The sequence below is a fragment of the Pagrus pagrus genome, assembly GCF_965226575.1.
Source record: "Pagrus pagrus genome assembly, chromosome: 4".
Classification (NCBI taxonomy): domain Eukaryota; kingdom Metazoa; phylum Chordata; class Actinopteri; order Spariformes; family Sparidae; genus Pagrus; species Pagrus pagrus.
In genome coordinates, this window is record NC_140188.1 from 28,270,061 (window position 1) to 28,385,389 (window position 115,329).

Genomic DNA, 115,329 nt, shown 5'->3' on the forward strand with positions numbered 1-115,329 from the left:
CAAAAAATACTATTAATGTACCCGATTGTCTCTTTCTAAACCTCTAAGAAGGCGATGTAACGTATTTCCTCTGCATCCCTCTCCTGTGGATACATCTCATATCAACATATCATTTAAAATAAATTATAAAACTGCGTATCCTAGGTCAATTTATAAATGATAACTAAGTTAAACTGAGGGGGAGATATGCAGTCCTTATTTCTGTCAGCATAACAATGGAAACTTATTTAGAGAACGAAGTTGAAATGTCTTCGGTTACTATATAAAATTAAAATGTATCGAGTTAAGCATGTATCTTAACGCAATAGGTGTGTACACACAGCATGGATGTGTGCAGACAGTCTTTACAGCCGAGATCACGATTACTGGGAAAGTTTCACGTGATGGGATTTTGCCGGAATTACCTAGCTACCGGCTTCCGGGAAGGTTTTCCGTCCGTCCGGCTCTGCGGACTCAAGGAGAGAAAGGTAACGGCCGCGGTCCTGAGTTAAATTCTTATTTTAAATGCTCACATTTTCACAAAAGTGTCATGTTGCTGTTAGACAGAGGCTCCGGAAGGACATCCACATGTATGTGTCGCCTTTTAGCCTGGAGATATACGTAGCTGTGGTGACTTTCTTCAGTGGTTTCTGCTGAGTGCTGTCCCTGCTGTGTTTTCAGGGATTAGCTAGCTAGCTAGCTGGTTGCTAGCATTCAATGCTAATGCGACGTGGGTGTTCTTTCTTCACTTTAGCTAGTCCGGCTAGCAAGCTAATACTGTGATAGACTCAAAGATGAGTCCTTACTCCTGTGACGTTTGGAAACACAGTATATTGTGTGTAATGTATTAAGTATAGCAAGCGACAGACCGACTGTCGCATCTCAATGTTGTCGTTTTCGCCCGTTAACGTAATTTATGGCGCTAGCTATCCAATCGTTTGCTAACTAGCCACACAGTGGGCTAAATAACTGGCAGTGGGTTAAATCACTCTAGTTGTGTTGAAGCCGTGTATCGCCCTGGTGCCAGACTCCTAGCAGAAAGTGATGGGAACTTGTGTTTTCACATTTGTTAGCATGGCTGTGTAAGAAGTGGGATTGTAAACACATAGCAGACTGATAACTTGATACCTGAAACCATTTGATAGCCATGTAATGTTGGTGCCAGATATCTGAAACCATTTATGTTTGGCGGCAAAGCAATGGAAAGGTGCTTAAAAGATGTAGTTGTGAACAGTCAGCCTGTTGTTTATGCAGAAGGGTCTCTGTGTTCACAAGCCAAACAGACGTCCCTCCTCTAGTTACCCAGACAACATAAAATAGGCCTATGTGACAATATATGCTGTCATATATTAAGTCATGAGGAGACAGAGGGTTTGGAGACTGATCTGACAGGACACTTGTTTTGAACTTTGAAGGTTGTGACATACTCGTTAGGGCCTTGCTGAGGTGGTTGACAGGTCGCTGTGCCTCCAGGTTAGCCGGTGTAATGGAAGCTATGCCACACGAGAACTTGGTAAATATAATTTCCCAACAGCATCCCCATATAAACAGCACCCTCTGTAATGCATCAGTGTGAATGTAGGCTGTCGTCGCAGTGGTGATGTTGCTGTTACCCTGGGCGAGATGTTTGCGAAATGATACGGAGGTGTCTGACTCATTCTGGCTAACGTTAGTTACAGTACTCATTGTTGTCACGACATCTTTGACAGCACTGCTGCTGTCTTTATATGCAGCTAGCCAAAGCCTTCGAGCAGAGTTAGTCACTGAATTTGAGTAGCATATTGAGCTACTGAATCGGAATTTATGAGCTAACAACCCTGGAGCCACCTCCTTAGCTTGACAGTTATCTAGGTTAGTATTCCCATTCATTGATACGAGCGTCGTCACGCCTGTCTTCACTGCCGACTCCTTAAAGCGTCGTGTGTTTTGGTATGTTTCATGCTTTTCATAAAATAGATTGTTGTCATAGCTGATATCGGTTGAGGTGTGGCTGACATGCAGCCGGCAGCTGGGGCGTGCATCGCGCCAATAGCAGGAGAAACCACGTGGTAAATCCAGATTGGGCCTAGGAAAGTTAGCAACATGGCTAACAGCACATCACACAGCTGCACGACTTCGCACCCATATTTGTAGATCTTTTGGCTAGACCGATCGCTCGATAAGTGTGTGTTTGTTGTAATGCCATGCAAATAGCTGTCTTTGTCGTACGCTGCGTGTGTGAGTAGACACGCAGGCAGACACGCCCCTGTGCCACAGCAGTAGTAACGCACAGTTAAAGCAGAGGAAACACCGGTGTCTCACCACTGGATAGTTAGCTTTGGTATGAGCATCGCAGCTGTCTTCTGACACTGACATTGTGTTAGATGGTTGGTTCAGAGGATGGCATCAGTGGTATGTTTAATGTCCATGTTTGTTGATCACTTCAGCCTGCTTGCTGCTGCAGGCATGGGGCTGATGTTGAGGACTGCAGACATGTGACCTTAACAGAGAACGTGGGTCCAAAATGGATGCAGTTTCCTATGCATGATCACCATATAGCTACTCGATGCAGATGTGTCTCCCCTGTCTGTCTATGAACATTGCTCCTTGTTTACCACTTATCAGTCCAGGAGAACATTATGCAGTGATCTCAGACATGCTTTTGTCAGAGTGAACGAAACTAATAGCAGAAGTGCAATCGCAAGACAAATGCATGACGTGTCAGAGTCATGCTGTCACAGTTTGCCTGACATAAGGACACAACTGAGCTTCCTGTTGTGAAAGTTGAAAGCCTAGAGTCTGGACATGTGTGGGTTTTGGCAGGATTTTGGTTAACTGGAGCAACATGAGGGGGGTGGGCTGGGTAGAACAGGCTGTGCTGGTGTGATGCTGTGTCACCGGAGCTGAACTTTCTCTGTCTGTACAATGTCTCAAGGAAGTCACATTCGCTGGTTGGACTTAATGGTTGGAAATGTGATCATGGGAAACCAATTTTGTTTCAGGTGTTGACTAATGTCAGTGGCAGAGCAGTATTGTAAAGAATGTGTGTCTTCTGTCATATATATCCCTGTTTTATTCAGTTTTGTGTTTGTTAAATCTGCTGTAGTTTTATGTTTTACCTTTCCTTAATGTGATCAAAATGTGTTGGTTCTGGTTATGAAGTGTGGACCAAAGCTAGGTATGCACAGTTATGTCGGCAAGTGATGAGCTAGCTTTCAAATGAAAGATCGGCATCGGCCTGAAATAAAAAAATGTTTGCCAATGTATGACATGTCGAAGATGATGCTGTGATTATGTGCATACAAGGTGAACCGTTCGCTAAATTGCTTTCTTATTTGAAGTAAATGTTTACATTTTGAGAAGTGTTGTTTTACCACTTTTACATCAAAATTAGCATGTTCCGTGTTTTTTTCTGAAAATAGCCTATTGACTTCTTTCCATTTGCCAGGAGAGGAGACTGCCTTTCTGTTTTTTGTTTGTTTGTGTCTGTCAAGTTTGTCACCAAGAACACGCTGGGAAAACAGGCAACAGTAGAAAGCAGCAGATCATATACTTCATCAAACTACAACCAGAAGACCTCAACACATGTTTTAAAAAGTCATTATCAATATCATTCTGAATTAAACGCATCAGGGTTTTTTTCCGGAGCTGATGATGGAAGTTGCGGAGGAGTGAGACATCTCACTTCTTTTTTTATCTATTTGAGGGTTGCACATGTGTCGTACCAATCTGACAGCTGATGAGCATGGAAGTCCGACTGAACGATGTTCAAGCGCTGCGTGAATGGCGATGGATTTAAAAGCGTATGTACGGTAACAGAGGGCTGACGACACAGCTAATAACAAACTTACCATGCGTAGAGCGATAGAAGCAAAACGCTTACCAGAAACATTCAGTGTCCAGACAATTTGCTACCATAAATGGGCTTGTCTGTCTCTGTTCAGGATAGACGGGCACTGCCAAACAAGCTTCTCCTGCATCTTCTTGGTTGCTAGGGTGACGATTGACAAGTCCGACCTGATCTAATATATGATTGGTTAACTGAACAAGAGCAGTATATATGGATTTTTTTTCAGCCGATATGATAACCGATAATTACCTGACTCATGGTTGATACCAATAAAATAACCAATAATAGAAACCAACATTTTTATGCACACCTGTGTGCAAGAAAGGCTCAGATGTAATGAACAAAGATGGTTTACTTGATTGATACTTCCAAAGCTGTGATAAGATTTTATGGTTGAACCTGAGGACTTTTTCCCTCGTGTTGTGTTCTTCTTGTACAAAAAAAAACAAAAAACGTTCACACCAGTAAGGACATTGGCTCTTGTCTACATTGCGTGGCTCTACACAGGTGCAGCAGTTTGACATTATAAATGCAACATCAGCGTGTTTGTTGTTCTCTGTGTTTATTGGCTGCTCACAAAACAATTTTAAAGGTGCATACCATTCCCTACTGTGTGTAGATGCTGCACTTGTGAAGTCAACAAAAGCAATTTGGCTTTGTTTAATCGGCTATCATTTCTTTATATGCAGATAATGTAAATTTTCCATTGTTGGGCCAATAATTTATCCGTCCGTTTATATATCGTGCATCCCTACTAGCACCACAAGAGCTTTTTGTGTCACCATGTTACTACCACAGCGAACACATTAGCTCTGTGGCAGGTACAGACCGCTATCACAGGCTGCAGGCCATTGAACTGTGTGAAAGAGGAGTTACTAAAGGCATTAGTAATGGGTAATGGGATTTGAGCAGCAATTAGGGTGTGCAAATGGAATTTAAGTAGTTCTTATAGGTAATCATGTGCAATGTATATTATGGCATTGAAAAGTAGTTAATCTGCAGCAGGCCATGAACTCATGAAGCCATGACTCATGTTTTTTTTTTGCTGACGTCACCAGGCAGTGAAGTGCTTTTGGTTCTCAGCGTAGATACAATTGGTAAGGTCCATTCTCAGCAAGCAGCTATTTAACAACAAGTTGCTCTTGGTACAGTGAGTCTAGATCATGTGTGCACAGACAGTAACTACACCCTTTATAGATGACATGAAAGCCAGCTTCTTCAGCAAATGTTCTTGTCCCCCTCTGCTTCTCAGAGGATCATAGGAGTGAACGCAGAGAGTTATGCAACTGTTGAAGGAGCATGTCTCACCAGCAGTGGTTCTGGTGGTTGGATCTCCACAGTGCATGTCAGACCAGCTCAAATGAGTGGACTGTGTGTGATTAGAGTGTGGGGTGAGGGTGCGTTAGCTCATATAACTCCGCTAAAGCACAGATTCCTGCAAAATGAGGGCCTCTGTGGTACCCCTTGTGCTCATAGTGACTGTGCCCCGAATTTGTGCGGATTACTGATATTCTAAATAATTCTGCAGACTAACCTGCATGGTGTTGACGTTGTGTGTCACTGGCACAGTAGTTGTTAGAGAAGCCGGCCCTGTCTTACTACTTCAGGGATAAAGCATTTCCCCAAGCAAGTAAAGGTTTGTTTGGGTTCCTCACTGAGAAGAGTAAAGCCTGTGAGGCAGTGTAGGTTGTAAGTCTGAGACCCCTTTTTTAGCCCTGAGATTGTTTACTCGGCATTTCATCTCCCAGTTTGCCCCACTCAGTCTGACCATCTTTCTGTTGGTGGAAGAGCCTTTGAACTGTCACCTGACACCCCTCTACCTACCTACCTCACCCTAGCTTATATTGCTGCCACTCTTTTACTTCCAAGGCTCCAGTATACTGGGGTAGAGCCTCCCCTCAATGTCTGTCAATCATGTTTTTTTAAGTAGGGGATTTCACCTGGCCATATGGAAACCCTCGCTCCATGATCCATTATTTTTGTTCTTCTTTTGTCTGTATTGATATAGTCATGGCAACACTGATCATTATAACTATTTATGCAGCGTGATTTCCTCTTTGAAAAAAAAAAAAAATCCCTGATTCATCATGACTCAGGCTTTTTACACTGTGTGTGTGTGTGTGTGTGTGTGTGTGTGTGTGTGTGTGTGTGTGTGTGTGTGTGTGTGTGTGTGTGTGTGTGTGTGAGAGAGTGTGAGGGAAGGGGGGGGCATACCTATGTTTGTCAATGGCAGAGAAAATTTAAGCTTTGACTATGCTAAATGTGTCACTATTGCAATCACTCGACAGTCTGATTCCAAAGGGACTAAATGAGGTGGTTTCACTTACTTGTTTCCTGTAATACAAACATGTGCTCTGTCGTTTCTGTGATACAGTTAGGTGCTATTCTGTTGTGAGATTTTGTTTTGTTTGTATGAGCCCCTGTGTGGTCGATTGCTCTCCTTCCAAAGGATACAGCTCCCTCTATTAAGGTACATCTGTTGTGCAGTTTTGGATAACCTATAATAAGCACACGTGTAGTTTTACAGTGATTTTTGCCAGAATACACACAAACATACCACTGATACTCGCAGAAGGGCGTCTTGCCTGAAACGTCTGTGTGGCAAGAATAAACAGTTTGATGGGAGTGCTGTCCTTATTCTATTTCTATTCTATTACAATAACCATATAATCTAAGGAAGATGATTACAACCTTTGAGTTGGGGTGTCATGATTTCGATGTTAAATTGAAAATCGGTCTGCATCCGTACAGAATTGCAAGTCAGTTCTGTTGATCAAAATTAGTTAGCTCAAGATCATTTACAGTAATCCTGTCCACGGATGAATGTGATTTCGAAGGTGGCTCATTTCTCTGTCATTGACATTATGGCGACGTTGACTGCTGGAAAGAGTAGAGAGTGTTTTGTGTGTTGTTACCGCTGAGTTCATGCAAGTTACAAGAAACCCTTCCCTTGAGTCAGTGGGGTGGAACATGCACTAAAACATGTCAAGAGTCACCATTCTGACAAGCACTGCATTATGTTGGGTTTGTTTATCAAATACAAATGTCAAGGTGTTATCAGTATGAATGCAAAGCAAATTTCAGAGCTGGTGCAATTGTAAAAGTATGCCAGTGGATACAAAATCTCTCTTGGTGTAGGAGGTTTGAACTGAGGCATGTTCATTGAAGATGAAAACAATTGAACTTTGGTTCGTTAGTGAAGTGCCTGTTCAAAATTTACTGTTCGACACAGATCGTTTGGTGATGCAAGGGGTACAGATCTAGCCTCTGGATTTAAAATATGGATGATTACATTTGTACTTTTTGAGCCGAACTGCAACAACTGATGATAGAGGCATCCTGGAGCAGCTGATGGTGCTACCAAGCAACGTTAAAGATTGTAGCTAATGTTAGCTAGCATACTACTGTGGACAGAAACTTAAAATCTCATCTCCAGTCCTTGCGGAAAAATAGAAAACCCGTGTTAACCATGTCTTTCCACTCGTTTCTGCTTTTGTTGTATACTAACTGCAAAGCAATACTACAGCAAGTTGTTGCACCACGCTAATCTCATCTGCTTCCCCATAAGAATACATGATGGATTGTGTGCGAGCCCACCTTCAGTCTGCAGAGCCATGAAGCCAGAATTAAAGCCACGGCCCGCTGCTGCACAAAGCGTTGTTCGCCTTGTTCAAAGTGTATTAATTGAACATGTCACGTCTCCAAATTGCACCTAATTCAACAACAAACAACAAATTGTTAGCTACAGAATAGAGCTGCAGGGTATGGCCATGATATATTTAGGCCATATCGCGACATACAATATGTACCTCAATACTTTGAAATCTTCTCAAAAGCACTTCATAAATGTTAGGACTAGGTGACAAAATAAAATATTACAATGTGTTTGGCCAAATACACCCAACTTCAGTATCGATATTGCAACAATATTATCCCTATAATATTACTATTATACTATTGGTGCTTTCACACAGTGAGATTTCTGATCAGTAATCATCAATAATGTGGATATAATGACGAAGTGGTTAAAGGCAAGTATTAGAACAAATAGAACATTTTAGAAAGTTTCGAAAATGACGTCACTTTACTGCAGCCTTTAAAACCAGGAACAGACAACTCTAATGCCTATCATGATATAATGATATCCAAAATCCAAGATTTTATATAGTCTCATATCATAATATTGCCCAGCCCTACTACAGATAAATAAAAGATCTCTACAGATACAATGCCAATATCTTATATTGGCAGGATAACGTATCAGAATCTAAATGCAGCTGACCATGTTTCCTAAATTAAAAGACATTGATATTCTGTATTCTCAGCATGGAATCGTCCACCTAGATAGACAAGGAGGAACTTGTACTTGAGCTGAAAAAGCGCTGGCCAAAAATGGTTTTGACATCAAGCAGACAAGTTCTACTGTGTAACATGATATTATCTGTCATGTAACATTTTGTAAGGTCACAAACAGTGACAGTGAGTTTTTGAACGTAGATTGTGTTGTAATTGTGACTGGAATAAATGAGAAAATGAATGAATCATCCGCTGGTTCAGTGATTAACAAATGTAAGTTAGAGATAGTCTACTTAAATTGGTTAGGAGACATCCCGAAAAAATTGCATTGCATTTTCTTTGTTTATCTATTCTTACCATAAACCCTTTCCTTGCCGCTTTCTTTCTATCTATCTCTCCACAAAGTTTAACTTTAAATTCCCTCTTCCTCCACTCATCTAACATTCAGTTGTAATGCTCTGTAGTTTCTTTTGCAGATGGACAAAACAAAACTCTTTTCACTTTTGCCTCTGGTAACCACCATTGTTAAATGCATACATTTGCTGATCTAAAAGCACAAAATCAGAATGAAAGTTTTGTTTTTACATTTCGGTTCTATTTGTAGTTAGTTGTGTTGGTGTCATTCTACCCTCTATTCACAAGTCTTGATTAAAGCCTTGATTAATGTCTTCCAGGTCCATTGCCAACTATGATCCATTAACCACGATCCACTACTGATTCATCCTGAACAGATGCTTTGTTTTTAAGGTGGATCTCTCTGTTAATAAATCTAAAACTGAAAAGGTTTTTGGCCTACCAGACAAGTTGTAACCTATTTCTGCCTGTCCTGATATGAAGGTTTTATGCAAAACAAAAAGTAGTTAGCTGAACTAGACCCTGTGGGCTAAATTGACTGTCGTTGTGTGAGCTAACCCTAACCCGAGGCACATTGCTCTGGCAATGCTGGTTAATATTCACCTGGATTAACCCTGTTAACTAATTAATCCCATGCCAATGGATTTAACAAGAATTATTGTTTGTAAAACTATGGCTACCAGCAGCGACAGTGTGGCTGGTATTTCTTGTGTCAGCATGGCAAAATGTGGTCCTGGTACACCTCTTTTAGCGTGAACTGTTAGCTTTGGCTCAGGGCTAGAGCCAGCGTCTTGTTGTCAGAAGGTCCCTGGTCTGCATGTCGAAGTGTCCTTGGCAATACCGTTATAAGCGAATGTACACAGTATGATAATTGTCAATTTTCATACCACTGTATTTTGAACATGCTGTAACCCTAAAGACATGAGGCAAAACTATGGACCATCGTGTGATGGGAACACACTAGGGTTGGGCGATCGGACAAATATATTGTCTATTGGCGATAGGCTCAACCCATCGCCAGTTGGTTTGTTGTTATTTTGGTCTATTATTGACATTTTATTTTACTAAATTAATGGTGCGCCTCCATGAAAATTTCACTCAATAAATGATTAACCTGTAAGCTCCAAAAATAGGAACAGGCAAAATCTGTGGTTTTCTTACTGTGAATAGAAACGAGTCAGTAGGAGTAGAACTGTTTAGCACAAAGAAACGCTGGCAGACTGCCTGGGGAGCGGGGCTCTGCGTGCAAGTTACCAGAGCAAGTTGACCAGCAGTGCAGCTCCGCCACTCAATTTTTATTTATTTTTTTTACCTATACACGAGTTCATAAATTGTTAGAAAAATGAGATGTGCAGCATTTCGTATCCATATTTTTTCCGGCACAAATCCATTTCATCCCTGTGCACTGAGGATCACAGAGCTGAAGTACCATACGTTTGCAGAGACTGCAAATTGCTTCAGTTAGGTCCTTTGACTTGCTGGTTGCGTCTGGTTTAAAACAAAACAAAAATCCCAAACTTGTGATTTGTCTTTGCCCTTTTACAACTAGCTCCTCCATAATTGCAGAAAAAGCATGCAGTGCTGGCACACACCTGCACGAATATATCGGCAATGGCTGATTGATGTGCTGACGGTGGCTGGTTGGAAAATTTTATCGCCCAACCCTAGAACACACCAGCCGTGACGCCAAATCCATATTTATAGTGCAATGGAACACAAGACATCAGAGAAGTCAGTTTGGCGAAACAGGTCATTTGTATCATGTTTTATGTTGGATATTCCATGTATCACACAGTGGAGTGGGATATTTCCGCATAACACGTATAGTATTTCAGTACTAACAGGTTAAAAGATGAGCATGCAAGGATGTACAGACATATTGAATAGATCTGGCACAATTCACCTGTTTTGCCTAATTCACTTTCTCATGCCATTTGGGCACACTGACTTAGGTGTTGCAGCTGATGTCATCTCGTCATAAGATCATCTCTAGTTAATTCAAATTCCAGCCAATTCAAATTCACACCAATTTATCACATGATAATTTTTTCTGCCTGTATGTTGGTTTTGACACTATCATCACATTGGACTGGTTCTGCTGAGCTGTATCATCAGAAAATGTCTGTCTGTTATATGCTGTTCTTAATGCCATAAGTCCATCTGTTTGGTACCTACGGTAGTCATTTTTCAGTAAAAAAAAAAAAAAAAATTGAAATGTGCTATTCGCAAATACATGCTCATTGTTTGCAGTGGAGCATCTTCATTCCCCAGGCTGTGAGACTCCTCAATTATCATCAATGCTCCATTTTGTGATATAGGTGTAGCACAAAGGACTCAAACATAGTTTCATTTTTTTTAAACCCTTGTGTTTTAAAAAAGACAATGAATTTACCTTGTAAGCTTGTAATGTTAACAAGGCTTCTCTTTTTTTGTCTGTCTTTCAGGAAAAAACGTTCCTCAGTGTAACCACACTTAGGACCTAAAGATTCATAAATGTAAGTATAAAAGTGAGCTGCTATGTGACTGTTAACAGGAGGTATCAACGTTGACTTAAATTGTCCAGTTATTTCTGAATGTTGGCTTAACTCCAAAGACCTATTCAAGTAAACCTACTAAATATACATCACATAATTAATTGGTCACACATTAGACCTCATCACTGTAGCACTGAATGTGATCGTAATAACTGGCTAGTAATTTGAAATTAAATTAATTTAAAAATGGAGACCCATTTAACCACCCTGTTCTCTTTTGTCAGATTTATACACAGGTCCACATCTGCCTCCCCATGCAGAACTCCATGAAATGAATAAAGCACCACAGCCTATAACAGGATCCCCCTCCAACCCCCACCCTGCCCCCTCCCCTGGCCTTTCACAGGTAAGGAACCCGGCTACTTAACTTCCTCTATTGGCCCCTTTTTAAAACAGCTTGGTCTCTCCCACATTGTTTCTCATAGAAAAGGGGCTGCTGTCAGACAGCGTTGTTATGCACTTAATGGAATGCAGATCACACAACAATGCACTCTCTGGTGGAGAATGTTTGCAGCAGGTGGCCATGTTTACAACAGCCGTATGTCAATTTCCAAGCCTTGCCGTCACATTGGCATCTGACAGTGTGGCTTGCAGCATCTTCATTGTTACTGTCAATTATTAAAAATAGAGTATAATCAAGTTTCCCCTCCTCCTGCTCAAGGTGCATTGTGTATTCCAAAGAACACTCTTTCACACATTCCTCCACTACAAGATTTCAATATGAAAAGATGCTGTTGTTTGACATCAGTACCAGTACGGTTGCTGACCACATCTCACTCCCTATTCCTCCTGCATCCCACTCTTCTGCTGTTGACATCACTTCCTGTCTCTTGCAGCCCTCATTTCCCCCTGGGCAGCCCCCCTCTGTTGTGTTTGCCACCCCACCTCCACAAATGAACCCAACACCACAGCCCCGACAGGTAGGCCAGCCCACAACTCACCCACCCCACAGCACACCTACAATGGTGGACTTTTGATTTCTTCCAGAAAATAATTACTTTTTCCATTACATATCGGAATCACATAAGTTACTGAGTGAACTTCTGTGGTGGATCCTAAGATTTGCTTTGTTTAATGCCTTACTCTCACTTTTGTCGAAATAGTGACAGACAAAACAATAAGGATAAAAGATTGGAATAATTGGTGTCAAGGTCTTTTTTTCACAGTGTGTGCAAACTTGGCATTTTCGCTGCTCACTGTTCCCATCTGAAATCTTCCCAATGAAAAAAATACTTGACATTCTCCAAAATCAGTTTGTGAAATTCTTAAAATGCCTGCATGTCTATTTGCCTACTTCTCACCAGTTCTGCACCATTTTTAACTGTCAGTGTCTGCCTATCCTTTGCACTCTACCTCATAAAGTATCCCAGCTTAATTTGCAACATGCTCACACTGAGTGACCCTATCTACATAATTTATGTGATTTTTAACTCCTTCACTCCTACTCCTTTGTTTTAATAATTTCCAGTAGTTCTGTCCCAGATACCATTTTTGTGGTTTTGAAGCTTCAGTGAAAATTTACCATATATTTGAAGCATTTAGGGGTATACCTTCCTCAAGAGCTTTCCTCGAGAGCAGGAATTCTCCCTTGTGAGGATGTTTTTTTGCTTAAAGATACTGTTCTGTGCACTCTTATCACATGCAGGGACCTGGTTTATGTGCGTTGGTTTCGCAACTTATGTAGCCAGTGGAGGAGCTCCATTTTCCCCTCTTTATCAGTCTTTGCGTCCTTTCCGTGCAGCTGATGCAGCGTCTCCTTCCTCTTAAAAAACAGATAAGAAACATTCAAATATTGTTTTTGGACACCCTACTACCATGACAGCGATGGAAGCTTCGAAGCATTTGAATCAGCCCTAATTTTTTTTTGTATTTGTCAGGTTAATTATGTGATATATGTTTACTGTTTCAATAATTCTTAAAATATTATTGTTCATAAATTGGTAAGCAAGTGTCAGAAATCACTCAAGAAAAAATTGTCGTTATGACAGTGGGTATGGCTATCTGTTAAGAGTGCAGCACAGGTCACATTTTTCTGTCTAAACCCAACCATGCAGCCAAACCCAAACTAGACAGGCGTTCTGTTTATTACATCCAAACCCAACTTGAGTCTGACGCAGTCAGTGTAAGCTGACGCACCGAGTTTGTGTCAACCTGCCACGCAGTTGTCACTATTGTTACAGCTCCCCCATTTACCCTGATTATAGAACATTTTATGTACAAAATATGTGTGTAAAAAAATATATACATACAGTACCTGTCAATTGACATGACTAAACCTGACCTGGACTGGTTTTACAAATCTAAGACCTCCTCCTGTTTTCAGACTGCCCGAACAAAATATTTTTAAAGTGCAGTTTGTAAAGGTGCAGAACTGGAAGGAGCTTGTCAGTGAAGAGTGAAGCATGGATCTTGTGCTTTTGTCTTTAACCTCTGTCCTGTCTGCCTCTCCTCCTCTAGTTTGCCCCAGGGCCCCGGCCTATACACCAACAGGTACTAACAGCACAACTGACTAACACCTGTAACACATATTACAAACAGTAAAGAAGATTGACAGGCTCCATGGTGTGCTTTGACTTGAAAAGTGCATAAGTGTACATATCCTCACTGAGAGCTACACTAATGCTAGGCAATCTTGAACTCAATAGCATAATATCTTTTGACCAAATAACTTTATATCATAACATGATAATATTTTGAGGTGACCATTGTTGCTTTTAGGAAACATAAAACAAATAAAGAAAATAAAGAAAGATAGTTTTCCAAACTTGGAACCAGTCTTACTGCCACCCAATTGAAAATAAAAGACAAAAATTCTTTGTTTCATGAAATGTATACAAAAATTCTAAGATAAATTTAGCTTGATGGCAGAAAATATTAACTGCTAGTAATAGACATTTAACAATGTTTCATACTATGATGGAAGAGTATTTTTATTTCATTTTCACTGCACTTACTGTACATTTGGGATTGTATTTGAGTAATAAAATCATTCTTTAATGATTGACAGCTGGAGCTAAATATAAAGATGAATGTAAAGATGTCCTATGTAAAGAAATACCAGAAAACAGCCTTTATAAGAATGTTAGGAGAGAGCGATTAGTTTTACAACAAAAAACCCAAAAACTATTTGCTCTCTTTTTTGGTTGTAAAAAATAAACATCTATGTGATGCCCATCCTCCAGTTATAGTTGTTGAGTTTTAGTAGTTGAGAGTAACTAGATGTAGTTTATTTGGATACACTGTTCTGCCTATTCTCTGCATGCTACTTGTTAATTCACTGCTTGGCTCAGAATGGACAGTTTCTGGGGGCTTTGCTCTAACTGATTGTGGTGCTCTCTTTCTCAATCCTCCTCTTCCCACCCTCTCCTTGCCTCCATTTGATGTGTGTCTGTGTGTCATCTGTGTTTGCGCTGCTGAAGGGAGGCTTCAGGTCACTACAGGTAACTCAATTTCCTCTTTCTTCCAGTTTCTCCATGTCTTTGTTATTCTCACCCTCTTGAGGAGTGCACATGTGTGTGTCTAATATTTGGCAGTGTTGTGCTTTGTTGGCTTGGTGTCATTTTGCTGGCTACGACGGTTAGCTCCCAGGCCAGCAGCAGAATGTCAATGAGGAGGCTCTGAATGAACCAGCATTAGCTGCTTTATCTCTTCTGGCAGGCAGGGCCAATATGTTTCCAGTTGGAGTCTAGCCATAGATTCATGGACAAACTATGAGCCTAGCTTTTAGGCTGGACAAGCCAGCTCCACTTGTACCAAGACAAAAAATTATACAAGGGAATGTGGGATGGTTTTTATGTCAGAGGTTTAAGAGAGGTAACTTATAATTCCTTCATTTGTTGCTCTCTCTTCTGCCGCTCTTTCCATCCCATTCTTCTTGCCACGTTTTCCTGTGGCATCTCTTTTGTCATTATTTGTCCCCCTCTATCATCTGTCCTTGTTCCCCATCCTCTCAATCACTCCTCCATTCTCACCTTTCTTTTGTCTGTCACCACCTTCATATTCCACATTTCTCCCTCATTTCCCACCTTCCACCTCTCCAGCCCTATTACACCAACAGGGCCAGCCTGCCTCCCAGCAGCGGGCCGCGGGGCGTCCCTCCTAGCAGTGGCCCGAGGCCTGTGACACCCACCCACGTCTACCAGGCGGGCCCTGGCTCCCAAATGATGATGATCCCCGGGCAACAGTTGCCCTTCCCCAGCTCACCACAGGGACCTGCCTACTTCATACCGGGACAGGTAGGGGCCACAGACTTGGATTTAGTGATGCTGCCTGATTTTCTTCCTAGCCAAGCCAGATAGCACAACATTACACCCCACATTTCTCGTCGTGTCACCTGTCATCTTTTTCTTTTTTGAATCAATTCTGTAAACATTGCATCCACAAAAGATTGTACCTTCAAATGGCCCTTAGCTGTGTAAGGTAAAGAGAATGAAATGAAAATGCAGGCCTTTGTTTGCACTTGTGATTTATATTGCTTTTATGACTACATCTAATATTGTTGTTTGTCTCTCCACCCCTCCTCGCTTCCTGCCGCCCTTGCTCTCTCTTCTTTTCCTTTTCTAAGTACCGGTCAGCAACCTATGTGGCCACACCCCAGCAATACCCTGTCCCAGCAGGCACCCCGGGCTTCTACCCAGGCACCAGCCCCGCTGAATATGGTACTTATGGTAAGAGGCTCTACCTGGGGCCTCACCTAACCACTCAAACACAGGCAGACACTAAAGCCATGTTTCCACCAAAAACTCTAGTCCAGCTCAGTTAATGTCATTACACAATAGAGATGTTGCCAAACAGTTATGAAAGTTAAAAGTAGCGGTATGCAAACAAGAAACACGTAGCATCAAACTGCTCAGTGTGACACAAGAAAAATGTTTCACCAGTGTGGGCAAAATGGCTACTGACAAAGAGAGCCAAAGTCCCAAGATCATTGGGAGTGGCCTGCAACTTACTGATGACCTGCATATCACGTCAGTAAAGGCAATTGTTGTGTACAATTATTTTCCCATTATAATTTTACATCTCAGCATCCCATCACTGCTGTATCTATATTTTTCAGGTTGTTTGTGACCTTCTCGGTGGCATTGTGAACCTGAGCTTTGTCCATCTTCTGTCCTATTTTGGCCTACGCCTAAGCTTTTAGTGTGGGAGCCTTCCTGTTTGTTTTGTATGTCTCTTCAAATCAATGTTTACAGAAAAGCTCTTATCATCCTTTCATAAGGCAGACGTATGACTTAATTCTAGCCATCTTTATCTAAAGCCAGAAGTGTCATCAGCGCTTCTGATTCTTCTAGTTGTTGTCCTTGAATTGCTTGAAAGTATGTGAATTTGAGGGAGAAAAATCAAGGCCCCAAAAGTTTTTTTTAATCATTTAGTCATTGAAAGTGCTTGAATTTATATATTTTGTGCAAGAATATAAATTGTTCTGATTTTTTCCCCCCGCAGTTTTCCCATTATAATTACAGTAATTAACCTTGATCCGTATCTTATCTCAAACTGTCATTTTTGCTCCTTGAAATTCTGGGAATTTGCCTTGAAAAGTCTTTGAAAATTCCTTGTATTTAATGTTTAAGAAGGCATGTGAACATTAGCAATGAGAAGTGACAGACCAGCAGGAGAGAAACTCCTTGTGTCTGCTAAGAATCTGCATTCAGTCATACACACACAGACACACACACACACACACACACACACACACACACACACACACACACACACACACCCCTGTACTGCTTAAAAGAGGATGGAGTAGAAGAATGTGTTTGTTTTTTTAAACATCTAAGTTTCTCAGAACCAAAGAACAACAATATCTCTTCAGACTGTCTCACAAGAACTCGGGGGAGATGCCTTTCTTCCTACCGAACACAGAGCATATGGTCATAATGAAATGCAGTTACACTGTTGTGTTGTCCCTGAGGGGTGTGGCTACATTCTGGGAAAAGTTAAAATTTGCTGACTATCATAGTCAAAGCAGGTTTAGTAAGAACAGTATTCCAGATGAATAAATGAAAGCTTGTGAGCATAGATGACGTCTGCATCGAGAATCACAGATTAATTTTCTTTTTTTATGTATTTACATAACAGTATGAGAGCATGTTTCTATAATACACTACACAAATAATGTATCTATCATAGTTCATACAAATGACAAAACATTTCATTTTAGTTTATTCCAAACATACTCCGTTCTCATATTACTACGGACAGCATCACAGATGTTGGCCGCTGATCCCATGTGTTGGCACACCCTCTAGAGGTGGCTGAGTGTCAGTACACACAAGAAGTGATGATGGCCTGAAAACAAACTTGCTGACCCCCCACTAGCAGGCATCTGAACTATGTGTTGTCTTTGTTTAAACTGTAGCTCATCAGCAATAGAATGCACTGGCCTGAATACAGGACTGTAAAAACACAGTTCTTCCTATTAGGCTTCCCATATCATGCTCTGTGCACATCCATGTTTATGCACTGTATGGTGTACATGGTACTTGAACAATGCCTCTGAACATTCTGTATGCATGTTTTCAAAAAATAAACTAGCAATTTAAAAGAATTTGGAGACTGTTTAGTAAATCTATATTGTATTGTTTGTTGGCATATTCAATCCTCAGTGTAGTGTTTTCAGATAGCTGTTATTGTCCTCAGACAACTGGCTTATTTCAGCATCCAACATTAATAGTTAAAATTGCTTAGATTTGAGTATAGTTTGATCAACTCTTTGAGTTGCAGTTGATCTCGAATACCAATTAATTTGCCTATTGCATTATTTTATGCTTGCACAAGAAAATGAATAATCGTTGCATTCGTGTCATCTGTCGGATGAAGTGAGCATCTCTCAGGCTTTTTCACATCATAGTGATATTAAGGCTTTCTATCTGTCAATCATTAACATTGAGAAGGGAGTGAATTTAGTGAATTTTCTAAATTTGAGATGGTATACAAGAGAAATGCGGTGTTTTCTCAACTGCTTCTGGGGTGTCGATCTGTAAAAGTTTGACAAAAACCTTAGATTGACTTGATCCCACGCTTACAAAATGTTTGTTGGGTTGTGAAGCCAGTCATGTGACAGCCCTTCAATTTAATTGTCTTTTTTCATGATGTTATATCAGACTGCATTCATCTAAAATGCATGTGTGATGCTTATCAAAGCTCATTAATAACGACATCATACTGAAGTTCATTCAGAGAAGTAATTTTTCTTTTGGGCCACAGACTAAAAATGACAGCTTGAGTTTACCCAAAGCTAGCAGATATTCCAACCAGTGGTGAGATGTATTGGGTATATTTTGGCTAATCAAAGACACAAACAAAGCACAGTGGAGACATCAGCTAGGTTGGACCACCATGTTTAAATATGTGCTGTATCTTTACAGTAACATTACGTAGTAATATGCATTTTGTGCGATTTTGTGCCTGAGTGCAACACCACTCGTGAATACAAATCCCAGGTCTGTAACAATTTGTCAGACATAATGTAGGTGCTAATTACAAACAAAGGTCATTACGTCATAACAAAGATGTCTTTTAATGTCTTGAAGTAAACATGTATGTGCGCTTTGATCCTACCCTCTCACTGAAGTTACATAGTGCAGAAATGTGCTAGGTGGGTGGAGTGGCTGTGACATACTGTAGACACAATTCACCTTTGCTTTAAATGTTACAATTACAGCTGAAAATGACAACAGTAAAAATGCGCTATTGAAAATATCCGCTTATCCCTGATGGAGACACTTCTACTTCTATAATTTGGGCCAAAACTTGACAGGGATCACACAAAGAGGGATCACACAAACAGGAAATGTGATTTCCAGAAAATTGGATCACCGCTAAATTACTTTACTGCCTTTCCTTGTAATGGCAGCACACCAGAGGCCCGCAGTAGATCTTATATGTCAGTCATGTTTATTGGTGTGACTCTGCCAGACTTAGTGATCTGTTTTCTAGATAAGTTACCCCCCTCACATTGGTTAATACGCTACTGGTGGTAATGTATGACAGAGCTTTGTGGCTATTTATGCAAGATATTTGTATGACCACACAGGACGCTACTTTCCATGTGTTTGTGTTTGAGGGTGTGTCACAGTGGTCACTCTGCAGGTCACATGACGTGTCATGATACTAGTTTGGCACATGACCCTAAATAACCGGTCATGTGACACTGAGACACAACTCTCAAACAGTGGTCTCTTATGGGATTGACCACGACACTGGCTCTGAAAGTGAAGGGGCTTTCAGGGCAAAGTCTCACCATCTCAAAAAGACAGCAAATTGACACAGATCTACTGTAGATTGGCATATAATCAGGTTTTTTGCCTTGAGGACTGAAAATGCCCATTATAACAATTTTGGTAAGTGCATACTTACAACCTCAGAATATCATTCCAACACCCCCCCTGTCCTCTAAGTGGTGCAGTCTCTCTGACCACTGAGTCCTTTTCTAGCAGTCAGATAGAGACACACACACATACACAGTGCTGACGGAGTATGGTGACTATTTTTAAGACTCCCACCCCCCAAGCTCAGTGATTTGCTTCACTCTTCCAATGTACATACTTGTAGCCCGCCCCCTTTGTAGTAGGTTGTGACATCCCTGCCAGCACGGATCGTATCATTTGTCCAGGGCGGAGAGATGGGGGAGTCTTCAAGCAAATCAGAGCTACACAACTCAGTAGCTTTGCTTTCCTGCCAGGGCTCGCTAGAGAGAGGGAGGGGAGGGGAGGGAGGAAGGTGGGGAAAAAAGTGAGAGGCAGGGAGGAATTAGGAAGGTCAGAGGGAGGAGCAAAACGGAGACACGCTGGAAGAGGGAGGGCTGAGCATTAAAAGAAGTCATTCTGAGAGGGCACCTGTAGAGTGAACAGGAAGAAGTTAGAGAGGGGGTTTGAAGAGCAACCCCCTCTCCTCCTTTTTCTGTCCATACGCACTTTTGCATTCAGCAGACATTCAGCATGGGGAACCGTGGGTCTCAAGAGCAGCAGGACTCTGAGGGTAGGTGTCTCCTAGTGTCTCTTTGCAGCCCCCCCCCCCCATATGCTCTCCCCATGTCTTGCACTTTGTGAGTCATATCTCGAGCCTCTGATTTATATCGGGACACCGTCCAAGAAAAGTCTCATTCCAGTTTTCTGGTTTTGAGCATGCTCCTGTTCTCCCTCTCTCTGTCTGTCTTCCCCCCTTTTCCTCTTGTGCGGCAGGCGGTGTGGGGTTTTGACTATATTTAGGCTGCGCTGCTCCTGGTCAACAATGCAGACTCAGTAATGTGAGTTAGACTGAAATGCCTGCAGAGGGAGAGAGAGGCAGAGCTGGCGCAAGCTGAGCGGGGCTGAAGGAGAGGCCTCTTCAATCTGAGGATTTTTTTTTTTTTTGTTGAACGTGGGCTACAGCTGGTTTTGGTCTGCAGCCGAGGCCAGTTACAAGGCCAGGTAATGTTACTAAATGGCTTGATGTCTTGTTGACATTATTGACTGGGTAGGCTAATAGAAGTTCTGTGAACTTGTGGATTTTTTTTAATTTGGTAGCAGCTTGCTTTATGAATTTGTAAGCGTAATAAATATCCATGGTGTTAAGAAATTAGGGACACCGATGCAGAGACTGCTGTGTCATGGTCTGAAGGCCTACCTGTGGGGCCTTCCAGGTGCCATGTCTGCTACTGTTAACTTTCATTCAGATAGAACTTGAAGGGCGGTTTTGAGATGGCACAAAAGTGCAGATTTGAGGCTTCGATGTACGTCCAAGTGGATTACTGGAACTATCATGATGGAGGTGATAATTGCAGTTTATCTTAACATGTAATACTCCATTGGTGCAATGGTCAGATGCAATGAGAAGAGAGCCTTTTGGACAGTAAGCAATTCAAGTTTGTGGTATTTCCTGAAGATGTTAGATTACAATCACCTGATACTTAGTTTTCAGACTTAGTCACCAGTTTCTCTGGGCTGCAGCTGAAACGATTGGTCGAAAATCATACTGGCCTGATTTGTGCAAATCATCATTCTCACAATAATTAAATTATTCAATAAGCTGACTGATGACTTGGTCTGATTGTCCTTGTAGAGTTTAATTGATCTGTATTAGTCCTTTTTAAGTCCGCAAACTTGTCATTTAATTATTTGTTCATTAATAATAACTTAATCCTAAGATTACCCTTTCCAGTTTCGACAAAGAGTTTTGACAATAACACTAAATGCTGCTGATTTTACCAGCTCCCTCCTGCAAGGTTTCTACAGTGTTCTCAGGAATATTGCCAGGACACCTGAAGCCGAACTTAAGCATTGTTTACTTTTGTACTGTAGGGTTTGAAGTTTAGTGAAGCATGTTTACACATATTCTAAGTTGTTCTTTGCTAGAGCATTTGAGGGATGCCTAAAGTGTAACGCATCCAGTCTTGGCAGTGAGAAGACTTTAATAAAGTGTAGTTACATCACCGTAATGACATTATAACTGTTGGGACTTAGAACTACAGCTGTTGCTGCAAATCATTATGAAAACAAACCTTCACATTTTGGATGCAGCTTTTCTAACTGCCTCATAGCAGCAAAACAAGCCTTTAAGAACAAAAGCAATATAGACTGTAATGCTGTTGTGTCAACTCCAGCTTTGTGGTGTTAAGTTGTGTATATGTCCTTTGTGTCTGTAACAGGTTATGGCTATAAGATTAAGACAGTATGTGTTTACATTCTTCTCTCTGTCTGATCCACAGCAGGGGCCTACTACCCCGCCCAGCCTCAGTTCACACCCTCGGTGCAGGCGGCACCCGTCATTATGAACCCTGCCCCTCAACAGCAGCAACCACCACCTCAGCCTCCCCAACACATCCACACCAAACGGGAACGTAAACAGGTACAGTCAGCATTCTACTACACAACTCATCTTAGACTTGGGTTAGGGTGGAATTGATTATTGAGAATGGACATCTGGTTCAGGGGTTCCACATTACCTACTTATGATTTATAGTCTCACCACAAATTATGAATGAAGCAGAATGAACTACCAGTGAACCTGGAGTAGGTCTTTTATATTGATTAAGATGAGGAAATGTTAGTTGGAAAGTGACACAAACTTTGAAAAGTTTACCTAAAATGAAAATATTTTATATTAGCCCTGTTTGGGTCAAATCTGTTCATCAATGGCACTGCACTTTTATGTTAATTCCATCTGAATACATTAGATCTGTGTTTTCTGCTCATTAGAAAAGTCCAGCCTCAAACAGCTACTCTGTGATTAACTCAAGCATACTGTATGTAGACATCTGCATATACACCTGGTGATATGCAGACTCTGCATATCACCAGACGCCGAATAATACTTTTTGCTTTTTAACGAGAAATTGGTAGGGGGAAAAAAAACGCGCTTCGTCACTGTGATGTTCTGTATTTTGGTGCCAATGCAACTGCTTTAAATGTTACCGAAACATGCACGCATGCAGGAAGCTCCTATAGACAGGTACACGGACAGTCACACTCATCTGTCAAATGAGTATTCACTCTGAGTAAAGTCAGTGAGGAGCAGGAAGAAACACTTAGACGACGTGTTATTAAATATCACTTCTGAACATCAGCAGCTTTTGACTGCACGCCTTCATGTTAGTCAAAAGACAGCTGAAGTTTGTTTCTGTAAGTAATGCCCATTGGGATCTGTGGAACAGCTTCCTAACCGGAAGTAAGGCCACTAGTGATTATATTAAAATATAAAATGGAACCATCCTTTTTATTTCTAAGTTAAATGAACTTAAATATGGGACATACCTATGAGTTTCCACCTAGTAACAAGGCTCAAGTGGGAGCACATGATTGCAGCAAGTCTGTTTTTTAGCTAAGTTTCCACCGAACTACCGTTGGTATGATACCCTCCATTTGAACCTACGTAACCCCCGGTGACTGTATCTAAACGTCAGATATGTTTTGTGATCAGCGGACAGTGCCCTTAAGTGTGGGCACACTGACTCACTGTGATCTACACTCTACATTACTGCCCGATAGACAACAAATACAAACTGATAACCTTTTTTCTTCTCTTTGCTGGCATTCACTGTCCCTTTTCTGCCACTGCCTCTCTTTTGCACAATCAAATATTCTCTACACACAGCACACACATGTCGTTGTTTACTACAACAAGGAAACAAGCTTTGTTTTAGAAAAGACTGCAGGCAGCAAGGCAGAAGAATGTCAGCATCCTACTACACAACTCATCTTAGACTTTGAAATTGATTACTGAGAATGGACATCTGGTTCAGGGGTTCCACATTACCTACTTATGATTTATAGTCTCCCCACAAATTATGAATGAAGCAGAATGAACTACCAGTGAACCTGGAGTAGGTCTTTTATATTGTTTAAGATGAGGAAATGTTAAACAATAGGCAGAAGGCAGAAGAATGCTGAAAAAAACAGGAGTTTGGGGAATCCTTTGGGAGAGCCCAGAAGAGGAGCCAACCATCCACAGCTTTTGACATCGGAAACTATAATAATCGTTCCATTGTGAATTGTTGCTAGAAACTGTTTGGAAAAGGAGCAATGTCTGTCACGGGCTAACCTCAACCAATCAGACCAACTCCCGCCAGCAGAACCAGTTGGTAAATCAAACTCATCATGAAGTCAGTCGAGAGAAGAGCGAATATGAGAAAATTCTTCAGTGCCGCTCTTTGCTCTTCTTTCAGTGAAATATACTCTCCAGTTCTAATCAAAATGATGCTATAGTAGCAGTCACACTAACCTTATAGGGAGCTGCCATTGTTGTTTTCAAACAGATAGCCTCTTCTCTCACTGGTTATCTTACCTAAACTTTACCTGTAGCTGCCCTCTGTATCTGCCAGTAGTTCCTCTTAGGAAAATGCCTGGTTGAACAAATGTGTGTTCGTTTACGTGAGTGCATAGCTTGTGAGATAACATGATCTCCCAATGATATTTCATGATCCCGCAAATCCAGCTGCCTTGGTAATCACTGACGGACAACCACAGTTTTGTGTGTGTGTGTGTGGGGGGGGGGGAAAGTTGATAATTGGATGCAATTGGATGAATTTCACCCTGGAAAATAGTTGTTTTGTGTTTAAAGGGGAACCCCACCTATAATACACATCAGGTCTCTGGGAGTATTACCGCATATGTGTTTTTTTTAAAACAGTTGTATAACTGTTGTCTCCAGAGGGAGCTATATGATGTCTGATTGTTTCAAGTGATGTAACTTCAGTCATTATCGGTTGAGTCTGAAGACTAGGGAAAAAAATGTGTTGAATTAGAAAGAAGTGAGTTTAACAGACCTCTGTAGAACGCTCCTCGTCTCTGCTGGGGGCTTGAAGGCTACTATAGCCCAAGTGTTAGTCATGTTAGAATCACTGTAGAAAGGGAAATGAGGAATGTGAAAAATGAATGTTTTGGATTGACCTTTTCAGTTTGAAAGTCGTACATTTAGTCAAGGACCTGATGGTTTTTAGATAATACAGCCAGTCTGTGATGCTGTAATCTCTCTAAAGATGATTCTAGAGTCATTCTTGAGCCTGACCATAGAGTTCAGTTTACAGATTGAAAAAGATCGTGGTGAACCTGACCTCCACTTGGTTTGCTGTAAGACTCAGCTCCTGTGCGACATACTCCCTAGTTCTACAGTATGTCTAGTGTTTCTTTGCTCTCTAAGATGGCCCTCGCCTGGTATGTGGTAGCTCTCTGTGAACTGCAGCCCCAGTTTGTGCCTCTCATGTAATCATCGTTTTTACATTTGAGACTTCTGTGACGCAGGTTGCATTTCGAAATTATTTTCAGACCTTCCCAGGTTCCTCAGACTCTTGCATCCAGCTAGAAGGAAAAATATTGTCTTCTGCACTGTTTGTTCACAAGATGCTACTTTTTTCATTCAACCAAAGATTGCAGCCATACTATTAATCTTTGAGAAAAACAGCTGTGTATATACTGAATCATCTCTGCAAAAGTCCCTTGTAAAAATCGATGGTAACAGAGGCACAGACATGAACTTTTCGGACATGTTTATCTAACGGCTGTATTTGCGTTGTATTTCCTTCAGTGCTCTCTTCATCAACTCTGTTCTATGTGTCTTGAAACTAGCTTTGTCCAGTGTAGAGATTTAGCCATAGTTTGTGTGGGTTTGGGATTCTTTGGCCTGACTGAGCAGTTTTGTGACTACATAGAGACTGGAAAGTACCTGTTTGTCTTCTGCAGATTAAACTTTCCAAATCCAATGTGTGCTTTGCTAAAATGTTGTCATCATTTGTAGTTTTTATGTAGAAACCTTCATAAATTTAGGCCTTGTATAGTGTGCTGCCAGGAAAATGCTGTCAGTGTTAAATGTTGGGACTCTTTTGCCACAAGATTTGCACAATGTCTGATCCCTCTCGCTGGGGAACTCAGCTGCTTATCAGCGACTGTGGTTGCCTGGGGTGTACTTTGTCCCATTCCCATGGGCCCCTACCAATGCAATACAGGTTTCAAGGCCCTAGGCACGCTCACGGTCTCTGTCACAGACATTCCCACAAAATGTATAACGTACATCGTAAGAGTTGAAATGACAGGCAGTGATTGAGGAAAAGTGTGATGTTTGTGGTTCAGCCATAAGATTGTTAGTCAAGGAATCTGTGTGTGCGTAAGTTCACACGACAAGCTTTGCATTATTGGTCTTTGGGAGTGATGCACTTTATAGGGAGCAGGTAGAGATTTTTGCTTCTTGTCAACAGGACAGACGTATGTTGAACTGCAAGGCTATTTTGTTACCCAGAGGTACATACCCTTTTTGTAGTGCATGCAAGTCATATAGAGAAAGAGAAGGAGCGGGTGTGTTTTAACTGTATTAATTCTTAAATGAGTATTCAAGTATCTTCTAGCCATGGTGGTCATGTTTTCAATCGCCACCATTTTCCAAATCTTGCCCCTCTTAGTATCTGGCGACATGCAAAAGTTGTGGCCTTGCAAACTTTCTTTTTTTCTACTTGAAACTTTCTTGCTCTCGCTCTCGCTGTGTGTCAAAGAGAATATCTAGAGGGGAGGGGGTGAAGGACATGTCAGCACATAGCTCAGCTCCACGTGGCCACCAGTCTCCTCCCCATTCTGAGCCGGAAGGGCTGACCGACCAGCCTTCCTCTGCTGCTGTGGCACCCCCTCCTCCTCCTCCTCCTCCTGTGTACTGGTTTCCTCTTCTCTTAGAAGGGGTGAGCATGACAAAAAAGAAAAAGTCTGAAGAGCGACTTGAGTGTGCAGGATGACCGAGCAGACAGAGAGAGTGAGGAAAAAGGGGGAGTTTCTGTACTAGCTTCAGCTCATTTGATAAGGATAACTTTTTTTTCCTGGAAACCCTCCCATTCCCCCCCTACCCTGCCCCTCCGGCCCCTTTAACTGTCTGTTAGTCTCTGTGGGCGGGCTTCTGCATTCCAATACCATAGCTTTACAAGGCCAGTCGCTTTATCCTTTTTTTTCTCCCTCCCTGTTCTGTTCAGCGTATGAGAGAGGGAGAGAGTCAAGTTGCTAGCTAGCATACTGACAGGCCCAGCCCTGCTCTGTCCCGTTCTGTCCGTGTGTAGCTCTCTATCGCAGCCTGGATGCGTGTGAGTTGAGCTGAGATGAAACTACACTGGCTCCGTCCAGCCACCATCCTGCTTTGTTGGGTTTAAAGTCCACCTCCAGAGTCTGCTGGAACAGCTACTTCAGCCCCAGGATGAGAGAGGCCCGCTAGGGTTAGTAATCCTCCGGGAGGGGAGTTTCTGTCGGACTGAACCAGGTAAAGGTCAGTAGCAACAAGCAAATATTGTTGTTCTTAAAGTCAAAAGTAGGCCAGGGAGCAGCCGTGTTTAGCAGCTCACTGTTAACTGTTGCAGTTTAATCCTTGTCTAGTGACGACATGTGTCACTTGCGTTGTGGTTCACCCCAGTTTCATGACAGCTCTGACTTCCTACAGTAAGAGTGATCAAATTGTGACTGTTTTTCTGAGTGTTGTGTGCGAGTACAAGAAAAACTGTATGTTGTCTGCAGTCCTCACGGGTCACAACAATTTAAACTAGCATTATAATTTCTTTGACAATTAGCCTAAAAGTTGGATAACTTGCTTCTCGCTCAGTCAGACATATTCACTGGTGACTAACAGGCTGAAGCGCATTCAGTTGCAGAGCAGAGGAATTTGCATGGCGGTTAGTTTTTGGATCTGGTGTGCCTCTGTTCACAATGTGAGAAATGTAGCTTTCATTGAATCAGAGGCAGCTAGTGAGTCATAGATGCAGAAAGGGCTGACCACTGTAGGCGCTGCATCATGGGAAGGCAACTCCTATTTAACGTTATACTGTCCTCACCCTGAAACAGTTTAACTCTTTGTCTTTATCCTTTACCTTCTTCATTTGTTGTAGGAAAGTAGCCTGTTCTCGAGTGCATTCCTTCACATACAGATTATTTTATTCGATCCTTTCTTTACGTTCATTATTTGTGTTCTCGTCTTAACAGCAGATCTCTTCCCTCTCCTCCACAGATCAGAATAAGAGATCCTAACCAAGGAGGTCGAGACATTACAGAGGAGATTATGTCAGGGGGCCGCAGTGGCTCTACCCCAACCCCACCACAGGTCAGCTTCATAATTTACTCTGGCAAACCGTAAAATGTAGCTATAAAAGACATGAAACAGATCCATCATGACATGAAGTGAGCATCAATAGTTTAGTGTTTATGTGGGGAACCCCATTACTTGTTGCCATAGCCTGTATACAGTCACTTTATTCTTAAATTATACTCGACACTGGTATTCCAATTAACTGTCCATAGTTGTTACCTGGCAACAACTGCTCTTCTATAGGATCTATTACAGAAGAACGATTAATTATCTTTCAACTATCATATTAATTGCAAACTATTTTGATAATCATGTAATTCTAGGAGTAGTTTTCCTGTGAATATTTTGCTGGTCTCTTTACTCCTCTATGACAGTAAAAGTGGATATTTTTGTGCTGTGACCAAAACAAGCATTTGAGAATGTTTTTCACCATTTTCTGACATTTTATAGATCAACCAACTAATTGATTCATTGGCAATGAAAATAACTATCAGTTACGGCCCTGGTCCATTTAAAAAAGTATGTTAAGTATTTTATATAGTGTAACTATCAACTTGATTTATTTTAGAATGTTAAATACATTCAAGAAGACTTGTGTGCTCTGTCCATATGTTACTACTTTATGGGGAATGCTGCAGATTGCCAGCCTGTCAGAATCAAACTGATCTATGATTTGCTCTGAGAATCCAGACATGCGGCTCATATAGACAACTAGGAACTAACGTGAACCTTTTTTTCCCCCCTAATCATGGAAAGTTAGTGATGTCCTCATCACTAAAGTCATACCTTACCTATTCATGTGTGTCCAACAGACAGCCATATCTGGAACAGAGAGTACAGCAGTGGCCCAGGCCAACGGTGAGAGCGTCACAGCTGCTGCTACACCTGCAGTGGTTAGACCAGGTGAGTGCCACATACAGAGCATTGAACACAGTCACAAAAAGATACAACTATCACGGTTTGTATAAAGTCTTGAAAGTTTTTTAAAAACTTAATTTTAACTGTTTGGTTTTCAAGGTTAGGAATATACTTTAATTTAATTTTGCTTGATTTTCAACATGATCTGGTGTTTCATTGACAGTCAAATCATTTAAACCAATTATTTTTGGTAATTGAACAAGAAACATTTCATCCCTTCATATTTGTTTGTTTAAATAGCCATGATTAGAATGATTGAAATACGTAAAGTACGTTTTTTACAGAGTATTTTAAAGTACTCACTGGGGCAGTGGTAGCCTAAAGTTTCGCAAGAAGTGAGTGAGACCAGCAGGATAAATCTGGTTGGGTTAAATGAAAATAGATAAATAATATATTTTAGATTTAGGTACCTTGAAAGTGCTTGTATTTCACTCCTAAAAGCTGTATGAACCCTGAAGTAAGTCATTTACAATTTTGCAATTATAATTTTGCATATTTTTCTGATTTTACTTCAGCTGCTAATATTTGCCAGGCTTATTACACACTGTTCTATTGTTCGTTCCGTTTTTGATAGTGTTGAAGTACCTGTACCGAACCAAGGCATATTTGTTATGAACACAGGAAGTGGATGGCTCAAAATAAGTATGTAGTTGGGGAATGTTTGATGCTACAGTACATCAGGTGTTTGTGAATGCGGTCTCATGTCTATAATGGCTCCATGAATACCTTTGATGCTCGCATGGTCCATATATAGAGGGCAGGGAAAAGTGTGGATTCTGAAAACATGAGCTGTTGCAGTGAAGTCTAACGAGATTTTCTTCTGACCCTCCAGATGACAGCGGGAAGCCTACGCCCCCTCCTCTGTCAAAGACCCCTGAACTTGCTAAGAGTGACCCTATCCCCACTGAGGCAACCTCCTCTGACACGAACACTAAGCCTTCTTCACCCCCACTATTATCAGCAGCAGAGGACAACCCGCTCGACACTATTTCCACACTTGCACCCAGCGCTCCTGCTGCAGATGTAATGGATGCTCCCCCACCCCCCAGGGAACCCACCCCACCCCCTCAATCAGCACCTGAGGTCCCCGCCTACCCTGCACCCCTGCCTGACCCTGTGCCCACCTCTGCTGCACAAGACAAAACAGACAAGAAAGCCACAGAGGTGATGGAGGAGGTGGTGAAAGAGGAGGAGGCTAAAGTAGAAGAGGCAGCTGTCTCTTCGGACACTCCTCTTGCACCGCCCTCCACTGCTAACGGTGTCACAGAGGTGGAGCCAGAAAGACTGTCGGTTGTGTTGCCACTCAGTCACCTGGAGGCCCCTCTGGAGTCTCCCATCGCACAGCCCGAGGAGCTCCGCCTCCCTAACGGCCTGCCGCTGCCAGCCCCTCAAGACCCTGAGGTGCCCATTGTCAGCTCGGCTGAGCGTGATGACAGTCCCATTGCTGAGCCTGACATCAGCCAACAGCCAGTCGTACACGCCTCCACAGCCATCGTTCATGATACACCTACGCCTGTTGTCCAAGCTGCACCTGCACCTGTTGACCAGCCTGCTCCTGCTGCCGCTGTCCAGGAGATTCCTGCTGATCCAGTTGTCCACGCAGCACCTACCCAGCTTGAGGTCCAAGAAACAGTTCCTCCAGTCGCCCTGGATGTCAAAGAAGAAACCCCAGTGCCCCAGTCTGCCACCGAGGAAGAGAAGCCATCTCCTGCAGAGATGGTTTCCATAGCTGACAGCACCCCAGAAACGGTGCCCACTCCCCCCCCTTCCACAGTAGAGGAAAGGGAGGACACTCCTCCTCCCCAGGCGGTCACCCCCGCCCTTGTAGAAACTACTATGCAAGGTCAGTTAATGACATCGTGCTGAAATATTTGATAGTATAGAATAGAATTGAAACTGTTCTGTCAGAAATGGTTTTGCTGCTGGGGCTGATTCTGTTTGTCTTCCTGTAGCTGCTGTGTCTGTGCCAAAGAAAAAGAGGAAGATGAAGGATCTAAACAAAAAGGAGGCAGTGGGAGACCTACTGGATGCCTTTAAAGAGGTGTGTGTGCAGTAATGCGTGTATTCATTAATTTCAATGCTTTTACAGCCTGTTTGAAAGGAACAGTTTGCCCAATGGAAAGTTGGGGGCACGTTTCATCGTCCACAAAGCATTTCTGGAGCTTCACAGCGAAACAAGGTTGCGGCATTCTCCTAATCAACTGAAGAAGCTGGGGACTTGTTTTTAAATGCAATAAAATAACAGCAAAAATACTCCATACAGCTTATCCAGCATTATCCATCTCTTCAGAAGCTCAGAGATCCCAAGTTATTTCTTTTTTCAGCCAAAATCTTCACTGTAACTGCCAAACTAAAAACATTAGTGCGTACCCCATCTGAAGTAGGTACACAAGCTCGACCGCTTATCGAGAGTGTAAATAACTTTTTTGAGATCTTTGGGCTTTTGGGATTACGAAACTTCACCTGACTTTCCATTGGCATGGGAGTGAGTAGATAATGACAGATTTTTACTCTTGGCTGAGCTGTTCCTTTTAATGTACCTGAAGCCACTCCTAACTACTTCCCTATCTTTGAACCAGGAGCAGGTAGTGGCCCCACCGGAGCCCGAGTCAGCCCCCACCCGAGCACCGGAGACCCAGCCACCTGCTGCTTCGCCTCCCGCCCCTGAGGAGGCAGACCTGACCTGGGAGGACAAGGAGGACAAGCTGGACGCCGAGAACATCCAGCCGGGTTCCCCCGAGTCACCCTCCACTGACAAGAAGTACCAGTACAAAGAGGGTGGGTCTCTGAAACTCAATACCTTTCAGTTCCAGATGCTGGCAGTTCACTGTGAACAGTGTTCTTATCTAACCTATGTTCACGAGTCAGCGATGTGTCAGCTGACTACGCTTATGCTTGCTTTGTTGAAAATGAGGGAGTGGAGTTTTAGCTGATTGTGCTTCCGCTGATATGAGTGTTCAGTGGAAAACGATACCTATGTGATGGCAACACATAATATTTGAACAATAAGCCATGAGAAGCTGTGATTTTTAAATTGTAGGTGAATTTTAGGTCACAACATTTTAATTATTATTATTCATTTAATTATTTATTTATTTAATTTTTTTTATTTGAAAGCCTATCTGCCATGTTGTGGACATTATGAGGCATGACAATATTTACAGTTATACTGCCCCATGATAATTTTCTCTTCTGTTGACAATATGTCTCAGTTTCATACTGAACTGAGGAATTTGTAACTTTAAAATGTCAAGGACAAGGACATCCTGCTCATTTTCTGTTCTGGTGTCTCTTTCAGAACAATGGAAGCCGATCAATCCAGAGGAGAAGAAGCAGTACGACAGAGAGTTTCTTCTGGGCTTCCAGTTCATCTCGGCCAGCATGAACAAGCCTGAGGGCCTGCCAGCCATCAGTGATGTTGTCCTAGACAAGGTGCAACATCTAACACTAAAGACAAGACCATATATTTCGTCTTGTTGTTTGAAAAGCATATTTGAATTGCCTCTGTAGCTTAAATGGTGCTGTATAAATGCCCCTCCCCTTCCCTTGCCACATACAATCTGTCCTTTGTAGAGCAAAAGAAACCTAAACTATGAGTAAGTGGAAATTAGTTTTGTTGGTTGTGTGATCACCAATGAAGCACAGATTGGATGTAATTGTGACTGGACACATATGAAGACAAAATGATGACGGCATTATGACTCAGATAATATCAGAACTAGATTTCAGTTGATGTTCTTTTCTGTCTTTTCAGGCTAATAAGGCCCCACTGCGTCAACTAGACCCCAGTCGTCTACCAGGAATGAACTGTGGCCCCGACTTCACACCCTCCTTCGCCAACCTCGGCAGGCCTGGCATGGGAGGAGGAAACAGAGGACCAGTAAGTCAACATTTTCTATATGTGATCCAAGAGCTCTGCACTTGAAGGTCATAGACCTTGAAGTAAAATACTTTATCCCTTTATAGCCTCCAGGCATGGGCATCGGAGTTGGTGGCCCACGTCGTTCTCAGCAGATGCAAAGGAAAGAGCCAAGGAAAATCATCACCACCATGTCCCTCAGTGACGATGTGCAGCTGAACAAGGCAGAGAAGGCTTGGAAACCGTCAACGAAGAAAAGTACTCGCGGCCGTGGAGACGAAGAGGAGAACGATCAGGAAAACGTTAAGACCCAGGATCTGTTCAAACGGGTTCGCAGCATCCTCAACAAACTGACCCCTCAAAAGTTTCAACAGCTTATGAAACAGGTGACGGAACTGACTATTGACACTGAGGAGAGATTGAAAGGAGTCATAGATCTTACCTTCGAAAAGGCCATCTCCGAGCCAGACTTTTCGGTGGCCTATGCCAACATGTGCCGCTGCCTTATGGGGGTAAGTGTTGCCACACAATATGAAAATATGTCTTGAAAAAGCTTGAATTTTTACTCTAAGGACTGAGTTTTAGGTGTGCAGTTCGCTCAGTGGTGTGTTGATATCATATGATGCATTCAATCATAAGTCTTGTCTAAGTACCGAAGCCTGCTTTAAAACTAGACTAAGATATTTTTCTGGTGACTAAACTAAATCCACAAAAGACACATACTTTTTGAAGACAAGTAACACTTAATCAGTCGTGTCAGAAGGCTCCTCAGAGACTATTTGTTAGTCAAAGAAGAGAATAGTCCTCATTCTTGAAGTCTTTCTCTTGTTAAAGTAAAATCTGATACATTCAATATTAGTGTAGCTTCAATGTGCAACAAATGTTTAAATTCTGTAACATACTCACTTTCTCCTGTCAAGGGAGAATAGTACCACATTATTTCTGACAATAGTAAGTTGCTGATTGGACTGATCAGTCAGTTCCTGTTATATCACTATATGGCGGATTGATTATCAGCACAGGGGCATTGTATCTTACCTTGGGCCCCTTTATCAGTCACCTCACCCAGGGCTGATAAAACTGGGTATTTGATAAGGAAATTGTATCATAATTAAGGTGTTGCTGGCTGACACTCGGCATTGGTTATCTAAGTGCATGTAGACCCATCACAAGTCTATTGTCAGCGTCATTGACTGAAGGAAATGACACAACAGAGCTTTGAAAAATCTGCTGACTGCTGAAAGAACACAACACATGACGAAATTAGTGTTTGATAAAGGTCCTCAAGCTATGATATTGACCAAAAATCATTAAAATAGGGGGAAATACTTAAGAAACACTAGAAAATAGTGACTTTTTTATTTACAATTCATTTATAATTCAAAATACTTTGACATCCTTTGTTGGTGTCCTTATTTGTTTCTGCCTAGCGCTGATGCAGTGATATGGTAACTGTGGCAGTCGCGGTTTTCAAATGTCTTGTGATTGACCTTTAATTAGTGCCACAGGTCTGGACCACTGATGGGATGGAGGAACTGAGGAGAAAATAAGATATACATAACCCTGCACCCTGTCTTTTTCTGCTCTTTTTACATTTTTCCTGCTCTTTCCAGCTTAAAGTCACAACCCCAGATAAGCCGGGAGCCACTGTGAATTTCCGCAAGCTGCTGCTAAATCGATGCCAGAAGGAGTTTGAAAAGGATAAAGATGATGACGAGATCTTCGAGAAGAAGCAGAAGGAGCTGGAGGCTGCCTCAGAGGTGTCTTACCGTCTCATAAAAATTGAGTTGCCATCCATCTTTAACATTTTCCTTTTTTACTCAACACTCTACATTGTTTCTCTGGCAGGGGGAGAAGCAGCGGCTCATTGAGGAGCTACAAGACTCTAAAGACAAGGCCCGGAGGCGCTCACTGGGCAATATCAAGTTCATCGGTGAGCTGTTCAAGCTTAAAATGCTCACAGAGGTCATCATGCATGACTGCATTGTAAAGCTGCTGAAAAACCATGACGAGGAGTCCCTGGAGTGCCTCTGTAGACTGTTGTCCACCATCGGCAAGGACCTAGACTTTGAGAAGGCCAAGGTACAACACATGTGCACACTTGCATATATATGCATGCTTATAAATGTGTATTTAGACCTAGTTTTGATTTAAACTATAGTGTAGAAGATAGACTCATCAAACTGTTGTGGTCATCCTCAGCCTCGTATGGACCAGTACTTCAACCAGATGGAGAAAATCATAAAGGAAAGGAAGACCTCCTCCAGGATCCGCTTCATGTTGCAGGATGTGCTGGACCTTCGACGGGTAAAGCATAAACACAGCACAAACGAGTTTAAGACTGAGCACCAAGAGTAAATGTCCATGATAGTTTTCGTTTGTCAGACTGTGTTACAGGACTATAGGCCTTTTCCAAACCACCCAGTACAATCTCTCCATACCCACTTCCACTCCGTTTGTGCCTCCTTGCAGAGGGTCTGCCACATTAAAGGTCATATAGATGACATTTTTATTTAGACAGATGTTTTTTTAAAATAGTACATGTTAAGAGCTTTTAGAAAGGTGAGGAATAAAAGTATTTTCCTTAAACCATTATTGTGCTTTATATAGCTAGCTTTAGGGCAGTACATTAGCTTGTTATCATTAGCAACCTTAACATCAGCTAGCGTTAGCAACTTTAACGTCTGCTAGCTAGTGCTAGCATCATTAGGTTGTGCAACCACTTGGGGTTCCATGTGACTATCTGTACAAACATAGCCTGCTCAAACTACAATAAACATTTACCATTGTCATCCAGACAGCTTAAAGGTTACATTACAGATATACCCTCCTCTAGTCTAGAAGAAAGAAGACACGTTCATTTGAGTGTTAAGTGTTTTCACAGTTGCAAAAACCAAACAGCTTATAAACATCAGAGTCAAAATGAAGATGTTTACAAAGAAGAAATGCTGCCTAAAGCTTGTCACTGCACTGCACCTTAATGAAGTGCGCTTCATCCAGCTGTGAGTGTGACTACAAATGGCACTCTGTGACGGAGTGGGAGTGGGAGTGGGGAGGGTTTGGTTTGAGAACAGTCCTTTTGTTTACTCTAAGCTGGCTACATTTGAAAACACATCTATTCCTTCCAGTTTTGGCCTTTTTCTCTTATGTAGGCATTTCAGTATGGACAGAGAACTTTGCTTAACCAACTTTAAAGCAGCATTTTCTAAGATGTAGTCTGTGATTGTGCGTGGTGCTGTACACAGCCCCAGAGACAGCCATACTTGTGCTTTAGCCCTGGCCTCCGTGAGTCTCATATACGGGCTAAGAAAGAAATGTCATCCTCAGCTCTTTAATGCAGCGCTGGTGTGTGCCATAGGCTGTTCAACACACCCTCCACCATCTTTTCAAGCAGCGCATTAATTCACTTCTACTTTTAGCTGAATTAACAGGATTTTAACAAGTTCATTAAAAACAGCGTACAGTGTTTTCATTAGTTTGTGTCTCATGGTCATTTCAAGTACAGTGTTACGAAGCCTGTTCATTCTCGTGCTGCTTCTTTCTTTCTCTGAAGGAATGCTGCAGTCCTGTAGTTATGCTCCCAGTCCCGCCCACATGGTGTTACAAAACCTGCTGTCTTCAGTGTTTTTACAGGCCAAAATCAGCTGCTTCAAGTCAGCACATGGGCCCGATTTCACAGTGAAACACACATTTTTACTTCCTTTCTAGGCAAAGGCTAAAGAAAAGAGTTAAGAATCACTAGGAGGTTAATCTCGTAATCCCTTTCTAGTCTCTATGTAGACCTGTAATACATGTCTACCAAACAGGGAATTAATTCTTAAAAAATGTAAAACAAGTAAGACAAGACTTAATGATATGGACAGACATTTTCACAGCTTTGATTTTATTATAACATCCCATGAGGTCAAATCATCAAAACACTGGAACTGTCAGTGAATTATTTTGTCATCGGTCATCTCTGCCCTGTACTCAATCTCTCCCTCCCCATCCTAGAACAACTGGGTTCCCCGGCGAGGCGACCAGGGCCCCAAGACCATCGACCAGATCCACAAAGAGGCTGAGATGGAGGAGCACAGGGAGCAAGCAAGGGTGCAGCAAGCCCTTGTCTCCAAGAAGGAGTTAGGCGGAGGCCCTGGAGGCAGGATGGGTGGCGGAGGTCCAGGGGGTCGTGGAGGCCCTCACACACCAGGCCGTGGTGCACCTCCCCAGGACGAGGGCTGGAATACAGTGCCCATCTCCAAGAACCGACCTATTGACACCTCTCGCCTTAGCAAAATCACCAAGGTAGGAGAGGAAGGCGACTTTTCATCTTACATGCAATGTATTTAATCGATCTATTGTCACTTACAGCAAACTATTCTTTTCTCACTCTGTCGTAGACTTGTTTTATATCAGAACATCGCTTTACCTGAAACAGGAACTATGAGAGAAACCTGTTAATATTTGTTTCATGTTGTATCCTGTTTGTAGTTTTAGCAGGAAGTGTGTTTCTAAGCAACGGTCTCTTCTTTCAGACTCCTGTTCTTGATTTCAACAATCAGTTGCTTGCCCCAGGAGGTAAAGGCACATGGGGGAGCTGGGGTAAGGGCAGCAGCGGTGGCACCAGCGCCAAACCTGCAGATTCTGGTAGGTTTGTGAGAGTGACGTTATTATGCAGTAAATAAATATGGAATCAAGCACCTCGAAGCTGAAACTCAAATGTAATACATGTGTGTTTTTATCCTCAGGCTCAGAAGCGGGAGGCCGCCCAGCCACCAGCACTCTGAACAGGTTCTCAGCCTTACAGCAGTCTTCATCTTCAGCAGGCTCTGCACTGGACTCAGACAGACGGGTTCCTCAGAGGTGAGAACCAGACAGAAAGAATCTTTCACCAACAAGGATCCGAGGGCCCTCCAGGGTTTGCAGTTGTATATCTGTATGTGTGTTTTATGTTTTCTTAATCTGAGACTCTGCTTTCCTTCTGTACTTCTGCAGAAACAGCTCAAGTCGAGAGCGCAACGATAACTTCGACCGCTCTAATCGTGGCAGCGACCGATTTGACAGACGGGACGAGCGACGAGACGACCGTGATCGAAACCGGCTGCAGGTCACCAAGCGCAGCTTCAGCCGGGAGAATGAAGAACGGAGCCGGGAGAGGGAGCAGCGTGGGTCGGCCGATCCCGTACGCAGAGTAGCGAGCATGACTGACGACAGAGACAGAAGCAGCAGAGAGAGAGCCAGGAGCAAAGAGACTGGTAGGTGACATGACATACAGCGGTAGTGTAGATATTACATATTGAAAACATTTTTTTTTTTTTAATCTGAGAGTTGTCTAAGAACAAATTTCTCTGCAAACTCCACTCTAACAAAAATCTATTCTACAACACAAAAACCTTGGGAATTATGTACACTTTTGCTAGTTTTTGTTAAAGTTAGCATAAATTAAGATTTGTAAAACAGGATTGTCATTGATTTTTTTTTTTGGTGTGTGTATGAGCAGCAAAGCGGGAGACAGCCACCCCGCCACCTCCCCAGACCCCCACAAAGCCTGCCTTGACCGAGGAAGAGCTGAGCAAAAAGTCCACAGCCATCATCGAGGAGTACCTCCATATCAACGACATGAAGGTATGCACTGATGAGGAGTACAGATCTACATCTAGTTGTGTTACTTTTTTTCAGATTCATTTTTAGTCAACGTTTTTCCTCTGTGAAAGTTCATTACCTTGGTCAATTTCCTGTGGCCGCTTCACAATAATGGTCCCACCATAGTTGATCATTTGAAAACTTCATTTGAAGCAGCAGCAGCAGGAAACGTTCATTTTGCTTTAGCAGTAATAAAACCAGCTCTGGTACGATTGCAGGAGGCCTATCGCTGAACAAAGAGAACTCTATCAATAAGTCCAAATACCTGTACCTGCATTCATTGTTTACTATAAATCCCTTGTGCATGCATATTACAGGCACAGTTATATTAGTGTTGCTTAACAGTTGGAACAATCTGTATGTCCTTCTGTGCCCCAACAGGAGGCCCTGCAGTGCGTGCAGGAGATGAACAGCACTCAGCTGCTGTTTGTGTTTGTACGAAACGGGCTGGAGTCGACGCTGGAGCGCAGCACCATCGCCAGGGAGCACATGGGCCTGCTGCTGCACCAGCTCATAAAGACAGGCACCCTCCCAACACTGCAGTACTATAAAGGGTCAGTATGGAGCCCCAGAGACGTGGTGGTGCAGGAGAAGGAATATAGCTCTACATATAGTGTGTGTAAGACGTTTCATGTGGTGAAATAAAGTTTATTACAGCAGGATTTAAAAAGGAACTGAAGCCCACAGGAGGAAATGCCGGCTTTAAATTGTAGTCAAGTAGTTTTCAATTAGTCACTGAAAAGTAATGATTTAAAGCTTTGAAGCTTTTAAGTTTTCCATATGCATGTGTCAGCTTGGTGCCATACTGCTCAGTTTTCTCATCTGTTAGCTCATTTTGAACATGTTCTCTTCATCCTTTAGACCGTAAATAAACTTTGTCTGTGTTTCTTCAGGATTCAGGAAATCCTGGAGGTGGCTGAAGACATGGCAATAGACATCCCCCACATCTGGCTGTACCTGGCAGAACTGATCACTCCTATGCTCCATGAGGGAGGCATCCCCATGGGAGAACTTTTCAGGTTAGTCTCAGGCCTCAGTCGGCCCATCAACATGTTAGAAAATGAAATGTGCAAGAGGATACGAAGTTTTGGGTTGTGTTTAATTTGTTAGTAGGATGTCAAACTTATGTTGACCTGTTTTGTCCCCAGGGAGATTTCAAAGCCTTTGATCCCTCTGGGCAAAGCTGGAGTCCTGCTGGTCCAAATCCTCACTTTACTCTGCAAAGGAATGGTGAGAACCAATCTAGTATATCTCCTTAGCTATGTTACATTGTATCTTTTTTTGGGATGCATACATTTTATACTAAGATGCAAGATGGGGAAAAGCTCTTTAGCAACATGTTGGCAACGTTCTGATCAGTAAGTGTGCCCATCAGTCTACATCCAACCTGCATCTTTCTCATCAGAGCCATAAAAAGGCGGGTACAATGTGGAGGGAGGCTGGTCTCGAGTGGAAAGACTTCCTGCCAGAGGATGAAGACGTCAACAAGTTTGTGACAGAAAAGGTGAGCAGTCGCTAAGTAATTTTTAGTCATTTATTATAGAAGGGACCAATGACTGTACTGTAGAATCAAAACCTTGTAGAGGATTTTCTTAAAGAGTGTAAAAACCTGTTTTCCATTTAACTATAGTCAGAACTGATTGTGTTGAAGTTCAATGTGAGTCTGTTTTCAGCTAGTGAATTAAACGAGTAGTGAGTAGATGTAATATGAGAGTTATGTTGAACATATGAGCATGAGGCCCTTTTCTGTCTCCATGGCGATGACTAGGATGTGGAGTTCACACTCGGCGACGAGTCAGAGAAAAGCAAAAAGAAGGAGCTGAACTCTGCAGAGCTGACCAAACAGCTGGACAGAATGATCCAGGACCAGGCCGACAACCAGAGGATCTTTGACTGGGTTGAGGTTCGTATTCTACTTCCATCTTCATTTCCTTTTGGTTCCGTTCATGGTGTTAACCTCCTTTTTTATGGGCCTACAATGTGGCTTCAGTCATGTGTATGTCAAGCATGACCTTTTATTTGAAAAGACATATTAATGACATCAGCCAAACTCATCTCAGGTTGTTTCTTAAAGTGAGGGCTGGTCATGAGGTTGCTATTTAAACATCAACCTAAGGCCAGATTGGACTAAAATGTGCCGTAAAGCTTTTCAGATGTCGACATAATAATGTGATTAACTCAAGTGTGTGCAGGCTTCAACATTATGTTGTTAGTTCATATTTCCTTTGGTGTTTGAAGCTCCAGTTTCCTCCGTGTGTGTAAATACGTGTGTTTTTGTGTGCTGCAGGCCAACCTTGATGAGCAGCAGACCTCCTCCAACTTGTTTGTCAGAGCTCTGATGACAAGCGTCTGCCAGTCAGCAGTCATCTGTGAGTCACCATGTACCCTTAACATTAGTCATTTAAGCCTACTGATAGTGCACTCAGATAAGAATGAGACTTAAACTAATCAATATGCTGGTGTAGACCCAAATGAATGAATGAAAATCTGTCAGTGATTTACTAAAAATAGTCAAGTGTCGTAACTGTTGTAGTATGTCAGGTCAGTGCAAATTCATTACCCATGCCTTTGGAGTCCTGTTAAATGAGATTTCCCTGAAATACCCGCCTGCAGGTGAGAACCCCTACAGGGTGGACAGTGAGAAGATCAAACAGAGGGCCAAGCTGCTGCAGAAATATTTGAAGGATGAGCAGAAGGAGCTGCAGGCTTTGTACGCCCTGCAGGCCCTCATGGTGCAGATGGAGCAACCTGCCAGTAAGTGGCTGTTTTAGTAACCACAGATTTGTGAGCTCTTTCAGAGACTCTAAATTTTTGTTTGTGTGCATTATTTCTATAAAAATAACGGAAGTAAAATGACTTTCCAGATTATTTTCTGAGTAGTAGTATATCTTCCTAGGGTTTTTGATGTGAAAGTTTTAAAATTTTGATTAAATTGTCGTGAAATGTTTTGTCCTCTCTCTCCTCCCTCTATCAGATCTGCTGCGGATGTTCTTTGACAGTCTTTATGACGAAGACGTGATCAAAGAGGAGGCCTTCTACAAGTGGGAGTCCAGCAAAGACCCCGCCGAGCAGCAGGGCAAGGGCGTGGCCCTCAAGTCCGTCACAGCCTTCTTCACTTGGCTCCGTGAGGCCGAGGATGAGTCCGACAACAGCTAGGGCCCCTTCGGACCGCTGGGAGAACTATTGGGAGATGAGAGAGGATCCTTAGAGAAAGTGAATGTTCTGTGGATGATTCAGATGACTCTGAATCAGCAAAATCCTTCTGCATAAACAGAAAAAAAGCAAGAAAAAAATTCTTCAACTGGGAGAGATTGTGTTATGGATCGAACGTTCGATCATGTTATTTTGTTTTCATTTTTGTTTTTGGGTTTCTTGTTTTTCCTTGCGCAACCGAATGTCTTTTTTGAAACAAATAAAAACAGAGAGGAAAGATATGAGAGAGAATGCCGAGAAGCGCTTCAAGCCGTGGGAGATAATGCCGTTTCCTTCAGTATTTTTTTTAGGTTTATCTCCTTTTTTCAAATGGCTTTTTCTCGCCACGGCAACACTATTCAAGACACTTTGCTTAACGACAGATATATTAAAAAAAGAAACTTTAAAAGGCTGTTCACATCTATATTTTTGATGACTTCATCCTTTGTCATGTGGACACGACACGGCAACATTGTCATGTCACATGTACGCTGTTTGATCTACATGACACGCTTATGTAGACGGCTAGCTTTTGTTTTTTCCGGTGTTGGATGATTGGAGTGTGTGTTTTGTAATAAAATAGAAAACTACAAAGAAAAGTGGCGAGAGCTGTCTAACAGACATTACAGATGAGAGTCAAGGTAACGGTTGAGGACGCCCGAGGATTTCGCGCAGACTTTACGAGAACGGTGTCACTATGGGGGAGGGGTGATGAACATTGACCATTTGCTGCTGGGGGGTGGCTATGCTTCGCCGACACCCCTCAACCCAACCCCATCTCCCCAGTTTACCTTCCAGTGTGTCTGTTTCACTTGTTTCCTGCGCTTCAAAAAACAAACTGTGGACTGATAAAGGGAGAGCAAGAGCGAGGGTTCATGGCTGCACCTTCCTACAAAGCCTGTTGTCAGATTTTAAAAAGATAAAATATCGTTATTGAAACTTGAAACAGAAAAAAGTATACAGTCAAAAATCATCTTTAAATGAAAACAGGACTTAAAGATAGTTTAACAGTACGAATCCTAAGGCCTTTTCTGCTTCCACGAGTGGAAATGCATTTCAGGAGAGTTCTGTAAATATATGACGGATTGTTTATTTTTTTTGTTTTGTTTTTTCTTTCTTTTAAAAGAAAAAAAGCTCTTTTCCCTGTATTTATATTTTTCTCTCCTCAGCTGGCAGAAGGTGCTTGTAATTATCCAACCCAAGTCATTGATTACAGTTTAATTGAAAATTTGTAAATATTTTTTTGCTTTACTTTATTAAAAAGATATTTAATTAAAGAAAATTAATGCCTCTTTTCACATCCAAAACTGGAAGAGATAATAAAGATTGTTGCCAATAAAAGAAAAGCTCCCATACTTGTACGTTTTTGAAGACTGTTTGGAGGCTGATTCTCCTGCTCATGTAGGACTGGCCTCTCTGATCCCACTGACTCACAACAGAGCTGATCACATCCAGTGTACGGTAACTGAAGCAGCACAACAAAAGCTCGCTGTTTGTGTTGCTCCAGCCATTCAAAGTAAGCTCTGTGCCCAGAACCAGAGTAAGATTCCATACTAGTTACCGGCTGTCGGCTGACCCGCTGACCTTGAGGGATGTTAGAAGATGCCCTGTGTAGTTTTCCTTTTAATAAGGTTCTATTTTCATTTTAAATTATTTTTGCTGATATTTTCCAATTCATTGTTTTTATTTATAATATGTCAAAAAATGTTAAAAAAAAAAAAAAAAAAAAGTCTCATCCCAATTTCCCTGGAGCCCAAAGTGACATCTTCAAATTGCTTCTTGTCCTGCCAACAGTCCTAAAACCAGACTCTGAATATAATATCTTAAATGATGTAGAAAATGCAGTAAATCCTTATATTTAAGAATGTAGAACAAGCAAATGTTTGTGTTGAAAATTAAAGCAATCAATTATTAAAATGGTAAAACTAAATCATCCATAGAACTGTACAGGCTGCTTATGTGAACACCTAGTTTTAACAAGACTCACAGTTTTGCATTCACACCAGCTAGTCCTGAATTCGTGGGGGCTGTAGTTGCGAACATGTTTCAGTGATATAATGGACTGAACACTGAAAGTACTCCTTGTCCCAGAGGCAGTGTCTTCAGATTTACAGCCTGCTGGCTTGTATAACTGTAGATAGAGATGGCTGACACATCTATGATGTAGTCCTTTCTAAAGTCATCATTGCAGACGGTGTTTCACAGCGCTGGACTTCTTGGGGAACTCCAGAAAAACTTTGTTGAACCTCCATTATTTGGTTACATAAGTAGTTGGCCAAGATGGTCGAACAGCCAAGAAACACAACAATGATTCTGCAAAGTTCAATTTTTCATCCTGTCATGGTTTCCATACACAGGACTGCGATCAGTTTCTTTTTTAAAGCTCCATATGGTTGCAACTAAATGATTTTTGTAGTGTTGTATTTTGAACAGATTCATTTTTTTTGAAGCAGTGCAGTATTTTCTCAATACACTGACATCTGAGTGTTTATATGAAGGCAGTTCTAATGAATTAATTCTGATTTACAATGCTGCATTTTCTGCAAGTTGTAGTATTATGTAGGGGGGTCTGAGTTGATCCAACATTCCAACAACAAGTGCAGGTTTAAACTGAGATACAGTATGATGTTGGTATGGTACAGTATGGATGTTCACTTATAACCACCATTAGCTGTTGGAGATTAAATGAAATGTAACCTACTCCTGGCACTAATACTCGACTGCACCAATCGGTCAGTGCAACGCAAGAAAGGACACACGTTTTAGCAAAATAGAAGATTTTCTGTAGAATTTCTGTCAGAGAGTTTTATAGCCTGTGTACTACTCTATAAAAAAAATGTGAAAATACAAAATATGTAAGCAAGAAATTCATTGAAATATTACAACAATTTATACACAGGAGGTACAAAATGTTCATTGCATTTCCTTAACTATCTTGACAAAACAAAAACGGGTCAGATCATTTCCAAACACTAAAACTGGTCCACCTCACCAACTATATCCATATACTGTGCAATATATCTATATATGAAATAGTGCAAACTTCCTTCTTTGTCAACAAGACATAAAGGCACAAATGTTGTGCTACGTATAACCAAACCTCATTGGTCAAAATGTACATTTTAAAGAGGTCATATACAACAAAACTTTAACTGACATTCTGTCGCCATCGGGGCGAGTAGATAATGTCTGAATTATCATTCTGGGTGAACTCCTTCAACAGCATAATACAACATACATCATGGCTGGGGTCACTATTCTTTTCAATGTCAAGAACACCCATAAAGGTTAGACACAACTTGGTACATGATAATATAATAGTTACGCAGTGAGAAGTACGAAGAAGAAAAACACATTTTTGACTGGAGGGGGACTTTAAGCAGCGACACAGACGCCAACTTTTACACTGTTACCCAACATAGTTTTTAAAAAGCTGCTCTGTGTACCACTGTCTTTTATCTGAGGAACCCATGCCTGTGAATAAGCCTGTATTGTGGACTTTTCCTGTGGTTGAGAGGTAAAGTTGGCAGTTCAAGTCTGCAGAGTGCTGGGGGAGGGCAGTGGGCTCTCAGCCTGAACACTCAGCCCCCAGCACCAGCCTCAAATAGAAAGTGTGGTTGTGCTGGACAGCTCCTAAATGCATCTGAGAGGGTGTATGCTCAGCAAACTCTGTCAGGCAAATAAAAAAAAAAACCTAACCCAGCACCTCGACGTTCCCACATTTTTACTTTGAACATTTGTAGGCAGTCGATTATTTTTGATCACTGCAGCGCTCTGCTGCACAGCCCACAGACTTCTGCAGTCACATCTACCTCTTAACAGTTTCCCTTTTAACCAAACACCCAAACTCAGATGTCCTTTGTTAAACAGCGCTCCGCACAATGGATTGACAGCAGAAACCTTTGTAGGCTGTAATTCAACCTCTGTGTAACCTTACCCGGAGTCAGGCCATCATTTTAAACTACCCTTATCAGCTTATCACACTTGTTACGAGACCTCTCTCCCTGCTGACACGCAGCCTCGAGGGAATCGTCTTATCTTTAACCTGCTTTCACTCGGCTGCAGTATCGCAGTCAGCTGGACCCAGTTCTCAGATGACATTTCCACACTGTTGCGTCACAGGTGTACCTATCTTCCCTTTCCATGTAATCCCTCCAAAGCATATTTGTACAGGGTATTGTGAATTGGTAAGAGGTCACGTGGCAACCGTACAGTTCAGTTTGGTGTAGCTCAGATTCCACGGAGGGAGTGAGCTCCCACAGGCAGCATTTTGCCATCTGGATCAGCATGTTTTGAGCATTTGTATGCTATTAATCTGATGAAGAATCCACGTTTAATTCAGTTTTATCTATGACTTTACACGGTGAGATGAGAAAAGGTTGAAAAGATGCACGTGACATTTAAATACCAACAAAAGGGTGTAGTAGGGTCGGGTTCATTAGCCATGCTGGCAATGTGGCTTTATGGCAGGGCCGCCCAACATGGGCCAGAGTTTGTCCACCATAGGGTTTGATTAGGTCCCATAGGTGTTTGTGGCAAAAAGAAGACCAATAAAAAAGGTAACACTTGAAAATATAGGTGCATTAATTAACATTAGTTAATGTAGCAATAAGCATTAACTAATAGTTAAAGGTGCAATATGTAAGAACCGGCCACCTTCAATTTATATTCCCAGCAAATAGGGGTGACTTATCACCAGAGTGACTGGTGACTAAATGCTGCTAACTGTATTTTTTCTATACATCCATTACTGTAGCTACTATTACTGTAGTTTGCACAGGAGCTTTGGATTGCTGGGAGACAGAGTTTTTTTAGGCCCGGGGCTAGCTGCTTACCATGCTAAGTACCTCCTCAACACAGTACATAGACGCTGTTGATGTCAACACTTATATTTCTTCTCATTCTGTTGATAATTTTGATCAATTTTTGAAAGTTTTAAACTAAAATTCTCACATATTGCACCTTAACTAACCTGTCAAGTAACCATCTACTGATGGTGTTCATGTTGATTAAAGTGTGAATTCATACATTATTTAACAGTTTATATAGATTCCATTAACAGTTACAACAATATGATGGTACACGAATTAACAGTAATAAACGGTAGTAATGCAGTAATAAACATTAAGTAACAGTTAATTATCAGTTAGTTCATGTGTCTAGTAATCTTTTTCTAATGGTGTTCATGTTAATTCAGATTTAATCCATACATTATTTCATATTTTATAAAGATGCGATTGATATTAGTTAATACGGTAATAAGAATAAACTACAAACAGTTAATTAATTAATTAATACACATTAAGTAACAAATGTCTCTTTATGAAGGGTTGATTAAGGTTTTAATAAATAACATTGGTAGATGGTTAATAAAGATGTTCATCAACATGTAGCCTGTGTCATGAAGTTCACAGCTAATCCATCATCATTAGGAATAAGTGTTTGTTTTTATAATGTTTAAGGGAAAAGATTGTCCACTCACTCGTCCATCCTCCAGCATATGACTCATTTTTGGTAAAGGCTGAGATCAGTGGACACACTCGACAGTCTTCATGTACAGTAGAGGTTTCCTTGTTGCATTATTAACATGAGCATGCTAAACACTGGCCATGTGTTTGATTTGTAGAGATGATCATTTGAGCTAAATGTGAATATTTTTCATGTCATCATGCGACAGAGAAGAACCTCCGTGACCCGTACGACCCCCAGCAACATCCTACATCTGCAAACACAGTGAGACTGGCTTTTTGTTCGAGCATATGAAAAAGCAGGAGGCTGCACGGAGAGGAGTTTCTGGTTTACTTAAGATTGCACATCTGCTTGATGGTTTTTGGATATTGCAGGAAAGCCATTTGAAGCCATCTGCAAAAGGTTTTACATACATTTGTTCTGTAGTATTTATCTGCATCTGCTGCCTGCTAATGAGTTTTAAATGGTTTAAAGGAAACCCTTCTGCGCACATCTGTTGAGTGTTTGCAGGATTTCATCTCAGTTTGTAATGTTGGTGAACTCAAGCAAGTAAATCCCCAAAAATCCCCAAACACAAATAAACCCCACTTCTAGGTGAGCTCACTCACTGTGTCTGTCACAGCATCTGTCTCTTCTTGCAACGCTCACTTTGAGTGGAGCTCCATAAATACACTAGAGGGGGCCATTGTCCTGTATTTAGGCTAGTACCCACATCGAGTACAACATAGTTTTTCATGACAGCTTGTACATGTCTTCAGGAATAGTCAATGAATTGACTTCAATTAATTTAATTTACCTCAAACAACAGAAAAGAAAACATATCAAAATACAACTGTAACTAGCCTTTTCATATGATATCATATCATATTATTGAGTTTTCTGCTTGAAAATACATGTCACAAGCTAAATCTTTATTTCTACAGTCACTTTCTGTTGATAAAAAACTGAAAACAAATCCAGAGATGTACACAGACTGTATTTAATTGTGTTCATTTGAGTCTGACAAATTAAATGTTAAATCACATTTTTTGAACAGTCATGGTGTACATCTCTCCCTTATAAGTAAATCTAATACATATCTAGATACGGGGCTCCGATACAATTCATTCATTCATTCATTCATTCATTCATTCATTCATTCAACCATTGTTTAAATCTCGAAAGCTCTCATTTTCAATGATGTCCAGAGCACAAATAATAAAACAGAATAGGTGCAAAAATTTGATAACAAACGGAAACAAGGAACATGATCACAGAGCGAGTACACAGAATGGGTACACAAAAAATTATAACAGATAAGCAGCAGTATGACAGAATACAAATAAATATAGTTTTTTAGTGTTTACCGGGGAACTTGGAGCATTATATGATCACTAGAGCGTATTGAACAGCGACTCTGAGCAGTTTAATAAAGAGCTGATGTGGTGGCATGTTGACCTTCAGGGCTTTAAAAAGAAACAGAAACCAGTGGCTGTCACGTCTTACTGTTTAAGGTGCCCATCCAACTTTTTCATACACAATACACAGATTCAGGGACAATACATTTTAATAAAGGACGATTTGGTGCCATTCGATGCGATGTGATCTAATACAGTTCTTTGTTTGTTTCTGTAGTCATTCAGTTTCCATATAAATTAAAATAAGCTATTTGTAGAAGTGGCAGTACTTGGGCTTCCTCGTCTTTTATCAAGTATATCTGATATAAGTCATGAAAGAAAACCCCAAGTATTGTTGTTACTTTATAGCATGGGGAAAATGGAAGACAAATTGTGACGATTGAAAATGTGTTGCAGGACAAAAGAGCAGACAACCAGACCAGGAAGGGTTTAAGAGGTTTATTTAACAAAAAAGGTCAGAAAGAAGTGCAGGTCTTGAGTTAGCTGGCAGAGGTAGAGTTGCAGGAGGGCTCCCAGAGCAGAGGGTTACTCGAGGTGAAGCACTGAGGATTGTGGTGGCTGTGCTGCGGCTATTCTCGAGTGAGACACAGGTGGATTGGCTCAGAGAGTTTCAGGGTGAGTGGAGGCTGGAGGTTGAGGTGCGTAGGCCCGGAGGCTTGAGAGGCTGGAACTCGTAGAAGACGCCAACACTGGAGAGGCTGAGAAGAAAACAGGGTTAGGTTGGTTGGAGAGCAAAAATACAAGCTTTCACAGATCTAATAGAGGCTCGAAGGTTGGATCTGCCACGTAGTAGAGTCAAAAACAATCTGGCAGCGAGTGAAGAGTAGACCAGAGTATTTAAACTGCAGTGATAACGAGATCCGCTGCAGGTATGTGAGGCAGCAGCTCCAAACCTCCAGGAACCACTGCCGGCCTCCACTGCACCTCTGAATCACACACAGGCAGAAAAACACACCAAGCACGGAGAAAATCCTCACCAACACTCAAAATCATGACACAAATGTCATTTTGAAACCACACTGAAGGCAGTAATGAGAATAATGACTGGTTGCACTGTTACTAATGCTCACATCAGTATTGTCTTCTACTCACTGGCTGTTGCCAATCATGATTGTGATTTATGACTTTTGCAGTAGACACAGACAAAATAAGAATTACTGCATGAACAAACATTTTGCCATGTCTCACAGAGCCAGGCCCAGGGGCTGCAGGAGTTAGGGGGTATGAAAAGAAATGTATGGAATGATTTCCTAATGAAGCTGAGGTCAAAATGAAGGCCCAGCTCAAAGATGGGTTTGGTTCTGCCCATGACTCCTCAGTAGTCACGAGTCAGAACTTGAACTTGATGACGGCATCACAGCTGATGGGATCCCATCACATCATGGTCTCTAGTTTTTGTTCATTTATGAATGTTTTAAACTAAAATTCTTATATACTGCACCTTTTAGACTTACTTAGATTGCTTGAGACGTTTTACAGAATCTAAAGTCACTATAGTTTCCTTTAACTTTGCAACTTTAGATATAACATGGGCTATATATAATACTGAGAATCACTGTACAGGTGTGTAGAGTAGAGAAAGAACTCCAAAAACAAATCCACAGATGTACACAAAGGACAGACGGGTCACAGAAACAAAAAATGAGCTTTCATAACAAAGCTGAAGTCCAAAAACAAAGGCAGGCCACAAAAGCAAAAAAATATAAAGAGCAAAAACAAAACTAAGTAGAAACCAGGATAACACAAGGAACACAGGCAGCAAACACAGGGAAGACACAAGGAGCGAGACAGGACAGGACAACAGACATAAAGAACGCAGACGATCTGACAGAGAGTGAGGGAAAACACTGACAAGACAAAGACAGGAAGTGTTGAACAATACACAACACATGAGGAGAGGCTTTCAACATAAAACAGGAAATAAACTGTAGCCCACAAACGTGACAGGTGTGAAATGACTAGAGGAAAACACATGTAACACACATTCACACAGCTGATCAACAGGGGGGTAAAGATTCCGAAGAAGAAAAACTGGACAAAAGTCTGGTCGTTGTGAGGTTTGAAGAAGAGTGATGAAGTTCACCGGTAGCAAGATGGTTCCACTCACCTGGAGAGACGGTATGATGTAAAAGTATGCAGACAACAAGGAGTAAATATGTGGATGTTAGTGCGGCTTGCACAAGCAAGAGAACGCAACATAAAGACAGATTTCTTCTCCTGCTACAACTCTGCGAGGTCTAAGGCTACACACCTGTAAAGTTTCGTAAAGGTGAACTGCTTCTGTGGTAGTTCCCACTACACAAGGTTTCTCCATGGCCAAGTGTTGCAATGATGACACACACACACACACACACACTCAGGAAGCCCAGAGATCCTAAATTGATTTGAGATGTTATATACACTTGTCGTCGGTTGAGCTTGTGTACCCATTTCAGACAGGGTGCGCTACAGTACAGTACAGAATTTGTCTTAAAAAAACAAACAAACTGTAAAATAACGGAGACTTGGATTGTAGTGCCAGTTTTTTTTTTTCTTTTTTCTTTTCCTTGTATTTTTTGGTGGTTCTTTCACGTCTACTTCAGGTGTTTAGGAGAGTGGTGTAACCCTGTTTTGCTGTGAAGCTCCAGAAATGTTTTGTTGACTACAAAACTTTCCCCAACGTATCATCAGCATCGGGCTGAGTAGATAATGACTGGAGTTTCAGTCTCATGAAAAATTCTAACTGAAAAAATGACACTGAACCATTGTACAGCTCACACACCATGTACAGCATAGCATAGTCTGGAACATCCACATTGGACTAAGATAAATGCTAGACCAATCAGCAACTGTGGGGGGTTTGATTGCTTTGACCTTTCCATACCATATGACACTTGAAGTATCCTTGACATAACTAAATGCTATTTTTAGAGATACAGGAGTATCTCATATATGATTTGCTACCATGGGATTATAGGAAATGTTGTGCTTTAAGTGTAGGCCCAACATATAATGACACTTAGACTGAGAAACATTCTTTTTTTTGGCAGCTTGAAGATCTCAACCCCTCTTAGTCTCCCAGGATTTGCTTTGGAGGTCAGTGGTGAAGCTCAGCTGCCAGCACCTCTCTGCCCTGACCTCAGCATCCACAGCAGCAGCTGAACTGAACCCCAAGACACTACTGAGTGCACACACACATGTTATCTTATGGGAGGACTGATGTGGGGGAAAATATGGCAACAGACAGTTTATATTCCACATATTGCTTTCCTTAAATTTCAGGATTTCTCATTATATTCTGTGAATGTGTCATATACAGTATAACTTCACTCAAAGATGGTATCACTTTTTTGTTGTTTTTAACATTAATCTGTGTTGTTTGTTCATCTCTGTGCATGAATTCTGACAAAATGGTTCCAGCTTATAACAGGGTTTGTCTGCCGGTGGTATAACGCCGTTGGTCTCACGTGGTATCTGTGCTTCGTCAGCATCGATAGTCTTGGTAGTTGCTTTTCACTTACAGCAGACCTCTATATTCCTGTAACATTAGGATAGTGTGTTTTGTAATGTTCTTTGCGTCTCTTTGCTCTGCCTGTGTACCTGCTGCCACAACCTGTTTTTTTTCCCACGGGGATTATTGTAGTTATACACAAACACACACCGCTGTGTGTAGCCTACAGTTAAGTAATGAGCTTACATCATACCATCATGAATCATAACTCTGTAGCAGATGGCAGCGGGTGTGTGCAACAGTCTGCTGTCCTGCTTGGCTGCCGAGTACCACACCAGTGAGGACACGGTGTGGTCACGTCTCTTCACCGGCATCATTGACGACATGTCAGCCGGTTCCACGCGACCTGCAGCGTACCGCACCAACCCATTCAGCTGTCACACACGCTTCTCCTTCACAGAGCCGCAGTCAGGTGCTGTGATCAAGGTCAAAGTCAGGTTTATTTATAAATCCCACCCTTTACTACTAAACTTTTACAAGTAACTATAACAATGAGGGTCAAATTAAAGACGAAAAATAGCCCACTGAGTGAAAACCTTTGAGTTTAGACTTGCAGCATGTTGAACAAATACAGAGTAAAACATTCATATTAGTAACTACATCTGTCTCATTATCTACTTGTTCTTATAATGTCCATTAGTATTTTTAGTGTTTCTATTAGTTGTGTTCAGAACGCTTTTGTGTTTTGTTTTGGGTGTTACAGATGAATGGAAATGTATTTGTAGCATTAAGAATAAATATATCTTTGTGAAAAGCGCAGATAGCCTGAATTGTTTCAACTGTGATGTCAGTTCATCACACCTGAAGCCCCCACATCCAACTGTCATCACACTGACTAATGACTCATGTTTATTACTCCAGTGTGTGAACGCAGGTGATCAAATTATGAAGACAGAGCAACATTTCTACAAGAAACCTGATATATTAGCCACACATCAGCTAGATGGAAATATGTAAGAAAGAAAGAAAGAAAGAAAGAAAGAAAGAAAAAAGAAAGACAACTACTGGATGGACTGCCATGAAATTTACAGACATTCATGGTCCCCAGTGGATGAATCCTGATGACCTAGCCTTAATATCCTCAGACTTTTCGTCTAGCATCACCATCAGGTCAAGGTTTTAATTTGCCTAATACTTACTTTGCCTTATACCTGCTTAAAGGATAAGTACCGTTTTTTACAACCTGGACCTTATTTCTGGCAAAAGATATGGTCATTTACTCACCCAGATAACTTTGGTGTCATTCGGCATTGTTCGGACGAAATTAGATCCAGTGTAGCGGCGATATATCCATATAATGGGAGTAACGGGGCATCGACACACAGCCTCTATATAACACATTATCTGCCACGAAACTAGTTCATTTCATCAATATTTTGTTATGAAATGCTAGCGCTATTAGCCTCTGAGTCCGGGCTCGTCTATTGTCAACATCCGGGGTCTGTAGGTTGAGCTACTACCTCTGACCTGGAAGATGTCGTCTCTGAGCTGCGCGCGCACCCGCGACAGCGCGCCTTGTTTACCTGTAGCTGCTGCTGCTAGTTTGACCCCGGATGTTGATAACGGACGAGCCCGGACTCAGAGGCTAATAGCGCTAGCATATCATAACAAAATATTGATGAAATGAACTAGTTTCGTGGCAGATAATGCGTTATATAGAGGCTGTGTGTCGCTGCCCCGTCTCTCCCATTATATGGATATATCGCCGCTACACTGGATCTAATTTCGTCCGAACGACGCCGAATGACACCAAAGTTATCTGGGTGAGTAAATGACCATATCTTTTGCCAGAAATAAGGTCCAGGTTGTAAAAAACGGTACTTATCCTTTAAAGGTGCATTTGTAAGAAAAGTAGATTTTTGAGTCTCATTCCCAACTCGTCAAAAACTGATGCTTTGGGGTGGCAGCCGACCCGTCCAACATCCTGAAGCGTCTTTGTATAATTTATAATGCCTATATTCACTATAGAGGTGAAGCTAACTGGAAGCTGAAAACATGACACAGCCGACTGGAGACAGTGAGCGGTGCTGGCTCAGGTGTGTGTGAGCTGACCAATCAAAGCAGACTAGGTATTCCTTAAAGAGACAGGAGCTAAAACAGAGCATCTCAGAGGGGGAGTAGTGCTGCTGCACTGGACAGTATGAGAAAAAACGCTGTATTTTTCGAGCATTAAAGCATGTGCATCTATTCTAGTAGTAACCCCAAAGTAAATGTATGAACCTAACATGAGCATAATATGTCTCCTTTAATGAAATGCTGTAGAGATGGTGCCTTCCACTTTTTATAACTGAGTTATATTTTTGAGGCTGCACTCCAGGTTTCTCTCTGGGACTCATGCTTGTTTTTTTAATGTCTTTTACATTCTTTTTCTTTTCATTATGAATGATGGTTACACCAAAGAGACGCCCACATACAGTTTATTGAATCCCTTACCATATGTGTGTTTTTCCCCTAGTAGTAGCTCTACCTGCTTCCCATTGACAGTTGAAAGAGAACAAAAAAAAAAAAGTTTCATATCACCATATTACCACAGTCCTCATCACCAAGGGCCCATCCACATTTACAAGGCTAATTAAACTCATCGGGAACATTAGGTGTTCATTAGCTCTGCTAAATGTTCCATTATCCGTGTGACGCATTGTACCTGTCGAATAAGAAGTGAAACAAACATCAGGCGCTGTGTTGCCTCTTATTTAATCACGATCTGTGATGGAGACATTTTGAACAAGCAATCAAACAAAACATGACAGCTGAAATATTCTTCTCTTGCTAATGTATTCATTGGGAAATAGATGGCTGTGTGTTGGTGCCATCCAGCTCAGTCCCAGTGGACTCTGACTTTCTCACTTACGTAACTGCTGCATTATCTGTCAGATACAGTGCACTTATGATTAAACATCTCACACACACACACACACACACACACACACACACACACACACACACACACACATACACACACAGTTGTTTGGTACACTCATTATCAATCCATTGATCTTCAGCACAGCATCATAAATAATGCTCTAAATACATTTTTATCATCATTAAAGCTTTAACTGCAGTCAATAATTAATTTCTTAGATTTAAACTGTTTGTCGAGCACTATTTTTGATCGAACCACCACATATACAGAATATCAGCTCTTCATTATTAACTGTTTTGTCATTTAGCTATATGCGGATTTCTATAAATTTTTCCTACCATCTTTTGCCAACCCAACCCAACTTTCCAGTCAGAGGTCGTAAATTTGCCAAAGGCTCATTGGTCATTATGCATTTATGGCATGCTGATAACGATGATTGGCAGCTTGTGTGACCGGAGACAAGATTTAGCCTATTTCAGTGGAGGAGTTGATCTTTGGCAAGGTTAGAGCAGCACTTCTCCAGCCTGACCGTGGCCATGGAGCTGACGAGGGTGGCCATCTCTGCTCTTTTTCTGCTGCTTGCATTTGGATCTTCCAGTGCCAAAGGTAAGACAAAAAAGATCTACTTCAGTGGTGCTCACTCATAGACGTGTATTTTGTTATGTTCTAATAATATCTTCTGGAAACTTTAGTCAAACTTGAGGAGTTTTAAGTCAAACTCATCTCATTAAGGATCTGTGCTTCTATTCAGATTTGAGCTATCTTGCTATCATACTTTTGGAATATTACATTTTTTCCCACAACTTTAGCTAACTCTGAAAACTCCCCCATCTTCGAATCTTGCCAATTCCTCCTCAAATCTTTCAAATGCATTCATACTTTCAACTCCAAACTCAAACCTTAAAGCATTGTCCCCCTAGTGTACTTTATAAAATTAGGTAAACCTTTTCATACCTCTCAGTTTTTCACATTGTATGCTCCTTGTCTATGTGTCATATGTACACTTTCCCTCACACTTCCACACCTTTCACTAGTTACATGGCAACTGACACTTAAACTGAATTTTCTTCTGCTGAAAACTAATATCAGGTCTGACACTGAAACTGACATTTCTACCACAGCGCACACACGTGTAGTTTAATTTCACACTCTTTCAACTGACAGTTCAACTGCTTACATTTCAGAAAAGACACTTAAAATACTTTCAGGTCTCACCCAGCACAGCAACAACAACTACTGCTTTCTTTCACTTCCACTTTCTTTCACTTCCACTTAAACTTTGTATTGCAACTACCACTTCAGCAACATCAACTGTTTCAGTACTTAAACTATTTCAAGTTTCACCTGCAGATTTTCAGCAGCGAACACAGTGTTTTTTATTTTTTAATTCATTTTTGTATCATTTTTTGTTTTAGCTTAACACAAACTAGCATTGTTTCCCTTAAGATCACATAGGCCTGAAAATGCTGAGCTTGATTAATGAGCCTCACCTTTTTTTTACCCCGGGGTTAGACTTCTTCTCTTTTATTCTTTGTTCTGTTTTAAAACTAATCACCACCCATTCAGGGCTGTCTCTCACTTTGAGCTCTGTTTTTTACCCTCGTTTCCATCTCCCTTTTTTGACTTAATGGCTCCTCAGCTTCCACCTTTCCTTTCATCCTTTGAAATCATTTACTCTTTTGTACACTTTTCTACCCACTCGTTTTTTAAAGGGCTTCCAAACTTTTTCAAACGAGCACACTCGGTACTTGTGGAGTTACGTAACTTGCTGCCATCAGCATACTGCTTGTTACTGGACGACCATAACAAACTACCTGTTACAGCACAGAGAGATGTACTTTAGTAGATAAGAGAGCATGTGAGGGTGGTGTGACAGCTACAAACAAACATGCTACACACCCACATTCAAGTCCCAGAAGGCCTGAACAAAGAGCAGTCAGCTGGATTTTTTTTTTTAATTCATGCTCACATTGAGACCAGCCCTTTGATTCTCTGTGTCAGTCACATTTGAAGTTGAAGTGTGTTCAGAGAGGAAATACATTAATCATACCATTACTTCTGTATCAAACCCAGTCTGATCTGTGTGTTCACCTACAGTGGAAGAGGAGAACCCGGAGTTCTGGAGGTCGCAGGCCCAGCAGACTTTGCAGTCAGTGTTGGACAGGAAGCTCAACACCAATGTGGCCAAGAACATCCTGTTTTTCCTTGGAGATGGTAGATTATGCAACACTGTCATTTAATCACATTGAGGCTGGAATGAGTAGAACACATCCTCCTGCCATTATTCTGCATACCCTGCATATATGCTGCTATTAGACCTATTTAAAAGTGCATTTATTTAACATTGTATTGCTTTTCAATATCAACAACTAACAAGATACTCAGATTCATTGGAACATAATGTAAGGAGAACAAATTAATTGTAAGAAGATATTGAAAGGATTGATACAATTTCATTTTCACACAGGGAACATTAAAGTTTAAACTCATGCTGTCCAGCAGTATATTTACTTCAGCCTCATCTGTGTGTGTGTGTGTGTGTGTTGTGTGCATCAGGTATGGGAATCACAACCTACACAGCAGCACGTATCCTCAAGGGACAGCTGCAGAACCAGACTGGAGAGGAGACAGTGATGACCATGGACACCTTCCCTAGTGTGGGACTGGCTAAGGTACACACACACACACACACACACACACACACACACACACACACACACACACACACACATACACACACACACACAAACTTAAGTAGATGAATAGACAGATATATTATTTATTCATTATACACATATTATGAAAATATAACAATATCATGTCGTTTCAGCACCTTTCTGATGGTTCATACTGACGTGGTTCACGGTTATTTTTATTAACGTTACTCGTGCAGCAGTTACAAATGTATAACCTCGTGATCAAACTTGCTCAAGTAACACAAAATGAATATTTTCTTTGTGTTTGGTTGCAATATAAATGTGATCAGCCCCGTGACCAGAGACAGAGAGGTGTGACTTTATGCTTCTAAAATGTAGATAAAGTTTAGCTAGACTAATTAAAATTACATTTTCTTCCTCAACTTGTACACAGATGTGTAAGTACTGTTATAGAAAAAGAAAAGTGTCATTTTTGTGACAACAGTATATGAACTCTGCCATAACTTGGCCTACTACTGGCTGTGTAGTTACTCTACTCTGGCTTTGTATTGCTGCTGTCATCTTTAGACTTCACTCTTTGCCTACACAAAAACAATCAACTACACAGATAAAGCAAACGAAGCTAGCTGCAAGACAGCCACGGCTAGCTGTAGCTAAAGCTAATTCCCAAATGTACTGTTTTCCCTACCTATCATCGGTAGTCGACAAATACCACTTTTTGAACATCCTGAAAATACGGAAGCCCTAAAGGGCCATGCATTCATACATTTTATTTCCTCTGTTTTTTAACAAGTAACAAGATACTCAGATTCATTAGAAAATAATATAAGGAGAACAAATTCATTGTAAGGGCTCCATTTAGACTACTTTATAGGTAACAAATGTGTAATTGTTGCTTATTATGTTGCTTGTAATATTCAATTTTTCTTTTCTGTTTTTATTTTTTCTGCTGCAAGAGCAATTTTCCACACAGGGAACATTAAAGTTTAATCTTATGCTGTCCAGCAGTATATCCATCTTCAGGCTCATCTTTGTGTGCGTGTGTGTGCGTGTGTGTGTGTGTGGTGCAGACCTACAGTGTTGACTTCCAGATTGCAGACAGTGCAGCCACAGCCACAGCGTACCTGTGCGGAGTGAAAACCAACCTGAACACCCTCGGAGTGAATGCAGCCGCCCGCAACGGAGTCTGCAAGTCTCAGAAGGGCAACGAGGTCACGTCCATCCTGAAGTGGGCCAAAGATGCTGGTAAGCCCCACAGTACAATGTGAATAACAACATGCTTAACCAAGCCATTTTTTAAAACTATTTGATATACAGTGCCTATAGAAAGTATTCACCCCCTTAATTGTTTTACCCTTTCATTGCTTTTATAAATGGAAAATGGAAAAAAAAAAATCTTTAATGTTAAATTGAAAACAGATTTCTTCAAAGTAATGTCAATTAATTCAAAATACACAATGCAAAATAAGTGATTGAAGTATTCACCTCCTTCAAGTCAGTATTTAGTAGATGTACCTTTGGCTGCAATCACAGCACTCAGTCTGTGTGGATAGGTCTCAATCAGGTTCACATCCAGATCCAGATACAGATACACAACTCCTAGTCTGATGTTGTGCTCTGTGAGGGTTGTTAAGCCCAATCACAATATTATAAGAGAGATTAAGAACCGGCATGCCATCCTCATGTGTACTATCATACTATTATTAATGCCAAACTAATTCTCATACCAACACCACCAAATGTTACTAGTGGTAGTGACAATTTTCTGCAAATGTAGAGTGACTCATACTGAATACAGCTCTCTGCTGCACAGACAATGCTGAGGGGGAAAATAATGCAGGCTGTCTTCAAATGGTGCTGTGATTGAACCAACAAATGGGAATTTGTGACTCTTTGTCAGGGAGCAGGCAAGACACCTGACACAGCCCTGCCGTGTCACACTTTAGTTCAGCTTCCTGACAAAAGAAAATCCCTCAGGTCTTATACCGCCTCAGCACAACCTGATTTTACAGCTGAGCGCTCTGCTGTGAGCTGCAGTGCCTCGAGCCGGGGGCATCAGCAGCCTGTGGCTACAAGTTACACTGCAGGGTGATGTGCTGCACAGGAAGGACCTTGAGTCTTATCATGTTCCACGTTATCAGTGGCCATGAATATCTAATAACAGACACACACAGAGCCGTGGCCCTGACCCCGCACAGCACCGGAGACTGACACTCAGGTGTGTGAGTATTTGTGTGTGTTACATAGAATAAGAAAGTGGTTTTTAGTCTTTGATGTCTAAAAACAATATTTTAGAAATGGTCCTTACAGCAAAGTCCACAACTAATGTGGCAAGAAGGGAACATTTAAGCCAGTTGTTCCCAACGTGGGGGGCCTGGATCACTATTGCAAGATAATGATTTTTAAAATGATTTGTAAAAGGGCAAGAAGAAACAAAAGCAGTTCTGCAACAATAAATTATGTGGATTTTTTGTTTTATTTGACTTTGCATATATTTTTGCTTTAGTCCTCTGAATGAAACAACGGAATAACACTTGTTGAAGTCCTACAAAATCTTAACAACAAATTGTAAAAATTCCCAGTGTCCATGGTGACGTTTTCATGATGATGTCTTGTTTTGTTCAAACAACAGTCCACAGCGCATCATAAAAGAACCAGCAAATATTCACATTTTAGAGTCAGAAAACATTTTTGCTTAACAAAATCTAAATTGTTACGATTAGTTTTCTGTCAATTAATTTCATTTAAAGAGTACGTTTTTCCAGTAACACTCCTTGAAAATCTTGTCTTTGCTGACCTCCAGTGGTTTAACTTCCCAACTTGCTGTAGAGATGCGCAGGTGTGCTCCAGGACCCTGTGACATCACTGGGTTGCGGTTACAGGTACAACAGAGCACAATCCTGACCTCACCAAACCACAAACATCAGTGATGCTGGAAATAGACTTGAAAACTTTTGACCACTGGGGGCAGCAAAACAGTGTTTCAGCCTGGTGTTAACTTACTCTTTAAGTGCTGTATCGTAGGCAACTGGACGTTTCACCTCTCATCCAAGAGGCTTCTTCAGTTCTAACTAACTGGAGAGGAGCTGCAGGCTTTTAAACTCTGTGTGGGAGTGTCCTTACAGAGTCGTTAAGGACACGCGTGAGCTCTGAGTTTCAGAGTCTTTAGGGCCACTTGTGGGTCGTTGACCCACCCGGCCTTCATGTGGGTTGTTAGGGCTAGGTGAGCCCAGGTGTGAATGGTTGTTAAGCTGTCTGGGGAGAGAACTCATTATGTTTATGGAGAGGTTGGCACGATTGGCACAACACAGGAGAAAATGATAAATCCTATTGAAAACTGGTGCAGTCTGAATGTTGCTTCCAGCCCATTCATCTCAGTGTTCCTGGACTGCATTGCTGTGTGCCACAGTGTCTTTTCTGTGCTGCCTCTGGGAGGCTTTAAGAGTAATTTAAAGAGAGGTGCCTGGCATCAAGGTAGTTAAATGACAATTTACTACCCCATATATAATTATGATATTCAGGATCTACAGGGGGTTTCGAAAGTTGCTGATTAATGCCTCAATCATCACCCTACTAGCTGCTCAGACTTCAGCCTGAAAGCTATTCATATATTACATAAAGATACAGCAGAATGCAAATGTTACTGTACATATAGGCTTATATAAACCTACTACACATTAATCATGAAACAAATTGATCTTGTAGGTAAGTCTGTTGGCATTGTAACAACCACGCGGGTGCAACATGCCACCCCAGCAACCACCTACGCCCACACCGCCAGTAGGAAGTGGTACAGCGATGCTGACATGCCAGCAGGTGCCAAGAAGGATGGCTGCACCGACATCTCCTCCCAGCTCCTCTCAAACACAGACATAGATGTGAGCTTCTCCATAACTCAGATCATTCTCATGGCATTATCTCTTAACAATTGTACTCTGTTTCAGAATGAATTTACATTACATTTGAATGTGAGTGTTTGTGCTGGTGTGTGTCTGTTTCTAGGTGATCATTGGTGGAGGTAGAAAGTACATGACCCCTAGGGGCACTAAGGACCCAGAGTACCCCTGGGATTACGCCTCCAGGGGCAAAAGAAAAGACGGACGCAACCTCATCAATGAGTGGCAGAGCATGAAATTTGGAAAGGTACCACTTCTGTTTAACTAAGACTCAGAGACCAAGAAAACAGCCTCAAATATAGCAACAGCTTCAGGGAGGAGTCTCATACCAAAAGGAGGCTGCAAAATTACAAAGGCAGGAAGGTGTCAAATGAAGACACGAGTATGTTGTCATTTTTTCAGGGCCTAGGGGCCTCCCCTTCAAAGAGCATCACAGCTCCTGCTGCCATCCTATATGTGAACTATTCACCGTGCTGCTCAGTTGTAACGTAACTACTGTATAATAGTATTAGTTTCACTGATTTGTTGTTGTGTGGTTAATCTTCTAAGGTGAGCTGCTGTAGAAGAAATACAAGCATAATGTTGCCATTTGGGTGAAAATATGCTGTACAAGCAGAACTAGTATTTATGTCATGTTTAGAGTGACATTTTGAATGAGCATCGATTGTTGATTTGTGTCATTACCACACTTTTAAATCCGAAACACTGAATGAAGGGAGCTGTTAGACATTTTCATCACCAGAATAACTTTCTACTTTGTTATCCATGAATAACTCCACAGTCTAAAACGTATTTTCTTATTAAAATAAGTGATTATTAGCTCTATACTCTTCTCCCCCTGCTCATGTAATAAAATAGAAAATAATTATTTTAGTTAGATACATTAGGAACAAGTACAATTTCCGCAATCAGTAAAATCACCCAGAAGTTACAGTAAAAGTTGCTTTAAAGAGTTTAAAACTTCTCAGCTTGTCATTTCATGTAATACTGATACTATCATTTATCAATAAACACTGTGAGAAAAGTATTTTAGTACAGTCTACAAAAGGTCTAAAGGTCGCTCAGTGACTCAAGCGAAAGACTTTTAACGCCGTCCTTCCACTTTGTCTGTGAATGGGATGTGTCCTGTGTGTCACGCAGGTCGCCCGCTATGTGTGGAACAAAACAGACTTTGATGCTGTTGACCCTGAAACCACTGACTACCTCATGGGTGAGTTATTTTTTTTTGTTTCGTTTTTTTTATTTCTCTTTGCCCTCTTATGCTTTGCTTTCCAGCAGAGCCGAGTGTTACATGAAGGCAAAGCATTCCCCTCAGGGCTTGAAGAACAAAACAACAATAGGCCTGCGGTGACCTTGGTTTACTCACCAGGTTCCAGCTCCTGATTTCATCTTGTATTGAGTCTTGAATAGATGTTTTACCTCAAAATACTGTACCTGACCTACATAATGTTCAAGGTGCTGAAACATTCACAGCATGCAGCATGAGTCTTTTATCAAATCTGTAGTCAGCAGCACACAGTTCTTTTTACTATGGCAACATCAACATTTAGCTGTTATTTTCATGTTATTATGATTGCTGTGTTTGTATCATAGTGACTGGAAGGGTATCTGTTAACTTGTGAATGTCTTTTGAACACTCTCACATCGTATCATTAACACACCACAATAATAACTGCTTGCATAAAAGTTTTTTCCCAGTCCACCTTCTCTCTCTCTACACTTTGGTGCACAATGTATATTTCACTGCAGGTAACCATGGTGACAATATGTCTGCTTAACCATACTATCCTGGTTCAAGGGATTAAGTGCTGCAGGGATGACATATTTTTTTAGGCTAACCTGTAAGTTGCCCTGGTTCCCTCAACAAAATGCCCGTGGGATTTCATAACCGGATTTTGGATTATTGCCAAAAATAAGCTCTTTGGCAAACACACATTAAAGATACTTACAAGTTCTGTTGAGCAGGATAATCTTCAGAGACGAACACCACTTTTAGTGTAAATGAAATCCCCTGAAGTAAAAAGCTAATTTTAGGCCGTAAACAAACTTCACGACGGTGACATGACTTCAGTGTCACCAACACTAAGCATCATACGTTATAGGCTGAACTGAGAGTGTTCAAAAGACATTCACAAGTTAATGGATACCCTTGCAGTTACTATAGGCTATAGTATACACACTTTACTACAAATAGATCAATCTACAGATTGTAAAGTTACAGTTAGAATAGTTTGCAACTTAAGTCCAACTGTAAAGACGAACTTGTGAGTAGATGAGTCTCTGTGTTCCGCAGTGATGATGTAATGTCTTCGACAACTTCTGTGGTCTCATTTTGCCTGTTTTAAGACACAATTGCTTTAATTGCACATTTACTGGGATATTTTATGTCTTAGGACAAAACGTGAAAATCTTCTAAGCTTGTGTAAACCACAGACCTTATTTTCGGCATTTAGCTGAACACCCATTGACCTCAAGACGAGGGAACTAGAAGAACTAGAATTCTTGCAGCACACTATCGTTCCACACTTGGAAATATGCTTGCTTGCTTTCTTTCCGAGAGTCAGACGAGAGGATTGATAACACTCAGATTTCTGTCTATTTTATTTTAAGCTGAAACTGGCAGCCAGTTAGCTTTGTGGCTGGAAACAAAGGTGAAACAGCTAGCCTGGCTGTGTCCATAGGTAACATTTAGTACCAACAAAGGTACTAAATAGGTAGATGCTTACTTGTAAACATTGATGTAAACAATGCATTATTTGGAATATCTAAAAAATCAGCTTTGCATTTATTTTATAGGGAAGGAAAACACCTTTGGTAGGCCTCGAGGATACACAGACAAACTTTTGCTAGTAAGAAAACGCCTCAGGGCGCCTTTAACTTTTCCCAGCTGTAAGAACGCAGGCGTAACTAATACCTTAAAGTATGACTCCATTCCATTTAAGTGTCCCAGTAAGCCATTTCAGAGCCTGCGGACAAAAGGACCTTGAGGCTGGTAAATCTAAATGGAACACAGTCATTATTGAGGTTATTTGTTGCATCTCCTTTTCTTGTATTGATAAACCTAAACTAAAGCCTGAACTGGGTTCGGGCCTGGCTTGGTTACTTGCGGTCCAGATATTTGTGTGGCACAATTTCATTTATTTGTGTTAAAAAATGAATTCTAAACTCCTTTTTGCTGCGTTTTTGTCTCTACCAACTCCTGATGTAAATATGTGAATCTTTAGCTGCTTAATGCCCCACTGTTGTCATCAGCTAAGATTCATTATGTCAGTGGACTTGCATCTGTTCTTCATGATGTGTGATGGTGTGGGTGAAATGTAGAAAGACAGTCATCAAGCTTTTCCTGGACTTTCCTGCTGCTGCGGAGACTTTGGATTTTACCCCCACACCGTGGTTTATCACTTCCTGTGTGCTGAAAATAGTAGTAGTGGTAGGAGGATGATGGGACTTTCCTCTCTGCTGCACCTCCACTCACTGTGGGCTGATAAAACAAGCATACTGTACTTTCACATGAAAAAATATGGTTGTTGCATTTTTTTTAAAAATCTCTCTCTCTCTCTCTCTCTCTTTCTCTCTCTCTGCCCAGCTCTGTTTGAACCAGGTGATCTGCGCTTTGAGGCAGACAGGGACCCAAATATGGACCCGTCCATTGTCGAAACTACAGAAAAGGCCATCCGCATCCTCCAGAAAAACCCAAAGGGCTTCTTTCTGTTAGTGGAGGGTGAGGACAACCGCTTCGCCCACCTTCCACACACTCCCCATCACTTAATCCATCTAGGGTTGGATAATGACACCCCCGGAGAGGGGAAGGTTCTGCTAAAAATAGGGGAAAAGCCTTTGGCTGGTCTCGGGGGTTCAATTGAATTATTGATCCTGTTCTAATCACAAAGGGGTCACAAGTGACCAGAAAACGACCACACTGGTAATTGTTGTGGTTTGCCAATACATCGATGTGCATTTACGTTTGTATTATAGCACCTTCAGCAGTGATATTGAGTTGTTTTGAGGTGATCCTCGTGGTATCTGATGTAGCGCCAACCTCCAGTAAACACCATGGTAGAGAACAGTGTGTACCTGCAGTGGATCAAGTGATTTGACATTGATTCTGCATACAGCTCGATGAGTTTGCCGCAGTGTGTGCTAACCGCGTATGGTTGGCTGACGTGTTCCTGTTCCACGCGGCTACCTCACCGGCCTCCTCATCCATCTCTCCTTTAATCTGAGGCAGCCGCCTGGGGACTCTGTTGTGCTACTAAGTGTCTTCACAATGACTTTAAAATAACAGGCAAATGTATAAATAGAAGCAGGCATATGGTGCACCCAATCACTGACAGCTCACTGAGACCACAACTTATTAACTGGAGTCTACTTCACTTTCCAATACGGCCTGTGGAGAGGACAGGCGCAGAGGAATGGGCTGCAGTTAAAAATAAAAATACGTGAGCATTATCCCCCGGCAAGGCGGTGAATCTAAAATTCTCTGTGGGAGAAAGTGGGCAACCTTTCCTCATCTTTGTTCCATTCCAGGAGATATTTTTCAGACTCGCCTCCATATGAATAAGTCATCTGTTCTCCTGTAACAGTGTAAAGGGAAATGTATCGCATTTCTAACTGATCCCAAAGGCTCAAACTTTGGAATCTACCTCCACCTCACACCTACTGTGTGCATCAATGTTTGCAAGTGTTTTCTGGTATTGAACAGTCTCAGTAGCTCATTAAAATTACAATTCACTACCCTCCTCAGTGATTTACCAAACTTTTGAGTCAAGTCACAAGTCTGAGTAAGACTAAAGTCTCGTAACAGCAAACCTCAAGTCAAGTGCCAAGTCATTTGTGTAAAACGACAGGCTTGTGAACAGTTTTTTAAAATAACCAGACAATTTTCTTCTGATGTATAGACTACATAACATAATAACTTTTAAGGGAAAGAACCAGTTGTCCTCTTTGTCACTCAAAGCACCAATCAGCACCAGATCCATTACTTCACCGCCTCTCCTCATTAACCCCTCCTTCTCTCTGTGTGGTCAGGTGGGCGTATTGACCAGGCTCACCATGCTGGCAGGGCGTACATGGCTCTCCATGAGGCGGTTGCTTTAGACTACGCCATTGAGAAGGGCCTTGAACTCACCAAAGAGCATGAAACTCTCACCATAGTGATGGCTGACCATTCCCACCCTTTCACCTTCAATGGATACCCATTTCGAGGACAGAGCATTCTGGGTAATTATGAGCTCACATCCTGTATTCAGCTATTTCCTCTGAAAGTTGTTGCCATATCATGTTTTTGAATTTCTTATATTGATTTGGTATTGCATCAGCTCACTCCTCAGCTCCTTGTATTCCTCCTTTCTACCTCTATTCCTTGCCCCATCCATCTACCCTCTCCTCCACATGTGTTTACATCCCACGACAATAGACAACCAAGGTGGCATTTTGTGTGTGTGTGTGTGTGTGTGTGTGAGTGTGTGTGTGTGTGTGTGTGTGAGTGTGTGTGTGTGTGTGAGTGTGAGTGTGAGTGTGTGTGTGTGTGTGAGTGTGTGTGAGTGTGAGTGTGTCTGCCTGCTCCCTCTCAGCTTCAGTGTGCCTCTGCCACCAGCAGCTTGACATTTCCTCTGCTTTCTCTCCCTGGCAATTACAGCCTGGGTAAACACATATAGCTGGCAGCCTTTCTCTCCCTCGCCTTTCTATTTCAGTCCTTCGCTTTCTTCCTGTCTCTCTTCCTTCTACCTGTCTCTGACCATCAACGCCGATGCCTCTCTCTCTCGTACATTATACTCTCTTAACTTCCTCTCGCTCTGTCAGTCCTTCTCGGCAGTTAATCTCCCTTTGGAACGTCTCTTTATCAACCTTACTTGCCCCTTACCTCTGTTCCCTCAGCTCTCTGTCTCCTCTCCATCACTGCTCCATCTCCTTTACCCAGAGGCTCTGGGTAAAGTTTATTTAAAAAGTGAACTAACATTATCAACAGCGTGTGAAGAAACAACAGTGTTGACCTTATGTCAAAGACATCTGTGTGCTGTGTGCAGGGATTTCTACCTTAGCAAGCATGCTAACCAGCTAGCCCCAGCACTTCCTGTCTCGTAATGCCACCTTGTACTGCAAGAGACAGTTGTATGATATTTTTCTGATAGCTGGGAGATGTGAGTAAACAAAATAAAGGAAAGACTTTAACAGCTACTTTCCTTACCGAACAGATAAAAACAACTGAACACCTTCTGAATTCAAGTTTCTCTCTTTTACTGAACTAAGACGAGCCTAATTGCCTCATTAACTCAGCATAAAACACACTTTTTCATCAAACTCACTAAAACAGTCTTGGCCAGTCTTTCCTTAATCACCTCTGGTTTGGTCAAAATGAATCCTTAATCCACTGAGTAAGATCACCGGCTGCTGGTGCCCGACTCTCTCTCCGTCCTCTGCCACTGCCTTCCTCTTCTGTTCCCACCTGCTGTGTCTTCTCATCCCTGAAGTCATAGTCCTGGCCAGAACTGCTGTAAATCATCTCCATACTGTATCGTACTGTGTCTTCAAACTGACCTTTGTCAGTCACGGAGGCTGTATTCAGTCCCAGCCGTGTACACCGGAAGGCTGCTGAGCCAGGCTGAGCTGAGCCCCGTTTTCCGCGACGACTCCTCCATGATCTGACTATGTAGTCCAGTACTGTAAGCTAATAAGGCAACTAGCACCACAGCTAAGAGAGCTAATTAGCTAACAACAGCTAGCTGAATCAATAGACAACTACAGCAAAGAGTGTTGTGAGCAGCAGCTGTAGGTTACTTTGGTGATGTGTTGCACTATATATTTTTGGAGCTACCTTTGAATTCTGTGCATATTTTACAAATTACACCTTTAAAACCCGAGCTGAACCTATGACATTAACAGAGGGACAGAGGGTTTTATCAAGAGCACAATATATGCATTCATGCAATGGACCTTTATTGCAGAAGACAGTAGGGAAAGCACATAATCAAATGAATGGTGTCTGAATTCCTTTTGGCTGCTTCAGTCTCACATCGTGAGTCTAACCCTGGAAATTACTGCATCTCTATGGCTGCAGCTATAAAAAATAATTAAATGTATCTTTTAAGAATGATGTAAATATAGCGTGGAACAATAATGTGTTCTGGGGTCCGATTTAGGATCAGTTTGATCAAAACTGATGTTGAAGATTCTGAATGTGAAACCAAATACAGGCTGAGTCTGTACTCTTTACACTTTAATGTGCACTGGGGAGTTAAAAAAAGAACTTGCAGTGTAATTAAATTTTTGGGTCTCTCCTAAAGGACTATATTTGTTTCTAGCAGGAACCCAGAAAGTATCTAATTAGTACCTGCTATGTACAAAATGTGTACACTGTAATTTGCAGGCTGTAATCTAAAGGTTTGTTGATATACTAAGATAGCTCAGTTCCCAGAATGTTTTCTTGTTTGGACTGACTTGTACTATGCATACTCTTTCAGAGGTGTTTCCACCCTGGCCAGAATAAAATCCTGAGAAAAACATTGATATTTGTGGCATGAAAGTGTTCACATTAAAGATTCGGCCCACAAACATCATCTGTATCTGCCTCCAAAGAGTGTATTGATTGAGCACTTGTGTTGTATCGTGCTGTTCCCACCTTTCTACTCTCTCTTTCCAGTTGTATCCTTATTTTACCCTCCTCCACCTCCTCCTCTTCCTCCCAGCGGTGCAGCAGTGATTAATGTGCTTGTGAAACTCTGAGCTCTTCATCAGCGGGGAGACTCGCCAGGCTAATGGCTCATCTGGAGAGAAACACTGAGACACTCAACAAGCTGTAGACCTCTCGCAGCACCCTGGGGAACCTGAGCCCCCCCCCCTTCTATGTGTCTGTGTGTGTGTGTGTGTGTGTGTGTGTGTTCATTATTCATATGTTTAGCACCTTGAGACTGAGAGAAGAAACGGAGAAAAATAGGAAAGATAAATTAAAGGTAATGTTCCATTTTCTTCCTGTATTTTCCAGGTAAATCTCCCCTGTGGGCGATGGATGTGTTGCCTTATACCACTCTGATGTATGGCAATGGACCCGGACACAAAATCATCAATGGCACTCGCCCAGACATCAGAAAAGTCAACACTAGTAAGACTAACTCAATGTTTCTTTGTTTTCCTTACAAGAATATCTCAGACCTGGGTTGAGCAATTTCCCTGACCAGTTACAGCAAACCATGACAGGGTGCTTTCTATCTCTACCCTGTAAAAGTTGGCAGATAAAACTGTTTCAGAGCTTTCCTGACCAGGGTGATGACCATGACAGGTTCTCTGTTGGACAGGGGGTGAATGTCTTTTCCTTTTTTCTAAAATCAACAATCATCTCATTTGTTTTACAGAACAGGAGGTTGCTCTCTCTGCACCACTCTGCAATATCGTATATAGCTGATTATAGATCGATTGAATAGCTGATTGATTACAGACAGTAGTAACTTCTTAATTTTCCTTATCTTTTGTGTGTCTTATCTTTTGTGTGAGGACAAAAACACTGGGGATGAGAGAACTATTTCAGAACAACTGGACTGACCTTTACATTCCCCCCCTGAGTTTAGATCTATCTCCTATAATACAGTATAACCTTTCCTTATAATATAATCAGGTGTGCTTTCTCCTTCTCTGACATTTTTACTAATTTGGTTTGCGATGTTGTTTTTTTAAAACCAGAAAAGAAAGTGACAGCTGAGTTAAGGTAATATGACAACAAGAATCAATAGATTACTGCACAAGTAAGAATTGAAAGTAGCATGTAAGGCCTTCCTCTTCATGGATGATTAAAGTCTCACCTCATCTTTTCTGCATTAGTCAGAAAAACTCAGTCACACTTCAGTCAAAGCTGCACTAGCTGGCATTCTGTAATGCTTTATATTATGGTCCTTATAATAAACGTTAATTACCGTAATAGGTGATTATAAATCCTAACAAGATTCTTGTTAACAATAAAAAGACTAAGAATAAGAAGTGTTAAAACTAGCATATAAGCAAGTTCTTAGTTAAATCATTGACATTTATAGGCACTTAAAAGAAACTTAAGCAGTTGACAGACTGTTTAAGACTGCTGGTGTCTTATAGCTGTTTATGTTAGCGTTACAAACACATTTATTGAATTTGACTAACTTAAGTATTACTTCATTTTTAAACCTTCGTGAGGCTTTTTTGTTGTTTTATTTATATGAATACATTCAGCTAACTATGCTTTAGTTAGCCGTCTTGCAGCGACGGATCGAAGGCAAAAACAACTTCTTATTAAAGGATAAGTTCACCCAAAAAGCTTTTCTGGTGTTTACTAAATCTCTATAAGCCCTGAGATCCCAAATTGATTGAGATTTGAGGGCTTCTGAAGACTTGCATTACGCTGGACGGGCAGTATAAAGCCATTTTATGTCTCTTTTTGTTTTTTTAGGAGAACGCTGCAACATTGTTTTTCTGTGAAGCTCCAGATATGTTTTGTGAACTACAGAATGTCACCTGACTTTCCATCAGCGTAGATAGTGACTACATTTTATTTATGGGTGAACTTATCCTTTAAGGTTAACAAAAAATATTTTTTAAGACACTAACATTTAATCTAAAAATGAACATGTTCATGATGCTGTTATCAGTGTTACACAGTGTAGTCTTCTTAATGTTGAGAAGCATCTGATTTATATGGGCCTTATTGCCTACGACTACTAATGTTTACTTATATGTGAACATGTCAATAAACAGTTGCCAATTTGCCTATTCACTCCCCTTTTAGCTCTGTTTTGGTCTCCACTAACTCTGGCTCTTTAGCCACTGAGTGCTCCATTATGTTCACCAGCTAACTACTACCTCTATCTGTCTTTCTGGCGCTCGGAGCAGGTGGTGCACAGTTGGAGACTCGCTCACACCCTGTATAACTTTCAAACACACTATAACAGAAACAACACTACAATGTATACTCTTACTTGCTGCTTATTTGTGTGATCTGTGTATCATGTAAGTGTTTGGACGCAGGTCAGTTTGACCTCCTGTGTGTTAAATTAAAGCATCCTCTATATCGTCCTGTAAATAAAGCTCTTATCTCTTTGCTCTCACTCTGATAAATTAGAAAACTCTGCCTCTGGGGGAACGGGGAAAGATAAGAGAGCCAGGTGTACTTCGTTATAAGTGCTTGTTTTGTTTAAGCAGACTTAATTGAAAAGATCTCTCTCATAACAGCCTTCACTGTGATCTGTCACAGCTGGGAGGGTGCTGAGAGGCTGGATCAATCTCTAAAAGTTTGAGTGTAACCTTTATTTTTTGGTCTTTTGTCTTATGAAAGCACAACGCCTGTATGCATACAAACAGCTGTAATAAACTCTGAAAGAATTTCTTGGTTACATATAGTTACTAATGTAATCTAATATAAGTACACTCATTGTAAGTGGCTTTGGACAAAGTGTTAAATGAATGCAGTGAAATATTGCTGTCTCTTTTCCAGAAACTAAAGACTACGTCCAGCTGGCTGCCGTCCCCACAGAGTCAGCCACCCACAGTGGAGAGGATGTGGCAGTGCTCGCACGTGGACCCATGGCCCACCTTTTCCAGGGTGTCCAGGAGCAGAACTACATCGCCCACGCCATGGCCTACGCTGCCTGCGTGGGCGCTGACCAGAGGCACTGCCAGGGAAGGCAAACCGAAGCACCTGTGGTTCACACCACCTTGACCAACGACAGGAATGGAGCCGAGGCAGTTCATGGCTCGGCAGCTTTGCTAAGTAGCCTTCTCTCCGTGCTGCTGGCACTTACAGCGGTGATGTAAGATCCCTTTTTTCTCACTGAACCCCATTGATCTCACTCCGCTTGCTACATCAGGGAGGTCAGAGGTCAGGGTCATAGAGGAGTGGGCAGGGATTCAGTCAGGAAGACTTCAGCAGGGCGGATGTGTACCACTGCTGCCTCTTGTAGAGCATCTTTTTTAGAGAGAGAATTAAGTTATTAGAAGTCACAAAGAAAGGTATAAAATCATCAGAAGCATTATTGTTTAAACTTGGCTACTAAAAGAAAATTGACTCTCATACCTTATTGATAAGAACCCCTTGAATGTAAATGTATCTTGTTTTATTTTGGCACTTTATTGATTCCCTGTATCATTCCAATAAAACGGTCCTTGAGCATATAGTTTGTGTGTCACTTTATATAATCTGATCCATACATACTACTGCATATGTCACGTATTGACATTTATGGCTCCTTCATACAATACGGAAGAACCTTAATTATTCAAATCAGCCTCGTAACAATGCATTTTTCAGCTAATTGTAATGGGAGCTTATTGAGGTAAAGAAGAAAAACAACCCTCTTGCACTTCAATTTATCTCAAAAATTCAACTTTGACTGGCAAAGTTGTAATTTTTCATTTTCCTTCTACTGCATTAAGCTTCATGTGTTTAAATGTACATGCTACAGAAAACAGTTGTTATGGATTTCTCACCCCCCTGTTCATATAAATAAACAGTTTGGCATTTTGTGAAATGCACTAATTAGTTTTGCTGCCGAGATTTAGATGAGAAGATGTATTCCACGTTTATATCTGAGCACTTTTAATATGGAGCCAGAAGCAGCAGCTCCTGCTGTAACTTGTCTTTTTTACATTTCTTTTAGAGTACAGATTTGAAAAAAACAAGATACAACGTGTTAGTGAACTTTGGAGGTGCTGGCAGGCATTTTTTTTTCTTATTTTGGATCATTTCTTATTTTGGTGTTCATTCCTCGGTGCTTTCATCCATTGATTTCCTCAGGTTTCACTTTGAAAAAGCTTGCCAGCAAACAGTACTTCTACATGTATATTTTCAGATACAGCACGCTGTATGTCAGATCATATTTGCAAGATTATATACCTTTTTATATTTGGCACAGAATGACACAGGATGCTGAGATTGTCGCGGCCAGTGAGATTTCAGTTTATTAAAATGATAACTGCTCTACCTGTGATACAAGATAAAAGTCTAAATGACTCATGGCTTCTTTTATCCTCTCTTCCAATAACTCCAGTGCTAATTAAGGTTCTAGGCAACTGGGTTTGCTGTCATTACTACAGCAGTCCATTAATAATGCAAAAATATTTAAAGATCATCTATTTTTATCTTTGGGTGACAGATTGTGCTAATTATTTTGGACATCTGTTGGGGTTTGGAGTTTATTAGACCTGAGTTTGACTCTCCTTGTACTCGTTCAGACTGGCCGGAAGCCCTCATTTTTGTTTCAGATAATGTGCCTGTTCTCGTCTTTTACACACGTACAGTCAAGACACAGTTGTAGTTCATTTGGTTGAGTGAGACTCAACAGCTTGAGGTGAGTTGCAAGTCTAAAGTCTTTTGTCTGGTATTGAAGTTATATTTATGGGTATGAAGGAGGCAGCAATCAGGAACCATGACTCATCTCTTTCATCATCTGATCTCATTACAACATAATAAAGTAATTATGTGCATTCACTGACGTATTTTGAGGAACATGTAACTGATTATTTCTTTTTTTTAGGCTACTTTATACCTTCATTGCTTTGTTGAGGCAAATACTGTATATTTTTAACTCCACTACATTGATTTCCCAGCTTTAGTAACTTGTGACTGTACAGGTCAGAATGTTTTACATACAAGAATTGGAGAACTTTTAAAAAAAGGTGATGTACTTTTCCGCCCATGTTGCCATATTAAAATGCTGCCATTTTACGTTTCTGCAAACCACGGATAACTTCAAATTTGTACAACAGCTGCCGAATGTGAGACCATTGTTGTAGATGGTGTGTTAATATTTGCAGGAGTGAAATCACTCTTTATTTTTAAGGATACTTCAGGACATTTTCCAGTTGTGTTAGTGACTTTGAGCTTGTTGGCTTGTTGTTCTATTTTGTCCTCGGCTCACTGCAGCAGGGAACAGCTAATTCTCTCACCCTGGGTAAAAAGCCCTTTAACATTACCCTCCAAGTTTGGCTCCAACACTTTGATTGCTTGTGCTGTTGGTAGCTTGGCTCAGAGGGTTTGTTCTGATGTCTTGTGCCTCCTTGTCAGTCTGGGTCTGCTCGTTCTTCAGCTCAGAGGCTGTGGGCTCGATGGTAGGCGGTGTTGAACATTTTTTTCTTCTGCAGACACCGAAGCTCCTGGTCATAAAACAAGACCTGCACTGATAGTGTCATTGACCATCATGTTGGATTGATTTTGTATTGAACACCGGGCTCTGCTTCTTTTGTGATGTAGCTACAAATTGAATAAATGTTATTCATGTTTATGTGCTCAGAAATGTTGGAATATCTGCTGTTATGCCACACACTAAAAATATATATGGAACCATTTTCAGTTGTGTCGTATCCAAAACACCCAGTGCAGTCCTGATGGATGTTTTTTAGGAAGCTTACCTATAGGTTGGTGTACACGTGCACAGTAGGGGGATGGATTATGCTGCAGGAGTAGTTAAAGTAGTTTTTTATTTATAGATTTTTTTATTTTTTTTTCTGTGAAAACTTGTTGCTATTGGAATCCATTGTAACCAGCTGAAATCAGCTAGGAAAGATTTTACAGCCAGTTTAACAAAAAACAATCTTAACTTAAAGGAAACATATTATGCAAATTTTCAGGTTTATCATTTTATTTTTAATTACTCTCTAATCCTTTAGTGCTCAAAAAACACATCAGTTTCTCATACTGTCCAGTACTGCAGCACTGTACGCCCCCTCTGTCTGAAACGCTCTGTTAGCTCCTGTCTCTTTAAGACCCCACCTCCCAAATAGCCAGTCTGCTCTGATTGGTCACCTCACACACGCCTGAGCCAGCACCGATGACAACAACTGAACAACTGTGCTGAATTAATTCTTACCTGCCAAACTAGCTGCTTGGTGGAGATTATGCAAATGTGTGACATGGTGATTCAGTGTGATGTCAAGAGGAGCTCCCGTTGGTGTGAACTTTGATCTCTCATGCACAATGACGTATATAAAACACTGAAGGAAAGGAAAAAAGCACAACAGGTCTCCTTTATAAAGTAAAATAGTAATAAAAATATGTTGCATCTTTATTTCACTCACTTTCAAAACATGCTAACCAGTTCAAGATATTTACTACAGGATACCTGCCACTACCATACCACTTTTGTCCACAGGGGCCACCAGAATCAACAACACAGGTCCTTGTTGCAGCTTTAAGGTCCACTACCCTTTCAAAGACATGTCGCTCACATCTCACCGTCTTTGAGATTACTCAGAACACTTTTTGAAGGCTGTGCTGATGAAGACTGTAAAGTGCAGCTGAAAGTTCCAGAAAAATAATCAGTAAGTGGAACTTCAGAGATTATTTTGATTAAACTATTATTTCTAAAAGTGGAAATGAACCTCCATGCTCAGGTTTTTTTGGCCATTGTTCAGGCTTGAAGCCTAAAAAGACAGATTTGGGTTGTTATCACTTTATATCCTTCTTGACTTATTTATGTAAAACAATTATTATTAATTATTATTACATTATTCTAATGTATGTTAAAAGTGAACTATAGTTTATATCCTCACACAATCATGTATTTTCATATGCACCCTTTATGCATATGACCAAGTCACACTTTTCAGAGTTTATTTGGAGATGAATGATGGCTTGTAATCTCACAGTGGCTCCACCATTACGAACAAAAACACGAACTTTGCCAGTTCTCTGTACAGGCAAACTTATCTTCAAACACGTTAGTTGTAAACTGTGCATGAGGTCTGTTTTTCAAACGGAACGTATTATTACTTTCTTCGTCTTCATTTTATTTCTCCTTTTTCTCGCACCCCTGAGAGCAGGACATCCTGAGGCTCTGACAATGGAATATACTCTTGGGAGAGCATCCACCACAACCACGCGGCCTCTCAGCTTTACAGTCACTGTACTGCGCAACAGGCTCTCCGCACTCCTGTGCCTCCCGCAGCTGCCTGTACTCCAGCCTTCCTTTCGGTGGCGCTGAAGCACCGGACAAAGTACCATGTGGCACACTGAGAGAGGGCTGATCAGGCTACATAAGCTGTGGCTTTACCGCAACTTTGATGTGTTATGAAATGGGAGCTGAGTGCGCACTGCAGGAAAAAGAGGAGGTACAGAAGATTACAGTCTTCCTGCGCTTTAAGCTGTAACATCACAGACCTTACATGAGCAAAAGTAACAGTGTGACGAATGTCTGTCCTCCCACATGTTGAACGTGTGATGAGCAATGCTGCACATTTCCCCCAGTTTATTTCCAAGTTATGTCTTTGTGTCTATCCACTTCCACAGTGTTTTTTCTGCTGATAAAGTTGGAACATTTTGGATAAGTACTTGTTAGGACACCGTATGATGCATTCACAGTGAAAATACCCCCCACCCCCGGCTTTCCTTTTTTCTGGCTCATTTTCTTCTCTGGCTCTGGCGCATTTACGCACACGAAGGCGCGCTACGGTGTTTCTTATCGCACCGTTGTTGAGGCTTCAGGCTGTATTCTTGTACAGATCTAAGTGGTTTGAAAAGGGAAACATCTCTGTCTGTTTCTCTTGGTCTTGTGAGCGCAAATAAACCCAAACAAAACAAGGATTGTAATGGAAGTTCCTGCCTGTAAAAGCCATCATTGACCATCAAACGTCCACCGTGCATAATCACATTTCTGGGGACCATTTGTGGAAATATTATGACTGATAAGACACTAAAGTCAGCGCAATGCACCGGCGTCTGTCTTCCAGAGACGTGCAGAGGGAAATCTAGACCTAAGGGCGTGTGTTTGCTGAGTGGTGTGTGGTTAATCTTTTCCTTTCTTTAAATGAGTGCCACACATTGCACCTCGCTGTGCTAATGATCCAGTTCAGTAAGATAACAGTATTGTGCACGGGTAAATGTGAGGAATACGATTCGTAGTCTTGAAATATAACCAAGCCCCAACTGGGCACCCAGTGGCCGTTACATCATCCTGTTTCGGGGGATGAATTGAAAATGCCCATCAGAGGAGCCCGGATGTTTCCTCCGCTAATAGATAATAGAAGTAGTGGAGGAGTGGGTCGTCAGCTCTGCGGGTCTATGTTTAGAGTCCTGGTGGGCGTTAAAAGAGACGGAGGAACAGATGAGATACTTGAGCGGCGACCTGCCTGGAGAGAAGAGCAGGTCGCTTACAAACAGGCCACAATTAGGCCTCACAATAGACCCTTCTTGTTTTTTATTCACGCCCTCTACCAGTGCTGTGTTGGGTAACTTTGGTTGAACACGCATGAACAGGGAATGTCACAGCTTATTTTTAGCAGCCCACATTTGGACGCATGGACTTAAGAGGTCGTAGTGAGCCCGCAGCTAGGCCACTACACAGTGTGGGAGTGTGAAACGGGGTCTTGCCGTCCCGAAACGTGTCAGACTGCGTGTGAAAAATGTCACTTTCCTCGCAATGCTGCTATAATTGCATCACTGCACAACACCATGCGTAAAAGACGCCTGCGGGCATGTATAGGTGCAACGTGACCTTTTCTCCCTCGGACTGTTAGATTGTTCTCGACAGCAAAAAAAATAAATAAATGAATTCATATCTCACCTTCTGCAAAAGTGTCTTTGGATGCCTTGTTATTATTTTTTTTTCTCTGCATCACCAACTCTGCAGTTTTCCCTTCCGGACCTGTTGAAACATGCAGGATGTTCCTCATTTATCATCATGTCAGCTGATACACAGATGAGGAGAAATGCAATCCTTCGTTGACAACTTGCATCTCTTATGCGCGCACCGCTAACTCCTCCCTTTCTCCCTGTGTGACATGTAAGGTGACACCGGCCAATCACATCTCGTCCCGCTTCTACCTAGCACGGGAAAACAGGAGAAGGAGGCGGAAACTCGCGTGGGCTGTATATAAGCGGTTAAGCGTGGGATTTTTGGATCAGTGTCACCCTCCAGTGAGCTACTACCTGACCGGGCGAAGGCGAGAGCACACGCAGAGCGCACAGAGCGCACAGGCACCGGGGTTCCGTGCTGGTGCGTGGCGTGGGCTTGACCCGCAGTAAACCGAGAGGGGGGAACCCCCAGCGTCTGCAGCCGCCGAGCCGGGAGAGAAACCCATGCTGCCGCCGCCTCACAGAGCGCTGTCCGTCCTCTGTGGTGCTGAACCGCAGGACCCGACCCTTCAACCGGTGACGTAGAGCTGAGGCTCACCCAAGAGACTCCAAAACTGAAAGCTGCTAAAATATAAACAACAAAGCTGAACAGACATTGTGCATGTGTATGGATCTGAAGCAAACCCAAAAACAAAACAGAAGAAAACACGGAGCAGAAGTGATGGCTGGACTTCCCCCCGCCCTCGGCGTCACTCCGGCGGTGTGAGCACAGCAGCGCGTACCGGAACCCAGCGGAGCCTCCGTAGATGAGGAGAGTGACAGAGGCTTTCGATCAGTGAGGTACGCTCTGCGTCTCTTACACAAGGAAATTAGGGAAAGGAAAAAAAAAAATTGATAGCTTGCTCTCCTAAGAGGCTCTACATGCAGCTGCGAGTATGGGCTGTATCAGCTCCAAAGCGCCAGTTGGTAAGAGTTGTTTTAAATCTGCTCTCATCACTGCACGCCGGAGGGGAGCCTGAAATATTTTCGCATTTGTTTTTTGTTTTTTTGCTGCAGCCTTTCGCGGGTGCAGCGGCTGGGAGTGAATCTGGGGGCTTGTAGTGCACAGCATGCTGTGCCGGAGATGCGAGACATATGATAGCGCTGCTGAGTCATATGCATATGAATAAGGAGCCTTACGCGTCGCAGAACAACGCGTTTTTTAGATAACGGGGGATTTGTTAAATGTCAGTCTGTTAGAGGTTAAATGGTGTGTGTGCGTGTGCGTGCGCGCGCGCGCGCAGGGGTGCATTTTTAGTTGGGGTTGGTGGGGAAGAGCTTGAGAGGCTGGCATCTTGCAGCCTAAACATCGCGATGCTACGAGAGTTGCAAGAAAGCTTTTTTGGCGAGGCACGCCAGTCAGAGGCAGAGAAGACAGAGGTGCTCTTGACACCATTGAGGGATGCGCTGTTATTAAACAGCTCGTATATTGGTGACGAGGAGACCCGACCGGACACGATGGTTCTGACCGCGCTGACCCAGTTTAGTTGCAAGGTAGGACACCTTTTTTTTTTTTTTGCTCGTATCCTTGCGCATGCGACCGACGGAAGTCTTCAGGTGTACAACTCGTTATTTCGAAGAATTTGGGGGATTCACTTCTTCCTGGTGTTAGAGTAAAATACGCGGATTAGTTCGCAGTCGCAACGGACTCCGTCGGTGCTTACAGGCGCGCACATGCAGCAATACATCATCATGCTCGTTGCCAAGAAACAAGCTCCCTGTTGCCAGCATCTATGTGCTCTCATGCTTGTTTACACCTTTGCCGTACGTGTCTCCCCGCCGCTCCGCTGGCGGCTACATGTCGCCGAGGGCCCCCGTCCTCTATGTGCTACCCCGACCTCTGACGCGTGTCTCCCCCAGATCTCCCCACACCGTGTTATTTATTTGACCGGGTCTCCTCTGTAGCCCCCCCTCCATAAATCAAAAACGTGCCCCACATCCATCCGTCTCCATCTCTCACGCACAAACAGACACGGTGCGCTCGCTGATGTAACTGTTACAGCCTTTCAAACTGTGATCTATCCGTCATATCCGCGCGTACAGATCCCCCCTCTCCGACTCTAATTGGTTATGTAATGTGTCGCTTCAGTCACTTGATGATTATGGCGCCTTGCGCCTGTCTCCTTGTCGCGGAGTGCGTAAGGACATGCCCTAGACTCATAAATCCCACGTAAAGCTACCGTGCGTGCACATTTATCAAGAGTGCAATATACAGTAGGTCAATGGCAGCCACCTGTTTGACTCTGGCGTTCAGCCTGTATACGTGTGTGACATCACACTGCTGCCGCTGGTCTTGACCTAATTGTGTTGATTCGCTCCTAAGTCTCCGAGAGAGCCCGACAGATACCAGAGAGAGAGAGAGAGAGAGAGAGAGAGAGAGAGAGAGAGAGAGAGATGCACGGCCGAGGTCTCCCTATCTGCAGTTTCCACGACAACGGGAACTACAGAGAGAGAAGGAGTGTTTGTGTGAGTGAGAGAGATCTGAGTCAAAATAAATAAATATCTACGAGAAGAGAAATATATCAAAATAAAATGAAGAAAGACTGAAAGTCTCATTGGATTTGAGGGGAGAGGACACACTTTTTTTTCTGGGAGCTGCAGCTCCGTTCCAGAACAGATCACAGACAGGGGGAAGGAGATCAATTAAGATAAAAAGACGTCGAACAAATGGACAGATCCGCCACAGATGGAGGAGGACCGCGGGGCCTCACATGGACGCCGCCACAAGTTTCGGTCCGGTCCTCCAAGCGAGGAGGACAAACCTCCGAGTTCGATCGCGCCCGCTGTGGTCACGTGCGCCTCGTGTTTCTGAGCTCAATCGAATCAATTTATTCCCTCAGATGTGTTTATTCCGTTCTGATCCGCAGCCTGCAGCCATGTCATTTGAACTGCATCCATCGGTCTCGCTCACGGTCGCTGCATCGCAGACTTGAATGCAGAACCTTTATGTTGTCGTTTAAAATCTGTAAGGCTGATGCGTGTCGCGGTAAAGGGCAGTGAAGCCGCCCAACAAAGCCCTCAACACAGGCTGGAGGTCCGTGCGAAATGTGAGCATTTTTCTGACAATTAGTCGCTGACGTGTCACCGTGAATCCCCTCCGGGTTAGCGGGGCTGCCGCAGCCCACACCGGTCTCGGATGACTGTCACATTCTGGACATCAGTCTGATACACAACACGTGCGCATCTTTCACTCCTCTCAACAATACTTTCATTGAGCAAGGTGGCCTAGATTCAGCGACACAATGCACCCCGGGCATCCGATCTCATCACACCCAATTAAACGGCACATATTGAATTCTGCTGGTGGGCAACTTGAGCTCGGCGTGCTAAACGGCAGGTCTTTGACCTGGGGGTGAGTGATCGGTCTTGATATTGGACTCAATATTTGAGATGGGTGCTGGCGACTAATCGAGCGAGTCGCTCTTTTCACAGACAGTAACTGGAAACGCCTCCCTGCAGCGGAGGGCCGGAAAGAGGAGCCAGGCACTGACATTTAGAGGCCCACCTCTTAATCTCGTTTTGCAAAACTGATTTGAAGAGTGGCGAGCACGCGCAGGACTGCACGTGTGTGTGTGTGGAGGGAGAGAGAGAGAGAGAGAGAGAGAGAGAGAGAGAGAGAGAGAGAGCGCCTCGGCATGTGGCGCAGGGGAGCTGTCCGGGTGCTGAAAATCAACAGGAGCAGGTCTGTAAGCGCCTCATGGTCCACGAGCCTGTCAGGTCATGACGAGGGCAGCTGGTAGAAAGGTTAAACTCTTGTAGTCCACCGAGCAGTCCTACATCTGTAGGCTGGTGTGTGACGTCTGCAGCCAGGAGGCTGCTTGGTGACATTTGCGCTCCGTGTAGCGCCGCTCGTCCCGCAGCGTGCCTCTGCTCTGTTGTTGATGACGTGGCCTGTTCACGTCTGAGAATGTGCATTAAAACATCAGGGCGGTAAAAATGTCATAATGCCATCACGGGCATGTCCCTTATTCTCTGCTTTTTACGTGTCCCACTGCTTCGCTCCCTCCGACGACGCGCAACCGACTTCATAAAATATCAGAGGCTTGGGCTGCTGCCAGGGGCCTGACCTGCATGACATGGCATGGCTTTAAAGTGCATGGAAGTACCCTCCCCCCTCACACACATACCCCCCCACCCAACGCTATCTCACTACAAGTAGTCTCTGCGGAGTACGCTGCAACAAAGGCTCCTGTGAACGCTGAGCTCAACATTCAGACTTGTACCATACATAATGAAAAGAAGGCTGTGTGAATAAAAACACTTTGTGAAAGTGCGTGGTACAAGCCTGGAGACGCCTTTAAAGTCCTACAACACAAGAGCAATTTAACATTAAATCTTCAAACAACATTGAACTATTTTCGGAGTTCTCTATTCATATTTAACACGAGCCTCTGCTTCACGGTTGCCTTCAAAACCCTCTTTATTTGTATTCGCAGCCCGTGTGTCCTGACAGGACAGGAACTGGCTGGTACGTTTACACTTTGGGACATTGTCTATTTAAGCAGGTGTTTGGATGTGGCTTTCCTTTCGGCAGAACTGCAGTGAGATACGGCAACATCACATCCCCTTATATGGTCATCGCCCCTCAGTGGATGCCCGTGGAGGCATGGGTTGGCATGGCGACTGCAACTTTGACCATAAAGCAACACGTTAAGGATTATCTCAATCCTTAAAGCTCATAGTCGGTCATTCTCGCCCCACTAATTCAAACAGATATTATGAACAATGACGCTTTATTTATAAGCGTTGTTGTCATAATATTCATTTGACTTATGTTATTTGGAGTGCGGGGCTTCTGTGAGTTTTACGACTTGTTCAGCTGCTGTAATCTTCACGTGGCTCTCTCCCTCCTGACAGTGGCGGTCGACGGTTCGTTGCGCGTGGACTGGAGCGCGGCAAGCTCCCTGTCTGACCTCGCGCTTTTGGGGAGCACGCGGACCTGCTTGGCGCGCAGACTGATTCTGACTGCACCTTTGGGCGCACTGGACTTCAGCCAGGTGCCCTTAACAATCTCTTTTTTTTCAATGATTTGTCCAGTTTGTTTCCTATAGCTCCACAAACACCCCGTGCACTGTCCCCCTCCTCGAGGGCTCATATATGATATCCCTCAGTGATTTATAGTGGATAGTGACCATTCAGGTGAAGGTAATGACGCATTACATTTAGTGGAAGCATGCAGGTGCCGTTTAAGAGAGCAGGCCCACTCATGTAGAGGGGACATTTTTGCATTAAATTAAACGTGGGCTAAAAGCTTTTACAGACTCACTTCACTTCCAAGAACCCAGCACTCCATAGACATTTGTATTTAACCACACAACAAGCTATGGGAGGTTTTGTACACTTCACCTGATTCAAGCCAGGCTACCCCAACCTAGTGTATCATGACCTAGTGAGGCACCAACCAGATACACCTAATCAAAGATGGCAGTCTCTCAGTAATTGGCCACATGAAGCAGATAATTATTATCTAAACCCTTCCCGGTTTAATAATTACCTCATTAATCACGTCATCCATATCTTTAATATGTGTTCTTTCTCCGTTTTAGTTTTCATTAATGTTAACCAGTTGCCTTCTAATTATTTGCAAGTCATTGGGCCTGATTAGCGATTCATTTGAGATTTCAAAAAGGAATGTCAGCGACACAGAGTGTGACGCTTCTCGCCTCTGGACAAAATATATCACAAAATGTCCGCTTAACAGATTACTGTTCAGCGGCTACGGTGATTGCACAGTTGGACCATGTGTGCATGGCTGAGGTGCTGCATTTCTAATGGCTCCCTTGAATGTTTGTTTGAGCTTCGAAAGACCAGAGAAAAGCTTTATCTCTGTCCACTGGTTGCACCGGTGTTTCTGACCACTTAATTGTGGGGTTTCATATGACAAACACAGGTCAGGCCCTTTGATGTAGCGATGAATAAGATAAGATATTAAGTTAGAAAAGAAGGGGTTTGGAGGACACTTTGTAAGGGTGGTGGCTCCATAAGGAAATGGGTTCTGCTGCAGTAAAATCTATTTAGTGCTACATTTAATAACCTACTGTATTTGTCCAGAAATGCTGGACCTTAAGGCAAACTACAGCCTGGGCTTTTTAAACCAAGGATGTGGAACTAAAGTTCGTCGGATGCTTAGAATTGGTTCAGAGATGATGATGATGAGGATGATTAATGAGGATGATGAATCCACCTTGCCTCTTTTATCCATCGGTGCGCACCATCTGGGTGTGAATGGGATGTGTCGCAGTGAGCCAGCCAGGCGACGATTAGCAGCGCCTAAGTGATCCATTATGAAATGCAGCCTCTCTCTCTTCATGGGCTGGTCTGTTATTGAATACTGGGTACTGTGCGAGACAGGTTGGCTAGGGTGATGATCTAATCACATCCCTTCTACAGAGGAGGGACTGTCTAATGCTTTACACTTCAGGGAAGACACATGTTAGCTATATCTGGTCAGATTTTGTGCGAGGAAATAATTCAAGTCATTAAAGTCAAGTAAGTTAATTTGTTTGAATGGATATATGGCATTTTTCCCCTTATATTTCACGCTACATAAGGGCTTACATTTGGCTATGAGGATGCAGAGGCCTCCTCTCTGCAGCGTCTACAGTAAATGAGAGGAGCGTTGCACGTGCCGGAGTCTTTCATGTGGCTGTCGTGGCGGCCGATTGGCGTTCAGAGTGTGTGACATCAGTGAATCGGGCGCGCAGGTACACTAGGAGGAATTGTTCCATGGTGACCAGTTGCCATAGAAATGTTCCCATTGTGGAAAAAGTTGAGAGGTTGAGCGAGAGAGAAATAAAAGGGAGAGAGAGAGAGAGAGGCGACGCACGTTCAGGCAGAGACGTGGCAAAGCAGAGACGAAGGATGCTCAGGTTATTTTCCACCAGGGAAGCAAATATCACGGCAGTGCGTTCCACCGAAGCCATTAATGACTTCTCATGTAATTTTGTATAATGACTACCACGTGTGTGTGTGTGTGATTGAGGGATTGGGCTTCTGAGCAAAAATAAACGGAAGCAACAGGCTGAACCATTGTGTTTTTTGCAGTTGACATTTAAGAATAACAACAATAAGAAAAAGGTATTTGACTCAATCAGCCGGTACAACGGCACAAATCAGATTTCTGCTGATATAACTTCATATCTAATTTTTTATATTATTTGCCCCAAAAATAGAGCAATCAATATGAATCTCTTGGAAACTTGTGGCAATGTGTGATGGCTGTACCTCCACAAAAAGGGTTTGCTGAACGTCTAATATTTGTTTTTCAGGCTTAATCGTACCATAGATGTTACTGATATAACTAAGCCTGCAAGTTATTAAAGAATCCGTCTACACATGTATTACAGCGTACACAAACATTCTACAATGTGTTTCTGACATAGGTTTGCAGAGAGACAGTACTACCACAGCTAAACTAACATCGTTTCACAAGTTTAACTGCTGGACACAAGATGTCTCCTATTTCACTGTACAGTACGTTCTCAGTGTACTGTATGTGTCCTGGAGGCTTCAAGTTCAAAATTCAAATTCCAGATTCCATCCAAAAATCTTTATGATGTCACAAATGATGCTCATGGTCCTGCCTCTTGAAAGACGACATTGAATGAGCACAGAGAAAATGTACACTTTGAGCAATGAATGTGAAAATGAACTTAGTGTAAAATTCTGTTCACTCTCCACATTGAAGCTCAACATTCAATTGTAGGAACAAGAAAAATAACACATTTTTGACTGGAGGGGACTTTAACATAAACATTTTGAAAATGTATTTCAACAAATCATGATCCTAAAATCATTGAGGTGTGCTTTTGTGTGTGTGTGTGTGTTTGTGTGTGTGTGTGTGTGTGTGTGTGTGTGTGTGTGTGTGTATTTGTGTGTGTGCATGCGTGTGTGCAGGTGACGCAGGTAGGGAGACAGTGAGGTCAGTTTCGTGTCAGCCTGCACTCTGCCTGTTCTCGGATCCTTACATTCAGCTTGTGTCGAAGAATCTGCCATGCTTTCTCTCTGGGACGAATTCAGCTCGGTCTTTGGTCCGTATTTTAGATTTTTTTGTGTAAATGTGCATATGTATGCGCTGCACGTCGTTGGAGCGTGTGATGGAAAAGGATGCGGCGCAGCAGTCTAATTGAAGCGCTCGGTCTGCTCTGAGTGCTGCTCATGTCTTCCTCTGTGTTCGCTCTGTTGTTCAGTAGGGCAGTGGGGGAGCGGAGGGGGGAGGGGAGCAGAGCCGGCGGTTAACTGTTAACTGGAGCTGTGTGGCAAGGTGACGTTCAAGCGTACGGCTGGACCCAATTTTCTAAAAGCTGACACTGATATGTAATGCTTGAACTAGACCGTTAAGTGCCTCCAAAATGACTAGTTGTCTTTCTAAACAGTATTCTTGTCTCTGAAACAGCGTTCACATCATCCTGGGATACACCTCGGGGAAAAACAGTAATAAAATCAACTTTAGGGTCATTAGGCAGGGCCAGACAGGAGTGTCTGAGTTGGATATCCCTGAAGATGTATAAAATCCTCCACCCCACACTGAAACGATTACTCTGGGCGATGATTTGAAAACAAATCAAACATGTCCAGCTGTGTGTGGACAACGTTTACTGTCCAAACATCCGTCTGATTTTTCATTTAAAGACCAACACAATGTATCTTTCTAACCCTCCTCGGGGGTATATGTCACATTATCTCCAGATTATCCTCCCTCTGATCTGTGAGCTGCTCTGTGGCACAAGAGGATTATCACGCCTCGCAGCAGCCGCTGATACCATCACAAGCTCGGGATCCCCCTTAGCTCTTACAGGGCCTTTGTGATGGAGAATTTTTGTTGTTTGTTATTCGGCTAGAATTTGGTTGCTATTAAGTGGAATTGACAGGACAAGGTCAGGGTGATGCTTCCTGGATGCTTCACCATGCTGCCTGGTGTTTTTTTAATTTGCTGCAAATCAGAAGTGTTCTGTGTTGAGTGTTGACTCATTAATGAATGGAGGGGAAAAAAGATTGAACTTCTAAATAACCCAAAATGTTTATTATATTTACGAGTGGTGCAGTTGTCTAAGTCAAGTAACTCAGCGTTGTTTCTCTCAATGAAACTTGAGCTCCAGTGAGCTGCGGTCAGTCGCCACAGAGCTGGAATCAAGCTGCACTTGTTGAGATACACTGAGCCTGCCTAAAACCGTTATCAAGCTGCTCAGTCAGCCAGGTGTGTTGACCCATACCGAGGAACAACATGATAGCGTCAGCTCGGCATGTGGCCTTTGCTGTTGACGTGCCCGCTACCCACGTGAGTACAGGTAGGGCTATAAAAAGAGTTAGCAGACAAAAGAAATTGTCAACACCCGATACTCCCTCTGTGGTTTGACTTTACAGAGCAGACAGATTTGATGACGGGGAGGAGGGGGTTCATCTTTTGTCTACTGTCTGGTTCTGTTAACCTCACTGCGGGTAGTTACCTATCTAACCGTCTGGAAACAGAGCTTTTCTAGTTTCCTTTCACAAGGTTTTTCCATGCAATTACTTGCATATTCCTAAAAGCCACATGTGGCACCTCTGGAGAGGTCCATGGAGGCATTGACTGCATGTTATGTACAAATATACAATAGCCAATGTAGAAGCAGAGATATACTTCTTTATATCACTGCTCATCTAAAGCCATAGATACAGCAAAAACACTCTGAGTTATAGCATGAGAACAAACTATTAGTCCTAGTTTGCTCATTAGGATAATTTAACAAGCCACTTCAATTCATGTGGCTACAACTATCAAGCAGTATCATTTTCTTGGTGTTGCATCTACTTGTGTTTCTACTCTTGTACGAGAAGTAATACGCAAACCAGACGCGAACACAGCAACCATCAGTTGTACAGATGTTAGGTCTTAATCGTTTAAGGGATAGTTCAGCTTTTTAGGAACATTAAACTGGCTGTAATCTCTGCTGGATGCCTGGCAACTTCTCGGTGACAAGAAGTCTCCAGGAGGTCACTCCACCCAGCAAAGCAATAGTCTGGCACATGTTGTAATCCCACGTCATTTTGACACTCTCATTTTTGGCAGATTAAACAAACAAAATAAAACATGTTATTGTTTTCATGTAACTCAAATGATAAAAGTGAGAGTAATTGTATTTCCCAAAATACTGAACGATTACTTTGATGATCTACACAGCATGCTTAACTTAGATCATTTAATCCTGTGAGGAGAAGCAGCGTGCAGTGCCGGCAGGAAGCAGGGCATTGTGCTGCTGTGAACCCTACCAGCAGCAAGACGTATTTTAGCCAGTCCCACCGTTTACAGCAGTACAATGCTCTGCTTCCTGCTGGCGCTACGTGCTGCTTCTCCACACAGGCGGACAGCTGACGGTCATCTACCGCAGGTGCAACACACTGACGAGGGATAAGTGCCTCATACAAACCCCACGTCAAAATACCCAAACTATCCCTTTAAAAATTCAATCAGTCGGTCAATCATTGGGACAGTACAGCAATGTTTTGGGTCGATTATAGCAGTGTACCTAAAAGGAGCTGTATTGCTAATATGCACTCTTAAATATTTATTCTATTTATCACAAGACAAAGCATCATTGCAATACTGACATATTTTCCTCATATCGTGCTGGCCTAGTGCCCATGTGTGGTTGTTGGCATACAGCTTGTGACTCATTAAAATCGTAGTTTGCTGTGTAAAGAGAGAACCTTCACTTTCTAAGGCCTTGAAGTACACTGAAGTTGTTGAAGTAGTGTGAACGCAGGAGTCTCTCCTCCATGAAAAGACAACACTGGGTTTTCCTGTGAGTCATAGCAGGCTGTATTGAAAGGCTGGTTCACATTTATGCTGAGCTGAGCTTCTGCACAGGTTTTTCCCTTGAGTCACACCTTTTTTTTTTCTCGTCCTTTCAGGTGAATGTTGATGACACCGTTGAAATGTTACCAAAATCAAGAAGAGCTCTGACCATTCAAGAGATTGCTGCGTTAGCGCGATCCTCTCTGCATGGTGAGTACGACATTAAACACATGAAAGTTAATGAATACAGCTGATGTTCAACATTTGTACATACTGTAAAAGCATGCTGGCTCATGAAAACAAAACTGTAGCATAACCCCTGTGTTTGTCTGTGTAGGTATTTCCCAGGTAGTGAAGGACCATGTGACGAAGCCTACAGCAATGGCTCAGGGCAGAGTGGCCCATCTGATTGAGTGGAAAGGCTGGTGTAAGCCTATCGACACTCCAGCAGCTCTGGAGTCAGACTTCAACTCATACTCTGACCTCACTGAGGGAGAACAGGAGGCACGCTTCGCTGCCGGTAAGGCTTAAGTTGTTTGTTTGTGCTACTTGTTTATGACATAAATGTTAGAGGAACAGTCACCCTGCTTTGCTAAACTCAAAGTTCAAGCTGAAAGGGAGTGTTTGAAGGCCATAGGTCACCGACAACGAATTCACTGAAGAGATGACTCACATCCCGGAGGCAATAGAATTTATGAAGATATGCAATATATTGATGAAAGATCACACATTCAGTAAAAAAGAGGAAAGCCTAAAACTTTGACTAGAAAACAGCTGTAAAATTCACATGTATTTTAATCAGATATAAATGTTTCAGCTAATTGGATTAATAAATTCAATGTTAAGTGTCAAATTGAATGCAAAGCTGAGTGTATAATGTGTACAACGTGTATAGATTAAAGAACTTTAATTAATGCCCGATTACATTAAATGAATACAGACTATACATAAACCTTATGTGTTTCTGAATTATAGTTTAGTTAAGGAGAACTTCCACATTAAAACAATGTGTTTTTCAAGTGTTTATTTTTCAAGTATTATACATTAAAGTAATGCATTTAAAATGCGTTATTCTGTCTCCTGTGATTAACTACACATCTAATTATTTTATTCATTCACATGGACTCAACATGATAGAAGAGCTTTGCGATCAGATCATTTACAGCTTTGGAAATAGTTTTCAACTGATATCAAAAAGATAATTATGCTGGTTGGTTGCAGGCAGAAATATACTTTCTTACCCATTTTAAACCGACTGTTAGCGTGCACTTGGATATCTTATCACTTTGGACATCTCGGAAGAAAGACTTCCAAACTGTATGTGTGGGCATTGTATGGATGGCTGAATGTTATTTAATTGTAAGGAATATTTATGCATGTTTTTGTATCTTATTTGTTTAATGTTTTCAATTATTAACTGTTAAGCACATTAAGCTTACCTGCGTGGTAGTGCAATGTATAAATTAACGCACTGCAATTGGACAACATCTGAAGGTTGTCTGAGTCACACTATGATTGAGAAAGGTGTGAATGCAGTCTGTACAGTGTGACCTCATTTACCACGGCCCTCCTACAGTGATCGTCGGCATCCACGGATGTGTTTTAAACTGGTGCACAATGCCAAACTGAGTGAATACACACAACAAATTACTTTACACTCCTCTGTGGCTTCAGTCGTAGTCTGATCGCCAGCTTTTATGCTTGGCCACCGGATCGTGACGTCAAGCTGCTTTTCTCCAAAAGTTGAGTCAGCTTCAACATTTCCGCTGCAGCTGGCTGTGTTTTTTTTTTTTGTAAAACCATCTGCGGTCAAAATGGACTACCCTCTACCCTAACCCTTAAAAATGAATGGGAAAACCTTAGCAATTAGCTCCGTCCATTCTACGTCACCACATAAAGGCACAGCGATAATTGCCAGCTATAACAGCAAACAGGGGATCCTGCTCTCTGCGCATTCAAAAACGCCTTATAGCAGCTTAAAGGCCTTATATGGCCATAACACATCACCACAACCTCCCCAGTTTGATTTTGGCCAGGGACCTCAACTGCATGTCTTACCATTCTCTGTCGCTTTCTTTGTCTTCACTGTCAAATGATCTCTTAAAGACAGAAAATGCTAAAAATTATCAGAAAAATAAAGATGAAAACTGAAGCATCAGAGACTGAGATATCTTGACCTTTACTTCCTGGGATGTTTCATGCTTCTTAAAACACTGGATCCTACACTACTCATCATGCAACTCCATGGCATCTTTAACACTACAGCAGTTTGTAAGTGCTTCCTGTTATCTGTCTGTTGTCTTCAAGCCTCACGCTGAGATAATGACATCATCAGGTTTTTTTGACAAAGCTTCCTCACAGCCACAGAACTGTCCCTTTAAGAGGAAAAAACTGCCCAACTAGTTGTAAGTTTACCTGACTACATGTCTTCCTGCTGTGTCATGATGCACGTCGAGCCCTCTTGGTAAAGTCCATACAGAGTTATCACTCCGTTTTGAATGTTGAGGTCCAACATTATCTTGGAATCAAGATAAAGAGAGCACCTATTAGTTCCAGGTGTGAATGCAAACACCTGGAACACTGCAAACAACACTGTTGACACCAGGTGTAAGTGTGATGTTTGACTCTGCAGCTCCTGTATGCGCCCACAGTCGTTACCCTTAACTCGTCTCCTCCACATGTACAGATGGTTCGTTCCTGACAGAGCGCCGCTCACCCGCAGCTTTCCTGTCTCCTCTATCTTTTTACTCACTCACCCCGTCTTTTTCCCCTCCATTCATTACCCCCTTCCTCCTATTCACACTGTCCCCTCTTTTAATGTTCCTCTCTGCCCTCTGTCTTTGTCTCTTCTTCTTCTCTGTCTTTTTCACCCCATCCCTCCCGCCTGCTCCCCCTCCATTCTCTCGCTCGCTCCCTGCAATGCAGACTCTCAAGGTTAATTTGCACAGTAAGGTTTTGCTCCTGGCTAGTGCCACCGTGACTGAGCGATTTTTCTCCGTTCCTCCTCTGTTCCCTTTCTTTTTTCTTTTCCCTTTTATATCTTACTATTTACATAACTTCTCATCTCATGCCCCCATCTTTCTGATCCATGATATGATGACGATGATGATTCAAACGTGCTGACTATTATAAAGTCAAAAGCATCTAAAAAAGTTCCTTTTTTCACATCAGTCATTTCATAGATTCTGTTAACCATTTTACCAGCTCTATAGGTGATGTTTTCAGAGCTGGCCACAGAAACATTTTGTAATCCTTACATTTATTTATTTATTAATTATTGATTTAATACTTAATTGTGAGCTGACGAGCAGTGGGGTGGGTTGGGGAGTCCTTACTATACATTATACTTCTCCTTGTCTCTTAGGCTTACATCATCAGTTTGTGTCCGTTCCATCAGGGAGCTGCCAGTTGTGCTGACTCCTTTTATTTTTGTCAACTCTCTCCTTGTAGCCCGGTGAGAGTGTTAGAAAGGGTGACTGGACACACTGCGTGAATGTCAGCACACGCGTTAGTACACAAAGTGAGCATGTCCCAATGTGTGAAGTGAGTGTTTGGTGTGTTTTAGTGTGTATGTAAGCAAGTTATAGTAGAGCACAACAGTGTGTGTGGGGGGGTGTGTGTGTGTAGGACGCATACTGAAAACTAGAATGCAGGTGGGGTTGTCCCATTGATAGACTGACTTCAGCTAACACACACATTCCTTCAAGTTAATCCTGCAGTGTCTCTCCGTAGAGCGTGAAAGTGGCTGCCAACACAGAGAGGCTTATGTCACTGTGTGTATGTGTGTGAAAGAAGGAGACGGAGTGTGAGTGAGAGAATATGTTGCAACTACGTGTGTGTGTGTGTGTGTGTGTGTGTGTGTGTGTGTGTTTGTGTGTGTTTGTGTGTGTATTAGAGTGGCAGTAGTCCAGTTTCTGGTGCACTGTAGTGGAGCAGGGGGAGGTGTGTGTGTGTGTGTGTGTGTGTGTGTGTGTGTGTGTGTGTGTGTGTGTGTGTGTGTGTGTGTGTTTGTGTGTGTGGCCTGACCAGTCCTGCTCACCAGGTTTACTCGATCCCAGCAACAAACAAGCCTGGTGGAAAATCTAAATCGGGAAAATTGGCATGAGGTGTTGGAAAAAATATCTTTGGTCTTGACAAACGGCCGCACAATCTGACAATGGAGGTGGTGCTGGTGAACTAAGACAAAGACTCAATGTCAGATTGTGTCAGTTTTTCGTAATTTAGATTTTTTATTAACAATGAATCCCATTACCATATGCAATGTGAAAAGAGTCGCTTGCAGTGTTGAATCCACAGAGAATTATCACTCGTCTCTGCAGTTTCCCTCAGCTCTGTGGAGCGTTTAATATATTTTCAGTGCGCTGCTTTGTTTTTACAGCCAGCAGCTTTACTGTTGGTTCACTCAGTGATCATCAACCCATTCTTCTGTGAAAAAGCTTTGATAAATCCGCTGGACACTACCTGCCGAATAGTGTCGAGGAATGCTTTGAAAGCATAGCTTTGCAATCTACCAATTACTTTAAACTGGAAGAAGACCAAAAACAGTTAATGCAGCATTACTTTAAAAAATGAAGATGGTGTTTTATTTAAGTGTCCCTGAGCCCAAGTTCTAATATACCTTATAAAATCACGTGTTTCACAATGTAGTGAACCTCACCCAATCCTTGCTTGTGAATGACTGAGCCTTTTGAGGATGCTTCTTTCAAACCCAATCATGAAGCTATCACCTGTTACCAATAAACCCGTTTACCTGTGGAATGTTCGAAACCGGTCTCTTTGGAGCATTCCACAACTTTCTCAGTCTTTTGCTGCCCCTGTCCAAACTTGTTTGAAACATATTGCTGGCATCAAATTCAGAATAAGAAGTTATTTTCAAAAATCAATGAAGTTGATCAGGTAAAACATTTAATATATTGTCTTTGTACTGTTTTCAATTGAGTTTGTACATATGTCTTATTCATCTGCAGGAGTTACTGTTTGCCTTCTAACCAACTGAATATTTATGAGGGAAATGTAAAAGTTGACAAGTGTGAAACTGCAAAGCACTGCAGCACATACAGCTTGCTCTAGTATATCCAAACTGTATCATACTGTATCAGATAAAAGAAGTCGCAGTGTAATTGCAGCAAGAGTGTGTGAGAGAGAAATGAAGTCACAGTGGACACATTTTTGCAATGTTCATGCAGATGTAGTCTTGTGTGTGTCTATCTGTAGACGTACGTCTTTATCCCTTTTTTGCATGGTATGTGGGTCAGTGACATGAAAAAGTTGTATGCAGGTAAGAGCTCTCTTTCTTCCGATGTTAAAGGAATTAAAAAAGTCTTTCAAAGGAGAACAAAAGAGCAGCTGCATTTGCCAGAGTATGTGTCGGTGTTTGTGAGGAGAGTTCAGGGCCCAGCTACAGTGGAAGATGAATGAGAGCATCGATCTCTCTCTGTGGGAGACAGCGCATGAATACTGAGCATTGACCACAGAGAGTCACAGAGAGAGACATGAAGAGAAGGAGACCGAGGAGAGATAGGAATCAAAATGAGAAGCGAGGGACAAGGCTGAACGATTGCACGGTGATAGAAAAAGGAATGGCAGGAACGAGGAGAGTCAGGTGAGTCGATAGAGCATTTCATTGAGAGAGACGATTGGAAGAAAGGCGTGACATAAAGGAGACAGTGAGTGAACAGAGAGGAATACAAAATGGATGGAACGAGAGGAAGAGGACGAGGCTGAGCAGAGAGATGAAGAGAAAAAAAGAGAGAGGGAGTCTTATTCTCTGATTGGCCAGCTCCTGATGATGATTGGAGGCGATTGGTCACTTGGACCTTGTGGCTGACTGGTCCTGGCACATGCTGAGTCACCTCACACACACACACACACAGACACACTCAGAATGCACATGAAGTGTATGTTTGGTTACTTACAAAATATGGTGATTAAGTAGTGGAGGTTATCATTAATGGGCAAATAACCACTGCAGAAGTACAGCCACCGATGACTTTAAAGCAACATTATGTAACTTTTTTTACCTTGAAATAACAGCCTGTCTTGTAATATGCTGAAAGTTGTCTCTGTCTCAGCCACGCTGCGCCCCCATCACTTGTTTCTGCACTAAGTAACTTCAGTGAGAGGGTAGGATCACAGCGTTACACACGTTTACTTCAACATACAAGCTTTCAACACATAACATTGTTAGGATGTAATGAGTTTTGTTTGTAGTTAGCACCTACATTAGGTCTAACAAATTGTTACAGACCTGGGATTTGTATTTTTTCTACAGTGGTCGTGCACAAAATGACAATTTCTACATAATGTAGCTTTAAGTATAACTATGCTAAAAGTTCATTACAACGTACACCAGGTTTTTATTTACATCAGTCCCGTACAGCTCTGCAATACATCTGATTAGGGCTGGTGCAACGTGTCGACGTAATCAACGTTATTGAAAAGCAAAACACCGCAGGTTGGTGCAACAATGTGGGAGTCACTCCTGTTATATTAATCGAGTAATTAAAAAAATAATAGATTAATCGATGAATCGAAAAAATAAACAATAGATTAATGGATAAAAAGGTCATTGTTAGGTGCAGCCCTACATCTGATATATCTTTGTGAAGCATGTCACGAGGAGTTTTGTGTGATTTGTTATATTTGTTATTGAAGTTTTTATATATACTTATACTATATACTAAAAATGTCAAAATGTAAAGACAAAAACATTAATTGGTAAATGAAATTTGTGTTAAAAAGACATCTAATAGAAGCGGACTGGTAAGTTTAATGTGGATGAATTATTGCTGTGCAAATGTGCATTATGCTGAATTTATCATGTAAGTCATTATAATACAAGTGATTCCACCCTGATCATCGACCACGCTCACACGACCGCCATTTTCTTCTGATGTCACACTCAGGGTGGGAAGATTAAATGTTCTACTATTGTGTTCCAGGTTACAAGTCATATAAATGTAGGGAATCTGACCTTCTTACCGCTTCCTGCCGATTAGCAACTGACAAGACTTCGGCCCAGGTCCCTCGCTTTGTTCACTATCCATTATCTTTTCAGTTGCTCATCAATCAGGAAGTGGTGAAATAATAATGATTTGTCAGATTCCCTGCGTTTATACAACTTCTAACCTGGAACACAGTAACAGCACATTTGAGCTTCCCACCTTAAGTGTGGAAGCAATTAATAATTGATTACATATATGTCGATATTTTTGAATTTTTCCACTTACTGTATTTTGCAAAAAATCCCAGCTTGGGTCCACTGTCTTATTGTATACACACCGATAAGCCACAACAATAAAAACACTGACGTGTGAAGTGAATAAAATCGATCATCTCGTTACAATCAATAATAGCAGCTTCAACATCATTTTGATGGTACAGTACAGGTCGTACACCCTAAGTGTGACTTCAGAGGAAAATGGCCGCCATGTGAATATAGTCTATTGTTTTCAGTAGCGACCAGCTCTTTGTGTTCATGCTGGCCATGACTTGAATACTGGCTTGTTTGGTGCACAAACTCGCTGTGATGTTATATCATATGAAAATGTCACTACTGTTTACGTTCTCCTGGCATTTCCAGTTACATACAGATGCTGTCAGTGCTTTGATGGGATCCTCTTTGTGTGTCTTCCATCTTACTGCTTCCTTTTCACTGGCAGGAATGCAACCCCCATTACAACACTAAAACCTCACTGACAGCCATCTTAAGTGCTCCAGCCATATGTCTGCTGAAGAACATTGATTGTAATGGGAACACTGTCTCTGTTCAGTTTAATACCACAGCATGCACTTTTTTCCCCTAGCACAGACCTACCAATCCGACATGGACACACAATGGCCTGCCATGTATGTGCATGTGTACATGTGAAGCTTATCTGTGTATGTATATATGTGTGTGTGTGTGTGCAGGTGTGGCAGAGCAGTTCGCCATAGCCGAGGCTAAGCTGAGGGCCTGGTCCTCTGTGGACGGCGACGAGTCAAACGATGACTCATATGATGAAGACTTTCTGCCTGCCAATGAGCCCGCCACACAGAGCACAGGTACGAACACACCCACCCACCCACACACACACACACACACACACACACATACACACACCTGTTCATCACAATAGCCTCAGTGAAGTTAAATTACATTTATTTCCTTCATATTGTCCCCTTCCTTCCTAATACCCTCTGCCTCATCCATCTCTCTCTCTTTCTCCCTCTCGCTCACTTCCTCTCTCTCTCTCTCTGTATCTTTCATTGTCCCAGTGCCCTAGTTTTCATCCCCTCCCAACATTTTTTTTTTTGTTCCTCAGCGCAATTTGATATCCCCTCCTGCAAGTTTAATATCATTTCCTTTCCTGCCGAGACAGTGTCTGAGTGAGGGTGGTGTGTGAGCGGGTTATAAATACACAGAGTGTGTTTGACCAGGGCTCTGTGTATGTCGAGGTGGGTGCGTGTATACCAGAGCTTTCATCTTGATTACACTGAACCACCAATAACCTGTACTGCAGCTAATAACATTCAGCTCAGTGTTGCTCCTCTATCTTCTTATATTCATCTATGGCTTCTTGCCTTCTGGTAAAGGCCATTTAGTAAATGGAGCTTCACACGTACAAACCTGTAAATGACACTTTCACTCTCCAAAAATGAGGATGATAATTCGTTTGTCATTAATGTCTAATTCATTACATATATCTTGATATTTTTGCATTTTTCCAAATTCTACTTTGGGTACAATGTCATATTGTATACACACCAATAAGCCACAACATTAAAAACACTAACGTGTGAAATTAATAAAATTGATCATCTCGCTACAATCGAATTTGCTGGGAAACCTTGGGTCCTTGCATTCATATAAATGCTACTTTACATGTTCTACCCACCGAAACACTGTTGCAGACCAAGGACACTCCTCATGGCAACTGCACTCCCCAATTTAATAGAAATATGGCAATGAATGGAAGGAAAATAAAATAAATCACAACCCTGTATTATAGGGGTTTGAAAATATACCAGCAGTGGAAAACTATGAGATAAAGAGAGCAATTAATAACAATTAGAAAACCAGAAATATACATATCATATACGATCAGCCACAACATTAAAACCACTGACAGCTGAAGTGAATACCATCGATCATTTCATTACAATGCAATGTGCAGCTGGGGAAACCTTGGGTCCTGGTATTCATAGGAAGGCCACACGAATTACCACCCCCTACATCGTTGCATACCTTCTTACTGCAACAGCAATGGCTGTTGGCAGTGGCCCCTCCAGGAGGACAATGCACCCTGCCGCATCACAAAAAATTCCCAGTAATGGCTGGAGGAACATAACAAAGAGCACAAGGTGTCAACAAGGCCTCCAAATTCCCCAGATCCCAATCCAATCGAGCATCCGTGGGACATGCCGGAATGATTCCAATCTATGGATCCCCACGGTGAATAAGTCATGGATCTGGCCACATGACCTTTGGGGGTGTCCTGTGGTGTCTGGTGTCTGGGGCCCGGGCCATGGCGGCCATGTTTCCGTAACATTCTTCAGGCCATTCCTGAGCAGTTTTGCGGTGTGACAGGGAGCATTGTCCTGCTGGAGGGGCATACTGCCATTGGGGAGTACAGTTGACATGCATACTTGGTTTGCGTTGGTATTTGATTGGTTGGTGCATGTCAAGAGGCATCTACATGAATGCCAGGACCCAAGGTTTCCCAGCTGCACATTGCATTGTAACAAAATGATCAATGTTATTCACTTCACCTGTCAGTGGTTTTAATGTTGTGGCTGATCGGTGTATATTTCTAGTTTTCTAATTGTTATTCATTGCTCTCTTTTATTTTCATAGTTTTAGTATTTGGCATATTGCAGGATTCTTTTCTCCCTACCTTTTGCTGGTGCATTGCTACATTTCTTTTCACCTTTCATCATTTTCTGCTGTATTTCCTGCTCATATTTGATACTTCCTTCAAGGCTTCTTACAGTCTGTGTTGTTCCCTCTAGATGTGCCATCGTATCCTCCATACTTGAAGGACCTGATCCACAGCCAGCTTTGCCAGCACTTGGGCCTGCGAGGGCCCTGTTGCGAGGTTGGTGGAGGAGGTGGAGAGGGAGGTGGCAGTGGAGAGCCCTCCCCCACGGCAGGCTCTCCAGACACCCTGTGCTCCAGCCTCTGCAGCCTGGACGAGCACCACCCGCTGCTACGCGACCTGGGCGGCCACCGCGGCAGCCACACCCACAGCAACGCTGCAGAGCTTGCCGCCAAGATCCTGTCAGCGCTGCAGGGAGGGGAGGAGCTGCTGGCCCGGCTGCAGAGGGCGGGGCAGAGCGGGCCTGGTGGGGGGGACTGCGGCTTCCACAGCCTGGGCGGGGGAGGGCGGGGCATCAGGCCCTGCGGGGGTCAGGACTCTCCTTGCTACTCCATGTCTTACTCTGAGACATACTTGTCACCAGGTGAGGATGATGACACCCCGTGCAAGGACTATGAGAGCACAGTGTGCCAGGTGGAGGCGGAGGGCAACGGAGTGGAGTACCCACCCGACTACGATCCACGCAGGAGGGTCTCCGACGTAGCCTCCTCTGGGGTTGTGTCCCTCGATGAGGAGGATGAAGAGGAGGAGGAGAGGGCAGGCGATCCAAACAACCAATGACTCCTCTCCTCTAACATCAGTGTTTGATTCCTCCGCGCTCTTTGGAGGGATCTCTTTTTTGCAACAAATTCCCCACTCCTCCATGGCGTCTGAAAAGTTCGAACCCACACGCATGTTGATTTTTTTTTGACTGAAACATCCGTCTTTGCCTTACTTGCAGCATTTCAACTCCTACTCTCCACCTCGTAACTGCTTTTGTCCCCATTCGATGTACCGACTCTATTTTCTTTTAAGGCGTCCAAACAATCTTTTATATCAGTGTGAAAACAGGAGAGCTGGACGTGGCAGTGACTTACTCGTGGGTATGACGCTCACAGTTTCCGGCTCCGTCCCCACCTGCAAGGAGACTCCAAAAACTGGACGCCACCAACAGGCAGACAGAATGACTGAGTTCAAAACTCTGACTTATCTTTGCATGTGTTTTGCAAGTGCTGAAATTGATGGGCTGACCCGGTCTTGAGCACGGTTTGTAATCTCAGCTGTTCTGTATAACCCCCCGTTGACCCACCTCCCCCAGCGTCGCCCATGGGAGGGAGGGTTGACACTGCATCCTGGGACCTGCCCTTATCCCCTCCCCCCCCCTCCTCCCCCCCCTGCCCCTCCTTTGCAAGAGACAAAATAGCATCCTTTTGGGCATGGCTTGCTGAGTATGCCAAACTATTTAATCCTGTCACTACCAATTATGAGCAAATGCTGGAATGTCTTTAAAGTGACAGGACATAGTATGTATTTTAAAATAACAAAGTTTAAAAAAAGATTTGTCACAAATTATATGACAGAAATGATATGCTTTTATTGTACTAGTTTTCTATCACTCAGACATGTTGTTGTTCACATTATTCCAAACATCATTATGATGGACATAATGCCATAATGATCTACTATAGCTACTGGATATTTTTGGGGTTCTGTGGATTCCTGCATGGAAGACACGAGAACTTTGGTTGTCTTAAAAAATACACAGCAGCAGCGATGACAACAAACACTGACAGAATGTTCCTGAAGTGACCCTTCGGCGATAGGCGTTCAGCAGGAAGTGGCGCAGGTGGAGAAGACAGAAGTTTTCTCTGTGAAGCGACGAGTTGCATCGGAGATTTTCTATATTTTTGTATGCGTTGTCATGCTTTGATCTCTTTGCCTATGCGGCGTGCCAGTGTATGTGGTTTTTTGCACGAAGCTAACGTGGCTGTAGATTTCTCCTTTTTTTTCGTTATCACTGTGTGATATAGTTTAATGGGAAAAAACAATACAATGTGAACAAAAAAGTTTTTATTTTTATTTCAAAAGAGGATACTGTGATACGGTTTGTTATTGCCATATGTCATGATCCTCATGAAGAGCTATTGTTTTTGTCTGTTTCCCAGAATGCTCTTCTTTCTTTCCTGTCATACTGACTCCTGAAAAGCTTTGCCTTTTATTCTCTACTTTCCCTTCTTTTCTATGAGGTTTGCAAAGTGGCATGTTTATGTGACACATGCGGAAACTCCCATCTCCATGATGTGAGGAGCCCTGTTGAGGTTCTCCCAGAGGGACTGTCATTCATACAACTCAGGAAATCCCATTGGACCAGAGCATCAATGCATCCCACCCGCGTGCATAACACTACTCGTCTCTCATCTTCCGTGTGTGTGTGTGTGTGTGTGTGTGTGTGTTCTGTGTGTGCTTGTGTGGGTGCATTTTGGAGTGTTTGTGAGAGAGAAATCCTGGTGTGCGTAGTTATTTTCTACAAATAATTAAAGCACAGATTCAGTCCCCACATCCTTCTTTACTGTTTGACTGTTTAGATAAGCCTCAATGTGCGAGTCCGTATGGTTGCCATTTTGTGTAAATACGTGTGTGTGTGTGTGGCTGTAATGTAAGATGTCAGCAAGCTTCAAGCTTGCACTGTATATCCATTCCAAAACCCCTCCAATGCAGCGATTCCCTTTAAAGCAGTGTCTGGTGTAGCTGAGCTCTTGTTGGAGGTTGAACTTCTACTGGTGCTGGGGACAACATCTGGAAATTATTTTGAAAATACATAAGGGATGGTGTTGATAAATCATCCCACTTCTAAACTACATGAAAAAAAAAGGCGTCCCAGTCAGGAGAGTTGGAAAAGACAGCGACAACTCAGGAGGAACCATTGAGCTGTGCCTTTCATTCATCACCTTTGACCTCCCAAGTTGTACCATCATCACATCCTCCATGCTGTCACTCAGGCCAAAGCTTGGCTTCCTTCCCCTTCTTCTTCCTTCCTAAATGAGCGAGTGCAGATTTATTCAGATCAGTTGGACAGCGGCACCAAATATCCTTGTTGCATCTACTGAGTGTATTCTCCCGCTATAGCTGGAGGCAACATCAGGCCGATTGTCCTTTTGGTTGACATTAAAAGGCGCGCGATGCTGGCGAGGCGAGGTTGTGCTTTTGTCCTGGCACGGTGATGAGAGCACAGCCCCCCACCCCCCGACATCACCACTTCCTCTATTTGTTAGTCTGCCCACCACAGTACATTTGCTGTCTGTCTCTCTGAGTGTCCCTGTCCTCTCCCCGGGCAGTGTCTGTGTGTGAGATGGTGTGAGTGTGTGTGTGACAGAAGACGAGGCACCTTGGTGTGATGTGTTTTTTCATTCACCCAGCGGTCTTGTTCTGTGTTTTTATGTTTATACTTCTGAGGTCCGTGACTGCATTAATTCATCCAGTCTTAACTTTTACCCTAATCTATTCTTAACCCTAAACCCCTTGTAGAAGTGGCACTTTCTATTCTTTCTATCCTTGTGAGGACATTTTGTCCTCATAAGAATAGAGAGGGAAGAATTCCTGCTGACACACACACAGACAGCCTGATGAATGTCTCCCCTCTCCATCCTTCTGTCTCCGTCCTGTCATTTCCTGCCCCCTCTCCTCCCACCCCTCTTTGTCTCTGTCCTTTCCTCTTTGCCTCCTCTCTTTATTTCCCTCCATCCATCCCCACAGGGGGGCTCATTACATAACCGAGAGGACATCTGAGTGCTACCTTTGCCGACAGGCAATTAGCCCGCGATTATGAAACCGCCTGACGAACAGGAGATGTGTATCTCCTCCTGTCTTTCTTTTTTTTCCGCCCTTGCGTCTTTTTCCCCTTCACTCCATGTGCGCCCTCCCTTTCCCTCATTCTCCCTGCTCCCCACCGCCACAAGCTTTTTTTTAAAGTAACATCTTTTTAGGTTAGCTGTCCCAGAAATCTTGCGGTTTGCAGAAAGCAACAGATGATGAGGAGAAGTGTTTCTCGCTCACCTCTGTACAGAAGTGATGAATATTTCGAGCCTAATAACAGACGAACACCCTGCTGTTCTTCAGTCAGACAGATGTCTTTAGAGTGAAACATGTTTCTTTGGGTGTGAGTGTGTGTCTCTGGGCAGCGTGTTTTAGTTTGTTGCTTCAGGCAAGTGCTGACATTGGATACCTATCAGAGAGAAGCGCTCCAGATTCTGTGTGTGTGTTTGTGTGTGTGTGTGATAGTGGCGGGAGAACCCAGCGCTATAAAAAGACATCAAAACATCTGTTGGGCAGTGTCAAGCCAGGAGGGCGAATGAAAATTCAGTTGGTGCTGGTGCCCTCGTCACCCTAAAGCCTACTTACCATTTTAAAACAAAGCTGAAGGGCCTTGGGACCGTTTTCACCAGCACCGACCCCCAGTGGTGATTATTAGGACAAAACCTGCAAACACAACTGAGAGTGTGAACACTGCTGAAGGAACTGACTACAAAGAGTATAATTTTCACAGAGAGAGATGGTCTGTTTTTAACCCACATTAGCCTTTACCGTCTTAATTAAAACGTCCCACAATCCTCGAGGGGGTCGGGTGCATACAGTGACACACACATAAAACGAGCAGAGGCTTATAATAGTTCAGAGAGCAAAGCAAAGCCATACAACTCTCCCAACAGAGAACAAAGACACCACGAACTAACAGGGTATAAGGAAAATAGATGACCCAAAATGAATGTACCATCCCGTCCACATCGTAAGTGGGTTGCATATCACCATTTGCATCGGTCGAACACACACTCAACCCTCTCCTCCCTCTGAGATCTCAATCCTGTCTTTCTTTTTTCTTCTTCTTTTTCCTTTTTAATCCTTTTCTTCTTCCTCTTTTAGCTGAATGTAATTATTTGATTATTGCCACCTTGGATTTGAAAAATGAATCTTTGTGTGCTGCATCTGATATTATTTCAAATTAATAAAATATTGTTATTGTTCTTTGCAAAAAATACGAATCAGGTGTGATGTGGTTATTCTTTATGTAACATATACACTGAGTTAAAGATTAATGGGAGGAGAACACCTCTCGCTGATTAATCCACCATTAATCTCGCTGGATCCCATGTCGTGTTTTATGGATATGATTAGATAATGAACTGCATTCAGCTCTTTCAACACCATTCACTACCAGACATCCACTGTGAAACACACATCATAAAGCCTGCTGCAATTAGCTCCCTGACATGACGACATCATTATTAAGTTATTACAGGAGCAAAGGACAACGGTCAGAGAGACTGCAGAGAGTGGAGCCAGTCTTACTGGTCCTGCAGCAGTAGGTATTTCATTTTTCCATGACATCATCGACCCCTGGGGAGCTCAGTAATCCATTTGGTGGGTCTGGAGAGGGAGGGGAGGGAAATATCAGAACAGGATGTGTTGGATTTCGAACAAAGGGCTAATGTGTGTGATCATCAGGGTTTTGAATCCTTGGACCGAGCAGACAGGTCTGTTGTTTTGGGAGCGTAAACAAGGTGTTCCTTGATGGGGCTTCTAAAAATGTGAAAATGAAAGGAAACACTTCTATATGAGTCCCCAAACAAAACAATAGAGTTAGAATGAGGCGAGTCAGTAAAGTCGGGGTTAGTTCCTGATGTCTTGGTAAAGTTGAATAGGTCTAAATTGAAATATATAAACAACTTACTTCAAAGATTGCATCTTGCTTCTCTTGAGACAGTGTGGAGCTTGCAGTGCAGGGGGATGCGTTGGTGGTGTGTTGTTTATGGTACAATGGTGAGACGGTTCAGGAAGTCCAGTTCGAGTAACAGATTAAAGGAGGTATATAATGCTAATTTTCAGGTTCATCATTTTATTCTGGGTTACTCCCAGAATAGATTTACATGCTTTAATACTCATGCTAGAATACCCAGAGACAGGATTTTACATGTGTAGGATGTTATCATAGCAACAAACATTTTATCTTTCATTGCAAAGATCACAAGGTTTCAATAGAAATACAGCCTTCTGGAAACATTTTTTTTGTGACGACCCTGTGTTGTTTTTGCTAACCCTCTGTGTTTGCACCTGAGCCGCACCGCCGAGGTGCTATATGTAAGAATCGGCCACCTATCAATTTCATACTCAAAACAAACAGGGCAGCATATCACACAAGTGAGCTGCTGTTAGCTAGTTAACTAGAGTTGCAATATGTAAGGATTTTAGTGAGTAGGAATGTGAATAAATAGCAGTTTTGACATTACAATGTTGGTGTATCGTGTTGCAGAAATACCTACTGAAGTTAGCATGCTATCAAGCTAGCCCCAACCTGTCCTGGTCCTGGTCCAAAGCTCCTGTGCTAGCAGTGAAAACAATAATACTCCCCCTGGTCCCTTGGGCTCCCAGTCCAAACTGCTAGCTGCAAATCTAACTGAGCTAACTAGCTAATGGCAGCTACAGTTAACAGATACTCTGGTGATATGCTGCCCCTATTTGTTTTGAGTATGAATTTGACAGGTGACCACTTCTTACATATTGCTCCTTTAGTATCAAGGTATTTCAAAACCACTGGTGCCTTAGAAAGAACATTTGGATTTCCACATATTGAATTAAACATTGCATTAAAAAAAAATAAGGTACAGTTTGTTGGGTGTCCTACCAAGGTGAAATAGTAGCCTGACTTTAGATCCGGAATATTGTGTTTCAAGAGTCTGAAAATGTTCAGACAATGGCAAACCAAAATTAAGCTGGTGCACCAGACGGTTCACACAGAAGCATCTGACTATCACAGGCTAACTTCAATCAACAAGATCAACAGTAGAACAGTGCATCGCCAGCAGGACCAGTTGGTAAATCAAACTCTTACCAAAGCCAGTAGGGAGAAGAGTGAAAACATCCTTTCCATTGAGAAAAGCCTTTGGTGGCCCTATTCAATGAAATATACTTCTAATAAAACTGATGCTATAGCAGCATCTACGCTAACCTGTTGAGGAGCTGCCAGTGTTGTTTTCAAACGAACAGTCACTTCCGCTACCTCAGTGTACAACGTGTGGTTGAACTAAAAAAAAAAGTTTGATGTTTTGGGAAAGTCACTTTCTTGCTGAGAAGATCAATACCAAAAGAGGTACACTGTGTTATCAAGGCAAGCTTCGGAGGTATTTGTAGGTGAACTTTTCAACTTTAGTCAGAGCCCTGCTTCCAGTCTTTATGCTAAACTAAGATAATCTCCTCTCGCACTGATGTGAGAGCAGTGTTGACATTCTAATCTATCTCATCAATAAGATGACTAAGTCTATTTCCCAAAATACTCTATTCCCTCAAAGTAAGTGAGTGATCAGAGTAATGGTTGAAAGAAACTGACACTGACTCTGTCGGTAGTCATGACTTGAAAATGTAGCTTGTTAACCCCATGGGTTCAAATTTCATTTGAGGGAGGTCTTAATTACCCAACTCTGACTAACATTTTTTAAGAATATTTCTTTATCATGCCTGTTAGTTTTTTGGCTGTTTGAACCTAGATGTTCACAACTGGCTAGCATCATTTTCATAGCAAAAGCAAGAGGAGCATCATGTCCACACGGCCAAAAAGCCTCATAAGACCGACACACTTACAGCACATGACCTTGATGTCAGGGGTTACCAGGATCTGGCATTATTCTCCACAGCGTGTCAAATATTGCTGGCATTTCTACCTTTAAAAAGGCCTCCCTTTCCCATATACATGAGTAGTCCCCCACTACCCAAGTACATGAAGGGAGGCCTTTCTAGTGTGCATTTTGATTTTGCAGACAGAAGACTGTTAAAGGTGCAATATGTACAAATCGGCCACCATCACGAAATTCATACCCCAAATAAATACAGAGCAGCATATTACCCGATTAGATAACCCATTAGCTAGTTAGCTCAGCTAGCAGTGCAGCTATGGATCCTATTAGCTAACTCAAGTCTGGAAGCTCGAAGCACCAGGAGAGTGTGTGTACCACTACCACAGGAGCTCTGGACCACAGGAAGGAGGAGGTTTTCAGGCTGGAAGCTGGTTAGCATGCTAACTTCATGGACTTCTTTTATATGTCAAAGGTCAAACTACATATTCTGTTGATAATTTTGGTTAATTTCGGAATGTATCAAACTAAAATTCTTACATATTTACCTTTAAAGAAAAATAGATGCTACACCAGGTCACACTGATGATGCCAGTGTCAAACCTTCCTGGATGTGTCTGAAGCCCATACAGTGCAGTAAGCATACAGACCACACGCAAAGGTATGACAGGTACAGCAAGTCACAGAGGAATTATTATCTGCAAACCAGCCATCATCAGAGGATCAAACTCTTCTTAAAATTGTCATATATCTGCTTCATGTTGTCATCCTGACTTCAAAATGACCCCTAATTTCCAAAAAGGATCTCTCTATGTTGCTCGTATTGACCTCACTGTCATTCAACTTTGATTTAATTTTATTTCCACTTTCTCTCCATCTTTACTTTGATCGTCTCTTGTCCTGATGAAAAAGAGCACCAAGAACAGAACAGACTCTGAGTCAGACACTTCATTTATCATAATATAATGTAGGCTAAAATATCAATTACTTTTCCAAACAGACAGAATCCTTGGTTCTTGACAAAGGGTCTGGCTCAGTTTCACTGTGTTTGTACATTGTATGATATGTGATCAAATAAAGATTCTTCCTTCTTTTTACCCAGACAACGAGTCTCATATTTCCTTTAATGATCATTTCATAAAATCAAACATAAAAAGGGGTTTCTATGACAACCTAATTAACTTATTACATAAAAAACAAACAAACAGGTGTATGTCTTCAATGCCAGCCTGGAAAGGTGGACAAAATCAGATCCCACACACAAAGAAATGTGTTAATCTTTTCTTGGTGGTATGAATCTCATCTTGTCATGGTTGTGGAAACGGGGTGGAACCACATCTGATCTTCCTTGTTCAGGCAGCCATGACAAGATCAGACCTCTGTCAGAGAGCAAAAAATCTTTTAGGCCCAGGCCTGAGTGGCTACCACACAGGCTGTGGACTGAATATACCCAACTGAACATATCCAATAATATCTGGGTCAAGACTTAAATAAATCCTAATATCTGAAGTTTCATTTCTGAAACGAAAGATGTCAGTACACAGATCTATGGTTACTTCACAGGTTCCACATGCATCATTCCATCATTAGTTTTGAGACGTTAGTTTAGTTATGGTTGGCCATTGTAAACATTGCTAAAACAAGACTGATCCACAGCTAAGCTAGCAGTTGTGTGAGGCTGTCCTGAGGCACATCAATAACATCAATAAACTGCTGCACAAGACAATGTTAAAACGTTGATGTTCGCCAGCTATACAGCAGCTGTAATTCTGAGTTTTAGATATCAGGAATCTGACAGCTATGATGTCTCCCAAATGTTCTTCTTCTGTTATGTTTTCTTAGACCTATCCACCAACTCAAACCTCCACCCTGCTTGGGCTTTCCTGCTCTCTATACTGCATCAACTGACATTTTGTTATAGAGCGTTTCAAAAGAGTGTGCGCACTAGATTTTTTTCTTAGATTTTTGCCAGCTAACTTCTGCTTTTTTTCCAACATGGGGGCCACAGCAGGGGGCTATCCTAGTGTGCTGGTATTTGGTGTTAATCAAAGGACTGGACAAATGAAGGCTGACCTAATGATGGCTGGGATCTTGAATGCAACATTTCATGGCCATGGTCACAAAAATACTAAATGGAGATTCTTTGATGTTCTTTTTCCCTCCGCAGCTGTTCTACCTGCTTTTACCTCATTAACATCGTTTCATTATCCCTTCTCCTCTGAATTCAGCCAAAGCGCACCATATGCAGATACACCATCTGTTAGAGGTCAGGAGAGATACTATACTCTGGGCTCTGGAGACCACTGTGCACCACCCAGAGACTAAAACTATTCCCAGCGGAGACACTGGACCTCTGGCAGGGGAGCTGATCAGATGATCTCCTCTACTGCTGACTGTGAGCAGTTGAAGGAGACAGCTGAGTGTCGACATTTTAAAAAGTGTATTTTCTATTATCCTGCACTTTTTCAGGTCATTCTGTATACGGTGAAGATTATTTAAATAATGTTCCCAAAAGCCTTTTTTAAAATATGCTGTAGAAGATTTATTAATGCATAATATTTTACACAAGGACAGATACAAGTGTTTCACCTGAGAGCACAAATTGGGACTGTCATGTTGATGTATGCTGCCTGTATTAACTGGATTGTTTCAGTTTTATAGCTCACATATGAAGTGTCCCTACTATGACGGACGCTACATTATCCTGAAGGGCAAAACGACATGCTGCCGAATGTCATTTTTCACATCCTCGAATGAAAAACACACACACACACACACACATATACCGTAAAAGTATTAATATGAGAGTCTTGAATGTCATTGTTGCCATGCAGCACTGAGGACAACTATGTTGTCAATAGGCAAATGTCACATCAATTAAAGCTTTTAAAGAGGGAACGTAAAGGTCAACCGGGGCTGTATATACTTTGGCTTTTGACGGACTAAAAACCATTTTGTACATTTTGTGATCTTGGCCTTGAATCTGTTCTCCAAGGAAGCACTCTCCATTTCAGATTTGAACTTTAGAGTGTATCTGTTATTCCATTAGCAGGTAAGCAGAACTTAAATGGCCAATTTTCTCTTGCATTATTGATAAAGTGTTCACATCGTGTGCTCGGTCAGTCTAACTGACGACCTGACCATACACTCACCACTCTTCTATTTCTGACCACATGCCAGAAGCATCTCCAAGAGGCCCCTCCAGCCTTATCTCTGCTGTGTGGGTCTGCATAAGAAGGGGTCTCTAGTCCTTATCAGTTTGTCCGTTACATTCTTGGCACCGGTGGATAGACAAACTGCCATTTATGGCTAAAGGAAGAAGCACCGTTCTACTTCCCACAATACACCAGTGCTTTATAAAAACCCACAACAAAGACCATGAGTGGGAGTGTAACAGCTTTTGGTAACCCACTTCCTTGCTGCATTTTGTTGGTTTTTATTCTGAGCAGTACAGAAATTAAATCTGAAAAAGCTCTGATTTTCTGAATCCAGGCTGTGTTGAGAGTGGGAGTGTTTTTTCTAAGTGTGTGTTTGCAAGTGTGAAGGCTACTGCATATCCTCTATTATGGCATCTTTGACATCTTCCAGCCGGAGATCCTCCTCCTCCTACCGTTCATCGTCACGTTACAGCACCTCCAGCTCTTATCGGTCGGAGGGCTCACTGGGTGGATCGTCCGATTCTCTGGATCCCCTTTTTGAGCCGTTTCTTGACTCGACTGATCACACCAGTCTGTTTGGAGAAGAGGGCCCCGGGGGACCCAGCTGTTTGTCCCCCTTCAGCAGGCACAGCAGATCCTCATATGGACACACTGGTAAGGAAACTGACTGATCACTAAGCCTCTTCCTCATTAGTTGCTATGCCTGACAGGCCTTCTGTACTGTCTGTACTCCAAGAAGGAGAAGGAGAGGCTGCTCCAACGTACTAACCCTTACTCGTACTACCTACAATTGTACCTACTGTATGCATGATGATCCCCCAAGGCATTAGATACCTACCTTATTATGTGAGGCTTACGTTATATCCACTGTGTGCTATTTCCTCACTGTGTGGAAAGCAGTGACTTAATCAGAGTTTAGGGAAAAGCTGGGCTCAGACTTATAGACTGTATTAAATGTTGACAGTGCTGAAAAGTGAAGCCGTCGCTATGTTGCAATTTACAAGTTGCCACCACAACTTGTCCTCTTGTTGTCAGTCAGATCCAATCAGTATATCCTCTCCAGCTCCACCCTCTATACCAAATATAGTTGCTTCTTGCTCTAAAGACAAATAGCAATGGACATAATGCTAAAACTCAAGGCCTCAAAATGGTAATCCACAAACCAATGGGCAGAAGTGGGTAGAGTAGCCTTAAACTGTACTCTAAAAGTACTGCTACTTTTTATAAATAGCTCCTCAAGTAGAAGTAAAAGCAGTTATCAAAATATACTTGAGTAAGAGTAAAAAAGTACTAACTAGAATTGGAATTATTTCAACCCCAGTTGGTCTTCATCAGGTTAAGAAGTGAACAGATACCTGTAATTATTTGTGACACAGTAACAAATCTTCATGTCCTGGACTGGAGCACTGGAGCAGTCAAAGCTAAGTGCCTTGCTTATGGGCACCTTGGCAGCATTGAGGCATAGGGTAGAACCTTTTTCATTCACTTCCTCCACCAGCAGGAGAAGAGGCATTAGTGTTTCACATTACAGTGGTGCGTTGATTGAAAGAAAAACGCCATAGAGAGGAAAAAGGCCTGAGGCTGAGAGAAAGTAATGAGCCGGAGTCATAAGAGCTTCTGAAAATGATGATGTCTGTACGGCTCCAGACATCATCTATGGGCACATAAAGAACTAATAGCAATGTGAAAAAATGGAGTGCTAATATAAAACACAGGAGCTTCTAATATGATATAAATTGTTAAAGCAGTTCAACTGCCGCACAAAGCCATAATAACTACAATAAAAAAAGGTTTATTACTGGTGTGACGCTACAGGCAGATTAAGGCATTATCAATAATTGATCTTAAAATTTGACGTTGCTGACCTGTTTGGAATATTTCAGTGCTCAAATGTCAAATCAAGTGAAAAAAAAAGACCCACAAGTGTTTGATGCTCCTGCTGAGTCTCTTCTTTAGTCAAAGATTTTCTCTCTCTAGGCTGGCAGTTAAACCACATTTACAGCCAGAACACAAGCTCCAGTCTCTCAGGGCCTTTATCTTCTAGTCTGAATATAAAATACAGAAAGACCCCAAACAACTGAACAATAAGGCTTGGCTTGAATATAGGGGGCCCCAAAGTGGTCAATAATAATGCTAAATAAATAACTTAGATGCTTGAATGCATAGTTAGGCTACAAGAATAAACTGTGTAAAATGTTTAAAGGGACCAATTTTTTCGTTATTTCATCATAGCAGATTTTATTTCCTCTTCTTCAAATTTAAAACAGCATTATCCATACTTATATAATATTTCATGTCACTTCATCTTGCTGCCAGTTGCACCCCCTTAGCCTCTCTTAAATCAAGAAAGCTTAACTGTTACTACTAAATTTAGCCAGTTAGCTCAATGCCAGAGAAGTTCTGATTCAACCAAGTATAGGCCGCTGCTTTAAACAAACACAGACACAATACTTATCTCCTTTAATTTAGCTGAACGAGACAGCACTGGCTACCTATCTCACCGGCTAAGAAGCTAGGCTAGGTTGTGGGCTTTGCTGTGAAAAGCCAGTGTGACATATGATGATGATTTTATTTGCTTATTTGAAATTCTGTTAGTTAATTTACTTATTTTACACAACTAATTTGAATGAGAATGTATTTCATAGTGTCTTAAATTATTTATTAAATATTGAACCAAACTTCTTTAGAAATCTATGAATAAAACATTAATAGATTCCGTCAAGAAATGAATTACAGCATTACAAACTGAAGAACACACTGAGAAAGAATACATTGAATATACGTACACTCAAAATGATACATAAAAATATAAAAATAGGTACATAAACATATATGTTCTTATTCATATATTTCTGAATGTATGAGTTTGAATGTATTTACTGCTCTATCTGTCATTTTAAACCTCCAGATGTTGCTCCTACAGTATGCTGTTTCTCCACCGCTCCTGTAGGTGGCGCTGTGACAGGCCGGCAGAGCAGTACATGTGGGCCAGTGCATCCTCTGGGAGACAGCTACTACATGTCAGCTAACGTCAGCCAGTTTGAGCCACATGACATAGTGGTGATGGCCTACAACCACCATGTCGTCATTCACGCTCAGAAGGTGTGTGTGTGTGTGTGTAAATTAGCAGAGGTGTGTTATTATAATTCTGATGGTGTAGGCGGTAACCAGCAGAGCATATGTGAACATGTCTCAAATGTGTTTTCTCACAAACCACACTTGTCATGTGACTGTGGGAATGAATCAGCCCTAAGAATGAACTGGTGTCTGCTGTTTGACTGACTGACACAGTTTTTGAGGGCAGTCAGTTGCAGTTTTGATCTGGTCTGCATTATTAACAGCGCTCAACATCTTTTAGCCTCTATTGAGCAGGACAGCTTGTAGAGCGAGGTAGTAAAGAGAGGGAGACACACACCAACTCGAACCTGAGCTGCTAGCAGAGGTGGGAAGTAACCAAGTAAAAAATACTTTGTTACTGTACTTGAGTAGATTTTTAAGGTATCTGTGCTTACTGTTTTACTTTTTTTAACAACTTTTTACTTCTCCTCCTTACATTTTAACAGAAATAGCTGTACTTTCTACTCCTTACAATTTCAAAATTGGCTGGTTACTTTAGTTTTAATGCATTTAGGGGAATTATCACTTACATTAATTTAATATATTAATGTGCATGATTTCACACTGCCTTCCCAACATCACAAGACTGATTTCAACCTGTCAGTGCACATCACACACAGCCGACATATCAAGACCAAATGACGTGAAAGATGGAAAAAGACAAGAAAAAGATGAGGAAAACAGACGGACTAGACTGGAATGGGGAGAAAAGCCGTGTTAGTGTCTCGTGTCCTGGGAATGAGACTCAACAATTAACCATCTTTCTGGTGTGTTTACGAACAGCTGGGACAAATCCTACTGATTCTACCTTTAAGTTTAATAGTCATTGAATCGTATGAATATGATATGAGGTTCAGTTAGCTTCGCACAGAAATGGCTAGTAGAAATGATACTTTGAGTACATTTCAGAGCCTGTGCTGTAGAGTGAGTGTATTTTGCCTCCTCTGCTGCTCTGCTCTGCTGATTACTCCAGTTAATCAGTGTAAAAGTATGATATGAGTATGAATCATTTTAATGGTTAGTGGATAAAAAGAAAATAAATAAATGATCAAATTATTATTATTACTATTATTATTACATTTAAATTAAATACATATAAATTGTATATATTAAAACAAATAGAGGAATCAAAAGAGTTTCAACTTTATTTTCTCTCGTCATTTAAAGGAGACCTTTTCAGCTTTTTCATTGACAGACAGAAATAGTGCTGCTGCACTGGACGGTATAAGAAAACTGATGCATTTTTGAGCATTAAAGCATGTAAACCTTTTCTAGTAGTAACGCTGAATACAATTATAAACCTGAAAATGAGCAGTGTGTCTCATTTAAATCTGAAGAAATGACAAAGTTATGCTGTATTTCTGGATTTTCCCTAAATTTAGCTTTTTCTTGCAAAATACTATTCTACATTTTTACATATTCTGGTCTCCAAAAAGTGTTTAATGTAACAATCTCTGGTCAAACAAAATTCAGGTCCATTCTAAGGCCATAACCACTAAGGAGCATTGAGTACTACATTATTAGGTATAGTATACTACTGGACTATAAATACCGACACATTAACATTCAGTCAAGTGAAGTAAAGTCAAGTTGAGTCGTTAGTAAATGGTACTCAAGTCTCAAGTCAAGTCACCTTCTACCCCCCAAGATAATGTAGTCATATCTGCAGTATACAGTCTTTACATATAGACAAGACAAAGTGTTAGTACCTGTATTTTGTTATTATTGGCCTATTTGTCTAACCTGTTCAAAAAGTATGATGATGAATTGATTTTGTCACAGAATAATATTGAAAACGTAATTAGTTGCAGTCTGCTGTACATCCCACTGCAGAGAATAAGGCAAGATTAGTGTCTCCTCACAAACGAACAGTGATTGATCAGTACTATAATCCATATAAAATCAAACAACCTGCATCATGTCCATTATACCAGACTCAGACGGTTGATCTGCAGACAGGCTGCAGCTTTTCCTGCCTTCACTCTCTCCTCCCTCACAGTTTGACGTTAATCAGGTTTAAAAGGTGAGAGAGTAGAAGAAGAAGCAGTGCGAGCCTCTGCAGCGGTGCAGGAGGATCATTTTAACAGGGGTCAGCAGATAAATTGGCAAAAATCCACAACCATTCAACTCACATTAAAGGCCGGTAACAGCACCAAAATGTCCTCAGAGAGAACTAGTCAGTGTTCATTTCCTCTACCCTCTCCTCCCTGTTTTTTCTCTCTGGCTCACCAACTGAGCAGCTGTTACCTCTTCACCTTCCTCTCTTTCCCACCATCTCACCCTCTTTTCGCACCTTTCTTAGCCTTGTTGTTCTTCTCACTTTCTCTTGTCGTCCTCCAGTGCTCGATGACCCTTATTTCATCATCTCTGCTCCCCTTTCCAACAGCTTTTCATCTTTTTCTGACATTCTGTCTCTGTCCTGCAGGTACTTGACGATGGAAGCATCAGTGACACATTCACCCATAAATCCCTCTTCCCAGAGGATATGGACCCCCTGTCAGTCAGTGGGACCCTTAACCCTGATGGTACCCTGGTGGTGAGTGTCCGCCGGACCACAGCACTGGCTGGGCTGGAGCCACTGGGTGTCCCCACATATCGAAGTGAAGCTCACCTTTGAGTTCAGCCTCATGTACCGTTGTTTAACTATTATCATGTTATTATAGCGTTGTCAGTGAGATACACTCAAGTATCAAGCCAATAATGGAACTAAGAGTTAAGTCTGTGAATAACAAGTTGTCTTTGTCCACCCGTTCAGCAACACTTTGATCATTGTAATATATCTCAGGGCTTGCTGTCTGCCATAATATCTTTATGATATTACTGTACCAATGGGGGGTGCCAAAGTTAGATAAATATGAAGTCCTACACAGAGTGGCTATGGAACACTGCACATAGACGACGGAAACCCTCTAGAAATGCATGCTGGACTTAAAAGAAGTAGCCTCAACTCAGTCTTTGTTATCGTTTTATATGAGCAATGTAATAAATGTACTTTTTTCATGTTCATCTTGCAAATTCACAGTGTGTGTCAAAAGTTGTACAACCAAAGCAAGTTGCAAACTTTGTCTGTAGTGTCAAACTAATTCATATTACGACTCAAGGTTCAATAAATGTGTGTTTTGTACAGAAAATGTATGCAGAGCTTTTGTTAATTGTGAAGATTTCTTATTTGATGTATAACTCCTACTCCCTCTATCCTAGACCATCATCACATGGTGACCATTTCTCTCTGGCATCACGCTCAGAGTGGGAGGCTCAAAATGCTGTTATCAACAGGATACAGCTGTCTCCCAGGTTGCAAGTGATATAAACCTATGCATTCTGACCAATCGTTAACTTTTCATAGCTTCCTTATTGATCAGCAACTGAAAGGACAATGGAACGT

General features: G+C 42.1%; 4 protein-coding genes across 11 annotated transcripts; all 4 read left to right on the forward strand.

Moving 5' to 3' along the window:
• The first annotated feature begins 375 nt into the window (after positions 1–375).
• On the forward strand, positions 376–42,462 carry eif4g1b (eukaryotic translation initiation factor 4 gamma, 1b). 3 transcript variants are annotated; one of them, XM_084351101.1, is made up of 33 exons: positions 376–467; positions 10,903–10,953; positions 11,217–11,338; positions 11,829–11,912; positions 13,450–13,482; positions 14,412–14,432; positions 15,033–15,227; positions 15,557–15,659; positions 21,683–21,822; positions 27,439–27,531; positions 28,329–28,419; positions 29,267–30,277; positions 30,387–30,475; positions 31,014–31,212; positions 31,733–31,866; positions 32,189–32,314; positions 32,401–32,805; positions 33,907–34,053; positions 34,142–34,375; positions 34,496–34,600; positions 36,287–36,577; positions 36,808–36,919; positions 37,021–37,135; positions 37,268–37,527; positions 37,773–37,897; positions 38,297–38,469; positions 38,809–38,934; positions 39,064–39,145; positions 39,321–39,419; positions 39,684–39,818; positions 40,203–40,284; positions 40,529–40,669; positions 40,890–42,462. In XM_084351101.1, exons 3-33 carry the CDS (start codon positions 11,264–11,266, stop codon positions 41,069–41,071), a joined length of 5,208 nt encoding a protein of 1,735 aa, XP_084207227.1. In that variant the 5' UTR covers positions 376–467; positions 10,903–10,953; positions 11,217–11,263; the 3' UTR covers positions 41,072–42,462. The 3 variants fall into 3 exon arrangements, with proteins under 3 accessions (XP_084207227.1, XP_084207229.1, XP_084207228.1); XM_084351103.1 differs by having other exon boundaries at positions 377–467; positions 15,557–15,650; XM_084351102.1 differs by lacking the exon at positions 14,412–14,432 and having other exon boundaries at positions 377–467.
• A 12,400-nt stretch (positions 42,463–54,862) lies between these two features.
• On the forward strand, positions 54,863–71,795 carry alp3 (alkaline phosphatase 3; the record flags this gene model as incomplete). Its single annotated transcript, XM_084351006.1, has 11 exons — positions 54,863–54,932; positions 56,424–56,540; positions 56,883–56,998; positions 58,054–58,228; positions 60,689–60,861; positions 60,986–61,126; positions 62,020–62,089; positions 64,466–64,600; positions 65,908–66,099; positions 68,861–68,977; positions 71,330–71,795. The coding sequence occupies 11 exons, from the start codon at positions 54,863–54,865 to the stop codon at positions 71,647–71,649; spliced, it is 1,626 nt and encodes a 541-aa protein (XP_084207132.1). The 3' UTR covers positions 71,650–71,795.
• A 5,919-nt stretch (positions 71,796–77,714) lies between these two features.
• fam131ab (family with sequence similarity 131 member Ab) lies at positions 77,715–103,082 on the forward strand. Of its 5 annotated transcripts, none has more exons than XM_084352161.1 (6): positions 77,715–78,241; positions 82,298–82,437; positions 88,331–88,424; positions 88,552–88,734; positions 96,126–96,257; positions 98,205–103,082. In XM_084352161.1, the coding sequence occupies exons 3-6, from the start codon at positions 88,355–88,357 to the stop codon at positions 98,849–98,851; spliced, it is 1,032 nt and encodes a 343-aa protein (XP_084208287.1). In that variant the 5' UTR covers positions 77,715–78,241; positions 82,298–82,437; positions 88,331–88,354; the 3' UTR covers positions 98,852–103,082. The 5 variants fall into 5 exon arrangements, with proteins under 5 accessions (XP_084208287.1, XP_084208286.1, XP_084208285.1 ...); XM_084352158.1 differs by lacking the exon at positions 77,715–78,241 and adding an exon at positions 78,267–78,367; XM_084352160.1 differs by lacking the exon at positions 82,298–82,437.
• A 6,024-nt stretch (positions 103,083–109,106) lies between these two features.
• On the forward strand, positions 109,107–115,031 carry hspb12 (heat shock protein, alpha-crystallin-related, b12). Of its 2 annotated transcripts, none has more exons than XM_084351007.1 (3): positions 109,107–109,481; positions 111,736–111,929; positions 114,370–115,031. In XM_084351007.1, exons 1-3 carry the CDS (start codon positions 109,235–109,237, stop codon positions 114,559–114,561), a joined length of 633 nt encoding a protein of 210 aa, XP_084207133.1. In that variant the 5' UTR covers positions 109,107–109,234; the 3' UTR covers positions 114,562–115,031. The 2 variants fall into 2 exon arrangements, with proteins under 2 accessions (XP_084207133.1, XP_084207134.1); XM_084351008.1 differs by having other exon boundaries at positions 111,778–111,929.
• The last annotated feature ends 298 nt before the right edge of the window (positions 115,032–115,329 follow it).

Bases quoted from the DNA above. Each gene is read 5' to 3' on its own strand.
- eif4g1b (XM_084351101.1), top strand. From the start codon at position 11,264: ATGAATAAAGCACCACAGCCTATAACAGGATCCCCCTCCAACCCCCAC. The intron at 13,483-14,411 runs GTACTAACAGCA...GCGCTGCTGAAG, and splicing joins CCCGGCCTATACACCAACAG to GGAGGCTTCAGGTCACTACA. The intron at 37,528-37,772 runs GTAGGTGACATG...GTGTATGAGCAG, and splicing joins AGCCAGGAGCAAAGAGACTG to CAAAGCGGGAGACAGCCACC.
- fam131ab (XM_084352157.1), top strand. From the start codon at position 78,755: ATGCTACGAGAGTTGCAAGAAAGCTTTTTTGGCGAGGCACGCCAGTCA. The intron at 88,425-88,551 runs GTGAGTACGACA...TTGTCTGTGTAG, and splicing joins AGCGCGATCCTCTCTGCATG to GTATTTCCCAGGTAGTGAAG. The intron at 88,735-96,125 runs GTAAGGCTTAAG...GTGTGTGTGCAG, and splicing joins GGAGGCACGCTTCGCTGCCG to GTGTGGCAGAGCAGTTCGCC.
- hspb12 (XM_084351007.1), top strand. From the start codon at position 109,235: ATGGCATCTTTGACATCTTCCAGCCGGAGATCCTCCTCCTCCTACCGT. The intron at 109,482-111,735 runs GTAAGGAAACTG...TTAAACCTCCAG, and splicing joins ATCCTCATATGGACACACTG to ATGTTGCTCCTACAGTATGC. The intron at 111,930-114,369 runs GTGTGTGTGTGT...TCTGTCCTGCAG, and splicing joins TCGTCATTCACGCTCAGAAG to GTACTTGACGATGGAAGCAT.